Below are 143,540 nucleotides of genomic sequence, written 5' to 3'. Positions count from 1 at the left end.
AAGGGGAACCACAGCTCCACTTCTGGCTTTTCATTTGGTGGCTGAGTAGAGCTAAGAGTCACACAGACTTTCCCGCTCAGGCTGGCCTTGAACCACGATCCTCCGATCTCAGCCTCCTTAGGAGCTAGCATGACAGGCGTGAGCCACTTGACCCCACCAGCTTGAAGGTACCATTTTGAAAGAAATACAAAGTTGGTAGGTTCCTAAAGCCAACGCTGAGATCTGAGCTCCCGGTGAAAGCCCTGGAAAATTATATAGTCATCAGCCTAAGAAAGAGCTGGGTTCAAATTCAGCCTGGCCACTTTCTAGCTCCTGTGGTGAGCTATTTAATTAGCTGAGACTCACTTCCTGTATCCATACATTAGGTAGATTTTGTCCCCCCCCCCTCCCCAGGAGACTTCAATGTGGCCCACAATTTTGTTCTACCGACTGGGGGTTTCTATCAAGGTGAGCAGTAGGAGAGAGACAGAGACAGAGACAGAGAGACAGAGACAGAGAGACAGACAGAGAGACAGAGACAGAGACAGAGACAGACAGAGAGACAGAGAGACAGAGACAGACAGACAGAGAGAGTGCACACATAAATTGGGGTAAAATTCACTGGGAGCAAATTTAGTTTATCCAGACAATTAGAATATACTGCAGATTTCCAGAATAAAGAATCCTAGAATAACACAGACTATTAGAATCTGCTACTTATTTTTTTTTTAAAGAGCAGAGACTGTAAAACTCATTTGCATAAAAACGAAGTGAAGTCAGGCTGCTTGTAATCCTAGCTACTCAGAAGGCTGAGATCTGAGGATCCAGGTTCAAAGCCAGCCAAGGTCAGGAAAGTCTGTGAGACTTTTATCTCCAATAAACTACTCAGCAAAGCTGGAAATGGTGCTGTGGCTCAAGTGGTAGAGCGCTAGCCTTGAGCACAGAGAGGCTCAGAGATAGCACCTAGGCCTTGAGTTCAAGCCCTAGGACTGTAGAGAGAGAGAGAGAGAGAGAGAGAGAGAGAGAGAGAGAGAGAGAGAGAGAGAGAGAGAGAGAGAGAGAGAGAGAGAGAGAGAGAGAGAGAGAGAGAGGAGAGGTAGAAAGCCAGATACTGCTATCTCTTAGGTACTCAAGAGAGTGAGATCTGAAGATCCAAGTTCAAAGCCAACAGAGGCAGATAAATCCAACAGACTCATCTCCAATAAACCAGCCCAAAATCTGGAAGTGGAGGCGTGACTCAAATGGCGGAGCTGCCAATCTTGAGGAAAAAAAATGCCAAGGGGGGGTGTAAGGCTCTGAGTTCAAATCCTAGTACTGCCACAAAAAATAACAAATCAATAAAAGAAAGGAGTCAGACTAGGAGCAGTCAGTACTTATGGAGTGCTTACGGCAAACTGGGTACTATGTTTAAGTACTGCGGCCACAAGTCTTTCTCTAAGATAAAAACCCAGGTCTAGTCAGGTGCCGGTGGCTCACGCCTGTCATCCTAGCTACTCAGGAGGCTGAGATCTGAGGATTGTGGTTCAAAGCCAGCCTGGGCAGGAAAGCCTGGGAGACTCTGATCTCTAATAACTACTGAGAAAAAGCCAGGCAGTACCCAAGCCCTGAATTCAAGCACCAGGACTGGCATAAAAGGCAAGCCAAGAGTAAAGATGTTCTCACAGCTGGAAGTTCATGCTCATAAATCTCACAGTCCCTTCCCTATTGCCACCAGCTGACATGGGGGCAAAACACCTTTATGTATTTTTCTTATCTCTTTCTTTTTAAATCCTTTTTTCCTAGTGGATGATGACAAAGTGTTAGAACTTCAAAGCCTCTTGTCCTTGTGGTTTGGTGGCTGGGAGGAGAAGATTCCAGAAGGCCAAAGTGCAAAGAAGCCATTCAATTCCACCCATTGGACACGAGAGATGCTCAAATGGCGGAAAAAAAGCACCCGAGATCTCGCTGAGCTCCCTGGCGGCCGTGTGAAAAGGGCAAGTGGGTGAAGTGGAGTGAGTTCTCCTTTGCTGATATGCTGAGTGTTGTTGCTTTGATTCCTACAAAGTGAGGCACCCTAGACTCAGGCTCTCAGCCACCCTGGTTTTGGCTTCCACGAAATAAACCTGAGGTCTGTCTGTGAGATTTGGTGATCCCAGCCATTTTCTTCCCTCTCCCACACCTTGACTATAGCAAGTGAAGAACACAGGAGGCTCAGAGAGGTCAGGTGAGCAACTCAAGTTCACACAGCCGAGCAGCAGTACAACGCTTAAACAGAACTACCACAAGGCACTCACAGGCACACAAAACGTTGTCAGCAGAATTAGACAACTGAGCCCCAGTTTTCACCCCCTTTCCATCTAGTTCACAAATCTCTCTATGCACCTGCCAGGTAGAGGGAGAGATGGCTGTGAGCCCCAAGTTCTGTGTCCTCCAGTAGGAGCCCCAGATGAAAAAGAAGAAAAAGTGGCAGGCCGGGAAAAATCATTCTTCTTGGATGAATCTCAGGATGGAATGTGTATGTGTGTGTGTGTGTGTGTGTGTGTGTGTGTGTGTGTGTGTGTGTGTACTGGGGTTTAAACTTAAAGCCTGAGTGTCTGTCCTTTCGTTTTGTTTTTTTCATTCAACACTGGTGCTCTACCACATGAGCCACAGCTCCACTCCTGCTTTTGTGCTGGATTACTGGAGGGAAGAATCTCATGGACTTTTCCCATCCAGGCTGGCCTTGAATCATGATCCTCAGACCTGAGCCTCCCTGGAAGGCCTGGAGTCCCAGCTTTGGCTGGTCATCAGGAAGGACTCCGGGGGGGTGGGGGGCAGGTGACATTATCTGACACCCTGAGTGAGAAACAGGAGCCAGAAGAGCTGGAGAAAACCAAGATGAAAAGATCAGCCTGGAGCCTGGGGGTGAGGGGTGGAAATCCAAACACCCAGAGAGCCCAGGCCTGTGGGCAGACAGAGGGGGGTCCCAGGCTGGACACTTCTCCTAGGAGGACCCCAAGAGGACGGGCTGGAAGTTCTGGAAAAATGGAGGTGGACAGAAACCAAACCTAAACCATGATGTCTGCTTTACAGAGAGTTCTCAGCTGCCTCAGGCCTGCGGGTGTGCGCATGCGTGAAGACTGAGGGCAGGCGTAGCTGCGCATGCGCGGATTGGGGGGAGAGCCTGTGAGCATGCGTGTGCGCATGCGCAGAGATTTTTTTGGGGGGTAGGGTCTGGTGCAGGTAGATTTCCCAGGCCATGGCAGATGGGGAAATGAGGGAGATCTGGGGAGCAAGAGGCACAAACAGATCCAGGAGGAGGAAGAGGATCATCAGAGTGACTGAAGTCACTGGCTGGAGCAGCACAGCAGGTGAAGGATTAAAGACTGTTAGGGTGACCCTGGGCAGAGCCATGCTGGGGGGTGCCAGACCCCCTCCACCCACCGGGCAGGCAGCACCAAGAACCCCCAGATAAGGATCCCTCCCCTGCCCCAGCCCCCAAGTCTTCCCAGAATGTCAGCCAGCCAGGCCCTGCCACAGCCCCAGCTGGGCTGTGCAGATTAGGTTCCTGGAAGACTGTTCCAGTCTTGATAAGGGCGTCCTGTGACATCATGGGAGGGAGGCGGCCCCAGGAGCTGATCCCCCTCCCCACCCCCACTTCTTCAGGCCCAGCAGGCAAAACCACGCAGGACTTGGCTCTGTTTGCCCTCCAGTGATCTTGGACTCAGGGCTCTTGGCTCCCACTTGGCTACTCTGGAGGCTGAGGGAGGATCGTGGTTCCAAGGGAACCCTGGTGGGGAAGTGTATGAGATTCCTCTCCCCCAATGAATCACCACAAAAGCTGGAGATGGAGATGTGGCTCGGGTGGTAGAGTGCCAGCCTTGAGTAAAAAGCCAAGGGATGGCCACCCAGGCCCTGAGTTCAAGCACCAGGACTGGCCCAAGAAAGGAAGACCTAAGAGAGAAAGAGAAAAAGAGAAGGAAGGAAGGAAGGAAGGAAAGAGGGGAGGGAGGGAGGCAGGAAGGAAGGATCAGATTTGACCTGCCCTTGAATAGCTCTGAAATGAACAAGAACAGACAGACAGGTGAAAGTGTCCTGAAGACTGACAGGAAGAGGGATTGTCATGGAACTGTCTAGAGCTTTCCAGAACAGCCTAGAAACCCATCCCCATCTCGGTGTCTGTCTCTCTGAGGAGTCGGGAGGATGTTTTTCTAGGCCAGATCAAAATCTGCCCTGAATCCTTACTAAAGTAGGGCAAGGAGGTGACAAGAAGGAATTAAAGCAATACTACATGCGATTGGGGCCGGTGGCTGAGATCAGTAGAAAGTCCCCTAGAGCTGGCCCTATCTGTGGGCATGAAGCAGATTTGTAGGTCCTATTTCTGGCAGTGTGAGTTAGGGACACGTGCCCATAATCACCAAAGCCACTGAGCCATCATCTCCAAAACCCAATGCAGGTGCTGGGAAGGTGGCTCAGTGGTAGAGCGCTTGCCTCACATGCATGAAGCCCTGGGTTCGATTCCTCAGCACCACATACACAGGAAAAGCCAGAAGTGGTGCTGTGGCTCAAGTGGTAGAGCATTAGCCTTAAGCACAAAAAGCTCAGGGACAGTGCCCAGGCCCTGAGTCCAAGTCCCAGGACTGGCAAAAACAAAACAAAAACAAACAGTAAAAAACCCCAAAACAACAACAACAAAAACCAACGCAATTAACCACGGCCCCAATCTTCAGAGCTGATATGAAAATTGAAAGAACAGGAAACAAATTCATGGCATGGAGAATTTATTGGTAAGAATTAGCTTTGAACCTGAGTTCTCTGTTGATAAGTTGATGGATATTTGAGGATTTTTTTTTTTTGGGTCCAGTCATGGGCCTGAACTCTGGGCCTGGGCGCTGTCCCTCAGCTCTTCAGCTCAAGGCTAGCGCTCTACCACTTGAGCCACAGCACCACTTCTGGTTTTTTTCTTTTTGCTTATGTGGTACTGAGGAATAGAACCCAGGGCCTCAGGCATGCAAGGCAAGCGCTCTACCGCAGAGCCACCTTCCCAGCCCCCCCTTTTTTTTTTTTTTTTTTTGTCGGTCTTGGGGCTTGAACTCTGGGCCTGGCACTGTCCTTCAGCTCTTTTGCTCAAGGCGAGCGCTCTACCACTTGAACCACAGCACCACTTCCGGTTTTCTAGTGGTTTATTGGAGGTAAGAGTCTCACGGACTTTCCTGCCTGGGCTGGCTTTGAACTGTTTGAGGATCTTTTAAGAGACTTGGCTTTTATTTAAATTGACCTATTCGAATATTGGCAACTCCATAGTAGAACAATAAAAGGGGAGGGCTGGGGAGGTGGCTCAGTGGTAGAGCGCTTGCCTTGCATGCCTGAGGCCCTGGGTTCGATTCCTCAGCACCACATAAGCAAAAAGAAAAAAGCCGGAAGTGGCGCTGTGGCTCAAGTGGTAGAGCGCTAGCCTTGAGCTGAAGAGCTGAGGGACAGCGCCCAGGCCCAGAGTTCAGGCCCCATGACCGGACCCCAAAAAACAAACAAACAACCAAAAATCCAAAACAGCCCTATATTGTACAACTCATGATGTATTTTACGAACAGCTAGAAAAGAAGAGCTAGAAGGTTCTGGATTTTTAAAAAGTGATATGAAAATGGAAACATTAATTCCCTGATTTGACTCCTCTCTCCTTCCAGTGAATTATACTTCAATAAAAAATTTTACAAATAATTTTATTGTCATTATTAAGGTGTTGTAGAGAGGAGTTATCAAAACTCTCCCACCCCCCCCCCCTTGTTTTTGGGTCATTCATGGGGCTTGAACTCACAGCCTGGATGCTATGTCTGAGCTTCTTCATTTAAGACAAGCGCTCTACCACTTGAGCCACAGCGCCACTTCTGGCTTTCTGGTGGTTCATTGGAGATAAGAGTCTCATGGGCTTTCCTGCCCAGGCTGGCTTTGAACCTCCAGTCACCTCATGGCAGGCATGAACCACTGTTGTCCAGTCTCAAAAAGGTTTAAATAGTTTTTAAAAAGTCAGACTAGCATTGCAAGCAGACACCCTTCCTGTTAGTTCTGAGCTCCACAAAGCCCTGGAACACACAGCAGGATTTGAGGGCTCATTCATGTAGGCAACTCATGCATATGCATGAAGTTCAATCCCCAGTGACCAATCAGGGCAGCTTCTGAGCAGATTAAAAAAGAACATTACACTAGGGAGGCAGAACTGGACAGAAAGCCACCTTCAGCCTCTTTCCTTGGCCCGGGCATCTTTACTTGTAAAAAGGAAACTAAGAAGCCACGCACTGGTGACTCACACCTGTCATTCTAACTACTCAGGAGGCTGAGATCGGAGGATCGCAGTTCAAAGCCAGCCCATGCTAACAAATACATGAAACTTTTATCTTCAACCAGCAAAAAGCTGGAAGTGGAGCTGTGGCTCAAGTGGTAGAGTGCCAGCCTTTGGTGGAAAAGCTAAGCAACAGTGTCTAGGTTCTGAGTTCAAGGCTCAGTTCACACACACACACACACACACACACACACACACACACACACACACACACACACACACGGGCAATATAAGCAGGGTGCTTGAGACCACCAGATTAGAAAATCGATATGAAAAATAACCTGACATAGTGTTTGGAAAATAGTAGGGTCTTACTAAATGCTGGTTAAATTTGAATCTGAATACTACAGAGACATGAAGATTTATTCAATATTTACTAGCAATCCACACAATGTGTCAGCCTTGTGTTGGGGTGTGGCCGTACAGAAAGCAGCAAACATACTGTTTTTTTGGTGTGGCGGAATCTACAGTGAAGAGTACCCATTTGGTTTCCTGTTTACTTGAGTCCTGCATCCTTTTTTTTAAACCAGTCCCAGGGCTTGAACTCAGGGCCTGGGCGCTGTCCCTGAGCTTTGCTCAAGGCTAGTGCTCTACCACTTGAGCCACAGCATCACTTCTGGCTTTTTCTGTTTGTGTGTGCACTGAGGAATCGAACCCAGGACCAGGAGAGCACTGTATCACCAAGCCAACCTTCCCAGCCCCAAGTCCTGCATCTTTGAATTCAATATTTTACTTTTTTGCTTGTCACGATTCCCTAAGCCACACAGTATGGGGGTGTTCCATTAGGCATTGGAAGGAGTTTCCAGATGATTGCAAAGGATTTCAAGGTAAATAGGGAGATGTGTGCAAAAAGAAAAAAAGAAAAGAAAAAATACAAACGACGCCATTTTGCAGAAGAGTTTGCACATGCGCAGCCTTGGCGCCGCAGATTTCGGTTCCTGGAAATGGTCTCAGGTTGGCGGGGACTTGGAGCTTGCGAATTCTTGCCTGGATGAACATGGTTTGTGTATGGGGGGTGAGGGTGGGGGAGGAGGGAAAGAAGGCACCTCACATTTAATCCACCATGGAGTGCCAGTGGGGGCTATCACCCCATGTGCAAAGGGATAGAAAGGAATTTGGGGGGGACCAACGTGGCAAGTGTCAATCTGACATGCTCTGCTCCCTAATTCCAGAAACATAGACATCCCTGGGGCCTGCAGATTATCAATCGCACAGTGACAACAGTCTCTAGTGTACCTGAAATCTTTCCTTTTGCCTGTTCAGATCACACACACACACACACACACACACACACACACACACACACACAACCATTCTCCATGTCATCTGGAGACATTGAACCACTGAAATTCCTTGATCTCCCCCCCCCCCATGATTCCTACTTAGAATCCAGTAATAGGCAGGAAGGGAGATAATGAGGGGAGGCTGGCAGCAGCAGGATAAAGTTGGGGTTCAATCTGCCTTTACCCTGGCTGATTGGCCCATTTATAGGTCCTGTTCTCTGTCATACCCACCATCCTGGGGAAATGATAGCGCTGGACCCTTTCAGCCCCAGGGGACGGCCGTGTGTGTGCATGTGTGTGTGTGTGTGTGTGTGTGTGCATCATCTTTGTAAAGAGCTCCTTAAAAAAAAAAATCTTGCCTAATTTAAGCATGCCATCTGTTTCTTGCTGGCCGCTGCCTGACATTTTCATGTTCTCAGCCTGGAGACCGCTTTGCACCGTGCATAGATTTGATTTGATTTTTCCTAGACCAACTGGAAAAGAAAGCTGGAAATTTGGTTATGCTTTCTACATCTTTGCCCAGGCCTCCTACTTTTTTTTTCTATTCAGTTAAGGCTGATCATAAGAGCTCTGTTGTTTTTTGTTATTCTTGTGTGTGTATTTTTTTTCCCTCACTTCTTAGGAGAAATGATTTGCAGGTCTAATCTGAGGCATGCATGGGCAGAATTTACATAAATCGTGAAGAGCACTTCATCTTTCACACGATCCTCAGGGTTAAAGTGAATTCTGCATGCTAAACCTCCACAAGAACTCACCTGGCACTCACAGTAGGTAGGTTTCTGGCTTGTTTTGTTTTGTTTTTTGTTTTTGTTTTTGGTGCTAATTCTGGGGTTTGAACACAGGGCCTGGGTACTGTCCCTGAGCTTTTAGGCTCAAGGCCACAGTGCTCTACCACTTGGACCACAGCTCCACTTTTGGCTTTTTGGTGGCGAGCTGGAGGTAAAGGTTACAGGGAGCCGGGTGCTGGTGGCTCACACCTGTCATCCTAGCTACTCAGGAGGCTGAGATCTGAGGATCGAGGTTCAAAGCCAGCACAGGCAGGAAAGTCCGGGAGACTTTTTATCACCCATGAATCACCAGAAAACTGGAAGTGGAGCTATGGCGCAAAGTGGTAGTAAGCTAGCCCTGAGTCCAAGCCCTATGATGGACAAGAAGAAGAATAAAAGACTTCCCTCCCTGTCCTGGCTTCGAACTATGATCCTCAGATCTCAGCCTCCTGAGTAGCTAGGATGACAGGTGAGCACCAGCAGCTCAAATTATTCCCCTTCCTTCCTCCCTTCCCTCCCCCAACCTTTTTCACTCAGGGATGGAAAGAAGACCACAAAGCGATAGAAAGTCAGACAAGGCCTCATCCAACACAGCAACGGATAGGATAAAGGGCAGTGCGTCTGTCCGGCCCAGCAGGAAAGTTACTGGAGAGAAGGTGAGGGAATTAAGGACCCCACAGAGAGAAGAAAGCCCAGAAGATCTTGTTTCACAAGGCAACACCACATGAGGAAGGATGGATGGATGGATGGATGGATGGATGGATGGATGGATGGATGGATGGACAGCAGCCATGCGGCTCAACTATTCATTGAGAAGCTTCTAATCTGGGGGAGTTGGAGGGGACACACGGCCCCTGATTGCACACCCTGCTCCCTGACTGCCATGATCCCCTCTGTGGCCCCGCCCTCCAAGCAAAAACAAAAAAAGGATTGGATCTGGAGTAGAGGTCAGCTGACCCCAGAAAGGCCAATCAGAATCTCAGGCCCAGGGCCCGGCTCCCTGGCGGCCATGTGGCCACGCCCCCAGGCCTAAAAAGGATTGGATCTGGAGCAGGTGTCAGCTGACCCTGGAAAGACCAATCAGGATCTCCTGGGGAGGGGGGAGGGAAGGCCCCGCCCAGGTCATTTGCATGTTCCCCACCTTGTCCTCCAAGCCTGGGTGTTCTTTGAGCCCCAGCTTTCCCGCCACGTGGAGTCAAGATGCAGCCAGCCTGGTCTGTCTGCGAAGCAGGAATGGCACTCTTCTCTGAACCCAGGAGCTGCGGAAAGCAAGCTGAGGAGAAAACAAAATGAAGCCCTCATTTTGCTGAGGAATTTGCAAGGAGATACTGAGGAAAAGGAGGGTGAGGCAGGAGAGAATCAGGACAGGTTTCTAGAACATTCCCAGGATCCTTTTGATCATCTTTTTATTTTTCTCTCTCATTCTAAGAGGCTTTTTCCCCCCCTTTTATTGTAAGGGTGATGTGCAGAGGGGTTCCAGTTACAAATGTAATGAGCATATTTTTTGTCCAACATTGTTCCCCTCCCCCTCCCTCCCCTCCCCCCTCCCATCCCCCTTCCCTCTCCCTCCCCTCCCTTCCCCCTCCCCTCCCCTCCCTCCCCTCCCTCCCCTCCCTCACCTCCTCCCCTCCCCTCCCTTAACTCCTCCCCTCCCCCTCCCTCCCCCTCTCTCCCCTCCCCCTTCCCCCTCCCTCTCCCTCCCCCCTTCCCTGCCCTTCCCATCCCCCTTCCCCCTCCCTCCCCTCCCCCTCCCCTCCCTCCCCTCCCTCACCTCCTCCCCTCCCCTCCCTTAACTCCTCCCCTCCTCCTCCCTCCCCCTCTCTCCCCTCCCCCTTCTCCCTCTCTCTCCCTCCCCCCTTCCCTGCCCTTCCCATCTCCCTTCCCCCTCCCTCCCCTCCCCCCTCCCCTCCCCTCCCCAAGCTGTAAAGTTCATTTCCATGCAAACTGATGTTAATTGAAATGAATTCCAAGACTTGGAAATAACAGGTCCTTTCTTTTCCTTTTTATTTCATTTTTGTCTTCTTCCATTGGCTTCTCCCTGGCCAGCACTGTCTTTGATTCTGGTCCCCTGTGTCTTGTATATACATGTATCTAATTTGGGGAAGGGAAGGGAATAACAAAACGCTAAAACAGGGACACAGGATGACCCATTGCAACGAGGGTATTCATCAGACACCATGTTGGAAACAAACTTTACAACTTGGGGGGGGATGGGGGAGGGAAGGGATAATGGGAGAGAAAGATGTGGGTAACAATGTCTGACAAGAAATGTACTCATTGCCTTACTCATGTAACTGTAGCCCTCTGTACAGAACTTTACAATACAAATATTTAAAGTTCATTTCCAACATCGTGGCACATGAATATCAATCGCTGCCACCAATACAACCAATGATCATCTTATTCTTAAACTAGATTGAGTGGGTCTCAATACTCAAAAGCAAATTATTCTAATCAAAAACAGTAGGTCTATCCTGAAATTTTTCCCCCAAAAATGATTTGGGTGAGCTGGGCACCGGTGGCTCACACCTGTCATCCTAGCTACTCAGAAAGCTGAGATCTGAGGATCTTAGTTCAAAGCCACCTGGGCAGGAAAGTCCAGGAGACTCTGATCTCCAATGAACCACCAGAAAACCAAAAGTGGCGCTGTGGTTCAAGTGGTAGAGTGCTCGCCTTGAGCTGAAGAGCTCAGGGACAGAGTTCAACCCCACAACTGACCTCCCCCCCCCCAAATAAAAAAAAGATTGGGTGAAAATTCCTGGGAACTTTTGTTTTTTTCCTGTTAGTCCTAAGACTTGAACCCTAGGCCTGGGCACTGTCCCTGAGATTTTTTTTTTTTAATTTAAATTTTTATTTTTTTTGCTCAAGGCTAATGCTCTACCACTTTGAGCCACAGTTCCACTTCTAGTTTTCTGGTGGCTCATTGGAGATCAGAGTCTCATGGACTTTCCTGCCTAGGCTGGCTTTGAACCGCGATCCTCAGATCTCAGCCTCCTGAGTAGCTAGGATGATAGGTGTGAGCCACCAACACTCGGCTCCTGGGAACTCTTATTTAGCGACACGAGGGACAACTTTACTCCATTCCCTAATACTTTTATCTGATCTGTCTCCTGCAGCCTGCAAAGACACAGTTGTGGGCTGTGAACTCTATACAGAGTCCACCTGCCAATGTCCAGCCCTGGACCCCCAACCCTGGCTCCATCCTACCCTCTCCCTAACTCCCAGCCTTACCGATCACGTGCCTTCTTCCTTTCCAAAATGGAGGTTATAATTGGACCCACCTCCATGAGTTATTTTGAAACTCGAAAGCGGCTCTTTGCTGTGCTAGAGCACATGTTCCGAGCTGGATCAATTATAATAAAAGTAGCCAAGATGTGGAACAGGCAAGACTCATAAAAGCGACTTTATTTTTTGCCTCTCATTTCTTTTTTTAAAACTCTTCATTGTAGGCCATCTGTCCCTCTTTCCTGAATGAGACTACCACAGATTCATGAGTTGTCTGGTCTCTGTTAGATAATCAAAGGTCCTGTGGTCACTTCAAGTCAGAGACAGTCTTGATCATCATATACACCCCAAGCCTCTTCGGCTTAGGTCTGCCGCCACCAGGAACCTATAGATCTGACGTTTTCCTTCCTTCCTTCCTTCCTTCCTTCCTTCCTTCCTTCCTTCCTTCCTTCCTTCCTTCCTTCCTTCCTCCCTCCCTTCCTCCCTTCCTTCCTTCCTTCCTTCCCTTTTTCTCTCCTTTCTTCCCTCCTCCCTCCTCCTTCCCTCCCTTTCTTCCTCTCTCTTTCTTTGTCTCTTTCTTTTTTTGTCAGTTGTGAGGCTTGAACTCTGGGCCTGGGTGCTGTCCCTCAGCTCTTCAGCTCAAGGCTAGTGCTCTACCACTTGAACCACAGCGCCACTTCCGGCTTTTTTCTTTTTGCTTATGTGGTGCTAAGGAATCGAACCCAGGGCCTCATGCATGCAAGGCAAGCGCTCTACCACTGAGCCACCTTCCCAGCCCCTTTTTCTTTCTCTCTTTCTCTCTTTCCTTCCTTCCTTCCTTCCTTCTTTCTTTCTTCTTTCTTTGCCAGTCCGTCCTGCGCTTGAACTCAGGGCCTGGACACTGTTCCTGAGCTTTTTTGCTCTAGCTTGAGACACAGCTCTAGTTCTTGGAAATAAGAGTCTCAATGGACTTTTGTATGTCCTCCCATCTCAGCCTACTGAACAGCTAGCATGATGGGTATGAGCCACTGGTTCTGGGAGACATTGTTTCTGTTCTTAGACTTGCTTGAGAACCTGACTTTTTCCTGGTCCATCCAAGTAGGGATGGGGGGGAGGGGGGACTTAGAGGAAGGAGACAGTTCATAATTGGTTAGCACTGGCAAAGCTGGCCAGTTTCTGAAGCTGACATGCTTTCCCTTCTAGATGCTTGGTAGCATTTTTGGAGATAGCCAGGCTGTACCAACTGCAATGCCAATTTGTGTGTGTATGTGTGTGTGTGTGTGTGTGTGTGTGAGTGTGCATTTGTGGGTTGTAAGGCTTGAACTCAGGGCCTGGTCACCTAAGCTTTTGTACACAAGGCTAGTGCTCGACCACATGAGCCACAGCTCCACTTCCAGTTTTCTGGTGGTTCATTGGAGATAAGAGTCTCCCAGACTTTCCCGCCTGGACTGGCCTCCAACTACGATCCTCAGATCTCAGCCTCCAACTACGATCCTCAGATCTCAGCCTCCTGTGTCAGATCGCTAGGATGACATGCACCCAGCAGTCAACATTCTTAGCAGAGGCTGGGTTCCCAAGTGGCTTATTCATCGCATTCCTGCACTCGACCTGTCCATTCTTATGAACTACACCCAGAGGGTCAGCCTTGTACCACTATGAGAAGAATCTTGTCGGGGAGAGGAAACCAACCTGGTCTGGCTTTGAACCGACATCCTCAGATCTCAGTGTCTCGAGTAGCTAGGGTAACAGGCGTGGGCCACTGGCACCCGGCTCCTCAGTGTTTGTCATGATCTGCTGTTGCCAAATACAAGCAGGTTAGAAAGAGTGGCGGTTTTGTGGGCTGGCTCTCACCCCAGCCCTTCAGCTCAAGACATTTGAGAAGGGGAAGAAAGGGAAAAGAACCTCCTTCTGGGGGGCTGGGAATGTGGCCTAGTGGTAGAGTGCTGGCCTAGCATGCATGAAGCCCTGGGTTCGATTCCTCAGTGCCACACACACAGAGAGAAAATCCCAGAAATGGTGCTGTGGCTCAAATGGTAGAATGCTAGCCTTGAGCACAAAGCAGCTCAAGGACAGTGCCCAGGTTCTGAGTTCAAGCCCTGGGACTGCCTTCCCCCCTTTAAAAAAATCAGTAAGAATGGCCTCTTGTTTGTTCTACTAATGGAAGAACCTGTTACACCTGCTTTTCTAGTGGGAGGAGGAGGCTGGGCACGGAGATAGAATCCAGGTAAGAAAGAGAAGGAAGTGCTTTTGTGGATTATAATTCTCCCTCCCTGTCCCCCTTCCTCCCCCCTCTCCTCCCTCTCTCTCCCTGAACGCTCCATGAGGCCATTGGGTGGGGGTAATACTTTGTTAGATCACGTGCTAAGCAGACAGTAAGTACGCCCTCTTTGATCCCTAGCACCCCCCAAAAGAAAAACATTAAAATAACTCAATAACCTAAAGCCAGGCCCTGGTGGCTCACGCCTGTCATCCTAGCTACTCAGGAGGCTGAGATCTGAGGATCACAGTTCAAAGCCAGCCCAGGCAGGAAAGTCCATGAGACTCTGATCTCTAATGAACCACCGGAAAACCAGAAGTGGGGCTGTGGCTCAAGTGGTAGAGCGCTAGCCTTGAACTAAAGAGCTGATGGACAGTGCTCAGGCCCAGAGTTCAAGCCCCATCACACACACACATACACACACACACACAAATGAATAGGAAAGAATAAACCCACTGAAGGGGTCCAATTCAAGTGTTAAAAGTATCTGCCTAGCAAGTATAAGGCTCTGAGTTCAACTCCCAATCCCGATCAAATAAAGGGGAATAAGATATAAAATAAAACAAAATAAAATACATCTCAGAGACTCGCATCTCCAATGAACCAGCAAAATAATAAACTGGGTGTGGAGCTGTGGCTCAAGTGGTAGAACATCAGTCTTGAGCAAAAGCACAGGGCTCTGAGTTCATGCCTCAGTAACCACACACACACACACACACACACACACACACACGGGGCAGGGTGCTGATCCAGTGGCACCCCTAAATCATCTGTCTCTCTTCCCATGCTCCTTTTTTGGGGGGGAGGGTCCGGTCATGGGGCCTGAACTCTGGGCCTGGGCGCTGTCCCTCAGCTCTTCAGCTCAAGGCTAGCGCTCTACCACTTGAGCCACAGCGCCACTTCCGGCTTTTTTCTTTCTGCTTTTGTGGTGCTGAGGAATCGAACCCAGGGCCTCGAGCATGCAAGGCAAGCGCTCTACCACTGAGCCACCTTCCCAGCCCCTTCCCATGCGCCTTGTACACGCGCACACACAGGTTCGTGCCTTATCTGACATCCTCTTTCCTTGACGGTCTCATATTTCTTCTACACACTATCTTCTTTTTACAAAGTCTATTTTTATTATCTTGAAGGAGTTGTCCAGAAGGGCTTCCATTCAGCACGTTGGTTGATGAGTACAATGCATGATGGCCAGTGTCACCCCTTCATCCTTCCTCCCCCTCCCAGCCCCTCAAGTATTATCTTCTTAAAACATTTTACCAGTCAGTGAATGCTCTCCTTCAGCAAGGATTTAATGGCTACGCAGCCATCACGCCATATACACGTATCAGTTAAGCTGTTGTCTGTTACTGAGAGAGTTCAATGCCTCTTGCTTTTTTTTTGGGAGGGGGGATATTATAAATAACGTGGTAGGAAATACCTTTCTATACAAATCACTGACTATCTAGGATTACTTCCTTTGGGTGGATTCCTAAAAGGAAAATTACCAGGCCAAAGGGTAGGAAACATTTTTCTGCATGTCGTGTTCCCTGTGGCTCAATTGGTTTCCAAAGTGATCAGAACATGTTCATGACTCTGATTCATCTTTAATTGCAAAGGGAGTTCACAGAATATCTTCTCTGTTCATAAGCCTTACAAAGCAAAGGCTGCCAGGCCTGGGTGGCTCCTGCCTGTCATCCTAGCTACTCAGGAGGCTGAGATCTGAGGATCATGGTTGGAGGCCGGCCCAGGTAGGAAAGTCTATGAGACTCTTATCTACAATGAATCACAGAAAAAACTAGAAGTAGAGCTGTGGTAGAGCACTAGCCTTGAACAAAATGAAGCTCAGGGACAGCACCCAGGCCCAGAATTCAATCCCCAGGACCAGAAAAACAAAAACTAAACAAAAACAAAAAACAAGGACTAAGTCTCTTTGAATCACCTCTTCCAATATTTGTCTGAACCTTACAAAGCAGCCATGGTTTTTAGCTTAACAGAAGTCCTCTAGCGATGAATTTAACGGGATTTGTGTTCTTATTTCAAAATACATACCTAGGAGCTAATAAAAAAAATCTCACATATATCTATAAATACAGAAAATGTTGTTTTGGGGTGTGTAATTTTAAATGAGTCATACATTCATCATTCTGTGGTTTATTTTCTTCAAGTATATGCTCTGAGCTTTACCTATGCACATATAAATCTACCCTTCCCCTCTTCTAACTATCCATACATTTCCATGGAATAGATACAGATGACAGATTAGTGTGTATGTGTATGCACACACACACACACACACACACACACACACACACACACACACACACACACACACACGGTTTGAATTCAAAGCCTGAGACATGTCTCTTAGCTCTTTTGCTTAAGGTTGACATTCTACCAGCTTGAGCCACAGCTCCACTTCTGGTTTTGAGGTTGGAGATAAGAGTCTTATGAACTTTTTTGCCTGGACTGGCTTTGAACTGCGATCCTCCATTCTCAGCCTCCTGAGTAGCTGGGATTATAGGCATGAGCCACTGATGTCTAGCTCCAAGTATACAATTTTAGGGGAACAACTGTCTTGAATAAGTATTTTGTTCTCTACTGGGAACTATATAGGGGAATTTCCTTCCTTCCTTCCTTCCTTCCTTCCTTCCTTCCTTCCTTCCTTCCTTCCTTCCTTCCTTCCTTCCTTCCTTCTTTTTTGCCAGTCCTGGGGCTTGAACTCAGGCCCTGGGCACTGTCCCTGAGCTTCTTTTGCTCAAGACTAGCACTCTACCACTTGAGCCACAGTATTACATCTGGCTTTTCCTATGTATGTGGTACTGAGGAATCAAACCCAGGACTTCATGCATGCCAGGCAAGCACTCTACCATTAAGCCACATTCCCAGCCCCCTTCTCTCTTCCTTTCATGTGCTGGTCTTAGGATTTGAACTCAGGGCCTGAGCACTGTCTTGAGCTTTTTTTGTGGGGGATTGAGAGGGGACTCTAGGTTAGTGCTTTACCACTTGAGCCACACCTCCACTTCTGGCTTTTGGGTGGTTAATTCGAAATAAGAATCTCAGACTTTCCTGCCCAGGCTGGCTTTGAACTTCCATCCTCAGATCTCAGTCTCTTAAGTAGGTAGGATTATAGGAATGCGCCACCAGCGCCTGGCTAAATACTAGAATTTCTTGGGTCATGGAAGGTACACACGTTAAAAAAAAAAAACTTGTGGTAGCGATTGCCAACTTTACAGGCATTTTAGATCACTTTCATTCGGACTGTTTTATCGCATAGTCCAGGCTGTTAGCTCTGAATTGTTCTGATACATAAGCTGTCCATCCCAAGTCTGCTTACGTTTCCATCCAGGAACCAATCTGTCTCTATCTGCCCAGTACCCAGGATGGCCCCTTGCTGGGCAGGGCACAGCCAATGAATGCCACTTTAGCTGCCTTCTCCCTCGCTGGCCCCGCCCTCTCGGGAGGCCCCACAGAGACACCTGATTCTCTTCAGCACCTGCTAAGGCCCTGCTCATCTTTCTAGATAGCAGGCAAATACCGGCCCCCCGGGAGGCCCACAGAACAGCTTGAGTATGGGGGGGGCCCTGGCTAGTGTCCCCAGAACACCTTTCCTTAACTGCTGGCTTTCCCTGTGTATTCCATTTGCAAATCTGGTCCTCTCTTGCCTTTTAATATAAACAGTCCTGGGCTTTCTAGGATGCACGTGGCTTGAGGGCCACCCCTGGAAAGATGTTTACAGACCACTGAGAATGACAAGGGCTTTTATAGCCATGGCCACCTATTGGCTGTGTGTACGCATGCGTACACCAATCCTGGGGCTGGAACTCAGGATCTCCCTTGAGCTCCTGTGTGTCTTTTCTGTTCAAGGCTAGAGCTCTACCCCTTGAGCCATAGCTACACTTTCAACTTTTTTTTTTGCTGGTTAAATGGCAATAAAGAGTCTCACAGATTTTTTTTTCCCTGCCCAGGCTGGCTTCGAACCACAACCCTCAGATCTCAACCTCCTGAGTTACTGAGAGGTCAGACATGAACTAGCAGTGTGTGTCTAGCTACAAAATTTCCTTTGAACTTGCTTCCTCAAGTAACACAAGTTGTTTACCTGAGTCTATATAGATGGTTTTAAAAGAAACACATACAAGCAAGCAAGCATCTGTCATCCCAGCTACTCAGGAAGCTGAGATCTGAGAATCAAGGTTCGAAGCCAGCTCAGACAGGAAAGTCTGTGAGACCCTTATCTCCAATGAACCACACACACACACACACACACACACACACACACACACACACACACACACACACACACAAAGCCAGAAGTGGATCTGTATCCCAAGTGGTAGAGCACCAACCTTGAACAAAAAAGTTCAGGGTCAATGTCCACTCCTTGAGTTCAAGCCCCAGGACCAGCACACGCACGCACACACACACACACACACACACACACACACACATTATAAAACTTTAACATTTTCATTATGGACTTGGTACATCATTACCTAAGAAATTGTATCCTAGCTGGGTACCAGTGGCTCACACCTGTCATCTTAGCAACTCAGGAGGCTGAGATCTGAGGATCACGGTTCTAAACCCAGCCTGGGCAGGACAGTCCATGAGACTCTTTTCTCCAATGAACAACCAGAAAACCAGGAGTGGCGCTGTGGCTCAAGTGTTAAAGCACTCACCTTGAGCTGAAGAGCTCAGGCCCAGGCCCAGCTCCCAGGCCCAGTGTTCAAGCCCCATGACTGCCAAAATACAAAAGAAATCATCCTATATATATATATATATATATATTTTTTTTTTTTTTTGTTGGTCGTGGGGCTTGAACTCTGGGCCTGGGCGCTGTCCCCCAGCTCTTCAGCTCAAGGCTAGTGCTCTATCACTTCAACCACAGCGCCACTTCCTTATCCTAGATATTTTCTGATGAAAGGATGTCCAAAGAGTCTGCAAACTTCTAAGTTTGAAACCTGTTTATTTCTATTGCTCTTTTCTATTTGGGAATACCTAAATGGCTGAATGGATTATATATATATATAATACAATATTCATATATATGTATAATATATTATACACATATAACACACATATACTATATCATAATATGTGATATACATAATATAAATATCTAATACCTATATTGGTATGCATATATTATATATTACATTATCCATATATATGTATATTATCTATGTTGTACATATGGGCATATATATACATATATATGTGTATATAAATTGTCTCTAACTTTAAAAATGAGCCAGGGACTTGGAGCGTTCTTCTGTCTCATTTCAATTCTGAGCAAGTGCTGAATTACCACACCCTGGGACATTGCGGCTTCTAGCTACCGAGCTGCCAGGCTTTTTCAATTACAGAGGCAATTATTTATGCATGTACGGGATTGTTGCGTCAAGGGGGCGGGGCCAGGCCATGCCGAGCATCTGATTACTAAAAATCAACTCAATGACATCCCAGACCAGAGCATTGCAATGAATGACATTGCAAATTAATATTAAATAATGACTGCACTGCCTTGCTTGGGGGGCGGTGGGGGGAGGGAGAGGAGAAGGGAATTTTATGAGTGTGTGTGTTTGGATATGTCCATGGATCAAAGCCATCTACTCCATAAAGGAGCTGTTTAACACGGCGGCTGTGTTAATAAAGATGAGCTACACGCATTTGTGGGATCGCTTATAAGCAAATTCAGCCAAATGAAGCTATTACCCTGTGTAATGTGTTTTACTCACGATTAGAGTGGTTTACTGTCTTTTCTGTTTTAGTGTGTGCCAATCTTGGGACTTAAACTCAGGGCCTGAGAACTGTTTCTTCACTTTTTTTTTTTTTTTTTTTGCTCATGGTTGGTGCTTTACCATTTGAACCACATCCCCCCTTCTGGCTTTTTGCTGGTTCATGGGAGGTAAGAGTCTCATGGACTTTCTTTCCCGGGTTGACTTTGAACCACGATCCTCAGATCTCAGCCTCCTGAGTGGCTAGCTAGTATGAGGCGTGAGCCACCAGTACCTGACTTGTTTTCCTGTGTGTGAAATTATGCTCTAGAGTTTACAGTGAGTAGGGCTGGGATGTAGTTCAGTGGCAAAGTGCTTGGCTGGTAAATACAACATCCTGGGTTCGATCCCCAGTCCTCCCCCCACAAAAGATTATAATTATTGATCTACCATAGGGGTCCCTGATAGAAGGTTTATATCAGTGGTGTCTTGATATATACCATGAAGAAACTGCTGTATTGTTCTCACCCCTGGAACCCACCTGATCCCTCAAAATTAAACGACAAAATTGAGAAAAACGATTTGTAAAATGATCAAACATAGGCTTTCTCCTAGATAATCAGATAAGCATTATTTTGAACTTCTTTATAACTTGAATAGAAAAACAAGCAAACAAAGTTCCTGGGCCCCAGAGGCTCATGCCTATAATTCTACCTACTTAAGAGGCTGAGGTCTGAAGATCACAGTTCAAAACCCAGCCTGGCCAGGAAAGTCCATGAGACTCTTTTCTCCAATTAACCACTAGTTGGTGTAAATGGAGCTATGGCTCAAGTAGTAGAGGGCAATCAGGAGTGGAAAAGCTAAAGAATATTGCCCAGGCCCTGAGTTCAAGCCCCACAACCAACAAAAACGAACAAACAAATAAACAAAAAGACATAGGACAGAGAAAAGAGTTCCTGACTTGGAGTTGCAAGCTTAGTGAAAAGGATTTAATCAATTTACACAACAGTTGATTAATGTGGCTGAGTGTTTCACAGACTTTCCTTTCCCCAGGCTGGCTTTGAACCTGGATCCTCCAGATCTCAGCCTCCTGAGTAGCTCGGATTTTAGGTGTGAGCCACCAGCACCTGGCTTATCTTGCCTTTAAATAAGATACTATCTCTGCTTTGTGGGCAGAGAATCCTGGAGGAATGGGCACTTAAAAAGGAGCCTTCTGGGTAGACAAAGCAGGTGGTTCTTGGCACACAGATACACATGGAAGGGTCTAAAGACGTTGTGTGGTAGGCATGGTGACATTTGCAGTGACTTTGCCCCAATTTCCCATCCTCTGCCAACCAAAGCAGATGGGAAGGTAGGTGTAGGCCTGGTGTAGCTCAAGCCACACAGCAAAGTTTTGACCACAACTCTCTAACTGTATGCTGTGTCTATGGTTGGCCTTCACAAAGAGTTTCCCTCTCGGACTAGAAGCGGGCCTAGGCTTGTGGCTCACACCTGTCATCCTAGCTACTATGGAGGCTGAGGTCTGAGGATCATGGTTCAAAGCCAGCCCAGCCAGGAAAGCCCATGAGACTCTTATCTCCAATGAACCGCCAGGAAGCTGGAAGTGGTGCTGTGGCTCAAAGTGATAGATCACTAGCTTTGAGCAAAAGAGCTCAGGGATAACACACACACACACACACACACACACACACACACACACACACACACACACACACACACACACACACACACACACACACACACACAATCACACAATCATATCCAGAAATTCCAGCACAGAGCCCTGAGCCTTACTACATTTTTACCCATGAGCTCTGATGAACACCCTACCCCCTTCCTTCCTTCTTTCCTTCCTTCCTTCCTTCCTTCCTTCCTTTCTTTCTTTCTTTCTTTCTTTCTTTCTTTCTTTCTTTCTTTCTTTCTTTCTTTCTTTCCTTTCTTTCTTTCTTTCTTTCTTTTCTTTCTTTCTTTCTCTCTCTCTCTCTCTCTTTCTTCCTTCCTTTCTTCTTTTCTTCCTTTCTTTTTTTTTGTGCCAGTTCTGGGGCTTGAACTCAGGACCTAGGCACTGTCCCCTAGCTTTTTCTCTCAAGGTGAGCATGCTACTACTTGAGCCACAGCTCCACTTCTGGCTTTTTGCTGGCTCATGAGAGATACCAGTCTCACAGAATTTCCTGCCTGAACCTGCATTGAACTTTGATCCTCAGATCTTGGCTTCCTGAGTAGCTGGGATTACAGGTGTGAGCCGCTGCTCTGGGCTTCAAGATGGCTTTTGAAAAAAGAAAAAGTTCAATGGGGAAATGAGCAGACTAGAAACAAAGAACTTAAGGAGGATTCTGGGATGATTGATCATTTTGACTTGGGTGGACTGAAAGACTGAATCATGACACCATTAACTGGGCTAAAGAGTATTGTAGGAGGGTAACAGAAGACTTTGGCTACATTGAATGTCAAATCCTTTACTAAGCTTTTTCACTCAAGGATGGCGCTCTACCACTTGAGCCACAACATCACTTTTGGCTTTTTTTATTTTTGGTGGCTCATGGAAGGAGATAAGTATCTCACAGTTTCCTGCCTGGGCTGGGTTTTGAACCTTGATCCTTTGATCTCAACCTCCTAACTACTAACACGGGTCTTGACTACCTATCCTTTTCTTTTTTCTTTCTTTTTTTTTTTTTTTGGTCGGTCGCGGGGCTTGAACTCTGGGCATGGGCGCTGTCCCTCAGCTCTTCAGCTCAAGGCTAGTGCTCTACCACTTGAGCCACAGCTCCACTTCCGGTTTTCTGAGTGGTTTATTGGCGATAAGAGTGTCACAGACTTTTCCTGCCTGGGCTGGCTTTGAACTGTGATCCCCAGATCTCAGCCTCCTGAGTAGCTAGGATGACAGGCATGAGCCACCGGCACCTGCTTCCTTTTCTATTTTTTGTCTGGGCATGGTAGCTGCTAACTGGCAGAGCCCAGGTGTGGTACAGAAGGCCAAATGTGTTCAGTGAAAACAGGTGATCTTCATTAACCAGTGGGTGGTGGAAGGGTGCTATTGTCATGAAAAACTCTATGTCATTCTGTGAAATACACATTAAGGTTCAGAAAGTCACCTAAGATCAGATTTCTAGCTCACCTGAGCATTGGCCAGAAGTGAGCATTTCAGGTAAAGCACTTCTGTCTGTCTGTCTGTCTGTCTGTCTATGTGCTGTGCCTTTCCAATCCACGTATTCCATTAACGATGCCCAAAGCATTGGAGGAACTGAATTGTCTGCTACTCTCTCCACCCAAAGGGTTTGATTCAGTTGGGCTCTGAGTTAATAATCATATCTCTAATGAGAAGGTTTGGGGAGAAAATAATGGTTTAAAAGCAAAGGGCTGTTGGGGGTGGGGGGGGATGGGAGGGCAGGGATGGGAAGGGGAAACAAAGGAGGAGGCAACAATGCTTGATAAGAAATGTACTCATTATCTTGCCCATGTAATTGTAACCCCTCTGTATGGTATTTTCACAATAAAAAAAACTTATTAATAATAAAAATTAAATAAAGTAAAGCACTCACATGGGTTGGGAAAAAAACACAAGCAAAAATGCAACTACTAATTAGTTATTATTTTTTTTAAAAGGTGCTAAAAAACATCAAAACTAGCAAAAAGCAGCACTGGAAGCATGGTTCAAGTGATAGAGCACCAGCTGAGCATGCAAACTGAGTGACGCATGAGATCCTAAGTTTATACCCAGTACAGCCCAAAGAATAAAATACAAAATAAAATTAAATGTTTAAAAATGCAATGCTTTCTTTAAAAAACAAAAAAGGCCATGCTCTCTTTCCAATATTGAACCAGAGGGAAGAAGATTAGTAGTTAGGTTTTAACAAAATCTGCTCTCTAGACTTAGTTTGGTTTGTGTCTGCTTGGATTATGGCAAGAAGCACTGAGGGATTCTTTTTTTTGGCTGGTCCTGGGGCTTGAACTCAGGGCCTGGGCTCTGTCCTTGAGCCTCTTAGTTCTCAACACTTAGCATTCTACCCCTTGAGCCACAGATTCACTTCTGGCTTTTTCTGAGTAGATTATTGGAGGTCAGAGTCTCATGAACTTTCCTGCGCAGGCTGGCTTTGAACCTTGATCCTCAGATCTCAGCCTCCTGAGTAGCTAGGATGACAGGTGTGAGCCACCAATGCCCGGCTCCCAAGGACTCTTGGAAAAATGAGGACATTCTCAAAAGTAATCACATCCATCCTTTTCTCTTTCCTGTCTTCCTTGGACTTGTCTTTTAAATCCTTTTTTTTTGTTGTTTTGTTTTAAAGATTCATTGAAGTATATATAATCCTCTGCTCCCTTCGAACGCTTTATTCACGTGGCTGGCAAAGACACTGCTGGGTATTAATCACTTGGGAGAACCGCAGACAATTTAACCTGTCCAGACTTGTCTTCTCCGCCCAGCTAACGAAAACCAGTACCAAAGTCACCCTGACCTTCAATTCAATTAAGAGAAAGTTCCTAAACCACACACTCTGCAAGGATTAACAGCTTGAAATATTTCTGCCTGCAGTGAGCCTGTGTTCCTATTAGCTGGTGGCTTTTCTCCCACCTTAGGAAAATGAACAGCAGCAGGGTGAGGATACTCATATACTAGTCTGCGGTGTCTTATGGAACAGGAAGTAACATGGACAATGAGGGGTGGAGCCTCTGGTTGCTAAAGTTATTAAATAGGTCCTTTGGGCAGCTTGGGTGTGGGTTATTGGGAAATATAAGCTTTCAAGGCAATAAGAAAAGACATTCAGAGTTTGAGTGGGGGCAGAGTTCACCTTGAACTCCTTGCTTTAAAAGAAAACTGGTACCAGGATACAAGGACACTTGCACCTCCATGTTCATTTGCTGCATTGTTCATAATAGCCAAGACAGGGAAACAACCCCGATGTCCCACAAGTGATGAATGGATCCAAACATTGTGGCACCTATATACACTGGAATTTGACCCAGCCATTAGAAAGAATTAAATAATGGCATTCACAGGGAAATGCATGGAACTAGACCAAGCCACGTTGAGTGAGGTAAGCCAAGAGCAGAGAGACAAATGGTTCCTGGTCTCCCCTGATATGCAGATATTAAAATTAAAATGTGATGAGATATGACAAAACAGGACTCAAGTTACCCTTACACAGTGAGACCAAAAGAAGATAGTCTCAGGAGAAAGGCACCAAATGCAATACCCAAGCACCCCTTCATTTGTAAATAAAATAACAGGCATACTGACAAGAATCCCAAAGATAAGGAGACAAAGGATCTCTTCTTCATTTGTCCCATGACTCTGCATTCTTCACCTCATAGGTAGTGTGTACACGTGCACAGCACGTGCACGTACTGAGGGAAAGTGGGAGCAGAGCATAGAATCAGTGGAAAGTGGGTAAAAAAACACAGCAGAAGGTCCATCAGCTGCACTGGACATAGCTGAAGGTGAACTAAACAACTCAAGGGCGGTGATGGGAAGGAGGGAATGAGAGAAAAAAAAAAGGAACAGCTGACACTAAGCCAAAGGAAAGAACTGTAGATATCACCCGATTTGTAAGAAAAAAATAGTTTTATTGTGAAAAGTCATAGAGTTCATGAGCAAGGTGGATTAAGATAATGATGACTATCACTGGGAAGATTAAAAAGGTGTTTGTGACTTTAAAAAATAAATATTAAAACAAAGGAAGCTGGTAATGGAGACATGCAGGTTCTGCTTCTTGGAAGAGAGGTTCAGGTGTGTGGTGTGGCTGTTTTCCCCAAACGGGCTAGGCACCCACCAGGAATTTCTCAGCCTACAGCATCTATCATGTGTGGGATGTGCTGTGGACAGGAAGTTTTCTCCACTTATGTCTTGGTTTCTTTTTCTAAATGGGCGTGGCTACTGGGGCTTGAACTCAGGGCCTGGGCCCTGTCCCTGAATTTTCTCACTCAGCGCTCTAAATGCTTGAGCCACAGCTCTACTTCTGACTTTTGGGTGGTTCACTGGAGATCAGAGTCTCACAGATGTTCCTGCACAGGCTGGCTTCCAATCCCGATCCTCTGATCTCAGCCTCCTGAGGAGCTGGGATTACAGGCAGGAGCTACTACCATCGCCTGGCTTTGTTTTGACCTTCTTTTACTTTGTTTAAATTGAACTAATTAAGAATCAGGGGGCACCGTTGTGCATGAGCAGCCCTTGCTTTTGCCAAGAGCCTGAAAGTTTCCTGGTGAGCATACCTGTACTTCACTGGAAGAATTCTCTTCTGCCAGTGGTGTTCCTGTCTCATTCCATGTGACTGCAGATTCCTTTGGACATTCAAAATGGAGTTGCTGACTTGTTGTCATGGTTACCATGAGATAGTTTCCAAAGACCAGGATGTTGGCAAGGGAGGGCAACCCTGGGCTGTGAGAAGGACATGGATTTCTTGGGAAAAGGAACTAAGAAAATTGATCCCCCTTCTTTCTTCTTAGCTCCTGGTACCTAACCAACAGCCTGACTGATGATTGAATCTCATGATCAATCCTGTCATTCAGTGATGGTTCTCCCAGCTCAATCCTGCAATGGATTTCACCCTGGAAGGTCAGACTGATGGGAAGCACCCGAGCATGGCTTCTGGCAAGCGTCCGCCTTCTTCAAACCAAGACAGGTGGCTGGACCCCTGCTTCTAGGCAAAAGAGACTTCTAAGTAGCTCTCTGTTCTTCCTATGTTAATAAGGAGTGAACATTTTTTGCTGGGACATGGCCATCACTTGTGTCTCAAACCTCGCAAAAGGGAGAACGAATACTGTTCAGGTTCTTTTTTAACCTAGGAGGAAGGAAAGGGGTGCACAGATTCAGGGGAAGTAGAGCTGGGATCCAAGCTCATGGCTGTTTGGTTCCAAAGACAGTATCCAGTATCCCCTTCCTCCCCTTCCAGGCCATGGCTGTCATTTTAGCCACCAAGAGGAATTGGAAGTTTCCAGATCCTTATGCATCTACATAACACCCATCCATTCCTTCATTAGGACCCTGAGCCTTTTCTCCCCTGGGGATGAGAAGACAAATCACACACAGCCTTAAAAGGTCAACCCATAGACAGCCAATATGAACAAGGAGGAAGAGGAGGAAGCAGAATCCGAAGCAGAAATAGAGAAGGAAGAAGTATCCATACAATATCAGAGCAAGGGCAAAGGCAAGTCAGCAAATTCTTCCAGAGGAAATCACACCTGCCAGAACCAGCTAAGTCCCAAAGGATGTCCAGATGTGGAGAAAAGGCAACCGAGTAAGGTTCGATCAGTATGCCCAAGGATAGAGAACTGCAGACATAAGACTCAGGCTTATGACACCATGGAAGACAATACAGTCTTTGATTACGGGCACACACAGGTGAGCCATGATAGCTGTGTGGAGGAGAAGAGACACACTGAGTTCCAGAAGGTGGTCCATTGAAGGCAGGTTATAGAAATGTCATGGAAGTCATTTTCCTTTATAAGACTGTTTTAAAAACTCTCACAGCCTCCCCCTCTTCCCCCGCCCCCCCCCCCCCCATGGTGTAGTTTTGTTATCATTATTGTGGCTCAGTTCAGACTTCTTTTCATCTTTCATTTCCTGAGGAAGGAAAACACTTATCCAATCACTTTGGAGCTTGCCAAGTATACACCAGGGCTCTGGTGGGGAGGGGGGAGAGAGTCCCAGGGGTGGGAATGTTGAGAGAAGAAAAGAGCCATGGAGATCTTCAACAAACAAATAGTCAATATGATGAAAGGGTCAGGTGTAACCTCCAAAAATAACAAAAGGAAGGCCAGCCAGGTGCTAGTTAGTGGCTCATGCCTGTCATCCTAGCTACTCAGGAAGCTGAGATCTGAGAATCACAATTTGAAGCCAGCCTGGGCAGAAAAGTCTGTGAGAACTTTATCTCCAATGAACCACTCAAAAGTTGGAGATAAGAGTTTATGACTCAAGTGGGTAGAGCACCAGCCTTGAGCAGAAAAAGGCTAAGGGACAGTGCAAAAAAAAAAAAAATTAAAAAAAAAATAAAAAAGGCCAGATTTGAATCTTGAAACTATCTTAGGAAACTTTGTTCTTGGTGCACGCCTGTCTTCAAGATTCACTGATATCTTTGCTCTTATAATGCACTTGCTGTTGAAGGAGTTCTAAGTCCAGCACGGATCTAGGAGACAAAGCCAGCATCACCATGTATTGTAAACGAAGAATGAGATCTATGTAGGGCCATGTGCCCTTCTGGCCTTATCTTTTTTTTTTTTTGGGTCCAGTCGTGGGGCCTGAACTCTGGGCCTGGGCGCTGTCCCTCAGCTCTTCAGCTCAAGGCGAGTGCTCTACCACTTGAGCCACAGCGCCACTTCTGGCTTTCTTCTTTTTGCTTATGTGGTGCTGAGGAATCGACCTCAGGGCCTCAGGCATGCAAGGCAAGCGCTCTACCACTGAGCCACCTTCCCAGCCCACCATGGTCCCTTCTAAGAGAACTGAGAGACGCCAGGTGTCTGGCTCACAATCTACTCAGGAGGCCCAGCTGGGAGGATCTTGGAGGGCAAGGAAAGTCCAGGAGATTCTTCTCTCCCATGAACCACCCAAAAGGACCAAAGTGGAGTTGGCAGGGCGCTGCTGCCACAAAGCTCGGGGAGAGTACTCAGGACCCTGAGTTCGAGCCCCAGGACCAGAGAGAAGAGCAGAGGGGAGGGAGGAGAGAGGGAGCTAGAGGGAGGAGATGGAAGGGGTTGGTTGGTGGCTTTGGGAGTGACTTCCCCAAGTCATGGTGTGTGTGTGTGTGTGTGTGTGTGTGAAAAGTTCACTGAGTCTGTTTGCAGAGAAGGTGAGTCGATTGCTTACTGGACGGGGTTGATGCTGGAGGCGATGGGCAGCCATGGGAGGGCCCAGAGGCTGAGGACCAGGCCGAGGGGGACGCCCTGGGAAGACAGGATGGGTGGGTGGGTGGGTGGGGCAGAGTATGGGGGGGTGTGGGAAGGGACCCCCCTCCCAGTCTCCCTTCCCCTCCCCCCAAACGTCTACCTTCTGGGCACCGCACAGCTGCTGGGAAAAACCCTCCTCCCCTTCCAGATCCCTCCGGGGCGGAGTTCCAGCCAGAGCACGTGACGCCAGGGGCACCATCTTTACTGAGGGCAACGCCCCGGTTTCCAGGTCCTCTCACTGGGGGCCCCCCCTCCACCCCACCCCCCCCAGAGACCTCGATTCCACGTCACGGCGTACGAAGAGCCCAGTTCGTTCCACGCACCCGGTCTACACGGGCTTCCCGCGAAGCCCAGGTGCGGGAGATGAACGTCGAGGGGGGGAAGTCCTCTGCCCACACACAAGATGGCGACGCGCGGCGCTCACCCCGGCGGCCGGCGGCCGGCCTCACTGGGCGAGGCGCGGGCGGAAGGGGCGTCTCCGAAGGTCATGTCTTGAGACCTTCCTGGGCGGGACTATAAGCCTGGGTGGGCGGGGCGGAGGGTGGAGGTGGGTGTGTCCGAGGCTGGATTCTCCTCGCTGATTGGCGCAGAGGCGGGTGGGCGGTCCCACCGAGGCGGCCGGCCGCCCCGCCCTCATGGAACCGGAAGTGTCTCTCGGTCTCTCCCAGCTGGTTGTCATTTCACTCGGCTCGGTCCGGAGGAGAAGGACTCAGCCGCGGCTGCGGGACCCGGGGGGGGGAGGGAAACGACACCGGGCGGCGGCGGCGGCGGCCGAGGAAGAAGAAGGGACGGCAGCCGCGCGATCCACGAGGAGACAAGAAGAAGACGACGACGAGCCAAAAAAAAAAGACTGGAGAGTTCCGCCAATCACGGACTGCGGGGACCGGGAGTGGGGGTCAGAGCGCCGGCGCCGGCCTCGAAACCGTGAGGAGAAACAAAAGCGCTTCTAAATTATCGTTCCAAACGGGGATCCCAGGGGAGGGGGCGCGGGGCGAGCCAAGCCGGCGCGGCCGGGGCCTGTCTCTTTTAGGGTAACTACGGTAGTGGGCTTTCTCTCCCTTCCCCCCCCTCCTTTGATCCCTCCCCCTCCCTCCCCCCTCCTCCCCCCCCCCCGCGGAGAATCGATCTGCAAGAACTGAACCAACCCCCCCTCCCCCCCCGACTCCCCCCCACCCCGGGTCCCATGAGGGGAAAAAAACCCCGGAGCCGCCACGAGGGGAAGAGGTAGAAACCACAGGACCTTCCAGGTCACCCCCTTCGTCCTCCCCGCACCCCCAAGCTGCCAGCTCACCCTCCTCCCGTCTTGCTGATCGCGACACTTCACCACCCCCCCTCCCACCCCCCCAGCGTCGTGTCTCTGCTGCCACCACCACCCACCTAACCCACCCCCTCCCTCACCACCCCCCCCATCCCCATCCTTGCCCTCCTACCCACCCACCACCCTTTGATGGGGGAGAGGAAGCCTGGGGGGGACCCCAAGAATAGCAATCGCCGCACGATCTGCACCCCGATCCTCAGGATTCACCCCAGAGGCCCACCCTGCGCCCTTACAAAACTGCAGAAGCGGAGACCAGCCCCAGCAGAGCAACCAGCCCTGCTACCTTCCTGCTTCCAGTAGTCCATGCTGGTGTTTCTCTTCTGCAACTAGGACTTTTCTCCCCTCCTCCCCCAGATAAACTAATATAATCTATCTATATAAATATATAATATAATATATAATGTTCTTAAATTATTCCTGATTTTTTAAAAAAAAAAAAACTGAGCTGCCAAGAAGAAGAAAAACCTATTCTCCCCTTAGCCCTCTTCTAATTTTTATGTGAATCTAAACTGCTGTAGAAGACCATATGTGATTGTTAAATTATATATATATATATATACAGAGAGAGAGAGAGAGAGAGAAAGAGATATATTTTTTACTCTGAACAATGCTTATTCTTCTACATCCATAGATGCTTGGCAGGCTGTGGGTTTGGTGTTGTTTTTTCTTGGGTCATTCATGTACATTTTCCTTTGGAAAAAGAAAGCGCCTATTTTACTAACCAAAGACTTGATTTTTTTACTCTCTGCATTTTTATTCCCTCCTACAAAAAAAGAAAAAAAAGAAGCCCAATTGGACTCACGTCAATGTTTTCAGAGCCCTTTTTTTTTTTTTTTAAATCGTATTATTTTTTTTCTTTCCGAGAGACCATTATTCCAAATCAGAGCCCCTTAAGGTGATTCAACGACTCAGATCTCCCGAGTTAGCTCTCAAATAGACATTTCACACACAGCAACTTCCACTGGGGCGTGGAGACGTCAGGTTGGTTTTTGTTTTTTGGTTTTTTGTTTTTTTTTTTTGAAATTGTGGGCTTCTGATCCTCCGAAGAACTCCATGGGGGATTACGGGTTTGGAGTGCTAGTACAGAGCAACACGGGGAACAAGCCCGCGTTTCCAGTTCGGTTCCACCCGCACCTGCAGCCTGCGCACCACCACCAGAGCGCCGCCCCGGGCCCCGCCGCCTTCCTGGCCAGCAGCCCGGCGGCGCCCGGCGGCGGCGGGGGCGGCGCGGGCGGCGGCGCGGGCTCGGCCTGGCTCTTCCCGGCGCCCGCCGCCGCGCACCACCTGCAGGATGAGCTCCTGGGGTCGGACAAGGCCAAGGGCCCGGCCCCGGAGCCGGCCGAGCCGGGGCTGGACAAGCAGCCGCTGTCGCCAGGCCCGGGCCCCGGCCCGGACGGCGCGGCCCTGCCGGAGCCCGAGAAGGCCAAGGCGGACGAGAGCCCCGGCGACGGCGCGTCGGACGGCGGCGCCGGCAAGGAGAAGCTGCGCCTCGAGTCGCCGGTGCTGACGGGGTTCGACTACCCGGAGGCGGCGGCGGCGGCGGCGGGGCTGGGCGGCTCCCCGCAGCCGCTGGCCTCCAGCGCCGCCTCGTCGCTGCCGGGCTTCAGCAGCTGGTCAGCGGCGCTGGCGCCCTCCGCGACGGCCTCCGCCTCGGCCTCCTCCGCGGCCTCGGCCGCCGCCGCCGCCGCGCTCCTCGGCGAGGACGCCAGCTTCTTCCACCAGGGCGGCGTGGCGGCGGCGCCCTCGGCCGGCAGCGGGGCGCTGCTGTTCCAGAACTTCCCCCACCACGTGAGCCCGGGCTTCGGCGCCGGCTTCTCGCCGCAGCCCCACGCGCACCACGCCGCGCACTTCCCGCCGCACCACGGCCCGCACCCGCCGCCGCCGCCTCCGCCGCCTCCGCCGCCGCCGCCGCCGCCGCCGGCGCCGCGCCGCTCCCCGGCCAGCCCGCACCCGCCGCCGCCGCCGCCGCCCTTCGCGCACCGCCCCGCCGCCGCCGCCTTCGGCCAGCTGCCGCCGCACCTGCCCGGCGGCCTGAGCAAGCCGCCCTCGCCCTGGAGCAGCTACCAGAGCCCCTCCCCGAGCCCGGCCTCCTCCTGGAGCCCCGGCGGCGGCGGCGGCGGAGGGGGCGGCGGCGGCGGCGGCTGGGGCGGCGCCCCCCAAGGCCGCGATCACCGCCGCGGCCTCAACGGCGGCCTCGCGCCCCTCACCTCCATCTCGCCCCTGAAGAAGAGCTTCGCCAGCAGCCACCTGCAGCTGCAGAAGTACGCCCGCCCCAGCGCGGCCTTCGCCCCCAAATCCTGGATGGACGACAGCCTGAACCGAGCCGACAACATCTTCCCCTTCCCGGTAAGATCCGCGCTCCACGGGCAGATGTGGGGATAAGGAAAGAGGCCCCGGGGGGCACATCTGGGGGGGGGGGATTGTGTGTGCACACACACACACACACACACACACACACACACACACACACACACTCGCCAGACCTTACAGGAGCCGACAAGAGTGTGATTTTGGAAGGAAAACAGAAATGCCCAGCTGTTTCTCTACAACAGGGTTGTAACTGCCGTCCCCATGGATTCCACCGGTCCATGATGACTAGCAGATCGTTTTCCCCACGTCCAGGTGATGAATGATCCATCCCTTTCTCGCCTTCCCCCCCCCCCCCAACCCAAGACAGGGGGACAGTTTTCTCCCTTTCATTTAGGGGACCTATGGATCCAAGTAGATCTTTGGGTGTGGAGACGCAAGGTAATGTGTATCTTGCCCATGACTCTGGCTCAAAAGGAAAAAGTTTTTATTTATTTATTATTTTTATTTTGGTCAAGTCGTGGGGCCTGAACTCAGGGCCTGGGCGCTGTCCCTCAGCTCTTCAGCTCAAGGCTGGCACTCTACCACTTGAGCCACAGCACCACTTCCAGCTTTTTTCTTTTTGCTTATGTGGTGCTGAGGAATCGAACCCAGGGCCTCAGGCATGCAAGGCAAGCGCTCTACCACTGAGCCACCTTCCCAGCCCCTTTATTTATTTATTTTGGCACTGTAAAGCAGTGATCCATTGAGAACCAGCTTACCTAATTCAAGTTTCTCCCCTGGTTATGTTTTCAAACCTGCCACCTGGTATTCTAAACAGCCTGCACGGGCCATTTCCTCTTCGGCCTCTGGAACTTGTGGCCTGCCCGGTGTCAGGATGGACTAGCGGTGGGAGAAAAATGATTAAAATGTTTTGATCATCATCACCGTGGTTTAAAACTTAACGGTTATTTTGGCAGTGCTGGGCAGTGGTGGCCAGGCCCTCCAACACACTAAATAGTAGAGTGACTCTGTGTGTGTGTGTGTGTGTGTGTGTGTGTGTGTGTGTGTGTGTGTGTGTGTGTGTGTGTGTGTGTGTGTGTGTGTGTGGTGTGTGAGATGTCTTTCAGCCATTTGTTTCTTTTCCAGTGTTAACACTAGGGGTGTGGATAATTAAAGCACTCCTAAAAATAGATGCAGGCACAGATCACCCGATCTTCCTGGCTACTGGTCTCTCCCTTTTCTGGCAAAGGTCAAATGCGTTGGTATTTTGGACCTAATGAGCAGCTAGTTTTGTTTAAGTAGAAACAAACTAAAGGGAATTTCTGCATTAGTTGAACAGTACTCGCCTCATTAAATAGATATGCTTTGGGAGTTTACTCATGTGTATGTCTTTAAGAAAGTTTATAGGTAGCATTGAATCAGTCATCTCAATGAACCCTTTAAGAGAAATCCTATCATTATTTTCCTTTTTTAGGTGAGGGAAATTATACAGAACTGGTAAGAGTAGGAATTCTAGGCTGGAAAACCAGGATTGAAAATATGTAGGGGGCTGAGGGTGTGTCTAAGAGGGAAAATTGTTCCCTAGGATGCACAAGGCCCTGAGTTTGTGTCAGGAACACACACACACACACACACACATACACACACAGTCTCTCTCTCTGTCTCTGTCTCTCTCTCTGTCTCTCTCTGTCTCTGTCTCTGTCTCTTTCTCTCCCTCTCCCTCCCTCCCTCCCTATACCTTAAAAAAAGCACATTACTTTAGATTGTTTTCAAGATCCTTCCATGACAGATAACAGAATATCCTAAATGTACTATTAGTGCAAACAGAATTATCTGCTTAAGTTAGTCATTTGTGTAGGAAAGGGGAAATTTGCTGAGAAAACCCTGTATCCTTTTAAGGATTTGAATGACTGGTGTGTCCCCTAAGGATCCAGAGGTAATGTGCCTTAGAATATGAGGTGAAGTTTAGTTTTAGATTTTTAAAAATGTAATTTTTTTTCTTATCACAAGCTGTTTATGTTTGCCTTTAGGATACCTTTTCACAAATAAGAGCTATCATGATGTACTAATACAGATATTACTATGGTTATGACGTAGATAGTCATATGACTACATATATTATCTCTATCTATCTATCTATCTATCTATCTATCTATCTATCTATCTATCTATCTATCTATCTATCTATCTGTCAATTGTGGGGCTTGAACTCTGGGCCTGGGCCCTGTCCCTCAGCTCTTCAGCTCAAGGTGATCGCTCTACCCCTTGAGCCACAGCGCCACTACCAGTTTTCTGAGTGGTTTATTGGAGATAAGAGTCTCCTGGACTTTCCTGCCTGGGCGGGCTTTGAACCACAGTCCTCAGATCTCAGCCTCCTGAGTAGCTAGGATGACAGGCGTGAGCCACCAGCACCAGGCTACTGCTATGACATATATTTTTTAAAGGTTTCTGTGGTAGTCCTTTGAATATAAGTTTAAAAGAAATTGAATGCAATAACAACATTATTTATGTAATACTAATTTAAAAATCCAAGATGACATTCTACACTTTTTTGTTTTTTTTGGTGCCCGTCCTAGGCACCTGGGCACTGTCCCTGAGCTTCTTTTGCTCCAAGCTAGCACTACTCTACCACTTGAGCCACAGTGCCACTTCTGGCTTTTGGGTGATTAATTACAGATAAGAGTCTCATGGAATTTCCTGCCAGGGGTTGGCTTGGAACCATGATCCTTGGATCTCAGCCGCCTGAGTAGCTAGGATGACAGGCGTGAGTCACCGGCGCCTGGCCATTCTGCACATTTTAAGCAAGTCAAGTTTGGCTGAGAATTGACTGTACTTTTCTTATTTTGCTCCTATGCACTAACAAAATGAATTTATGTGACCTAATCATCTAATGCTCATTTCTAGCTTACTGACTGAATGATAAAGGTTCTGCTCACAGTACAGAAAATGAATAAAATGTGCATAGAGGCACATTCATTAAAAAAAAATTCCTTCTGGGGCTAATTGAATGTGTTTACTTTGTGAAATAGTTTTGATCAGATAATTTATTTGGAGATGATGCTGATTTATGAAATAATAGATCCAAATTGAAACTAATTTCCCCTTGTCTCTTATATTAAAGATGGATAAAGCATAATCAGTATGCTGATTCAGAGTGTAAATTGTTGAATTCTCCTACCTGTTCCCACTATTTTTAGTGTGTGTGTGTGTGTTTGTGTGTGTGTGTGTGTGTGTGTGTGTGTGTGTGTGTGTGTGTGTGTGTGAAGAGAGAGAGATTAAATGGAGGTGATTTGAAAGTCATAAGAGAAATAAGTGATTTGACAAAATCTTTTTGACAAGTAACTTCTAGTTGGGATTTTAAAAAAATTGTAAGAAGTAAATAAACTGACCAGTGTGGTGCGTACTTAAATGAATACAGTTTTTATGTGTGTGTTTTGGAAAACAATGATGCTTTTGAATTCGTTTTTTGGCAAAAAACAAAAATACCCTTTTGAGTTGTTAGGGATTACTTGGCTAAATTGGATATGGCAAAACTGTAAGGATTATTTATTTGAGATCCAGGAGAATTAGTGTGTGGACTTGGCTTTATGAGTATCAGCATTTGGGGACCTTAGTTCCTTCCTAAAGTGTGGGGGCTGACCCACGTGACTTCTGGAGTCCTTTATCATTTTAAAGCAGCCCACTGTGAAATTTAAACTGCTTCAGCTGCAACTCACCTTGCCTTCCAAATGCTGTCGTTCCATTTAAATTTATAACCTGAGCACTACTAATTTTAGGAAAGAAAATGTATAGATATTGCCAACTGCATTTCAATTGGCTATTTAAAAAGACCTCCTATGTGTTAATGGAAGTATTTTGAAATAGACTACAGAAATTACAGGATAGAATTAACCTGGCTGCATTATTACTTTAGTATTAATCAAAGGCTAACATGGGATTGTTATATTAAAAGGAATGATTTCTCTGATTATAGTGCAATGATTAGTTTAATTTGAAATGACCCAGAATGATTGTGTGTGTGTGTGTGTGTGCATGCGTGCACCAGTCCTGGGGCTTGAACTCAGAGCCTGGGCGCTGTCCCTGAGCTTCTTTTGCTCAAGGCTAGCACTCTACCGCTTGAGCCATAGCGCCACTTCCGGTTTTCTGGTGATTCATTGGAGATAAGAGTCTCATGGACATTCCTGCCCAAGCTGGCTTTGAACCTTGATCCTCCGATCTCAGCCTCCTGACTAGCTAGGATTACAGGTGTGAGCCACCACCGCCTGGCCAGAATGATTTTTTTTTTAAACACTTGTTTAGTGCGGATTTGGGTACAAATGAATAACTCCCCGCTCCCCACACACACCCCTAAAATCTCAACATGTTTTTGAAGCATGAACCGCGATTCCAAATGTTTGAATAACCATCAGACAACTGTCATAGGAAGGCATTGTGATTTGTTTTTGAAGTAAAAATTGTGTCTTAAGTTATTTTTGCATAGCCTCTAAGAATTCAGATGGCGTGCCTCAAATCCTGTTTCCTGACATCTTAAATGAATGTGCATTTCCTAAGAGCTAACATGTCTCCCTCCTGTGTTCTACATGTTTTACATATATTTACTCATTGAATACATTCAGCAATCATGTGAGGCAGAAATTGTTATTATTATCCCAACACAAGAATAGACTCTTCACCTTTATTATCATATTCATAACCCTAATACAGGTGGGAGTAGAGAGGGCGGGGACAACTCCCAGAAGCAATGTCAGATGAAAGCAAAAATTCTTAGTGATACATAAATGCTGGAAAGCTGATGGTAAGCCAGGCATTGTGCAGGAGTCAAAGCCAGTCTGGGCAATACAATGAAGTTTTGTCTCAATAAATAAACAAGACAGCAGATATACAAGTAATCCCCCCCTCCACCCACATGCACAAAATGTGATCATAGAGCTTGAAAGTGGAAAATAATGGAATATATTTGCTTGTCAACTTTAGATGTTAAACGTACACAATATTCAAGTCTGTGGTTTTGTTTGTGATTTTGAGTAGTTACTGTATAGCTGGCATTGGGCTAGACACTAGCCAATACATTACTGCATTTCCTCATTTTTAATGATTAGCGTTTACTTATTGTCCAAAGGCACTTCATGGGACTATTTCCATCTATGTATAGAATGTACTTTGATAAAATTCAGCTCCTTACTTTCTTCTCCCTCCCATTAAAAAAAGTATTTTAGTAGGCTTCATTATTCTATTTTTTCATACATGCACATAAAATGCTTCAATATGAGATTTCTTAACCTTGTGACTTCTGTTTTATTGCCCCGATTTCAAAATGAAGGAATGAAGCCCATATTTGCCTGACTGCAAGCATGATTTGACCTTTCCATTAAAGAGAGAAAAAAAAAAAGTCCTACCTAAAATGCCAAACACATCCTGGAACTCCAATGGCCAAACCAAATAATATATGGGGACACCTGCCAATAATTACATTTGCTTCCTTTCTCCTCCTCCTCCTCTCTTTCTTTCCTTCCCTCCCTCCCTCCCTCCCTTTCTTCCTTCCTTCGTTTTATTTTTTGAGTAAAAGATCAAGACTCGAACTCAGTACCAGCTGCTTTTGCTCATTGGCTAGTGCTCTACCAACTGAGACACGTCTCCAACACCTCAGCAATTATATTTGAATGTAGCACTTTGGAGGGGTGCTGAGCCCTTCCATTCTTACAGAGAAGGAGAGTCTTGTCTGGTGTTTGGGCTCACCCTGTTACCAAAAGCTCCATTATCTAACTGTCTCTTTTCCATGAATCCGGAAATAGGCAGAAAGATCTGTAGGTCACACACATTCTCCTAAAACTTGATTGGCAGGACTTTTATTTATTTAAGAGTCCCAGATACCCTTTCTTGAGACACAGCACACGGATTTGTCCAGTTGTTATAACCAGGCAAGTAATTCTTGTCGCTTTAATAACCCAGGGTTGTCAGTTTACGGATCGTTAAAATTAGACACTGCAGCTCATGTTTGGAAACAGCAAAGTTGTGCCACTGCTTCCTGTTTGAAAATCATGAAGTTATTAAAATTCTCTTCATGTGTGTCCTCATCCCATTTTTTCCCCCTTTTTCTTGACATGATCCCAAGGGAGATTTTGTTGGATAGGAAATATTTGGTTTGACTTAGAAAGGGAGACACTAATTTTTAAACGACAAAACAGGGGATTGAATCGATCTAACAAAATGGGGAGATTGGAAAACAAACACACACTTGGGGATGCCTGGGCACCAGTGGCTCACGCCTGTAATCCCAGCTACTCAGGAGGCTGAGTTCAGAAGATTGTGGTTTGAATAATAATAATTTGTGAGACACTTGTTTCCAACTAAACGTCAAGAAGCTCGAGCTGTGGCTCGAGCGGTAGAGCATTAGCCTTGAGCAAAAAGAGTTTCAGGGACAGCCACTAGGCCCTGAGTTCAAGCCCCAGGACCAGCACACACAACACCCCCCACATCCAAAACAAAAAAATCCCGAGGAAAAGCCTCTGAGATACAATTCCTTTCTCTTTGTCTAAAGGCTTCTAACTAAATTGAATTACTTTTCTGGTGGAGCTGAAACAAACAGGATTATTTTTTTTAAAATTATGATTATATTTTGTTGTCTAGTGAGGTCAACACATTTTACCCTGACATTTAGCAGGAAAAACCTGTTTATTGCAAGCCTAGCAAGCATATCTTCGCTGCTTGCAATTAGAAAGATGCCACTTAGTTCTTCATTTAAGCTTGTGCAGGTAATCCTTGGTGTTCATAAGAAAGAAATGGGCAGTGTCTTAAAACTAACATATGCCTAGTTTGAATTTTACAGCCTACATTTATTTTTCCTTATGAGTTTTCTGTGTCTTGCTAGAAGGAAAATCATCTTTAAGAGCTCCACTGTCACATTTTCTCAGCAATGTATTGTGCCTGGGGTTTGGGGTTTTTCATAGACCAGAAAATGTGAATAATGCATGCTTCAACATGAACACTCATTTTAATTTTGGGGGTATGTGAAAAATACTTGTTCAAGATCCCTTGCAGAATTTGAAAGTATGTATTCGGCCTAATAACAAATGTAGGCCAAATATTAGTAAGATTCCAATTTAGTGTGGCTTCACATCTAACTTTTATTTTTTTTTTAAAGTCATATATTATTGAGACTTGAGTGACAGTTTCCAGCTTTTGGAAAAGGCAGTGCACGGAGAGAGAAAGTTCTAGTTCTTATTTCCTTAAACCAGTTTCTCCAGGTGAGACTTAAATAATTACTGAGAAAGACTGTGTTTTCTGAGGCCAAAAATGTCACAGAGAAAATCGTTTAAATTTGGGAAGACAGTACCTCATCCATAATAGTATCTGATAGTAGAGGGTGGTTGTAAGGCTTCTTAAATAATGTGCCTATACTAATACCTTTGTTGTTGTTGTTGTTTTGGTCAGGGGATGTCTGCAGTGGTTCTTGAGCTTGGGTCCTTACATTCTGAGTTGGCTTTTTGTCCATAGCTAGTACTCTTGCACAAATAGCGCAGTCAGACACATGCAATTAAATATATTGTCAAATCATTTTTTTATAGACTCATGCCAGCTTTTTGCCGGCTGATTGCAAGATCAGAGTCTCATGGACTTTTATGGAACCTCGATCCTCAGATCTCTGCTGCATGAGTAGCTACAATTCCCGGCTCACTTAACATTTTAAAATTTGAAATGTGGCCTTTAAATGCTGACTAAAGCTAGGTACTGGTGGCTCACACCTGTAAGACTAGCTATTCAGGAAGCTGAGCCATGAGGATTGGTGTTCATAGTCAACCTGGGCAGCAAAGTCTTATGAGACTCTAATCTCCAATGAACCACCAAAAAGCCAGAAATGGAGCTATGGCTCATGTGGTGGAGTGCTAACCTTGAGAATAAAAGCTCAGTGACAGTACCCAGGCCCTGACTTTAAGACATATGTACACACACACACACACACACACACACACACACACACTCCAAAAACAACAACAAACCAACAAGCAAGACCCAACCCCAAAAACAACAATGAAAAATAAACACAGCTGAGTGAGTAATATGAAATTAAAGTAATTACAAATAAAGCTTGGGGTTTCTGTGAAAAATATTGAATAATTTAATAATTACTTATTGCATATGCTTTATTTCCTAGAGTACTTCTTTTGAACCAGTTATTGATAAAACCCAGGACAGATAAAACAGTGAGCAGAATTATCAGTTTTCTTGAAGGGAATTTTTTTTTTTTCTTTTTGTCATGGAGCATGAACTCTGGGCCTGGGCATTGTCCCTGAGCATTTTTGCTCAAGGCTAGCACTCTCTGTCACTTGAGCCATAGCTCTTCTTCCAGCTTTTTGGTGGTTCCTTGGAGATAGGAATCTCACAGACTTTCCTGCCCAAGCTGGCTTTGAACCATGATCCTCAGATCTCAGCCTCCTGAGTAGCTAGGATGACAGGCGTGAGCTACTGGCTCCTGGCTATGTCATTTTATTTTAACCCATGGGCAGGTTGCTTTTCAAGATCATTTTCAAGGCCCACAGAAAGAAGAGATGTCCAGGGTTACAGGACCTAAGGCTCAGTTTAGACATAAATATTGTGTGTTGGGGTGGGGCCTTCTTCCTCTAGACTCGTGACCCAGGTCCAGCCCGGCAGACATATGAAAGAGCAACCCTGTCTGCCATTCATGGGTCTTTGTGATGTCATCTCTCAGCGCCTGGCTACAGTACTGTTTAATTTTCTGAAACCAGTAGCCTCTTGAGCCGAATAACTCAGTCAGAACCAGCGATGATATATTTAGGTTCAGCAAGTTGAGCTTATTATCATTATCTATCTGAAACATGCTAGAACACACACACACACACAGAATAGTTGAATGATTATTTTAAATTATCCCTAGCTTAAAATGTAAGATTCAGGTTCTTTTTTTTTAATTTTTATTTTTTGACTGTGTCTTATCACTGCCAGGCCTGTCAGAAAACTGATCTCATTTAACCCCTACCAAAGTTTTGTAAGGGAGGCATTAGCTCTTCATTCTGGAGGTGAACTTTTCAAGCAAAGTTGAATGATGTTGCAGTGTGGAGATTACTTTCCAAGTAAGTGGTGATTTGAACTCAGATCGGATTGTCTTATGAGTTTCATTATTTCTTTCTACCAGGCAAGGTTAGAATGAGTAATCAAGAGGAATTCTACTGATCCAGAAACTAATTGAGTCTAGATTGCCAGTTAGAGTTTTAAATCTAAGTAAGTGGTAACCAGAAGTATTTATTACTTCAAGTATGTGTGTGTGTGTGTGTGTGTGTGTGTGTGTGTGTGTGTGTGTGTGTGTGTGTGTGTGTGTGAGAAAGAGAGAGAGAGAGTGTGTGAGTGTGAGAGTGAGAGTATGTGTGTACTGGGGCTTGAACTCACAGCTGGGTGCTTTCCCTTAGCTTTTTCACTCAAGGCTGGCACTCTACTATTTGATCCACAGCTGCACTTCTGGCTTTTTGCTGGTTAATTGACTCATGGACTTTCCTTCTCTCTGGCTGACTGTGAACCATGATCCTCAGATCTCAGCCTCCTGAGTAGCTAGGATGACAGATGTGAGCCCCTGGTGGGGCACTTGACTCTGACATTTGTTACCTCTTTTAGGCTACAAGTATACAATCAAAGACCCCTTTCAGGTATCAATAGTGAAAATTCTCAATCATGGTAGGACTCACTTAAATGGACTCTTCTGAGCTTTTCTTCTTATACTTTGTGACTTTGAGGAAGGACGATTAGCTAACTTCTCTCTTGGCTTCATTGAGTTTTCATACAGGGTGATTCTGATACGTAATTTATACAAGATGCACTGAGCAGAGCTCAGAGGATCTTGGTAGCCATTTTCTGGTAGTTTGGTCTGACCGATTGGTGGTATGCTATACGCATGCTCCAGTCTGGATGTGAAGGTCAGGGAACTTCACGGTCAAGTGCAGAAGTAGCCTCACTCAGCTTGTCTGTATCTTGTGCCAAGTCAGAGTGCTAACAGGTTGCAGGGGGGAAAGGGGCGTGGGTGGCCTGTGCCAGCATGCGGGCAGTGATCTGTGGGCCTACATGTTATTTAATCCAAGAAGAATATTTACCTTTTGAAAGATCTGGGGTGAAAATTCCCATCGCCACCTCCGATCAACTATGAACTTCACTGGCATTTCAAAGTTCCTATTTATTTTGGCAGCAGACACACGGGCGGAGACTTTCCTTTTGAACCAAAATATTTTCCTTTCCCTTCTTCATCAGAGAAAGAGAAACTTCCATTGCCCGATGCAAATGCATAGCAGGTTGGAGAAATTACCAGAGCAATGTAGGTTTTTCCAAGGAGAGAATGAGTGCAGAGTCTAGCTGAATTTTTGGCTTAGGTTGTTTTTTTTTTTTAAAAATTTGTTATTTATTTTGTTATCTGTTTATTATATTGTTATTTATTTGTTATTTTTTATTTGTTACCTTTCTAGATCTCAGTCTAGTAATTCCAAAGTACAATGGACTCAAGTTTATAAAAAGACCCACTAGTAGAGCAATGGTAGGTGTGGTGGGGTATGTTTAGATGATAAAATTGAGGCCAAGCAGTTACTGGCTCTGAGCATGAATTCTAGCTATTAGCACTCCATATTCAGCACAAAAAATGGAACCCAATGAATGGGTTTCATAGCTCTCATTTTCTAACATACAATCTTTTCAATAATAGTAGCCTTTTTGAGAGGCATTTGCCTGTGGGTCTCTAGTCGATAGGATATTAACAGATATAATGAATTTTCCCCTTGATACAGAAAACCCTTAGATGTTTAACAAATGGTAGGTACTGGTATTTGCTACTTCTTAAAATCAGAGAGAATATTGTCCTAATTCTATGAAAGCAAGTCACTATGTAGATTTTTTCCCCCCTTGTTCTGGGGCTTGATCTCAGGACCTGTGCTCTTCCTTGTTTGTTTGTTTGTTTGTTTGTTTTTCCACTCAAGACTGTCAGCTCCACTTCTAGCTTTTTGGTGGTTTACTAGGGATAAGAATTTCGTGGACTTTTCTGTCCAGTCTGGCTTTGAACCAGGATTCTTAGATCTCAGCCTCTTGAGTTGCTCGGATTACAGACGAGCCACCAGCACCCAACAAGTATGTAGTTTTCTAATAATATGACTTGATGAATGGGAGTAATATTAACTACTGATTAGTTCATCTGTTTTATAGATTGTTTTCTGAATAGTGATGGCTTGCTCATAGGGTGTTGGATTGAGTGGAGAGAGAGAAGAGGGAGAGAGAGGGAGAGAGAGAGGATACATCATTAGTAATTGTCTGAAGGCAGATAGTCTATATTGTTGAATGAAAACAAGAAGCCAAAGCTACCAGGTAGATGAATACCAAACGCTATATATATATATATATATATATATATATATATATATATATATATACACACACATATACATATATATGCATACACATACATAATATACATACACATACATATACATATATGTATATATATTTTGTTGTTGTTGTGGGGCTTGAACTCAGGGCCTGAGCGCTGTCCCTGAGCTCTTCTGCTCAAGGCTAACCTCTACCACTTTCAGCCACACTACCACTTCCTATTTTTGGGTGGTTGATTGAAGATAAGAGTTTCAGAAATTTTCCTGTCAGGGCTGGCTTTGACGTGTGATCCTTAGATCTCAGCCTCCTGAGTAGCTAGGATTACAAGCGTGAGCCACTGGCACCTGGCTAAAGACAGTATTTTATAGTGAAAATCTTAAGTGCCATCTTTGTAATTTGTTCTTAATAGTGAGCCACTTTGTTTTCTAAAAAGTAACTTGCTATTTGTAGAAATTGCCCTCCATTGTAATCTTTTCCCTAGTGTATGTGCTTTACATCTTGGATTAAAAGCTATTTTAGGTTTTTGTGAGCAAAGTCATTCTCTTCATAAGCTCACATTAAAAAGGTTCTTTACCTTGTTTCAACTGGATTGTACATAGCTTTTCCATCAGGATATAAAGTACAAACCATACATACATACTCCCAAGTGTCTAGGAAGTTAATCTGTTGTGTGTGTGTGTGTGTGCGTGTGTGTGCGTGTGTGCGTGTGCGCGTGTGCGCGTGTGCGAGCGCGCGTGTGCATGCATGCGTGCCAGTCCTGGGACTTGAACTCATGGCCTGAGCTCAGTCTCTGAACTTTTTCACTCAAGGCTTAGCACCCTACCACTGAGCCACAACTCCACTTCCGACTTTCCAGTGATTAACTGGAGATAAGAGTCTCATGGACTTTCCTGCCCAGGCTGGCTTTGAACTATGATCCTCAGATCTCAGCCTCCTGAGTAGCTAGGATTATAGGCGTAAGCTACTAGCACTCCACTGGAAATTAACATGTTGAATGGAATTGTTTATCTCAGTGGTTTTCAGAGTGTAGTTGCTAGCATTATTTAATCTGAATTTTGGGCTCTTCCTAGACCAGATGAATGAAAAAAAAAATCTCTGTAGCAACTGCCTGAGGAATTTAGTGGCTGGGAATGTGGCTCAGTGGTAGAGTGCTTGCAGTGAGCAAAAGAAACTCAGGGACCAGTGCCCAGGCCCTGATTTCAAGTCCCAGACCTGGCAACTCAGGGGTAGGTGCCAGTGACTCACACCTGTAATCCTGAGTTCAGCCTGCAAGAATGGCGCGCGCGCACGCACACACACACACACACACACACACACACACACACACACACACAGGGAACACATTTGTTATTTTACATTATATGTAGCATAATGAAAATCCATTATTAAAAGGAAGAAGGCCCCGCCCTTGGAAATATTTTGATTTGTCAGAAGGCTATTTTTAACCACCTGTGAGTTTTTCTTAGTGGGGTTACATAATTTTTCCTTTAGAAAAAAAAAACTGTCCTGTTTAGTTAGAGATGGCAGAGTGAAACTAGCCAGCAGTCGACACATGACTGGGTATATATATGAAATCCAGCAATCAGATTGCAAAACAGCAGTTCTCTGCCTTGCCCGGGCTTGGGTGTCGTCCACCCATGCATCGATTATTCAGGCCTTGTGTTCTAGAGTCGAAAGGCCCAAAGTTCAAATTGGGCTGTGAAAGGAAATAGTCATGGAGTATCCTTAATTACAACAGGAATTGTAATACACGAAGCTGTGTCTGAGGGGCTTAGCACTGTTGGAACTATTTTTACTTTTGTGGCCACTTGGCTGCTGTGATTAACAGCAGACGACTGAAGATACACTCACTTGTCCCATTCTTGAATTTGTGAGTTTGGTGAGTCACATCTTGTCTTCTGTCCCATTGGGGCCTAGAAGATAAGGCTCCTCTCTCTCTCTCTCTTTTGCTTGCTCTCTTGCCCTCTCTCTCTCATGATTATCAGACCTCTGTTATCAACCTCTGTCACCCTTGCTTTTGTTCTTTTTGTCCCCCCTTTACTAAGTAATAGCTGAGTGCCTAGTTTATTTTATTTTTGTGTCAGTCCTGGGGCTTGAACTCAGGGTCTGGGGACTATCCCTTGGCCTTTTCGCTCCTGGCTGACACTCTACACTTGAGCTACAGCTTTCTGGCTTTTTGGTAGTTAATTGCAGCTAAGAGTCTTGCAGAATTGCTTGCTGGGCTGGCTTTGAACACGTGACCCTCAGCTTCCACCCTTCCGAAGAGTTAGGGCTACAGCTGACTTTCTAGCTTCCTCCTCCCCTCCCTTTTCCTCTTTCTTTTCTATTTTTTTCCCCTTCCTTTTAAAGGCAAACAGAGCAAGTTTATTTGTAAGGCAAAGAACAGCCGAGGAAGGAAAGTAGGGAGACTATCCATCTGGACAGGGACCTCCAAAGAGGAAGTCTGATGGAAACTTGGAGGGTGCATTTTTTTTCTTTTGGTAGTATGGGGCCTCTCCCATATCTATTCCCCTGGGCTTTGCGCTAATTACTTGATGGCTTAGCTTTTTTTTTTTTTTTTTTCATTAGCTATCTACTGTTTACTTGTCCAGCAAGTTCATGCATTCAGGAGCCCTTAAAACAGAGGATCTTCTTTTCCAATGTGTGTCTTTTTTGGGGGGGTTGGGAAAGGTTGGTAGTGGGATTTGAACTCAGGGCCTGGGCACTGTCCCTGAGCTTTTTCTGCAGCTCAAGGCTAGCACACTAGCACTTTGAGCCACAGCGCCACTTCCAGTTTTCTGGTGATTCATTGGAGATGAAAGCCTTTCCTACCCAGGCCGGCTTTGAACTGCGATCATCAGATCTCAGCCTCCTGAGTAGCTAGGATGACAGAGCCAGAGGCATCTGGCTTTAATGATTTTTGGACCGCCATGATTGTTAGCCTACTATGGCTGCTTGAATCCTACTTGCACTTGAACCTGTCCATCCAGTAAACTACGTAAGTTTCTTTCCTCTTAGCCTTTATCATGAACATGGAAATAACACAGTCTAATTTGAGGAGATTTGATGATTAATCAAGACAGTATTACAAAGTACCTGGACTATTGCAGGTTTTATTCAATGCCTAATAGAGAGAAAGTCTGCCTTTTTACCCTTTCTCCCCTTAGGGCTGCTAAGAGAAATGAGCAAAAGTGGGGTTGAAACTAAAAACAGATTGTTGATGCTTCTTGTTTTGTACGAGATAGTGTTTTATTGAAATCAAGACACTTTGCTCCCAACACGATGCTTAAAATTCCCTCAGCCCCATCTTGTTATTTTGTTTTGTGTATGGCTTAATGCAAATGTGTGGTGTTCTGTTCAGATACAAAAATGGCTGGGGATGAGTAAGTACTTACTTATGTGGAGGTGGGCGATGTTCAGAGATTACTGACTATAGGGGTTCACTAACCCTCTGTTACTTTATGGACAAAAAACGCTGAACTGGGCCGGGTGCAGTGATACACGCCTATCATCCAAGCTGTTCAGGAGGCTGAGATCTGAGAATCATAGCTCAAAACCAGCCTAGACAGGAAAGCCCTTGAGACTCTTATTTCCAGTTAAACACGCACACACACACACACGTGCATGTGCGCACGCGCACACACACACACACACACAGACAGACACACACACACAGAGAAAGCAGATCAGAAGCTGTGGTTCTAGTGGTAAAGTGCTAACCTTAAGCAGAAATGCTTAGGGGCAGTGCCAAGGCCCCGAGTCTCCACCCCAGGACCAGAAACTCTCCCCCCCCCCTAAAAAATAAGTCAGTTACCCTTCTCATGCACATTGTTTTGGTTTCCTCCCTAATTGTCATAATTAATTTAGAATTACATCTTGGAAAAGCACAGACATCTTAGGATACTGGAAAGCCAAAATGGAAAAAATGGACTTGAAGCTATGGGACTATGTGGGGAGAGTCAGTACAGATCCAATGAAGCACCTTTTCCCCCCTCCTTCTTCTTTTTTTTAATGCTTTTATAAAGATCAGGAAGAGTTGTGCAGGCTGCTAGTTGGTCCTGTGGCTTGAACTCAGGGCCTGGGCACTGTCCCTAAGCTCTTTTACTCAAGGCTGGCACTCTACCACTTGAGCCACAGCTCTACTTCTAGCTTTTTTTTTGGGGGGGGGGACCCAGTCGTGGGGCCTGAACTCTGGGCCTGGGCGCTGTCCCTCAGTTCTTCAGCTCAAGGCTAGCACTCTACCACTTGAGCCACAGCGCCACTTCTGGCTTTTTTCTTTTTGCTTATGTGGTGCTGAGGAATCAAATCCAGGGCCTCGTGCATGCTTGGCAAGCACTCTACCACTGAGCCACCTTCCCAGCCCCACTAGCTTTTTTCTTTTTTTAATTTTTATTTTATGCCTATTTGGAAATAAGAGTCTCATGGACTTTTCCACCTGGGCTGGTTTTGAACTTTGATCCTCAGATCTCAGCCTTCTGGAGTAGCGAGGATGACACATCGGTGCCTGGATTGAACTTTTTTCTTTTTAAATTAGGTGTTAAAAATAGAAAAGATAAGAGAAGGAGTAAAGAATTATAAACTTTGGACCTTCTCGGAGATCATAATGTTTATTTGACAAAATGTGTGGCTTTTGAACTCTGAATTAGCAGAACATCATAAGAGATAAAATGTCATATGAGCTAGACCTCGTTGCTCACACCAATATAATCCTAGCTGCTCAGGAAGGTGAGATCTGAGGATCAAAGTTCAAAGCCAGCCTAGGTAGAAATGTCCATGAGACTCTTATCTCCAAGTAACCAACTAAAGCTGGAAGTGGAGGTGTGGCTCAAATGGTAGAACATCCATCCTTCAGTGAAAAAGCTAAGGGAGAGTACAAGATCCTCAGTTCAATCCCCTGTACTAACACACACACACACACACACACACACACACACACACACACACACACACACACACACACACACACACACACACACACACACACACACACACAGTATATCTCTATGTATCTCACATGAACATCATAAGAAAATATTATACAAATGTAGTTTATGCTAAGTGTATACAAATACAGTTAAGAGTAAGTCTAACCCTGCATTTAATATTATCACCAGCAATCTGTTGAGGCTCTGATTCTTTCTTATTTTTGCCAGGCCTGGGGCTTGAACTCAGGGCCTGGGTGCTGCCCCTGAGCCTCTTTGTGTTCAAGGCTAGGACTCTACCACCTGAGCCACAGCGCCACTTCTGGTTTTTGAGTGGTTCATTGGAGACAAGAGTCTCACGGGGACTTTCCTGCCTTGGCTGACTTCGAACCTTGATCCTCAAGTCTCAGCCTCCTGAATAGCTAGGATGACAGATGTCAGCTACCAGCGCCTGGCTGATTCCTTCTGAATTCATGTAGAACTTAAGAGACCTTAACACTGTACTCTGAGGGTCAGTATTAATTGACAAGGGGTTGTGTAGTGCAACTTACTTGTGACCACAGAGTGAAATGGTGACAAATTCAAGGGAAGAATAGTCTGAGTGTAAAAAAAAGAGGATAGTGCTGTTTTTCTATCAAAAAAATTACTAAAATCTTTTCTTTTTTTTTGGCCAGTCCTGGGGCTTGAACTCAGGGCCTGGCGCTGTCTCTGACCTTCTTTTTGCTCAAGGCTAACACTCTACCACAGCACCACTTCCAGCTCTTGTGGTAGTTTTTAGTGGCATGAGAATCCCACAGATTTTCCTGCCCCAGGCTGGCTTTGAACTGCGATCCTCAAAGCTCATCCTTTTGAGTAGCTAGGATTACACGCATGAGCAAAGGTACCTGGATTAAATCATTGACATTGCAGCATTGCATTTAGGATTTAAATTTTAATGTATGTTGCCAGTTGGAAGTCAGTCTAAGTTTAAATTTAGCAAAATGTTCTAGGCAAGATATTTGGGGTATGGGGAGCTGGGAAGTAGTTCACTAAAATCTGATTTCCCATTCTGAACCTTTCAAGCCCCCCTTCCTCCCCCTCCTCCTCCCCTTCCCCTCTACTCCCCTCCCCCTGCTCTTCCTCCTCCTCTCCCTCTTCCTCTTTCTCCTCTTCTTCTTCCTCCTCCTTCCTCTTCCTCCTTCTCCTCCTCCTTTTCTTCTTCTATTTTTGTTTTTGTCCTGGGTACTGTCCCAGAGCCTTTATGCTCAAAGCTAGCCTAGCACTCTACGACTTGAGCCATAGTTCCATAGTTCTGGCTAAAAAGCCAGCGATTCATTGGACATGAGTCTCACAGACTTTCCTGCCCAGGCAGGATCCGAGATTCTCACATCTCAGCTTCCTGAGTAGCTAAATCAGGGGCCTGAACTATGGGCACAGGGCTTTTTATGCCTTCTTGACTTCTTAGAAACAGCTCTTCTAAAAGAAACCAAACAAAAGTTGGCTGTGTTTTATTTTTGTGTCCACGGCTTCTCTTCAGTCCCTGTCTTTTCATTGAGTGATTGGCAGAATATAACCTGTGGAAATTCAAGGGTTCTCATTGGTTCCATTCTGTGAAGAAGAAGAATAGAACGTGGCTTCTTTCCTCGCTCCTCCACTCCCCTGGTTATTTAGTTTGGCAGAAGAAAACACACTGAGCTCCAGCAGGAAAGCAGAACTACATAAACAGGCCCTAAGACACGGAAGTAGGAGACAGGAGATACTTGGAAGGGTTCAAAATGACTTTCTAGAATTCACCCATTCATTGATGTGAGCAAACATTTGCATGCTTTCTATGAAACAGCGGTGTAAAAACGCGGGGCAGTGTTAACCTCTTTCCTGTCATAGACACCAAGAAAATGATGACATTTTAAAGACAGATGGTGTTCCAGGCGCTTCTGGGTAGTCCTCCCGGGAAAGGCCATGGCTCTGTAGACCCAGCCCATCGCCTGTTTAAAGCAGACACACTAGGAACTTGATCTAAGACATAGCTCCTGCCCTTGGGGGTTCTCAGCCAAAGGACAAGTGAACCACAAGGGACCAACTGGCTCGCAGGACTGGTCTGTGTTGACAAGGACATGGTGGATGGCCCAGCTTACAGATATGATTTGTGGACTTGAACGGAAGACAAATCCAGCCTCTATGGAGTGAGATAGTATGACTTGTGTGTGTGTGTGTGTGTGTGTGTGTGTGTGTGTGTGTGTGTGTGTGTGTGTGCGTGCGCATGCGTGCGTGCGCACATGCATCTGCATGTACCTGTCCTTGAGCTTAAACTCAGGACCTGGGCACTGTGTTCCCTCAAAGCTAGCACTACCATTTGAGCCTCACCTCCATTTCAGCATTTTTTTTTTTTTTTTTGGTGATTAATTGGAACTAAAGAGTCTCAAAGATGATCCTACCAGGGCTGGCCTCCAACCTCAATCCTCAGCACTCAGCCTCCTGTGGAGCTGGGATAACCAGCGTGAGCCACTGATGAGCCTGTTTATAATATGATTTTTGTATTCGCTTCTAGCCTTCGAATTCCGCCCCAGTTTCATTTCACTATCCCAAAGAAAATGCTTTCATAAGGCACTGCCAGACCTGAAGTACAACGTGAGCGTACTCTCTCCATTTTATAAACACACTGAGAACTTTCTGATTGTTGGGACTGGATTGAATTGCAGATGAACGGGGTGGCCACGGTGGGAGGGATGGTAGAACTCTGGGGCAGATTAGGGCACCTGTGGCCCACAGTAAAAGCCTGTCCCCACTCAGCCATCTCTCCCCTGGGGCCTTCTCTCCCCTACTGGCAAACCACCTTGTTTTTCTTTTTTGACTTCTCAAGTTGGATGAGATCCAAAGTGTTGCTGCTCTTGGGCTCCCCTCCCCCTCCCTCCCTCTCCCCAGCTACAAAGATCAAAAGCGTGTTATTATAGAATCACTCCCTCTGTGAAGCCTGACCCGTAACCCATCCTCTTGGGAAGGTAGGGTCAGGAGGTGTGGCCTGCATTTCTACCAGTACAAAGCTTTGCAAAAGGTCAAATGAGAAGGCAAGGTTATCAACGTCATGTTCTCTATCAGCCCACAAGTTGAAGAAGTTAGCTAGGAAAGTAGAATAGTGAACTCCCAACAACGTCATAGAAGAGTGGCTATCATTAGGAATGGATTTTATTGCTTGTGTTTTATTTTATTAGGAAGTTGTGTGTGTGTGTGTATGCACGTGCTTGCACACACGTATACATAAGGGCCTGGTGCTTGAATTCAGGGCCTGAGCTTTTTGTCTCAAAGCTAATGCCAACACAGCTCCACTTCTAGCTTTTTGGTGGTTAATTGGAGATAAGAATCTCACGGACTTTCCTGACTTAGGCTGGAGATCCTCAGATCTCAGACTTCCAAGCAGCTGCAATTATAGCCTGTTTCCAGTTGAAACCATGATTGTCTGGTACTTAGCTCACTCAACACAATGATCTCCAGTTCCATCCATTTTCCTGCAGATGACCTGGTTTTGTTATTCTTTATTGCTGGATAGATTGTAGAGTCACACCACTTTTTATTTATTTATTTACTTATTGGCTATTGGGCCCCTAGGCTGATTCCATAGCTTCAACCCTGTAAATATTGTTGCTATAAACATGGATATACAGATATCTCTATTGTATGTTGTATGTTCCTTTAGAGAAGGTATATCATTAGCATTCAAAAACAGCTTTGGTCATATTTGGATAAATCAAGCATGTATTATCTTTCATCAAGGATGTAGTTGATCTTATGGTTTCCCAGTGATACTTATTGGGGACTATTTTACCATTTATCAGTTGAACAGGTATTTGAGAACTGTTTTTAAATTTTGACTTACAAGACAGCATAGCGACTCTTAGCATATATATGCCAATTTGTTAGACAATTATGTGGATAAGTTTAGAAAGCTTTGCTATGCTATTGCAATCTTCATCAATGGAGATTTAACAAAAAAAGAGCTTCCTTTATATTAATTTCCTTCAGTAAGATTCATTTTAATGGGTTATGCTTTATGAATAACAGTGATGCTTTTGTTGAAATTATTGCTAGAACACAAAAACACTCTAATGGATTCTGATGGTTTGGAAATGTTACTAAAAAGAAAGTTCTCTGAAGAGGGGTAAATTTGCTCCATTTTGTGATCTCTGTCTCCCCATTATCGTCTGGTCTAAACGCAGCCTGTGTTTGTTTGTGTGTTTAGGATCGCCCCAGGACATTTGACATGCATTCACTGGAGAGCTCCCTCATTGACATCATGAGAGCCGAAAACGATTCCATTAAAGGTAAGCCGGGAGCTTCTCTTACCTGATTGCACTGTTGTTATGGATTATGGAACCACTCTGTATCTAGTGAGTCATATCAGTTTTACCTGGTAACGCTTTTGGTTAAGAAAAAAATGGAGCTAATCTGATGGACAGCTACTATCCCAACGGCGAGTACTGCAAAGCACTCATTGCTAAGAATGCACCATTAACTCAGCCCTCCACTTCATTTTTTTAAGAAAAAAATCCCAGAAAGAAACCTCAATGGCCAGGTGTGTAGATCATGCCCAGAATGACAATGACCATATACCAGAAAGAACTCAAATGTTAGGAGATTTTTTTTTTTAATTTTTGCTTATTTTCACATTAATTTTATTCCTGTGCTTGGTTGCTTGATCAGCTAGGCCTTGAGCTGTAAACTTGATCTATGTCAACTGGGTCTCCAGCCCAGTTGTTGTTGTTTTTTTTTTTTTTTTTTTTTTTTTTCCGGTTATTTTGGTGATGAGGTCTCAGACTTTTATTTTTTTTTTCCACTGGGCTAGCCTTGGATCTTGAGCCTTTGGATCTTAGCCTCCTGTGTAGCTGGGCTAATAGGCGTGAGCCACCAGTGTCCAGCTAGTTTCATATTTGAAAAGTAACTAACCAAATAATTAAAATATTTCAACAGTTAAAGTACATTTCATATTTTTTTCCTTATTTCCCCTATATGTCTTGATTGAAAAATAGTATAATTCCTGTTTAGATTTTCGTTTCCTGACTGTTTCTGACTGGCTGTGTTTATTGACTAGACTTCTTTGATCAGCCATCTAGGGGCTTAAATAAAAATGCAAATGCCAAGGCCTTACCTCATGCATGAGATAAGGACATGGTATTAAAAAAAAATGTTGTAGAACATTCTAACACATAGCCAGAATGAGGATTGCCAGGCTAGATGTCCTTTAGGGCCCTTCCTCTGATTTTGTGGAAGCTCCCCAAAAATCAGAATTTTCTTCACAGAAAGATCAGATTACTAGAAAGCAGGTTTTGTTGTTTTCAGGACATTTGAAAGGTTTGGTATATTTGGTTACTTAATTTGTTCATGCATGCATGCATCCATTCATCCATCATCTACCCATCCATCCATCCATTCAACCATTCATCCATCCATCTATCCATCCATTCAACCATCTATCCATTATTCCATCCATCCATCCATTCGTCCATCCATCCATTTGTCTATCATTCATCATCCATCATCTAGCCATCTTTCTTTCATCCATGCATGCATCTATCTGGTATTTAATGAGCCTGATTTGTACCATAAATTGAGCTTTGCTCTAGATGAAAAGGGCAAAGTCACTGGTTGCTTCCAGTTGTAACAAACCCAACCTAGTTTTCCTGTAAGGTTAAGTCATAGTACAGTTGCAGAAAAGAATGTTTTTAAACTACTTTTCAATAGACCAGTAGAGGTAAATTTTCTAGTGAGGAAAGCTTTGGGGATTCTGGAAAGATGAAAATAGTCATCTATCTCATGAAATAGCTTGGAAAATAGGAATGTTTAGAAGGTTTGAACTGAATTCCTTATGCAATGACTCGAATCCAGATGTGTGTGCTGTGGCTAAATAAAAAGATCTCCCGCACTTTCATTTTGCTACCTTTGAAATTATTATTATTATTATTATTATTATTATTTTGTCAGTTGTGGGGCTTAACTCTAGGCCTGGGTGCTATTCCTGAGTCTCTTTGTGCTCAAAGCTAGTGCTCTACCCTTTGAGCTACAGGACCACTTCTGGCTTTTTAAAGTAATTTATTGGTGAGAAGAGTCTCACAGAGTCTCCCTTCCCTAGGCTGGTTTTGAACCGCGATCCTCAGATCTCAGCCTCCATGAGCCACTGGCACTTAGCTACTTTTGAACATTCTTTTATTTTTTTTTGCCAGTCCTGGAGTTTGAACTCAGGACCTGGCCTCTGTCCCTGAGCTTCTTTATGCTCAAGGCTAGCACTCTACCACTTGAGCCACAGCGCCACTTCTGGCCTTTTCTGTGTTTGTGGTACTGAGGAGTTGAACCAGGGCTTCATGTTTATGGGGCAAGCACTCTACCACTAAGCCACATTCCCAGCCTCTTTGAACAGTCTTGAACGGCATTGCCCTTCAGCCTCTCTGTTTCTCACCATAAAAGTGAAGAGAATATAAGGGCTAGAAACAGAAAATAATTGTGCACTTAGAAAGTAGCTCTGGATGATGAATCTGAATAGGTTGTTTTTTTTGCAGTCATGGGTCTGGGTGCTGTCCCTCAGCTCTTCAGCTCAAGGCTAGCGCTCTACCACTTGAGCCACAGCACCACTTCTGGCTTTTTTCTTTTTGCTTATGTGGTGCTGAGGAATCGAACCCAGGGCCTCATGCATGCAAGGCGAGTGCTCTACCACTGAGCCACCTTCCCAGCCCTGAATCTGAATAGGTTTTGTGGATTGCCCAGCTTCAGCTTCCCGGTTCCATGCTGTGGTTCGGTAAGATGTGGCCATTGGACACACAGAGGAAACGGCACATCAAGGGTCTCTTAGACTTGTTTGCAAATGCTGTAGCTCTATAATCATTTTACAATTAGAAGTAAAGAACAAGCCTGCCACTGGTGGCTCACACCTGCAATCCTAGCTACTCAGAAGGCTGAGAGCTGAGGATTGTGATTTGAAGCTAGCCCGAGCAAGAAAGTCCATGAGACTTTTGTCTTCAATTAGCCAGCAAGAGGCTAGAAGTGGATGTGGTAGCCTAACCACCCTGGAGCAAAAAAGCTAAGGGACAGTGCCCAGGCTCTGAGTTCAAGCCCTTGTACACAGACACAGACAGACAGACACACACACAGACACACACAGACACACACACACACACACACACACACACACACCCATACCCACACACTACAGCTGTACACAAAAGTAGCCAAAAGACATTTTCTTTTCTTTGTGCCGGTACTGGCACTCTACCACTTGGCCATTTTGGTAGTTGAGTAGAAATAAGTGGCTCACCAAGTTTTCTTTCCAGGCTGGCTTTGAACCACAATCCTCAGATCTCAATCTGCTAAGTAGTTAGGATGACAGGCGTGAGCCATCAGGGCCAGGCTAGGATATTTATTCTTAATTGTGCTAAATTCCTTCAGCAATTTCTTGAGAGTCCCCTATATAGTTCTCATGATAAGTGTGTGTGGTTTTTTGGTTTTGTTTTGTTTTGTTTTTGTAGGTCATGGAGTTTAAACTCTGGGTCTGGGTGCTGTCCCTTAGTACTTCAGCTCAAGGCTAGCACTTGAGCCACAGCGCCACTTCCGGTTTTCTGGTGATTTATTGGAGATAAAGAGTCTCACCCACTTTCCTGCCCGGGCTGGCTTTGAACCATGATCTTCAGATCTCAACCTCCTGAGTAGTTAGGATGACAGGTGTGAGCCATCTGGGCCTGGCAGGTTTTTGTTTTTGTTTTTTTTTTAAATCAGAAAAAGTAGCAAGCAGCAGTAGATACAATATCTTAAGTGATACTTTTAAAGAAGCAAGATTGTAACTATTATTACTTTAGTTACATAGAGTTTCACACACATAGTTTTAGGATTAACTGCAGGATTTTCCTGGCTTTATCATATTTAGGCAGGACCTCTTTTTTTCCCTCCAAATTGGTTATCATTGAAAGCCTACTTTCATTTTGTATGTCTACCCAAGTTTCTTATTTTTTTTTATACCAAAATTAAATCCTTTTGCTGATGTGCCTCAAAAAGATTGTGTGCAATTGATCTATTTTGGGAAGGGAAAGATTTTGTGAACTTGTGATTCAGAGTGGAAAACCCTGGATTTCGCCATCAGCTTTGGATTTCAGTGTACCACTGTGCTGCTAGGGTTTGTGGTGGTTGTGAGGTTTAAACAACTGGATGTGGCTATACAATTTGCTATCTTCTACTTTGTGAAGGACACTCTGAAATGATAAGGATTGCCTTAGAATGTACTAATGTTCTCATGCTTATCAAATAAGAACCCTAGTCTCAAACTTCAGGTTAGCTAATCAGTGAGTATGCTGTGTGTTTTGTTGACAAAACTTTAGGAAAGCCATAGATCAATGCCTGGCCCTAAAATACCAGTTTCCAGTTATGCTTGCCTTTTCTTCTTAAAGAAAATATAATTTTATTGCTATTTTTATGGTGTTGGACAGAGGGGTTACCATTTCATTAGTCACGTAATGAATACATTTCCTTTGATTTTCCTCAGTTTACCATATATATTCATATATATGGATTATATATAAAAACTTTATATATATTTGTATATATTAGCTTTATATATTTTTCCATTTGTTACTTTATATAAATTATTTCAAAGAGTTGTACAATTTAGTTGCCTTTACATATACATATAAGTGTTGCTTATATATATATATATATATATATATATATATTGCTTTAAAGAGTCATACAAAGGGATTTTTAGTTTTAATAACTAAGATTCTAACTTTATATATCATTGTACTCTACCTCTACCAAGTGTTAACCTGCTTAGGGGAATAGTTTATTTCTTGGTAAACTCTTCATCTGACTTAGAGAGCTTTAGCAACATTATGCTTTAATTTTCTATTTTTCTTTAAAATTTTTCCAGTACTAGGCTTGAACTTAGGACATGGTCCCTGTTCTTTAATTTTTTCACTTAACCCCTAGGGCACAGCTCCACTTTCTGCATTTTGTTGGCTAATTGGAGATAAGTCCCCAGGACTTTACTGCTTGGGCTCAATTAGAACTGTGATCCTCATATCTTATCTTCCCAAGTAGCTAGGATTACAGGCGTGAGCCACCAGTGCCCAGCTCTATTCTTCAGTTCGGTCTTGAGAGATTTTTTTTTTCCTTTTTTTTTTTTCTTTTTTCTTTCTGTCAGTCATGGGGCTTGAACTCTGGGCCTGGGCGCTGTCCCTCAGCTCTTCAGCTCAAGGTGAGTGCTCTACCACTTGAGCCACAGCGTCACTTCTGGTTTCTGGTGGTTCATTGGAGATAAGAGTCTCCTGGACTTTCCTGCCTGGGCTGGCTTTGAATTGAGATCCTCAGATCTCAGCCTCCTTAGTAGCTAGGATGACAGGCGTGAGCCACCGGTCTTGAGATTTTGCTTACCGGTGATAACGGAAATTTGAGTACATTAAACATAATGCATTGCCTTTTAAAAATAGCGATCTAAAGTCTGACAATTCATATTGACAATAGTTTTCTCAGGAACTTCCTTAGGAACAATAGAAAAGTGACACTAATTCTCTGAAACTAGTAGACAATAATATACCTCTTTTGAAAGGGTGGAAATTCAATGAAAAGAGTTAATATGTTTACTTTTGAAAAATGTACTTGATTATTATAGAGGTGAGGTACAGAAGGGTTACAGTCGAATGAGTCAGGCAGTGAGTACATTTCCTTTCGTACAGTATCTTTTGTTCCTTCACTGTTTTCCAGTCCCTCCCTCCCATCTCCACCCATGGGTTGTTTAGGTCACTTCCATTCTGTCCAGTGAGCTCCAGAACTGTACTTTTTCACCTTTTCCCCTTAAGTTCTGTGCTCTCCAACTCCATTCTCTCAAAGATATATATGTGAATATACTATATATAAGTTAAAGAAGACGGAATCATCAAAAACTAAAAACAAAAGACAAAGCCTTTTGTTTCCATATTTTGGAGTTTGTTTCAGTATGTATATTACTTTATATAAATATAAAGAGGCTTTGCCGGGCACCAGTGGCTCATACCTGTCATCCTAGCTACTCAGGAGGCTGAGATCTGAGGATCCAGGTTCAAAGCCAGCCCAGGCAGGAAAGTCTGTATCTCCTCCACTGAACCACCAGCAAATGGGAAGTGACACTGTGGCTCAAGTGGTAGAGCGCTTGCCTTGAGCTGAAGAGCTCAGGGACAGTGCCCAGGCCCAGAGTTCAAGAACCACGACTGATAGAGAAAAAAAAAAGAAAAAGAAAAGAAAAAAGAAAAAAAAAGGCTGTTAGGCCTTGTGCCTTTGTGATTCACTCTTAAGATCCTCTTATGGTCTCACTGTATGTGAGTATTTAGAATTCTGTATGGTTTGTCATGATATGCTTAATTTTGTTTAAAAGACTTTAATCAGCCGGGCGCTGGTGGCTCACACCTGTAATCCTAGCTACTCAGGAGGCTGAGATCTGAGGATCGCGGTTCAAAGCCAGCCCGGGCAGGAGAGACCATGAGACTCCTATCTCCAATAAACCACCAGAAAACCGGAAGTGGTGCTATAGCTCAAGTGGTAGAGTGCTTGCCTTGAGCTGAAGAGCTGAGGGACAGCGCCCAGGCCCAGAGTTCAAGCCCCACGGCCGACAAAAAAAAAAAAAAAAAAAAAAAAAAAAGACTTTAATCATATGAAGGCAAATTGTATCTTTGTGTTCGTTGTTTTATTTTGTTTAAAATGATTTCATAAGCATATTATGAATGACCTCATTTAGTTCTCTCTCTGTTTATATGTATGTTCAATAGTGCCTAAAATTGATTCAGAGCTACAATCTAATGATGAGGCTCATATTAATTTAAATGTAAAAGAGAAAGCCAGAAAACTGAACTTCAATTTTCCATTTTGGAAAAAAGAAATTTCCCTCGCTATAATGGAATTTAGGATTTCTTTGTGTGCGTGAGCTGGTACTGGGGCTTGAACTCAGGGTATGGAGATCTTGCTCAGCTTTTTTGGCTGGTGCTGTACCACTTAAGCCAAATCTCCAGTTCCAAGTTTTTGCTGGCTAATGAGAGATAAGAGTCTCAGATTTGTCTACCTGGGTTGGCTAGAGATTATGGTTCTCAGATTTCAGGTTTAGAATTGTAAGCATGATCCATGGGTGCCGAGGTGGAATGTAGAATTTTTATTTTTGCCATCAACAAGCAAAATGCTTGATATGTGTTTGGACTTTCAAATTTAGTATTTGAATGTCTTTAGGAATGTGTCGCTGATCTCAGCTGTTTTTTTTAAAATAATTTTTTTTTGGGGGTCTGGTTGTGGGGCCTGAACTCTGGGCCTGGGCACTGTCCCTCAGCTCTTCAGCTCAAGACTAGCGCTCTACCACTTGAGCCACAGCACCACTTCCGGCTTTTTTCTTTTTGCTTATGGGGTGCTGAGGAATCAAACCCAGGGCCTCATGCATGCAAGGCACGTGCTCTACCACTGAGCCACCTTCCCAGACCTTTTAAAATCATTTTTTCTCTAATAAATTGTGTATGTGCACACATGTATCCATGTGTATGTGTGCATGCGCATGCTGGTCCTGGGTCTTGAACTCAGAGCCTGAGTTTTTTTGTTTCTGAGCTTTTGTACTCAAGGTTAGCACTCTTAACACTTGAGTCACAGCTCCACCTGGAGCTTTTAGCTAGTTAATAGGCGATAAGTCTCACAGACTTTACTGCCGAGGTTGGCTTTGACCCATGATCCTCACGTCTCAGCCTCCTGAGTAGCTAGGATTACAGGCATGAGGTATTTTAAGTTCTTTCTTGTAAGATTGTTTTTCTAAGAATTTTAAAGTTGCTATCATGTACTCCCTGTACGGGGCCTTAGCTCTTGGGGGAGGAAAATGACCTCCTATACTTATTCTTGGAGGCCTTTCTCTGATCAGCTGGTAGGTTTCTATGCTATTTTTTTTCCTCCTACAAATTGTGTATTGCCTTCTCTCAAGCCAGCGCAGGAGAGAATCCCAGAAGCATGTCCTGGGAGACGGACTTCATTTCCTTTGCTGTACACCCAGTCTCAAAAGTCAAGAGCCAGGAATCCAGACTAGTTTTGAATTTTGATCTCCCATGTGGCACCTTGTGCCTTGCTACTATTTTATCAGGCAGAAGTAAATTCGTTCTTGGTTCAGGGGAAGCCTGATTGTTTTTGAGAAGCCTGATTATTTTGTGAGTTTTGTTATCTTACTGTCATTTCTGGGATTTTTGTGTTTGTTTTGCTTGCCCGTGAACTTGGTACTTACTGTTTAGAAAGGGAGCTGCGTGAAATAGATGAAAACCACATGTGAGTTCATGTGTTTTCAGCTTTCTTTTTCTTTTTTTTGTCAGTCGTGGGTCTTGAACTCTGGGCCTGGGTGCTGCCCCTGAGCTTTTCAGCTCAAGGTAAGCACTCTACCATGTGAGCCACAGTGCCACTTCTGGTTTTCTGGTGGTTTATTGGAGATCAGAGTCTCACGGACTTTCCTGCCTGGGCTGGCTTTGAACCTCGATCCTCAGATCTCAGCCTTCTGAGTGGCTAGGATTACAATAGGTGTGAGCCACCTGGCGCCTGGCTGTTTTTAGCCTTCTGTAGCATATAGATCAGACATAGATAGATGAAATCACACAGTGGTGTCCTATTCAGTGTAGACAGTATTAGGGATCTCTATAATAATGGAGCATTTTGGTATTCTCCAATGAGTGAAGGGACTCTAGCTATTCAGGAAGCTGAGATCTGAGGATTGTGCTTCAAAGGCAGCCCAGGCAAGAAAATCCATGAGACACTCATCCCCAATGAACCAGCAAAAAGCTGGAAGTAGAAGTGTTAGTCTTAAGCACAAAAGCTTATGGACAGTGCCCAGGTCCAGAGTTCAAGCCCCAGAACTGGCACAAAAAGAAAAGAAAAAAGAAAAGAAAAGGAAAAAAAAAGATATAGGAATAAACCAAGGCCTGAATGAGAGAGCCCTGGAGAAAGAGACAAAAATGTACTTGAAAATGATCAGATTGTCAGACAGAATGTAACAATTTACAATTTCATCATAGTGACGGATTGTTTTAAATCGTATAGTTAAAAGCTGTTTAACACCCAACTGGAGTCCTTTCATGAAGAAGCCAAATGAGACAGCAAAATTATTGCAAGAACAAAGCCATCTGTAAATTGTCAAAACAATAGAGTTGTCCTTTTTTTTCTTTACTATTATCTGTAAGTAGTTCTATAAAGGAGTTGCCATTTAATAGTTGTTCTTTAAGACATTAACTACATTGAATATTTTGACAATGGAGTCTCTTCACGTTATTTTCAGACTATATCTTGCTTCCAGTTTTTGGAAGGAGGTGGGGGGGCCAGTACTCTACCCATCAATCACAATTCCTGTCATTTTGGGACATTTCAAATGTCTTGATTTATATGTAAACAATAATGATTGCATTCAGAAGTGTGGGGTTGTTCAGAGTACTAGTCTCTTACACTACCATATCTCTTGCTGAGGATATCTATTGCATATGTAGAGCAAGTAATGGTCTCATGTCAAACCCATGACTGCCTCCCTGGTTTCCTGCATATTCATTTAAGATGAATTCATTTGAGGAGCACTAGATCTCCTTCCCCAAGCTCTGCATTTCATTGCCAAAGGTGTTATGACCTTGCATTTAAAAGCACCTCTGAGGTTTCCTTTCTTCCTTGTTTATTCAATTTAGAGGCCCTCCCCCTCCCCCCCTGTGATTTCCATCACTGCAGATTTGTCTGAAACAAATCCATGCACGAGCCTGCAAGTAATGGTTCCATCTGTGCCTCTTTCTTTGTTGCTAAGCACAAGAATGCATAATGTTCTCTCCAGAAGAGAACCTGGAAACTCAGTGCAGTTTAATATTCCAAGCTTGTTTCATTGATTTCATATATATATATATATATATATATATATATATATATATATATATATATATATAAATACATAATGTGACTCTCCAAAAGTGATCTAGTTGGGTGCTGGTGGCTCACACCTATCACCCCAGCTACTCAGGAGGCCGAGATCTGAGGATCACGGTTCAAAGCCAGCCCTGGGAGGAAAGTCTGTGAGACTCTTATCTCCAATGAGCCACCAAGAAAAGCCATAAGTGGAGCTGTGGTAGAATGCTAGTCTTGACCACAAAAGCTAAGGGACCAAAGCTCAGGCCAAGTTCAAGTCCCAGGACAGGCATCAAAAGCAATAAAAGTAAAAAAATAGGCTGGTAGCCAATGGCTCACACCTGTAATCCCAGCTACTCAGGAGGCTGAGATCTGAGGATCGTGGTTCAAAGCCAGTCTGGACAGAAAAGTCCCCATGAGACTCTTATCTCCAATGAACCATTCAAAAACCTGAAGCGGTGCTGTGGTTCAAGTAGTAGAGCACTAGCCTTGAGCACAAAGAGGCTCAGGGACAGCACCCAGACCCTAAGTTCAAGCCCTACAACTTTGCCCCAAAAATAAATAAATAAAAATAAGAATGATTGATGAGACAGTTTTTAAAATTCTATATCATTTGTAGTCAGGAGAGAAATCATTTGGTGCTTTTTATTTTATTTTTATCACAAATGTACAATAAATGATTGCTAGAAACCCTTTTTCTTTTTATATACAGTTCTCTTCATATTCTCATGCTCCAAACTACCATCATGTCATTCTCTTATTTTGGAGAAGAGCTGTTCTGTACCCACACACAGACAATGTAGGACAGGTTTTATAGAGACACTGGCTGCTCTATGGACAGCTATTTCTAGAAACCTGCTGAGAGTTGCTGAACACAGGAGACAATTTTGTCATTTAAATTGGGTCATATGTTACAAACTTGAAATACTTTGGGCAGAAGTATAAGTTTCAAAGCCAGGTGCTAGTGACTCATGCCTGTCATCCTAGCAACTCAGGAGGCTGAGGTCTGAGGATCACAATTTGAAGTCAGCTCAGGTGGAAAGTTCATGAGATTCTGTTTTCAAGAAACTACCCCCCAAAAACAATGGAAGTAGAGCTGTGTGGCTCAAGAGGTAGAGCACTAGCCTTGGGCAAAAAGAAGCTCAGGGATAGTGCCCATGCCCTGAGTTCAAACCCCAAGACTAGTACAAAAACAACACAAAAAAATCAAAGTAATATAAATTTCAGATGATGAGTTTATGATGATAAATTTCAGATGAAATACTTGAAAGAACTTCATTGCTTTAGTGTTAGATTTATTTTGAGGAGGACTGGTGTCTGTGTGTGTGTGTGTATATGGTATTAAAACTTTTAAATTTAAGTTGGATTTGCATGTCACAATTTTAGAACAGGTAATTTCCCCCCAGTGTTTTCACATTTGTATCAGTTAGCTGCACAAGAAGTCTCATTTAGACATGGCTGTATATGATTCAGTGTACCGCCTGACCCTCTCCCTCATTCCTCACTTCCTTCTCCCCAACCTTCATTGTCCCATTTTGTACATAAAGGATTTTGATCATACTCCACCCTCCTTTCATTTTCCCCGTCTTCCACCGGGACCTCTGCTTATATATTCCTGCCCTTTCCCCCACATTTCCCTCCCATATTTCACATTCTCCCCCCCCCATATATATGTATGTATGTATATGTACTTTGTTGTTGTCGTTGGTCATGTTGCTTCAACTCTGGGCCTGGGCGCTGTCCCTCAGCTCTTCAGCTCAAGGCTAGGACTCTACCACTGGAGCCACAGCGCCACTTTCAGCCTTTTCTGAGTGTGTGGTGCTGAGGAATCGAACCCAGGGCCTCATGCGTGCAAGGCAAGCGCTCTACCACCGAGCCACCTTCCCATCCTCCTCCCCCTGTTGTTAATGACCATCTTGAAGCAGTCGTACAGAGGAGTGTCCAGTGCATTGCGATCAACGCACCCCCTCTCTCCCTTGTTTCCCCCACCTCCCCCGCCCCCCATCCCTTCAAATGACCCGGGTCCAAGCCACCCCGCCCTTGACCTGGTGGGGGAGAAGAATCGATTCTTAGCCTGAAGCCCACTCACCCCCCTCCAGCTTTTTAAAAAAGGACTAGGATATTTTCCTTTAGGGACATTTACCGGCGCAGGACACAAAGCTAAACAGACCCTGCAGACCGGTGGGGTTTGTTTTTTAATTTGGTTTCAAAATCCAATTTCATCTTCCGTATAAATGACTGACTGACCTGGTAGCAGACCTCTCCTCTGGTGGCGGGCTGGAGGGCCTGGCGGTGTCCAACCCAGGTGCGGAGGCGTCCGGCCCCGCCCACCCGGCCTGGCCCCGCCCCCGCCCACCTCGGCCCCGCCCACCTCGGCCCCGCCCACCCCGGCCCGGCCTCGCCCTGGCTGGCCCCGCCCACCCCGGCCCGGCCTCGCCCTGACTGGCCCCGCCCGGCCCCGCCCACCCCGGCCCCGGCCCCGCCCACCCCGGCCCGGCCCCGCCCTTCCTCAACTCCCCGGGCGGGCGGGGCCGGTCTTTCCCTTGTTCTGTTTGGGCGATACCAAGTTCACTCACAGCACCAGAGGGGGGGGGGCGCCTCCAGCGAGCAGACCGCTCTCACCCTTCTAGAAGCCTCAGGATGACTCGAGGCGGGTAGAGCGCAAAGAGGATAGTCGCAACCCGACCCCAAGTCCCGTGGTGCGGGAGGCTGTTGAGAAACGAAGGGTGTCCCCCGCCCTTCTGCCGGCTCCCCGCCCCCCCCCCCCCCCCCCCGGCCCAGGCCTGGCCGTGACCTTGGACCGGTCTGAGCTGCGCCCCGGCGGCCTCCCTCGGAGCGGACCCGGCCCGGCGTGCTGAGGTAACGGGGGGGGGGGGGGGGGGGGGGGGGGGGGAGGCCGGGCCCGCGCGTGCGCGTGCGCGTGCGCGGAGGGCCTGCTCACCTGCTCGGAGCTCGGCCCGGCCTGCTCCTTCCCGAGCCTCTGCAGGGTCTATTATTAGATTCCTCCCGGGCCAATCTAAGCAGAGATGGTTTGGACTTTGAACTTAGACGTGTAAACCAGACTGCAGCCCCCCCCCCCCCCCGACCTTTCCAGATCTGCTTGTTGTTGTTGTTGTTGTTGTTGTTTGTGTGTTTTTGGTTTTCTCTCTAAGGGGAGGAGGGAAAGGGAAGATGATGCCGGGACGAGAGGGAAAAAAGGGGGTGTGTGGATGTTGAGTTTGCGAATCGCATTGGGCTCAAGCCCTCCTCCTCCTCCTCCTCCCTCTGAGCTCCCCGGGCCCCCCTGTGCCCGTTTATGCACGCACATGCGCAGCCTCCGCCCGCCAGCCCGAGAATACATTCTATTACTATGATCATCACGCAAGCAGTTGTCACAAAGGGAGAGTTTGTCTTATATCTATACTATTTGAGCAGTCCCTTACTCCCCCCCCCTCCCCCCAATCTGGGGACTCGAACTCAGGGCCTGGGCACCGTCCTCAGCTTCTGTGCCCAAGGCTGGTGCTCTACCGCTTGAGCCACAGCGCCACTTCTAGCTTTTTTTGTGTGGTTTATTGGGAGAGTCTCATGGACTTTTCTGCCCTGGCTTTTCAAACCTCGAGCCATAGATGTCAGCCCCTGGAGAAGCGAGGATGATGATAGGCTTGAGCCAGCAGCGCCCCGTGTCCTTTTACTTGTATCCAGGAAGTTGGGCACACAGAACCCTGTTCTCTGAAGTCCTGAGTATGAAAACTGAGTGGTCAGTGTTGTCACAACTGAGATTTTACCTGGGTGAGAGGTGAGGGTAAAGTGGGGCAGGTACAGGGAAATAATAGTAAGCTTGAAGATCTTAAAGTTTAAAATTAATTTACCTCATTAATATATTTTCAGTTGTATTCAGGTTCTCATATTTTATGGCTGTTGTGATTTAATTTTGTTTGACACAGGAATAGATGATAGAGACACTAGTTAAACACTCAGAAAACAAGCAGTAATTAGGAAACACAGTAACAAGTGGTTATAATTTTTATTTTTGGTGCTGATACTGAGTCTGCAACTCAGGGCTTACTGCTGACCTGCTTTCTCACTCAAAGTTAACACTTATCACTTGAGCTACAGCTCCACTTTAGTTTTTCTTTTTGGTAGTTAATTAGACATAAGAATATCATCAGTTTTCCTGCCTGGCTATTATCAAACCTCCGTCCTCATATCTCAGCTTCCTGAGTAGCTAGGATTACAGGTGTGAGCCCCTGGCAGTACTGGGCTAAGTGCTTTTCTTGAATAGTTTATGTTGTCATATTAAGCATTGGATGAAACTTAAATAAGCATGGGATTTTTGTCAGGATAGAGGCATAAAAAATATTCTCCATTCAGAAGCAAAATCTGCTGGCAGTTAAGTGTAGTAAGCTTTCAGACTTGGCCAACAGTGTAACCAAGGTACATGTTAGGGTTCTCTACTGCACGAGACAGGGGGTTCCAGAATATTTAGGGTGTTGCTCAAACTCCCATGTCAATGAATATGTGTATTGTGCATATTTTGGTAGTAGCACTTTGTTATGTTTTCTTTCCAAAAATTCTATTAGATTCCTATAAAATTACACAGGTGACTTTGAGTCTTGTTGTCTGTGATTGCATTAACATATTTGTTTAATAAGTCCATTGTTGTCTGCGAAATCCTAAGTCCTTCCTTGATCCTGTTGTGTAATCATGGGCTGTTGTTGGGTAGCTCTGGGGGAGGGAAGGCAACACTGCCTGATTCATAGCTGTCATAAAAAAAGAAAAAGAAAAAGAAAAAAAAGCTCCAACATTCGCTTCACGTGCAACATTCGCTTCACGTGCAGCTTAGCAACCGGAAGGGAGGGAACAGTTTACAGTTGGGCCACAAACATTAATTACTTCCTGAGTTGCGTGGATTGTCTTACCTGAATTTTGGCTGCAGTTGTTGAATTTATCAACTGTATACGTCTCATTTGTGTATATCTTTGTGCTGGGTGCTGTCCCTGAGCTCTTTTTGCTCAAGGCTGGCACTCTACCACTTGAGCCACGGCTCCACTTCTGGCTTTTTTTTTTGGGAGAGGGTGCTTAATTGGAGATCAAAGTCTCACAGACATTCCTGCCCAGGCTGGCTTTGAATCCTGATCCTCAGATCTCAGCCTCCTGAGTAGCTAGGATGACAGGCATGAGCCACTGGCACCTTGCTACAGTTGGACTTTTTAATGAGTTTTACACTAATTACCATTTTCAAAAGATATAAGGGATGGCTGTACTAATTGACTAGTTCTGAATCCAGTCCTACACCATTGCCCTCAGTTCTAGAAGCCAGGCTTTTGTTTTATTTACTGGGTAACCAGTCCATTAAGAATGTTTGCGATGGGCCAGGAAGGTGGCTCAGTGGTAGAGCGCTTGCCTTGCATGCATGAGGCCCTGGGTTCGATTCCTCAGCACCACATAAGCAGAAAGAAAAAAGCCGGAAGTGGCGCTGTGACTCAAGTGGTAGAGCGCTAGCCTTGAGCTGAAGAACTGAGGGACAGCGCCCAGGCCCAGAGTCCAGGCCCCACGACCGGACCTCCCCCCCCCAAAAAAAAAAAAAAATCCCCGGCATCAGACCACACACTCCCCCTGCTCCAAATAACACATAAGCAGAAAAAGCTGGAAGTTGCGCTGTGGCTCAAGTGGTAGAGTGCTAGCCTTGAATTGAAGAGCTGAGGGACAGCGCCCAGGCCCAGAGTACAGGCCCACAACTGGATCCCCCCCCCCAAAAAAAAAAGAAAGAAAGGAAGGAAAGGAAGAGATGAGAGAGAGAGAGAGGGGCGGGGGGGGGGGAGGGAGGGAGAAAAGGGAAGAATGTTCCTGGAACTCTAAGTAAAAAGCAATTTCATAATCTTTTTCCAATCCAATTGGTCACATGGAAGTTGTGTGGGGGACAAAGAAGGTGCAGTCAGCTTCTTAGAAGATACTTTCTAGTGCCCAGCAAGACAGTGCAAATTTTAAAGAGCTGTAATGATTTGAAGCATACGAACTTAAAAGCAGCTGGGCGCCAGTGGCTCACCTTGGTAATCTAGCTACTCCAGAGGCTGAGATCTAAGGATTGCGGTTCAAAGCCAGCCTGGGCAAGCAAGTCTGTGAGAGTCTTACCTCCAAGTAAGCACCAAAAAACCTGGAAGTGGAGCTGTGGCTCAAGTGGTAGAACCCTAGCCTTGAGCAAAACATAGAAAAGCTCGAGGACAGTGCCCAGGTTGTGAGTTCAAGCTTGCACCAAGCATAAAAAGAACTTGGGAACCATGACCTTCCACTGGCTTATTATATTCCAGTAGTAAATATATCTAGTACGGTTATCTAAGTAGAGATGTTTACATCAGCTATTAATCTCCTTATTGTAAGGGCAGGAAGTTGTTAGTAATAAAAGAGCCAGGAGCTGGGGGCTCATGCCTGTAACCCTAACCTACACAGGAGGCTGAGATGAGAAGATTCCAGTTCAAAGCCAGGTTGGACAGGAAAGTCTGTGGGACTGTTCATCTCCTATGAACCACCAGAAACTGGAAGTAGAGCTGTGGCTCGAAGTGGTAGAGTGCTAGCCTTGAGCAAAAGAGCTCAGGGACAGTGCCCAGGCCCTGACACACACACACACACACACACACACACACACACACACACACACACACACGCATGCACGCACACACGCACACACACACACACACACACATTTAGGATTGTGTTCAGACTTGGATTTTGCTACTGCTTTGGTTTTTCCACCTGTAAATAAAGGGGCAAAATTTCATGATCTTTTTCTTTTTATTGTGCTGGTCCTGGGGCTTGAACTCAGGGCCACGGTTCTCTCCCTTAAACTTTTTTTTTTTTTACTCAAGGCTAGCACTCTACCACTTCCAGCTTTTTGGTGTTTAATTGGGGACAAGAGTCTCAGAGACTTTACTGCCTGGGCTGGGTTTGAACCATGGTTTTATACTTGGCCACCTGAGTAGCTAGGATTACAGGTGTGAGCCACTAGTGCCTAGCTTGAATTTAAGGATCTCTAAATTACCACAGGTGGTTCCAGACAGTGCTATATTATAAAATAAAAAAGTTTATACCTTCTAATGAAAGTAGCACATGAGTATCAGGTGGGTGTAAATGGAAATAGTTAATATTGTATAAGTAGCTAGAGAAGGGAGATCAGGAGAAATCAGTGAAATTTAGTCAGTTGACTGAAGGCTGGCTCTCTCATCTGTTTAGACTATCTCTTTTTAATTAAAAGAATGTTTTGGTGCCAGTCCTGGGGCTTGAACTCAGGGCCTGGGGTGCTGTCCTTGAGCTTTTTTGCTCATAGTTCTACTTCTGACTTTTTGCTGGTTAATTGGAGATAATAGTCTCACGTATTTTTTTTTTTTCCTGGGCTGGCTTTGAACTTAGATCCTCAGATCACAGCCTCCTGAGTAGCTAGGATTACAGGCATGAGCTATTGGCTCCCAGTTTTCCTTCCTTCCTTCCTTCCTTCCTTCTGTCATCAGTCTTGGGGCTTGAACTCTGGACCTGGGCGCTGGGTGCTCTATCACTTGAGCCACAGCACCACTTCCGGTTTTCTGGTGGTTTATTGGAGATAAGTGTCTCACGGACTTTGCTGCCCAGGCTGGCTTTGAACTGTGATCCTCAGATCTCAGTTTCCTGAGTAGCTAGGATGACAGGCATGAGCTACTGGCTTCCAGTTTTCTTTTTGAAATAGTCCTAAAAATGGTGTAGGAAACAGTTGGCCAACTTGGCCCGCTGAAAATGTCTTTGTTTTGCATTTGTGGGCTGTCCAAGTTATTTGAAGCATTGAGAATTCATTGAAATGACCAAATATTCTAGTTAGATGATAAATATGTCACATATCAATGTATGATTGTTCTCCAAATGTGTGTAAATGCAGATGTTATAAAACATATTTAAAGGTGCTGCTGAACTCAAATTGTGATTTAAGGTTGTTTGGGGAAGGTTTTATTTGCTTAGTGGGTTGAGGGTGTGCGTTGAGTCTCTCCAATTATTATCCTGGATGTATAGTCATACTAAATACAAAATATTCTTAGTAGTCTTTTCTTTTTGGGCTTGACCTGGGAGTTAAACTAAGGCCTGGCTTTGCCCCTGAGCTTAAAAAAAATTTTTTTTTTAAATTTTGCCCACAGCTCCATTTCTGGCTGTGTGTGTGTGTGTGTGTGTGTGTGTATGTGTGTGTGTGTGTGTGTGTGTGTGTGTGTGTGTGTGTGTGTGTGTGTGTCTCTGTGTGTGTGTGTGTGTGTGTGTGTGTGTGTGTGTGTGTGTGTGTGTGTGTGTGTGGTTTATTAGAAGAATCTCCAGGACTTTTCCTGTCCAGGTTGGCTTTGAACTGAGAGCCTCAGATCTCAGCCTCCTGAGAAGCTAGGATGACAGGCGGGAGCCACCAGTATCCATCTCTTAGTAGTCTGAATGGCTTAATCGAGGGGTATAGAATTGTGTTGTGAAATGGAAAATCCCCAGCACTAAGACCGAAACAGAGAACTTGTCTAATCATCCTGCTTTGATCCCCTGCCATTGGACCATTCCCCCATGCCAAGCTTTTTTTTTTTTTTTTTGGATAATGTTAGGCAGGCAAAAGAAACTGACTGGAGAACAGGGCGGAGGGGCAGAAAGGGGGGTGGCAGTTAGCTTTGCTCCCCTCAGCGCCCCTCTATCCCATAGCATTATGGAGTCATCATCTCCCAGCCAAAGATTTCTGCCCTTTGAGCCAGGCAAGGGGCGTGGCTCCAGCCTGAAATTGGGTCACCTGGCCCTTCTTGTGACCAGGAAGAGGGGAAATAGGGCCTGCCTGCCCCTTTTAAACGCCATATGCTTTGGAAGCTAAATGGTTGCCTATATTCCATGCTATTTTTCCCTTTAAGGTAGACCTGTTTGGAATTCTGTTTGGGTAGCCATGTTAACTACCCATTCCCAAATATCAGAGCACACCACACCCACCCCTCCCTCAGCCTCCCTCCTGAAACTGGGTCCTCCCTAAATCCTTACAGATTTTTTTTTCCCCCTTTGACAGTACTGGGGCTTGAATTCAGGGCCTCTTCCTCTCACGTGGCTTTCTCGCTCAAGGCTGGGGCTCTACCCCACTGAGCCAAACGGCTCCACTTCCAGCTTTTGGTGATAAATGGGGAGACAAGAGTGGCCCAGAGGGGGCTGGGAAGGTGGCTTAGTGGTAGAGTGCTTGCCTAGCATGCATGAAGCCCTGGGTTCGATTCCTCAGTACCACAGACACAGAAAAAGCCAGAAGTGGAGCTGTGGCTCAAGTGGTAGAGTGCTAGCCTGGAGCAAAAGAAGCTCAGGGACACGTGAGTTCAAGCCCCAGGACTGGCAAAAAAAAAAAAAAAATGTGTCTCCTGGACTTTTCTTCCCAGGCTGGCCTTCAGTGTTGATTCTCAGGTCTCAGCCTCCTACTGGAGCTTTGGCTTTAGGAATGCTGAAAGGAGGTAGGCCTCAACCTTGCCTCCTATGAATTGAGAAGTTCAGTTTACAGGCTGGGCCTGGAGTTCTGTGGCAGAGAGCTGGAGAGTATACACCCGACCTGGGACTCTATCCCTGGGGCACGGATGAGGATTTAGGAGTTCAATTTAAAATCTGCATTGTGATCCTCTTTGATGGTGATAATCTGTAAAGATCTGCACCTCGCCCTTGCTTAGCTTCCTATTGGAGGATGAATGTCAAGACAGATCCACTTGAAGGAATTTGACCATATTGGCAAGCTGGCTGTCCAGATGTTGATCCCCCTAGTCTGACAAGAGATTTAAGCCCGTGTACACTTCAGGTGGCTGATGCTCTGCCCTCTTCCCACCCCTCCTGTACTCTGTGGGTGTAACCCAAAGTGGTATGAAGTGCTTCCAACACAACAAATAAACACAAGCATCTGCTATGTGTGTAGTGGTAATTTTAGGTGGTGTGTGTGTGTGTGTTTGTGTGTGTGTGTGTGTGTGTGTCTTGGTTCTGGAGCTTGAACTCAGGGTCTGCAGTTCTTGAACTTTTTTGTTGTTGTTGTTGTTCAATCACTTGAACCACAACTCTACTTCTGGCTTTTTGGTATTTCATTGGAGATAAGAGTCTCATGGACATTCCTGCCTGGGCTGGCTTCGAACTGCAATCCTCAGATCTCAGCCTCTTGAGTTACTAGGATGACAGGCATGGGCCATAGTTCAAGCACTACAACTAGATTCTGGGTGGTATTCTGCCATTATTCAAATAATGAACAGAAATGTTGGAATAGCCTGATTATCAGTCAGCCTGTTCATTCTTTCATTTCAAGATTAATTTTTAAAAAAAGATTCAAAGCCTTGAGTAATTGTAGAAGCAAATAGAGAAATGGACCTTCTTCAGAAAAAACAATTAACGTACAATTCTTAGATCAAGTATGAAATCCAAGGCTTACGAAGTCATCTGATTTTTATATTAAGTAAGTTGATGGATGGGTCCACATGCAAAGAGTCAGCTAGTAATTTAATCTTTCATTCTGGGGGAGTTGACTACAAAGCTCAGCTTTGAGAGCAGGTGTCCAGAAGTATCATGCTATTCAATAAAATAATGGTTATAAATAAAGAAATCACTCTTAATCTTTTTTTTTATATAAATGTTTAGTTTCTGTGGTGAAGGAAATGTCTAATTTGATTCTTTTAGTCTTTCTCCCTTAATTTCCCTTTGCTCTCCCTTTCCTCTCCCCTGCCCAGAGTTCTCATTTACAGTGGTCTAATCTAGGTTGAATTTATTGTGATTTTTTTTATTTTTTATTTTTGTGCTCATGTGACAACGGAAGAAAGTCCTTTCTTGGAACCAAAGTTCCCAAATGTTTATTCACTGGTTCTTTGAAAATTTGCAAGGTAGAGGAATTTTTAATTCATTGCCTTGGCTTTTTATTTTGGATTACTTCATTATTTTTTTTTTTTTTTTTTTTTTACTCCTCATCAATCTGTTTTTCTACTTTTATTTCCATTATGTTCTCCCCTCGTCTTTTCTTTTCTTTTTAAAATAAACCAGCTGTGCCTGGTTTCGTTGGAACAAAAACTATGCGCTTCAGTTTTTTTTTGGGGAGCTTAAAAAAAATTGCCATTAATCACTGATATCACAACATCCTCTTAAGGCAAATGATCCTGTTACTGTGTCCTCTAAATGTAGCGCTGAGAGTCAGAAGACTTCTGGCAAAGATAAAAATAGCCTTCCTGCTTGCTGGGTTGTTGTTTGCTTTTCTGGCAGTAGGAAATCTTTTGAATTCCTTAATTGGGTCACAGCTCTTCTGTAGCTTCTCTGCAGACATTCCCCTTTGCCTCCAGTTCTTCGATGCTTTTAGATCGTGCAGCTTTGCACCTGCCCTGAATTAGAGCCGAGCAACCTTTCCTCTACATGAAACTTTACTCAATCTGTGGAAACTTAACTCTACTGACTTTTTGTTCTTTTGGTGTCTGTACTAGGTCTTGAACTCAGGATCCTGGGTATACATGATCTCTTTGCTTTTTTTTTTTCCCTCAAGGCTGGTGCTCTACCACTTGAACCACAGCTTCACTTCCAACTTTTTGATGATTAACTGGAGATAAGTTTTAAGGACTTTTCTTCCCAGGTGGACTGTGAGCCTCAGATTTCAGCCTTCTGAGTAGGAGTAGGTGGTGAGCCACTACATCTGGTTGGACTTGTACTTAGAATGTTTTTTTTTTTTTTTAAACCACGATTACAATCTACTTTTCAACTCTCCTATCACATTTTAAAAATAAAATTTAAAGTTTTGCTACAAAAGGAAGATTCTCCCTGCTTTAGTTAATGGAGGAATTCTGACATTGACTTTTCCAAGTTTTCCCTTTTAAAAATTCTTCTGCAACTAGTTTGCGAGTTTGGCTATGGCAAAAGTTGTTTTCCCCTCATTTTTTTTCTCCTCCAGGGAGGAAATAAGGCTACCACCAAACTTCGATTTTTTTTGAAACTGAAAAATTCCTCTCAATGGCCACTTGTTTCTCCCAGATTCCATTTTGATTTTTTAGATCAATTTTTCCCACCATTCACTAGAGCTAAGTAATAGAAGGGAAGTTGCAAGATGAGATTGTGATTCTGCCATTCATCCATCCATCCATCTATCCCTTCATCCAACAGCTATTCATGGAGCGTGCTACTGCATGCTCTGGGAAGTAAGACTCCACCTGTTCTCAAGAGACATCATTACTACCCATCTATCCAGCCCTACATCTATCCATTCAACAGCTATTCATTGAGCACTTTGCTGCTCTCTGCTCTGGGATATAAGACTCAAAATCTGTTCTCCAAGAGTTCACTGTTCTGAGAGGAAAAGATGACTTACCATGAGTAACTTACAGAGCGTATGTGAATCAGAGGGCCGTGGCTTAAGGCAGAGGCAGAACTGGCTAGACTAGGGGTGGAGGCCTGGGTTAGCAGGGAGGAGGGGGCACTTGAGAGAGGAAGTAACCCAGAAGTAGAGATTATGAGTCAGTAGATCTGAATAGCTGGAGTTCCTCAAATGAGAAGGAAATGGCAACATGGAGAGATACCAAAAAAAGCACGTCAATTCAATTATTTTTCCTTTTTTTTCTTTTTTTTTGATTTTGTCAGTTGTGGGACTTGAACTCTGGGCCTGGGCACTGTCCCTCAGCTCTTCAGTTCAAGGTGAGCGCTCTACCACTTGAGCCACAGCGCCACTTCTAGTTTTCTGGTGGTTTATTGGAGATTAGAGTCTCATGGACTTTCCTGCCCAGACTATCTTTGAACCATGATCCCCTCAGATCTCAGCCTCCTCAGTAGCTAGGATTACAGGCGTGAGTCGCCGGCACCCGGCTACCGTTGTTATTATTATTATTATTATTATTAGTTCCTATCCATGCTGGTTCTGCATTTGTACAAGTACAGAAGTTGATATTACCAGCCAGGACCCATCTGGAGCCTTGCTCTACCATGCAGGTCTCCACAGCGCCACCTTGCTGCAAGATCGCGGCTCCTTTCAAATAGCTAGGCTGAGGAAAATTCCATTAAAGAATGCTATTACGTCAAGGAAATACCTGGACCTGGAGGAAAAAATAAAACAACAACAACACAAAAACCATAATAACTGAAGGAAGCCAGGCTCAGAGAGACACAGGACATGTCTTCTCTCATACGTGGAAATCAGATCGAAATTATAAAGGTATTTTATATATAAATGAAATGATAAACATACGTAGGGCCATATGCATGTATACATAAACGTATTAACTAAAAGGTGGTTTAGGCAGAATTTTGCAATGGTATAACTCTTTTGGACAATAAACTTACAATGAGTACCAGCAAGCTGGAACTGGAGGTGTTAGGGGAAGCGAGGCTAAGGGGAAGGGGAGAGATAGAGAGAGAGAGGGTGGGCAGAAATGCAGTCATAATATTCAATTGTATACGTGAATACGGAATGAGGAAAATTGAGTGGCTGAGTGTGGGGAGTTGGGAAAGATGGAGAAAGATGGATGAGAGGGGTGTGACATTAATTAAGATCCATTGTACTCACAAGCTGACATGTAATAACTTTGTAATAACTACTAAGAGATAATAAGAGAAGAATTTAAAATAGTAGAAGGGCTTGATGTACTCAAATGTGAACAAAATAAAATAATTCAGAGCAGAGGAAGGGGTACCTGTAGTTCAACAACCAAAAAACCACAATGTATACACATATGTTTATTTGTATGTGGGGGTTAGAAATTTCTAATAGTGTTCACTGAATACTCTCTTCCCCTCCATTTCCTTTGGCGTTTTTAAACCAACTGAAAAGAAATTAAATTTTGAATTTCATGTAGCTTGTCACTAGATGGGACTTTTTTTGTGGTGCCAGTCCCAGGATTTGAACTCAGGGCCTGAGCGTGTCCCTGAGCCTTTTTGCTCAAGGCTAGCACTCTACCACTAGAGACACAGGCTCCACTTCCAGCTTTTTGGTTGTTAATAGGAGGTAAGAGTCTTGGAAACTTTCCTCTTCAGGCTCAGATCTCAGCCTCTCGAGTAGCAAGGCTGACAGATGTGAGCACTCGGCTTTGTGCACCATTTCCAGATTATTCATTATTATTGTTCCTGGCATATATGTGTCACCAGTAATACAAGCAGCACTCTGAAAAAGAGAAGGCCACAGCATGCCACTTAACAGTACTGAAGAACGTAATGTTCCTGTTGAAATGGCCTCATTTATTTATAATATCCAAGTTCCTCTTTAGAAAATAACTTGTTTTCTGTAATCATGGTATTCACATAAGAGCATTTCCTTCTAGCCTTTTCATGTCTTTGACCAGGTTACTTAGACTCATAAAAACTAGGCCGGGTGCTGGTGGCTTATGCCTGTCATCCTACCTACTCAGGAGGCTGAGATCTGAGGATTATGGTTTGAAGCCAGCCAGGCAGTAAAGTCTGTGAAACTCTTTATTTCCAGCCAGAAGTGGAACTGGGGCTCCAAAGTGGTAGAGTTGCTATTCTTGAGCAGAAAAGCTCAGGGACAGCACCCAAGCCATGAGTTCAAGCCCTAGGAACCAGGCCAAAAAAAAAAAAAAAAGAACAGAAAACAACTACGATAATAATATTGTTCTGTAGAGAGCTTCCCTGCTACTATCATCAAAGTTCATCTTTGGGGTAAGGACTGATTATCTTTAACTCACAAATGCTTTGCATAAAATGATCTCTTTGGGTGTGGGTGTTGATGGTGTAGCTCCCAGAGTCACACTGTATCAGTTGCCTATATTTGGTTAGGCTGAGTCATGTCACCAAATATAGCCCTTGCCTTCTGCCAGCTGCATGCCAGGCTTCGGCCTCCCAGAGCCACAGCTGGCCTCCGGAGACGACGGATTTCCTCGTCACTGTGGCCTGAAGAGCAGTTCTGTTGATCAAACTGTCCCCCGGGTGCTTATAACACACTCAGTACCCACAGTCTTTAGAGATTGAATTTTACCCACCAAATAGGGCCCCGTGCCTGAACTGCTTAATGCCTTCCGTTCCAGTAATGAGATAACCAAACCTGGCTGTGTTTATAGATAGATGCTTTATCAACGCCAACCAGCCAACCCAAACCACTGGCTCTGTTCTATTCCTTTTCCTCCACTATTTTTATTTTCCTGTCCTTGACTCATTTGTGGAATGCTTATGTTTCAAGTTTAGGGGAATAAACTCATTGACTGTGTGCCTGGTAGCCAAACAGGAAACTCCAAATGGCTAAGTAGGGAAAGTTTTACTCCCTAAGGGGGTTTATTATGTACAAGAGATAAGGGTAGGCTGGTAGCAGAAGGGATTACATAAGCAGGCTGCTGTGAAGTGGAACTAAAATCAGGCATGTTCATTTAAAAAGAGATTTCCATTTTGAAAAGGGTATCCTGGAAAAAAAAAAAAAAGGTGACCTGGAAAAAAATTGTAAACAACTTCATAAAAGTTACATTCATCACTGGGCGCCGGTGGCTCACGCTTGTAATCAATCCTAGCTACTCAGGATGATGAGCTCTGAGGATCCTGGTTTGAAGCCAGCCTGGGCAGTAAAGTCCATAAGAATTTTATCTCCAGTGAAACAGCCAAAAAGCCAGAAGTGGTGCTATGGCTCAAGTGGTAAAATGCTAGCCTGGTGCAAAAAAGCTCCAGGACAGTTCCCAGGCCCTGAGTTCAAGCCCCAGAACCCCCCCCCCCCACACACACACTGTTATGTTCATATACAAACCTGTACAGAAATATTTATGTCAGCTTACTCATAATGGCCCAAACATGGAAGCAACCAAGATGCACAGATACCTAAACAAGCAAGCTATGGTCTGTCCAGACAATGGAATGCTGTTCACTGCTCAGAAGAACTGAGTAAACCAACCCACATAAAGAACACACAGGAAAAGATACACTAGTAAGGCTTGACTCTGTGGTTTCACCGACATGACATTTCTAAGAAAGGCACAGCGATCGAGTCAGCAGAACTAGCAAGGTTTAGAGGATTAGATTTAGCACTTTACCAGCCAGCTAGTTTATTTTCTTTCGGGATTTTCACTGTGAAGTATTTTGATCACTCCTCAGCATCAAATAAGTGACATGCAGGTCATATATATAGCCTTGGTTTCAAGGGAATATTAGCATTGAAAAAAAAGAAATATCTCTGTAGAAATTAACTTCAGACAATATAATGTTGCACCTTTGTCTCTGTATTGACTTATATTGTATTTTAAGTCATTTCAGGTAAAGTTTTTTTTCTTTTTTCTTTGTTTTTCTGTTTGTTTTCGGTTGGTCTTGAACTCAGAGATTGGGAGCTATCCCTGAGCTTTTTTGCTCAAGGCTAGTACATTACCACTTGAGCCATTGCTTCACGTCTCCCTTTTTTGTGGTAAATTAGAGATCAGAGTCTCGTGGACTTCCTTGCCCCAGATGGCTTTAAACCACCATTGTCGTAGCCTCCCAAGTAGCTAGGATTACTGGTGTGAGCCACCAGTGCCTGGCATGGTAAAGTGTGTGTTTGATTTTTGTTTGTTTTGTTTTTTGTTTTTTGGTGCCAGTCCTGGGGCTTGAACTCAGGGTTTAGTTACTGTCCCTGAGCTCAAGGCTAGCACTCTCCTACTTGAGCTTCAGTGCCACTTGAGCCTTTTCTGAGTACTTTTATTGGAGATAAGATAAGCTTGGACGGGCTTTGAACTATAATCCTCAGATCTCAGCCTCCTTGGCAGGCGTGAGCCACCAGCACCCGACTGGTAAAGTATTTTTTGATAGCTCTTGCTTGTTCATTTACTAGAGAGTTTTACAGCTACAAGATTTATACATATTCTATTACCAAAAGTCAGCTGTTACTTTGAGTTAAGTGATTCAGAAGTAGGATCTTCCTTGCAAGTGTGTTTAAAAAAAAAAAAAAAGCAATTAAAGCCATCTTCTTGTTCCTTGTATCTCAAATCTATCACACACACACACACACACACACACACACACACACACACACACACACACACACACACACACACACACACACACACACACACACACACACACACACACACACCCTTGTGAGCCAGGCACTGGTGGCTCACGCCTGTCATCCTAGCTACTCAGGAGGCTGAGATCTGATTGGAAGCCAGTCCAGGCAGGAAAGTCCATGAGTCTCTTATCTCTGGCTAACTACCAAAAAGCCAGAAGTAGAGCTGTGGCTCAAGTGGTAGAGTGCTAGCACCAAAACACAAAACAAAATACACACAACTTGTGATAAGTATGGCTGTAGGTAAAGCAGTTGAATTTCAATTTAGTAGATTTGGATATTTCTCTATACATTGGCACTTGAGAATGAAACCAAGTTTTTGGAAGAAATGGAAATGAAACGATCAAAGTTAAGTTTTACCTTCTCCCATCTTTCCATCCCTGCCTTCATTTTCTACTAAGAATAAGCTGAAGTTTTCAGTGGAACAACTAATTTTAGGATAAAACTTTGTGTGTGTGTGTGTGTGAGAGAGAGAGAGAGAGAGAGAGTCCTGGGGCTTGAACTTGGGGCCTGGGCGCTGTCCCTGAGTCTCTTTGTGTTCAAGGCTAGCGCTCTACCACTTGAGCCACAACATCACTTCCAGGTTTTTTGAGTAGTTTATTGGAGATGAGCATCTCACAGGGGTTTTTCTGCCCTTGGTAGCTTCTAACCATGATCCACCGATCTCAGCCTCCTGAGTAGCTAGGATGACAGGAGTGAGTCACCAATGCCTGGCTTTCCTGAGTTTTTTTTTTAAACTCAAAGTTAGTGCTTTATCCCTTGAACCACAGCTCCACTTAGGTCCTTTTTGGTAGTTAATTGGAGATAGGAGTCTCATGGGCTTTCCTGCCCAGGCTGGCTTTGAACCGTGGTCCTCAAATCTCAGCCTCCTGAGTAGCTAGGATGACAGATGTGTGCCACTAGCTCCTGGTTCTTGAGACTTTCTTATTTGTTTATAAACTAAGAAAAGCATTAAGTTCTGGTTCTTTTTCATATTAATATTGGCCGTGGCTATGGACAAAACTTGCTGATAGTCAAGGACAGTTTTCTATCTTAATAGTATTGTCCCCCCCCCCCCCCCCCCCCGTGGAATCTCAAAAGACATTGGAGCTCTCCAGTTCCTTTCTGAAGAGCTGTTCCCTTGTTGGGTTGGTGGGCCACATGTAAACTCTGGGTTCCAGAATATTCGATGAATTAAGTAAAGTCGTGCTGATGTCTGGCAAGGCCTGTCCAGCCTTAAGGCTTGGGAGAGTCTCTGCTTATCTGATTTCTGGAGTTAAGGTTCCATGAGATCAGAGTTCAGAGTGTTTTCCTAAAAAGTGGGTGTCGTCCTGAGAAGCAGCCACCACATTTTCCACTCCATTCCTTTAATGAACAACATGGCACGCTGAGGGTTCTCCTTCGTTCTCCCGCAAGGGGGAGGGGGACAGATGGAGGACCCTGTGGGGTGTGGAGATGGGCTAATTTTTATTTTGTAACTTGTAGAGCACATTGTATGTCTTAAATATGTATGTATGATCTAGCTAGCTCAGCTTACACATGGAGGTTTTTGTAAAAACAGAACTTTTGCAAGACAGACAGCCCATTGCTTTCTCTCCTAGTTATAAACAATGGTAGCATTTTAACTAATGATTATTGTGTATATGAGTGTGTGCGTGCATACATGCACACGTCCTTGGGCTTGAACTCAGGGTCTGGGTGCTTGCTATCTCTGAGCTTCTTTTGCTCAAGGCTGGCGCTTTACCCTTGAGCCTCAGCTCTACTTTTGGCTTTTTGGTGGTTCATTGGAGATAAGAATCTCAAGGACTTCCCTGCCCAGGCTGGCTTTGAACCACTATCCTCAGATCTCATCCTTCTGAGTAGGTAGGATGACAGCCAGGAGCCATTGACTCCCAGCTTACAAATACTTTTTGAAGGGCATCTTGGGCGACGATTGTGGATTAAAAATATTTGCCAAGAGTCTACGGTGCTCTTGAGTATGAGGTTGGGGTTCTTTACCCTCAATTGTCACTGGGCTAAACCTTCACTGAAGCCCATGCGTGGACAGACGTGTGGGCACAGACATGGCAGTTTTCTTACTTGGCATCTAAGAAAATATTACTGCTTGTTACATAGTTTGGTAAAAGGAACAAAACCCATCACCAACAGATTAGTTGGTATTTATGGGACAAAAACCCCAAAGATGGTTGCTGTGTGATGGTGTCAGAATGTAAATGGTAGAAATGGGTGGGCTTTTGCAAACTAGAATGACTTACTCATTAAAAGAGGGATATTTTCTTTTTCTTTTTCTTTTTTTATTTTTACAAAATTTTTATTGTAAAAATGTACAGAAGGGTTACAGTTACATGAGTAATGAGCACTTTTCATAGTAAGCATTGTTACCTCCTCCTTTATTTTCCCCCTACTATTACTTCCCTCCCCGCCTTTCCAACTCATCCAGCCCCCCCCCCGACTTTGTATTGTTCATTTTCAGTATAGTGTCCTATACATCTCATTGGCACAATGGGCCAGCTTGCATACCCATTTTAAGCGGTTCTGCAATATCCCTTCCCCTCCCCAAATTACAAAAATGTTTATATAAGGTGCAGAACACCAGCATAAAATCCAGTAAAAGAGGGATATTTTCTTTAACTACCCGCAAATGTCTCCCTTTTAAGTTTTGGTGAGCATGTTCAATGCATACTTTCCTGCAAATTGCCTTGTCTACAACCAAGTTTTGTCCTGTTTAAGTACAGCGTGTTTAAGTACAATTTATTGCCTGTTCAAAGCAATCAATTCAGCTGTGTTATTGAGTAATTTTAAAACCATCTATGAAAGCAACAAATTTAGTAATGGCCTTCTTTTACCTTCAGGTCGTGTAAACTATTCATACCCAGGATCCGATAGTTCTCTGCTTATTAATGGTAAGTGATAATTAATTTACCTTAGTGAAGTGCACAGAACTTGGAGTAAATTTAGAGCTAGGGGAGGAAAAAAATCGAGTTGTTGCTTCCACAAGTAGAGAAGTGACTTTTGTTTACCTTGTAAAATAACACTTGCTATTAATCAGCTATTTTCAGAGTCATTCCCCGAACATTATGACAAAAACTTTTTAGGAAATAGAATTGGTCTTGTGGAATTGTAACCCCTTTGGACAACTACTTAATAAGAATAAGAAAAAGAGTAAGAATTGAGGAGCCAGTTGTTTCCCAGTCGGTTCCAGTGGGATTAAGTGAGAATCTTAAGGACGAAAATGGACTTCATGGGACATTTGTTCCTGGCAACCTTTAAAATGTCACCATGAAGGCCTTTTCTCCATGTAGCTGGGAGAAATGGGCCACAAGGGGAAGGTTAGTCCAAGCTTTCAAACCAGAAAGAGGCAGCCCAAGACCACAGGCACGTGACCTTGCGAAGGACAAGGTCATTCAGTGTTGCTATCAAAGGGGACTCAGGGAAAGAGTCTACAGGATTCTCCTTACCTCATGTGCTGATAGGTTCTGGTTGTAGACAAGCTCAGGTTCACAGGGAAAGGGCCGGGTTTGTAGGTGTATCACAGCTTCCAAGGACCGAGTGGAGTCTCTTTTAAGTCTTTCTTGCTTCTTATTTACTATTGGATGCTCGATTTCAAGTTTCTGCCTTGACCATGCTTTCTTTTTAGCAAAACCTCTTAAAGGTCCTTGGTGAAAGTTGTCATTGTTGTCATTGTCCCTCAATGCACAAACCTAGTCTGCGGTCTGTGGGAAGATGAGCTTTGTGACCAGGCTTCCTTTGGGGTGCTGTCTAAATCTGGGTGCTGTGAGACTTAAGCCTGAACTGAATGGTTAGATGCAAGCTGGATTGCCAAGCGTTTTGTCAAGGCTGAGCAGTTCATCAAAAACCCCCTCTTCATCAGACTTGGGTGTTTTCACACCATGGTGCTAGGAATAATGCCACCCTCCGCATAATACACAATTGTGCCATGTAAACCATTCCAGCAGAAATAACAGTCACAATGATGCCAGGCTGTAACATTTCACTGTAACAGTGTAGGCCAGGGGCTGGAGGCCTGGCTTCCCTGGTAGAGCAAAAGCAGCAGGTATGGAGTTTGAGTCCCAGTCTTGGATCTAAAAACAGAAGTTTGTAGGCCCAAAGCAGTCCCCAGCAGTGAGAGAGGACAATGTGGCAGAGTTGACCTCGATTTGGGAGCATTAGAGCCAGACTCAGGTTTAGGTTCAGTGATTGAAGACAGTGAGTCCTCCCACCCAGGCAAAATGATCAGCTCTTCTTCGTTCAGGTGGATCAGTTGTTACTTCTGTGCTGGTCCTTGTTGCCATGAGAAAAACTTATCTACTAGTTTCCTTAAAGCTAAAGCCACTTCATTGAAAGAAGTCTGTTATTTAGGAGATTGCCTTTCTGGTTTTCTCTATTAATATCTTAAATAATAAATTAAAAAATATCTTATTAAACTGCTTTGACTTAGCAAAGGTACTGGGGCTTGAACCCAGGGCACTGTCCCTTAGCTTTTTCACTCAAGGCTGGTACTCTACTGCTTGAACAATAGTTCTACTTCCAGCTTTTTGCTGGCTAACTGGACATAACTGTTTCGTGGACTTTTCTGCCCTGTCTGGCTTTGAACTGTGATTCTCAGAACTCAGTCTCCTGCATAGTTAGGATTACAAGTATGAGTCATCAGCACCTAACCATCTATTTATGTTTTGAAGTTTTACTTAGCTTCAAACTGTAGAAGTAGGCATAATGATCTGCCTTTTTACTGTTGCTTACACAGACATTTTACATATGACAAAGATACACTGTCAGAAGTTAACATTCTCTTAAACCAAAAGACACGAAGATAAAGAAATGGGGGGGGGGGGTGGAGATGGAAAGCAAAAGCTTCCTGTCTCTCTCTTTCAGCCAGATTCAGGAGTGTGAAGTCTTTTTTTTTTTTTTTTTTTTAAATCAGTTGTGGGGCTTGAACTCAGGGCCTGGGTGCTGTCCCTGAGCTTCTTTGTGCTCTCTGCCACTTCTGGCTTTTGAATGGGTTATTGAAGATAGAGTATCCCCGGGACTTTCTGCTGGGGCTGGCTTCGAACCTTGATCTTCAGAGCTCAGCCTCTTGAGTAGTTAGGATGACAGGTGTGAGCCACCGGCACCTGGCTGAGTATAAAATCTTAATTGACATAGTCTCAGGTCTAGTATCAAGCTGCACAGGTACCCAAACGGTCGTGTGTGTGTGTGTGTGTGTGTGTGTGTGTGTGTGTGTGTGTGTGTGTGTGTGTGTGTGTGTGTGTGTGTGTGTTTAAATAACAAACCGTCTAGGGTCAGATGCCAGTTTATTCATTTATAAATGAAGAATGAAACTTGTAGGTAGATTAGATGTTGAAATTAAATGACAAATCCATTCTCTTTCCAGTGGAGAAGATCTAGAATAGATTTGATCCTTGCATACTCAGTCAGTAGGGGAGAAGGGCACTGACACCATTCCTTTATCACCTGATTTAGAAATAGGTTCTGCCCACTCTCTCAGTCCTATTTATAAAGTAACCTCAAGAGAACCACATCTAAGGGCCAGTGACTCACACCTGTCACCCTCCCTTGCTATTCAGGACACTGAGATACAGAGCATGGTATCATGAAGTCAGCCCAGCTGTAAAAGTCTGCTAGCTATTCCATTTCCAAAATGGTCAGCAAAAAGCTGGGCTGGAGGTGTGGCTCAAGAAGTGGAGCACCAGCTTAGATTTTTAGAGGTAGTTACATGAAACTCTAGTGTATGAATTTATTGCTTTTAATGAAGACAGACTGAATGAATGTATCACACTTAATGAAGACAGACTCAAGACACACACACACACACACACACACACACACACACACACACACACACACACACACACACACACACACACACACACACACACACACACACACACACACACACACACACACACACACACACACACACCCCTTCCTTCTCCCAGGATTATATTGGAGATTAAATGTATGTGGTTTGAGCCCAACTACAGAAGGTGGGTGGTTTTTTGGGGGCATGGTGTGTGTGTGTGGGGAGCTAGGAATATTAGTGCTTAATGGTTTACAAAAGAAGAAATAAATGACAAAACAAGAGCCTTGGAAGCTTATATAAAGGTTGTCTACTGTTGAATGTGTGTGTGTGTGTGTGTGTGTGTGTGTATGTATCAGAGGTCAATAATTCAGACTGTTTCCTTTTGCCCATCTTTCCTTACCAATACTGAATTAAAAAGGGAAATAAATAATATAAATATACTTATGAAATATAAATATCAATTTAACTATGAATAAATATTAATATATAATAAATAATAGATTGGGGCAATTTGTAGTCCTTCTGGCCTTGAGACTGAAAGCACTCTGGTTTTCTTGGTCTGCCATAATTAGGATCTCATAGAAGAGGGCCTCTGTTCTCACTTGTACAATGTTCCTGCTCTAACTTCCAGAACTTCTCTTGAGTTAGAAGCTATTTCTTGTTTTGTTTGGATTAAAAATAGCCAAGTGCTCCTTCGACCTCTTTCTCACGTGCAAATTTTTCATGCAAATATTTGATTTTTGTTGTTGTTGCCTGTTGTTCTTACTCAAAGAGGCTGAGATCTGAGGATTGCAGTTTGAAGCCAGCCCAGGCAGGAAGGTCCTTGAGGTTAGGATCTGCAGTGAACCACCAAAAAAGCTGGAAGTAGAGCTGTGGCTCAAGTGGTAGAACCACCAGCCTTGAATCAAAAAGCTCAGGGACAGCACTCAGGCCCAGAGTTTAAGTTGTACTACCAGCACACGCGCGCACGCACACACACACACACACACACACACACACACACACACACACACGTCTCAAAAAAACAGTCACATTCTGAGGACCTAAGCATTAGAAATTCATAGAAATTAGAGGAAGGATAGGGTACAATGCAGCTCCTAATAAACCATTTCTAAGTAAATTTATGTACTAAGACCATCTTGAGAATATCCCTTCTGTTATGAACGACAAGTCTGAAATGTAGTTTCCCCAGCTAAGCGAGAGGAAGTGCAAATCACATCCTCCCAATGGTGCCTACCTCCATGTCCACTGGTGCATCTTGGGTAAGCTTTGAGTGAGACATGGAAGTGAACAATTAACTTCCCTTTGACTTATGTTGAGGCTTTATTTTACCTATGCAGACTAAGCACCATGAGTACATACAGATGCTCATGTATTGTTCTCATTTTTCTTGTGTGTGCTGGTCCTGAGGCTTGAACTCAGGGATTGGATCCTGTACCTTAGCTTTTTCACTCGAGGCTAGCTACTCTGCTACCTGAGCCACAGCTCCACTTCCTGCTTTTTGGTGCCTAATTGGAGATATGAGTCTCACGGCCTTTTCTACCCAGGCTGGTTTTGAACTGCAATCCTCAGATCTCAGCCTCCTGAGTAGCTAGGATTACAGGTGTGAGCTAAATGGCTACCTATTAGATATTTTTTCTTCATGTACATTATGGATACTTTTATTACAACAAATGAGAAAAGATACTTTTTCTAAGAAATGAATAGTATGGCACTTTTGTAACGACATACATGTGTAATAATATGGAGAGAAAAAGAAAAGTCCGCCAAATGTTTCCATACGTTCTTTGGAAGTGTAGCCCAGAGATAAGAAAGATTTTAATGGCAGGAAGTTGATGATGCATATGAGGCTGGCAATAGGAAAAGCATTGGTGAGCAGTCTTGGAAAGAGGTTTGAAAGCACATGTTTATCAGAGATCTAATAGCATTTATCCAGAAGTTCCCAAAATTGATGAGTTTCCAGGCCATGTTTACCATTCTTTCTTTTCTTTTTTTTTTGGTCGGGGGGCTTGAACTCTGGGCCTGGGCGCTGTCCCTGCGCTCTTCAGCTCAAGGCGAGCGCTCTACTGCATGAGCCACAGCTCCACTTCCCATTTTTACCGTTCTTGAAGCCTGTTAGTCCTGAATCATTGAGGGACTTATTAAATCAAAACTAAGTAATAAAAATGAAAGAAGGCAGACATATAAATAATACGCATTTTGACTCTGATTAGTAATAGGATGTATTTTTTCAAATCTTACAGTTTATTCATAGGCAAACTAAGGAAAACTCTGAGCATAGTTCAGCTGATATAGATAGAATGTTTCCAAAATACAGATTCATATAAAACACAGTTAAAGCCATTTCCTTCCTCCCTTCCTTCCTTCCTTCCTTCCTTCCTTCCTTCCTTCCTTCTTTCCTTCCTTCTGTCCTTCCTTCCTTCTGTCCTTCCTTCCATCCTTCCTTCCTTGTTTCTTGTTCACTCTGTCCCAGAGCTTTTTTAAGAGCTCAAGGCTGATGTTCTAACCCTTGAGCCACACCTCCACTTTTGGCTTTTTGGTGCTTGGCTGGCTTTGAACCTTGATCCACAGATCTCACCCCCAGACTAGTTAGGATGACAGGTGTGAGCCAGTGGTCCCTGGCTTAATCTAACTGGCAAAACAATTAAATGTTTCAAATAATTGTTTCTCTAAGCTCTCCTTTTCTTTTGGCTTTGCAGTTTTGGATAAGTAGGATATTCCTAAGCCAGTGTCCGCTTTGGTAGTGCCTCTTACTTGTCTAACAAATAGCTTCTCTTTCTTTTCTTTCTTTTTGTCTGAGACTGGGATTTGAACTCGGTATCTGATACTTTCACTTATTAGCTGGCACTCTACCACCTGAGCCACGCCCCCCCAACCCCACAAATAGGGTTTCATTCTGAACTTCAGATCTACTAAATGGAAAACCTAATATGTTTTCCTTCAGGAAAGCTGTATGTTATTTTAGTCCATTGACTTGAGTGCTTGGGTGAAATCCCCTGCTATCTAGTAATGGTAGAAATCATGTCATTTTGGAAAAAACACATGATACTTTTTCTCAGTTGTACAGACTTAGCACCTTTGCGTAGAAGACCGAGAATAAAACTTGTGACCTCTAAAGTTTGGGCTGGAGGCCTGGCTTAAGCAGTAAGCGCCTGCCTAAGCAAGCACAAAGTCCTGAGTTCAAACCCCAATAGAACAACCACAATAAGAAAGTGTTACTGCTCCCCTCTGCTCCCCCTCCCCCCCATACTAGGACTTGAACTCAGGGCCTTGAGCTGTGGCATTTTCATTCAAGACTGGAGCTGTACCATTTGAACCACCACTTGCAAAAGACCTAGCCTGACTTCCTGCCAAGCCCTCGCCCATTCTGTGTGTTCAGGTCACCTTGCCCTGAGCATGAGAAGTGCCCAGCCAGAGGCATGGTGGGGCCTGGGCGCCATTCCTCTGCCTTACCTTTAGGGCCTATTTTAGACGTCCCTCACCCCCAATAACCAGTTGTCGTCCCTCTACTTCTGTTCCTGACACAGTGACCACAGCCCTAGGACAGCGATCTTCCTTTTATATATAGGATCTGTTGTGTGACCCCTGGTAGATCTCTGGAACAGAAAACAAGTGCGCCTTCCCTCCCTCTCCCTCCCACCCTCTCTCCCTCTTCCTCCCTCCCTCCCTCTGTCTCTCTCTCCCTCACTCCCCCCTCCCCCCATCTCAGAAGTGACTAAGGGGCAGATAACTTACAGCGTGAATATTTTGGACAAAGGGACAATTGATGGGCCCGGGCAGGCTGGTGTGGGAAGGTGTGACATTTCATCATGCCACTCTGAAGGCTGTGTGATTTCACACTTAGAAAAAAAAAAATTTTTTTTTTCTGGAATTTTCCATCCAGTGTTTTCAGGCCTCAGGGGGACCACTGGGTCACTGAAATCATGGCAAACAAAACAGTGGGTAAAGGAGGAATCACGGTGTAGCAAAAGGCACGGGGTACAGGATCATGACCCATTTGTGGTGGGAGGCAGTGGCCCAGAAGTGGGGGTCTGTGACGTCAGGGTGTGGTGTTCATTCATAGTGTACCCCAAGGTCGGCATTCAGGAAGCGTTTGGTGGTTAGAATGGAGTCCCCGGGGACCTGGTGGGCTTTAAGTTTCAGGAAACATCTATTCTCAAACAACATTTCCTGGTTTAAAATTTAGAGTGTAGCCAGGCACCGGTGGCCCAGGCCTGTAATCCTAGCTACTCAGGAGGCTGAGAGCTGAGGATCCTGGTTCGAAGCCAAGCTCCGGCAGGAACGACTGTGAGACTCTCATCTCTAATTAACCACCAAAGAGCTGGAAGTGGAGCTGTGGCTCAAGTGGTAAAGTGGTAGCCTTGTGCACAAAAAGTTCAGTGACAGTGCCCAGGCCCTGAGTTCCAGCCCCAGGATCAATACTGGGGGGGGAAAAATAACATTTAGGGTGTGGTTTCTTGAGGACTCAATGATTATGTTATCCTTCGCCTCAAATATACCTACTGCGGGGCCGCGAAGGTGGCTCAGTGGTAGAGCGCTTGCCTTGCATGCATGAGGCCCTTGGTTCGATTCCTCAGCACCACATAAGCAAAAAGAAAAAAGCCAGAAGTGGTGCTGTGGCTCAAGTGGTAGATTGCTAGCCTTGAGCTGAAGAACTGAGGGACAGCGCCCAGGCCCAGAGTTCAGGCCCCACGACCGACCCCCCCAAAAAAAAATTAATTAAAAAAAAATATATATACCTACTGCCTACTAGGTGTAAGATTTCATTTTACATTTGGGACGTGGTGGGAGATTTGATTAGGGACACAAAACCACTTCAACTAAAATGTTTATAGATTGCTTGAAGACTATATAAATTGCTTGAAGACTAATTGCTTGAGAAAAGACAATAAAATTGCTGCTCATCTTGCAGTGAGAGAATGGCATGAATTCAATATTGGTATGAAATCTCAGGGAAAAATTGGAGAGAAATCTGGTGCCTACAGTGGTTACTGGTTTCGATAATGTTCAGTACTGCCTTGGTTTCAGAATGGTTTGGGCCTTGGGTGACAATTACAACCAAAAATCATCCCTTAAAACAAGTGAAAACCAACTGGTTTTTAAGAACTTGGGGACGATAAAAGGTGTATTTAATTGACCTCTTACCATCTAGTTCCTGATTTTTGTGTCATTGGTCAGGAAATGACAAATACAGCCATTTTTCCCCCTCCATTTCAGAAGCTGGTAGATGAAATCTCAGTTGGTTCTTTTGACAATGTTTGAAAGGTTTTTTTTTTGTTTTTTTGTTTTTTTTTTCTTCTCATTTGACACGCAGCAAGGACATATGGGCGCAGGAGAGGTAACATTATTGCTTTTAATTTTTCAATGTGTCACTTGTATGGGGACCACTCAAACTTTCTAGCCTATGTGGCGGGGAGGAGGGATGGGAAGTGGAAGAGTAATTCCTCTGTTATCCTGAACATCTTAGACCTCATTGGAGAGAGTAATGAGCTTGTCATAAATTACTAAAATGTGGGATTTAAAGTCAAATAATTTCCCGCTGTTATATTAGATATTTGACTTACTTATAGCTAAACATTGGCCTCCCCTTTTTTTTTCTTTCTGAAAAATAATTTCATAGGCAAAAAATATTAAAGAACTTCAAAAAGGAGATAGACTTACTCTGACCTCAAAATGCCTCATTATCTTGGAGGCTTAGGTATAATTACTTTCTGCTAACTTGTTTTACTGAGACACATAATACATTTGATGGAAACTAAGGTGAGTTAAATAACTCGTCTTATATCTCTTTCCAATATAAGGGAGGAAACTCTCCAAAGGCTAAGGAATTTTAGAGATTCATTCCCTAAAGTGCCAGAATAAACCTTTTTGTTCATTTGCTTTATTTATTTATTTTTATGCCAGTACTGGGACTTGATCTGAAGGTTTCCTGCTCTCATTTGGCTTTTTGCTCAAGGTTGATGCTCTATACCACATGAGCCACCCTCCACTTCAGGCTTTTTGCTGGTTAATGAGATATTAGAGTCTCACAAACTCTTATATAAATGAGACCTGCCTCTTGAGTAGCTAGAATTACAGGTATGAGTCACCAGTGCCTGGCTGCTTTTTTAAAAACTATAAATTAATTACTATTTTTTTTAACCATCTGTAATCGTTTGCCATTTTATTTAAAAAAAAAAAAAAAGAAGACATTTTAAGTCACCTAGATTTTTTTTTTCTAAAGATCATTCCGATAATCACCTTCAATTTTGTAATCACGTTTGCTTGCATTTGCCATGTGGTTATTATAAGGATAAATTTGTAACAACGATGCTATTGTTCTTTGTGTTTAGTAATGAGAGTTAAAGGCAAATATGCCAACAGAAAGATGTTGGCGTGATCCAAGAGTGGAAAACACTTGAGACAGATTTCTATTGGATCCATAAACAAATTCCTTATGTAGTACCGAGCAGTAACAGTGCTTTAACAGAGTTTTGCACGAGTTGGGAAGGTGGCTCAGTGGTAGAGTGCTTGCCTAGCATGCATGAAGCCCTGGGTTCGATTCCTTAGTACCACAGACACAGAAAAAGCCCGAAGTGGCGCTGTGGCCCAAGTGGTAGAGCGCTAACCTTGAAGAAGCTCAGGGACAGCATCCAGGCCCTGAGTTCAAGACCCAGGACTGGCAAAAAAAAAAACAGAAAAAAAAAAAGAAAGAAAAAGAGTTTTGCAGTTATTTGTAGCTCTGTGTTTTGCTTATCAGGTAAAATTTTCCACGTTGCCGTTAAGTAAATACATGAAGATAGTTAATACACCTAAGGCATTTCTGGTCTTTTCTCACATATTCTGGTGTTTTCAAAGAACAAATTTAATGTCCTTTTATTTTTTAAACAAACAAAAAGGCATCTTTGGTGAGCCCCGCTCCTCACTCTGCTAGATACGCATCTTTACTGTGCTCTAGGCCTGTCAGATTCCCATGGCCAGCAGTGAGTTCGTCTGTCACAGTCGGTGGGTGTAGATGACCCGCCCGTCAGTCAGGGCCTCCTCCAGGCCACCGTCCATCAGATCTAGTAAAGACCCTCAGAAAGGCCAGCATCAGATAACCAAACTCAACTCTCAGTGCACCCACCTCTGCCCGGGCCGGGCTTGGAGGTGATGGGAACTAAGTGATCCCATCCCCTCCCAGCCAGAGGGGCAGATGAGAGCCAGCAGCTCCGCTGGGCCCCGGCCGGCCGGCCAGGCCTCCTCGGGAGGCCCGGTGCACCTGCTGGGCCCCGGCCGGCCGGCCAGGCCTCCTCGGGAGGCCCAGTGTACCTGCTGGGCCCCGGCCGGCCGGCCAGGCCTCCTCGGGAGGCCCGGTGCACCTGCTGGTAGTCGCCCTCCCTGCTTTTCTCTTTCAGGTCAGTCCTCGCTGTTTCCCATGGAGGATGGGTTCCTGGACGATGGCCGCGGGGACCAGCCTCTGCCCAGCGGCCTGGGCTCGCCGCACTGTTTCCCCCACCAGAACGGGGAGCGGGTGGAGCGCTACTCCCGCAAGGTGTTCGTGGGCGGGCTGCCTCCGGACATCGACGAAGGTACGCGGGGAGAGAGGCCCGGGCAGGGCCCGGAGGCCCGCTCCGTTCTCGGACTGGAAAGAACTGACAGTGAAAACAGACTGAAAAGCAAAGACCTTCTGGGCTGGGATGGAGCGCTGGCCTAGCAGGCAGGAAAGCCCCGGGTTCGATTCCTCAGGACCACAGACACAGACAAAGCCAGTGGTGCTGTGGCTCAAGTAGTAGAGCGCGAGCCTTGAGCCAAAGAAGCTCAGGGACGGCGCCCAGGCCCTGAGTTCAAGCCCCAGCACTGGCAAAAACAAAACAAAACAACTTAGAGCAGGGTGCCACCCCAACTACAGCCCCCGCTGGTTCCCGGTATTCAGTCATCACGATATGGTTTTCTTGTCCCCTCTTCCTGTCTTTTAATAAAAGAGAGGAGGTGAGCAGGGCAGTGGGAATCAGCGCAAGGAGGAAACTGCCCAAGGATCTGTCATTGTGAACAAAAGATTGCTTTACAAACAACAAACAACAACAACAAAATCCATGTGTGTGTGTGTGAGAGACAGAGAGAGAGAGAGGGAGGGGGTGGTTCTTGGGCTTGAACTCAGCACCTCAGCACTGTCTTTGAGCTTTTTTGCTCAAGATTTATGCTCTACTACTTGAGCCCCAGCTCCACTTCCAGCTTTTTTGTTAATTTATTGGAGATGGAGTCTCGTGGACTTTCTTTCTTGCCCAGGCTGGCTTCGAGCTGCGATCCTCAGATCTCAGCCTCCTGAGTAACTAGGATGCCAGGCGTGAGCCACCAGCACGAGGCCCAACCGTTTTTCCCCCCTATGTATGTTGCCTTGCCAAAGTCGATTAATTGTTTCTTTATCTTTCCTATCTTCTGTGAGTACTTTGTAACTGTGCATAGTTCATGGTTTCAACATATAAAATCTTTTTTTTTTTTTTGTGCCATTACTGGAGCTTGTTAAGACCCCATACTCTCTCTTAGCTTTCTTTTTTCTTTTTTTTTTTTTTTTTTTTTGCTCAAGGATGGTCCTCTACCACTTGAGCCACAGCTCCACTTCTAATTTTTGCTTGTTAGTTGGACATAAGAGTCTCATGGGCTTTCCTCTCCAAGCTGGCTTTGAACTACCATTCTCATATCATCTTTGCCTCCAGAGTAGCTAGGATTACAGGCAAATTTTGTGCTTGGCAAAATTTAAAATCTTTTAAGCATGAATGTTTGAGAAATGTGGAACATAGTCGTATTTCAAGAAAGGGAATCTTGGGGTAGAGGTGGTAAAATGCCTGCATAGCAAGCACAAAGCCCTGAGTTCAAACCCAGGAGGAGGAAGAGGTGGAGGAGGGGGAAGAGGGGGAGGATGTGGGGGAGAGGGAGGGGGAAAGGGGAAAGAGGAGGAGGGGGAGGAGAAGAAAGAGGTGGTGATTGTAACATTCTGTGATTATTTTCCTCTTGCATTCAGCAAATATTTACCTGCTTTCTAAGCAGTGTGTTCTTCTTCCTTGGCTGTTTTTAGTAATAAGCAAGATAGAAAATCCTTGCTTCTGTAGAGTTTATGTTCTCCTGGAGTTAGGCCCATAGAAATGTATAAACAAGCCAGGCACTGGTGGCTTGTGCCTTTAACCCTAGCTACTCAGGAGACTGAGATCTGAGGATTGTGTTCCAAAGCCAGCCTGGGCAGGAAAGTCCATGAGATTATCATCTCCAATGAGACACCAGAAAATTGAAAGTGGAGCTGTGGCTCAAAGTGGTAGAGTGTGCTAGCCTTGAGCAAAAAGAGTTCAATGACAGCTCCCAGAACCTGAGTTCAAGCCCTGCCAACCAAAAAAAATAATAATAATAACGTGATAAAACATCAGAGAATAAGTATTGAAAACCAATGGGGAGGTGATCTAGCAGGGGTAGTTAAGGAAAGCTTGCCATAGAAATGATATCTGAGCTCACGCCTGTCATCCTAGCCTCTCAGGAGGCTGACTGAACATCATGGCTCAGAGCCAACCTAGGCTGGCAAGTTCATGAGATTCTTGTCTCCAATGAACCACCAGGAACCTGAAAGTGCAGTTGTGGTTCAAGTGGCAAAGTCCTAGCCTTGAGCAAAAATGCTAAGGAACAGTACCCAGGCCCTGAGTTCAAGCCTCAGGATTGGCACATACACACATTAAAAAAAAAATCATGCCGGGTGCCAGTGGCTCAAGCCTGTCACCCTAGCTACTCAGGAGGCTGAGATCTGAGGATCCCGGTTCAAAGCCAGCCCGGGCAGAAAAGTCCGTGAGACTCCTATCTCCAATTAACCACCAGAAAACCAGAAGTGGTGCTGTGGCTCAAATGGTGGAGCGCTCGCCTTGAGCTGAAGAGCTCAGGGACAGCGCCCAGGCCCAGAGTTCAAGCCCCATGACCAAACCCCCCCCCCCAAAAAAAAAAATCACAGTAGAAGGCCATATGTTTCTTCCTTTTTTTTTTTGTCTTTATTTCCTAAATGGGAATAAAAACCAATTCACAATATGGATAGTAGAACAGATTTCCCTAAAAGCTGGTAAGGTATAATAATAAAGTTTAAAGGCTCAGTTTTTAGGATCCCTCCTCATATTTTACTTCATAAATAATCTTTTGGAACGTTGAACCAGAAATGGTTTTAAAAACCCAAATACTGAAATACCCCTTTTCCTCCCACAAAAATGAAATATCTTGGTGAAAACTGTGCCGAAACACCAGGTTTGTCTGAATCAATCTTTATCCTGTTTTAGGAATCCACAGCTTGCAGCTCAAGTGTTGTTTGGAGGAATTGTGTAGTAAATTACAGGATTTGCAGAGGGAAATAGGGTCAGAGGCAAAGACTTTGTATCTGAAACACAAACAAAAAAAAAGAGCATTGGGCCAGGCTGCTTATGGCTCATGCCTATCATCCTAGCTACTCAGGAGGCTGAGGTGTGAGGATCGTGGTTCAAAGCCAGCCCGGGCAAAAAGGCCCCTGAGATTCTTCTCTCCACTAAACAAGACCACGCGGCGCCTGGGCTTTCCCAGGGTTGGGAAAAATGGCAGAGGCACCAGCCACAGTCCAGACACAGTCAGTTTGGGCTACTGTGACAAAATGCCTTAGACTGGTTAAGCTAGCTTAGAAGCAATAAAAATTGTGCATGGTTCTGCACGCGAAGTTCCAGGTTAAAGGCACAAACTACTTACACACCTGCTTCCCGGTAACCACCATCTTCTCATGGAAGTTACAGGGACAGAGAGTCTCCCCAGGCCTCTTTGGTGGTGATGACCCCACCCCTACCTGCCTTTGACCTCCTGCCCAGGACTCCGCCTCCAGATGATGTCACCGTGGGGGACTTGGGGAAGGGGTCAGACGTAGTGACATGACTATGGAAGGCAGGAAAGAATTGAGGTGGCTTGCGATTGAAAGGGCCTCTGTGCATCCAGTCGTGTTGTTAATTTCCAGATCGAGAGACCTGGATGTGGGACATAACCAGGAAGTGGCCTTGATTTGAGAAAATGTCAATTTGGGGGAGGGAGAGAGCATTCAAGGTCATGGAGTCAGAAAGATGGTGGCTGGCTGGCTAGAGTGATTCACACAAACATACGTACACCAGAGTGAGCAAGGGAGGGAGAAATTAGGCATGTGCCAATGAGTAGCAGCTGGGGAATGTAGATGAAGGAAATTCAGGAATTTCTTTCAGTGTTCTTGAAGATAACAAATTTGAAATTGTGTGTGAGAGAGAGACAAAGACAAAGAGAGACAGAGAGAGAGAGTACTAGGGCTTGAACTCAGGACTTGGGCTCTGTCCCTTAGCTTTTAGGCTCCAGGGTGGCACTCCACCACTTGAGCCACACCTCCACTTACGGCTTTTTGCTGGCTAATTGGAGATAAGAACCTCATGGACTTCTCTGTCCCGACTTGCACTGATCTGAGATCCTCAGCTCTCGGCCTCCTGAGTAGCTGGGATTACAGGCACGGCCACCCGTACTGGCTTAGATTGGAAATGAACAAAACACACCAAAGACCTTCTATATAAAAAAATGATCGTAAACATCTGGACATCTCATTTTCTGTTTTTCTTCAGATGAGATCACTGCTAGCTTCCGTCGCTTTGGCCCTTTGATTGTGGATTGGCCTCATAAAGCTGAGAGCAAATCCTACTTTCCTCCTAAAGGTAATTCCCAAGAGCCCCACATGTAAATGGCTTTCCTCCCTATGTTCTTTCATCTTTAGCCTTTCCACAAATGTACATCTTCATTGCAAACATCTTTCATTCTCAAATTTATATTTTTCTATTTGTGTCTTCACATTTTCTTTTCTTTTTTTTGGGGGGGGGGGTCCGGTCGTGGGGCCTGAACTCTGGGCCTGGGCCCTGTCCCTCAGCTCTTCAGCTCAAGGCTAGCGCTCTACCACTTGAGCCACAGTGCTACTTCCGGCTTTTTTCTTTTTGCTTATGTGGTGCTGAGGAATCGAACCCAGGGCCTCATGCATGCAAGGCAAGTGCTCTACCACTGAGCCACCTTCCCAGCCCCTGTCTTCTTCACATTTTCTATCCTACTGTACTTTTAAAAAATTTTTTCCTCAAGGCTGGTGCTTTACCATTTCAGCCACAGTTCCACTGTCAGCTTTTTGGTGGTTAGAGATAAGAATCTTGCAGACTTTTTCCTGCCCAGGATGACTTTGAACCTCAATCCTCAGATCTCAGCCTCTTGATAGCTAGGATTAAAGGCGTGAACCACTAGCCCTGGCTTACCCTACTGTACCTTTCATTCTAATTTGTTTTTACTCCGAAAGATGTTTCAGGATCCTCCCAAAATGAAGTCTCTCATGTTATTATCAAAACTGGTATGCATATGAAACTTAAGCTTTAGTATTATTTTTTCTTTTCTTTTTTGGGGGGGTCCAGTTGTGGGGCCTGAACTCTGGACCTGGGCGCTGTCCCTCAGCTCTTCAGCTCAGGGCTAGCGCTCTACCACTTGAGCCACAGCGCCACTTCCGGCTTTTTTCTTTTTGCTTATGGGGTGCTGAGGAATCGAACCCAGGGCCTCATGCATGCAAGGCAAGCACTCTACCACTGAGCCACCTTCCCAGCCCCTATTCCTTTCCTTTCTTAGTTTTGGTTTATGCAGTCTGTATCCTCAAGAATGACCATAGGGATGAGGAAGCTCATGAAGCTTTGGTCTTTTCCTTTAGGCTATGCATTCCTGCTGTTTCAAGACGAGAGCTCTGTCCAGGCGCTCATCGACGCTTGCATCGAAGAGGACGGCAAACTCTACCTGTGTGTCTCCAGCCCCACCATCAAGGACAAGCCTGTGAGTGCAGTGCGGCGTGCGCCTGGCCTGCGCCATAGCCAGGCTCCTAAGTAGGATCTAAACTAAACGCTTTGGCCCTTCCGTGGATCCGCGCACCACCATTTCACCCCTAACTCTTGGAGTAGGGGAAGCCATTTTCGTGTCTAAACATGTCCTTTGAGAATGCATTTTATATTGATGAAGCTGCTGAATTTCCTGTGGAAAATGCAACTCCAGTTCACCAACCTCCGTCCTTGCTTGGACTGAAGTGTTACAGTGCTGTCCTTCACTTTTTTGCAGAGGGAGCTCTCCCAAAATAGACCTGATTGATTCTGTGTATGGATATACACACCTATACATCCATATGCACATAAACACACATATAGGTATCCATATACACATGAATTTGTGTATATGCATATAGGCCTACGTATTCATTTCTATATACATATATATATATGTATTATATATGTTACATATTATTAATATAATAACTTGGGCTGGGAATGTGACTTAGTGGTAGCGTGCTTGCCTAGCATACCTTAAGCCCTGGGTTTGATTCCTCAGTACCAGATAAACAGAAAAAGCTGGAAGTAGCACTGTGGCTCAAGTGGCAGAATGCTAGTCTTGAGCAAAAGAAACTGAAGGGACAGTGCGTAGTCCCTGAGTTCAAGCCCTAGGACTGACAAAAAAAACAAAAAAAGGGAAAGCTCAGGGGCAGTGCCCAGACCTTGATCAACTTCAAGCTCCACAACTGACAATAAACCCCCCAAACTTACAAATATAATATATAATAATGTTTTATATATTGTATATTATGTGTGTGTGTGTGTGTGTGTGTGTGTATTGTGTGTGTTTTGGATCGTTTGATCAGGAACATTCTTCTAAGACGTTTTGTGACCTTCTTGCCACCACTCATTTTATCTAGTAGATACTCTATGCCACGTTGTTTAGGTCATTCAGTGGCATAACTCTGACTTTAGTATATCATTGGTATGTGTATTTTGGAATACCTTGCTTAACTTTGGTATGGACATTTATAACATTTTTGTTTTCTTTTTGTGCCAGTCTTGGGCTTGAACTCAAGGCCTGGGCGCTGTCCCTGAACTATTTTGCTCAAGGCTAGCACACTACCACTTGAAGCCACAGCTACACTTATAGCTTTCTGGTCATTGGAGATAAGAGTCCCATAGACTTTCCTGTCCAGGCTGGCTTTGAACCATGATCCTTAGATCTCAGCCTCTTGAGTAGCTAGAATTACCAGCACCAGGGGCTGGGAAAGTGGCTCAGTCGTAGAGTGCTTGCCTTGCATGCATGAGGCCCTGGGTTCGATTCCTCAGCACCACATAAGCAGAAAAAGCTGGAAGTGGTGCTGTGGCCCAAAGTGGTAGAACACTAGGCTTGAGCTGAAGAGCTGAGGGACAGCGCCCAGGTCCAGAGTTCAGGCCCCATGACCAGCTAAAAATAAAAATAAAATAAAATAGAATTACCAGCACCAGGGCCTGGTTTATAACAGTTAATTTTAAATTAGCAAGCAATTTTAAAAAAGGTACGTGACTCTGGTAGTCTATTATTTTATTCACTTTTAATTTTAATTGTTTTGAATTATCTTCTAATAGTTGTACAAAGGGATTTCATTCAACATGGCAGTTTGGTACATGGTTCTTAATTGAGCTAATGAACACACTGAAGCATTTTATTAAAGAAAAGCTTATTAGAAATATCAGCAATATTTTTCCTTGAAATGCTCCTTGAAAAAATACAATGATGCTAATTTCTGTAGCACTGTAATTGTAAGTAGCGCTGACGCTGTGCTATACTTAAATTACAAAAATATAGGAGGGTTGGATAAACTAGAGGTTCCCAGGCCTGAAAAATAGCTAATTAACTTATAATTAAGGACCTATTCAGTGATTTGGTTTATTTTTTTCTTTCTTTATTTTTGCCAGTCATGGAACTTGAACTCAGGGCCTGGGCATTCATTGTCTCTGAGCTCTTCTGCTCAAGACGAGTGCTCTGCCACTTGAGCTACAGCACCACTTCTAATTTGGTGGTTCATTGGAGATAAGTGTCTCATAGACTTTCCTGCCCAGGCTGGCTTTGAACCACAATCCTCAGATCTCAGCCTCTTGAGTAGCTAAGATGTGAGCCACTAGCTCCTGACAGTAATTTGGTTTAAAGTCTTGTTTCACACCTTTGTTGATATGGTATGATATAAATTATTGCATTTAAAAGTAAAATTCTTAGCTGGGTGATGGTGGCCCATACCTATAATCCTAGCTGCTCAGGAGGCGAGGCTGAGATCTGGAGAATTATTACCATTTTTTTCCCCCTCCAGAATCCATCTCCAAAATAACCAGGCTGCAGGCATGGCTTCTATGGTCAGTGAAATGCATGGATTCAAGCCCTGGTACTGAAAACAAACCAACAATAATTTTTTTTTTGGTCGGTCGTGGGGCTTGAACTCGGGCCTGGGCGCTGTCCCTCAGCTCTTCAGCTCAAGGCTAGCGCTCTACCACTTGAGCTACAACGCCACTTCTGGTTTTCTGGTGGTTTATTGGAGATAAGAGTTTCATGGACTTCCCTGCCCAGGCTGGCTTTGAACCACGATCCTCAGATCTCAGCCTCCCGAGTAGCTATGATTACAGGTGTGAGCCACTGGTGCCTGACTCCAACAATAATTTTAAACATTTAAAAATGGTTTAATCTGAAACTTGTTGATTTACATCCTCTGTAGGTGCAGATTCGGCCCTGGAATCTGAGTGACAGCGACTTTGTGATGGATGGTTCACAGCCACTTGACCCAAGAAAAACAATATTTGTGGGTGGCGTTCCTCGACCCCTACGAGCTGGTAAGATCAAACAAACAAGAAAACCTTTTATACTCTAGCATCTGAAATGCAAAGAGCAGGGGCTGGGAAGGTGGCTCAGTGGTAGGGTGCTCACCTAGCATGCATGAAGCCCTGGGATTGATTCCTCAGTACCACATACACAGAAGGAAACAGAAGTGGCGCTGTGGTTCAAGTGGTAGAGTTCTAGCCTTGAGCACAAAGAAGCTCAGGGACAGTGCCCAGGTCCTGAGTTCAAGCCCCAGGACTGGCAAGAAAAAGACCTTCAAGGATAAATGCATAAACATTTAAGCTGCATAAACATTTGAGCTGGGTGTTGGTGGCTCACACCTGTAATCCTAGCTACTCAGGAGGCTGAAATTTGGGGATTATAGTTCAAAGCCAGCCCTGGCAGGAAGTCTATGGGACTCTTATTTCTAACTAACCATCAGAAAACCGGAAGTGAAGCTGAGCTCAAAGTGGTAGAGCACTAGCCTTGAGCAAAAATACTCAGGGACAGTACCCAGGCCCTGAGTTCAAACCCCAGGTCTGGCATAAAAAAAGAGAAAGAAAAGAAAAAAGTACATTGTAAAGCAGCTAGCTCATAGTTAAAAAATTAAGATTGGACCCTGTAATTCTAGCATATCTGGAATCCTGTAATTCTAGCTACATAAGAGGAGATCCAGAGGACTGAATTGTCAAGCCAGATTCCATCTCCATAATAGCCAACAAAAAGGAAGGCTGGAGTTGTGGTTCAAGCAGTAGAGCACATGTCAAGGAAGCAAGCCCAACCAGTGTGAGGTCAAGTTCAAACCCTAATACTGGTCAAGGAAGGAAGATTGGAAACAAGGAAGGAGGGATGGAGGGAAGGAAGGAAGACAGGCAGGCAAAAAATTAACCTCATGTTAAGTTGACATCAACCTAATGTAGGAATGAGTTCGATTTTAAGAATTATTTTACTGATGGAGCTCAGAGGACAGATGAACCGCCTTTGATGAAGCCATCGGTGTGAGCTGGCTGACTTTGGCCGATCTCAACTTGCACCTTTTCCCCTGGCCTGTTTAGTGGAGCTCGCAATGATCATGGACCGGCTGTATGGCGGCGTCTGCTACGCCGGCATCGACACAGACCCTGAGCTCAAGTACCCCAAAGGAGCTGGGCGCGTTGCCTTCTCTAATCAACAGAGCTACATAGCTGCTATTAGCGCCCGCTTTGTTCAGCTGCAGCATGGAGAGATAGATAAACGGGTAAGTTACTCCTAGACCGCATTCTGGAAACTTCTAGAACTTTCCACCCATGATACTGACATATCTCAGAAGTAAGATTAATTAGAATGGTAATTTTTTTTTTAATGTGATCGTAAATCCACAGCTAACAATTGGGTCGGGTGGGGTGGGGGGAGGAAGGGGATCAATATTCTAAGAATTTCCTTTGAATTTCTGCTGTCTTATGTTTTTGTTCTGGGAACACTGATCAGTTTTTTTTTTTTTTTTTTTTTTTGGGGGGGGTCCGGTCGTGGGGCCTGAACTCGGCCTGGGTGCTGTCCCTCAGCTCTTCAGCTCAAGGCTAGCGCTCTACCACTTGAGCCACAGCACCACTTCCGGCTTTTTTTCTTTTTGCTTATGTGGTGCTGAGGAATGGAACCCAGGGCCTCGAGCATGCAAGGCAAGTGCTCTACCACTGAGCCACCTTCCCAGCCCTTGTGATCAGTGTTTTTGAGTTTAATCTTTTCTAAATTATCATCTCCATTTAGTCATTCATTCACTCATTTGTTCAATGTAGATTTATGGGATAACTTGTACTATGTCAGGTTGTGAATATGAATGTACTTGACACACCCTGACCTTGTTTTTGTTTTGTTCTGTTTTGAAATCTTGGGAAGACATAAATATATCTCAGTGAGCCCTATTATTTTTTAATTCACTATGATAATGTAATATATAGTTGAGTGAATTTAATTCTAGTACTATCCCTCAGAAACTTTAATGATAGCAGATTAGATAGTAGAAAAAAATCATCTTTTTATTTGTAGTCTGTTTCTCTGAACAGCTGATAGCTAATATTTTTAGCAATTAAATAAAATTCCTCATAGGGGGCCAGTGGATCACACCTGTCATCCCAGCTACTCAGGAGGCTGAGATCTAAGGATCACAGTTCAAAGCCAGCTTGGGCAGGAAAGTCCGTGAGACTCTTACCGCCAATTAACTACCAGAAAACCAGAGGTGGCATTATGGCTTAAGTGGTAAAATGCTAGCCTTGAACTGGAGAGCTGAGGGACAGGGTCCAGGCCCAGAGTTCAAGCCCCATGACTGACAAAAAAAAAAAATCCTCTGTTGAGTGTATCCTCAGAATGTGAGAGCTAAAGTCAAACCCCAAAATCAGTTCTTTCTTCTTTCTAGTGTATTCTGAGAGTCTATATTCCATGATGTAAGTCTATTTTCCATGATGTAGATTCCTTATCTCTCTCTTTCTCTCTGTTTTTTTCTTTTTTGCCAGTCCTGGGGCTTCAACTCTGGACCTGGGCTCTGTCCCAGAGCTTTTGTGCTCAAGGCTAGCGCTCTGCCACTTGCACTACAGTTCCATTCAGGCTTTTTGGTGGTTCATTGGAGATAAGAGTCTCACAGACTTTCCTGCTCTGGGCTGCCTTTGAACCATGATCCTCAGATCTCAGCCTCCTGAGTAGCTGGGATGACAGGCGTGAGCCACCAGCTCCCGCTTAGATTCTTTATCTTTGCATGTCACACCTTCAACAAATATCACAGTGCTGAGAAATTCCTGTCCTATCAAGTTTCTTCTCTGCGTCCGGGACCCTCATTTTCTACCAGTCCTCTTCGGAGTGTGGTCTGGGGACCAAATGCTGCCGGAGTTTGTGTACGAGAATCTGGAAGCTGCATTTCCCCAGCACGGCTGGTGTCAGCTGACAACTGCCTTTGCTAGAAAAGACTTGCTGATGAAGGCAGCACTTTTGATTTCTCTTCTGATTACACTCCCTGCCTCCCGGCAGCCTGGCGCTTTGATTAGCACTGATAATGGAGTCCAGCCCTTGACAGCCTTGGGCTCAGAGTCTGGCTGGCTGGCTGGCTGGGTGGATGATAGATGGGTGGATGGATGGGTGGGTGGGTGGGTGGATGGATGGATGGATGGATGGATGGGTGGGTGGGTGGGTGAACAGATAGATGGATGGATGGATGGATGGATGGGTGGATGGATGGGTGGATGGGTGGGTGGATGGGTGGATGGGTGGGTGGGTGGGTGGGTGGGTGGGTGGGTGGGTGGGTGAATGGATGGATGGGTGGGTGGATGGATGGATGGGTGGGTGGATGGGTGGGTGGGTGGATGGGTGGGTGGGTGGATGGGTGGGTGGATGGGTGGGTGGGTGAACAGATAGATGGATGGACCCATGGATGGATGGAACTATGCTGTTCTTATCTCAGATATAGAACCATCCATTCTGTGCAGGCTTACACGCACTGCTTCTGTTTTATGTCAATTCTATTCTACTTAGTGGATAGGAAAAAATGCAAGCCAGGTGCTGGTGGCTCACGCCTGTCATCCTAGCTACCCAGGAGGCTGAGATCTGAGGATTGCAGTTCAAAGCCAGCCGGGACAGGAAAGTATGTGAGAGTCTTATGTCCAATGAACCACCAGAAAACCAGAAGTGGCGCTGTGGCTCAAGTGGTAGAGCGCTCGCCTGGAGCTGAAGAGCTGAGGGACAGCGCCCAGGCCCGGAGTTCAGGCCCCACGACTGGTGGGGAGAAAAAGAAAAAAAAATGCAAAATAATAAGACATTGTACACTAATGGGAACACATGCAAGACGAAAATATATACTATAAACTTGGGCAAAGGGGATGTTAGTCACTGTGTATTTATGCCTTCCTGCTTTTTTCTTCCTTCCTTCCTTCCTCTCTTTCTCTCTCTCTCTCTCTCTCTTTCTCTCTTTCTCTCTTTCTCTCTTTCTTTTCTTTCTTTCTTTCTTTCTTTCTTTCTTTCTTTCTTTCTTTCTTTCTTTCTTTCTTTCTTTCTCTATTTCTTTCTTTCTTTCTTTCAGCTTGAACTCAGGTCCTGGGTGCTGTGCACACCACTTGAACCACAGCTCCACTTCTGACTTTTTTTTTGAGTTATTAAAGAGTCTCACGGACTTTCCTGCCCGGGCTGGCTTTGAACCGTGATCCTCAGATCTCAGTCTCCTGAGTAGCTGGGATGACAGGCGGGAGCCACCAGCACCTGACACTCCTTGATCTTTATTCACAAACACACACATTTCACTGTTCACTCCTGCATGCCAGTTTCAGAACTGTGTGAAGCTCATTATTGGAGACACTCAGATGTGAGTCCTTTACAATGGAACCCTTTGATGGAGCTTTCCCTACTATGATGGGGTGGACCTACTGGTCTATTGTGTATCCGGGTCTTTCCTGCTCACCCCTCACCAGGATTCCTTGTCTCAGAGTGCTCCAGGGATGGTTTGGGGGTGTCAGTTTCTCCCAGGAGTCCCTCTGAGGCTAAAAATAACCGGCCCTTTGCTAGCTGGTGAGTCAAGAGGTTATTTTTAATGCTTGGAAGGCTCGAATGACAGGTTGGCCTCTTGAACGCTGCGACATTTTAGACCCAAAGTCAGCCGTTCTCCCTGACAGAGAACAAAGCCAGGATTGAGAGAGCGCGGGACCCGGCCCCATCTGGTCTGACCAGAGTGGCAGGTTTGTGATGATCACGCAGGCCGTGCACGAGGCCAGGCTCCAGGGCGACTTCCCACTCACCGAGATCTTCCAGTGACATGGGGAAGTGGGGTCATTCAGCTGAGGGGGCAGGGTCTGCTGGAAATAAGGATGTCAGCTTGTAAGGAACTAGGCAAGACCAAAGTTCACTTCTGCTCGCTCAGGAAGCCATGCTGGGCAGCCATCCACCCTGGATTTATCTACTGGGGATGTGCTCTTTGTTCTGATTGGTTAGAACTTAAGATTCATGGTCCTGTGCCATTGGCCAGTTTGAAAGGGGTGTTAAACGTTTCTCTGAGCAGGGAAGCAAACAGGACCTTGTCAGCGGAAACAGGCCATACCCAGTTGGTGCTCTCCCAGCTGAGCCATGCCTCCAGCCCCTAGAAATCAATTTCTTGTAACAGGATGTGGCTTAACTAAATGATTTTTTTTTTTGGCCAATTCTGAGGCTTAAACTAGGGGTCTAGGCACTGTACCTGAACTTTTGTTCAAGGTTACTTCTACCACTTGAGCCACAGCACCACTTCCAGCTTTTTTCTGAGTAGTTTATTAGAAATAAAAATCTTTTTTTTTTTTTTGGTCAGTTGTGAGACGTTTGAATTCTGGGCCTGGGCGCTGTCCCTCAGCTCTTCAGCTCAAGGCTAGCGCTCTACCACTTGAGTCCCAGCATCACTTCTGGTTTTCTGGTGGTTCACTGGAGATCAGAGTCTCACAGACTTTCCTGCCCAGGCTGGCTTTGAACCGTGATCCTCAGATCTCAGCCTCCTGAGTAGCTAAGATACCAGGTGTGAGCCACCAGAGCCTGGCTTAAAGCTGTAAGATGGCGGCCAGCCTTGAAAGAGCAGCGCTAATGTCAAGCAGCTACTTTGACAGAAAGAGATTCTCCCACGTGTGTTTGAGAATCTCCTGTGGGTTCAATCTCAAACAGTTGTCTTTGCTTTATGATTTTGAGTGAAATCCCTTCCCTTTACCCCCCCACCCCCACCCTTGGTTCAGTGCTTAGTGAGAAGACAAAAACCACAAAAGGAACGATCGTTTCAAAGCCTTCTAAAAATTCCCAAAAGAACCCAGACATTGGTCACTCACACCTGGAATCCCAGCACCCCAGGAGGCTGAGATCTCAGGATCACTGTTCAAAGCCAGTCCAGGGCAGAAAAGGCCATGAGACTCTCTTCTCCAATGAACCATGACAAAATCCAGAAGGAGGAGCTGTGGTTCAAGTGGTAGAGCACTAGCCTTGAGCATAAAAAGCTCAGGGACAGCGCCCAGACCCTGAGTTCAAGTTCCAGCACTGACTCTCTCTCTCTCTGACACACACACACACACACACACACACACACACACACACACACACACACACACACACAATTTTTCTAGATGCACGCTTTCCATCAATAACTGAATTATGAGCCTTGTCTCATTCCTTAGGATGGAAATCATCTCCACATAAGATAACAACTACTGAGCTGGGCACCGGTCGGTGGCCCACGCCTGTCATCCTAGCTACTCAGGAGGCTGAGATCTGAGGATCAAGGTTCAAAGCCAGCCCAGGGAGGAAAGTCCATGAGACTCTTACCTCCAATGAACCACCAGAAAACTGGAAATGGTGCCGTGGCTCAAGTGGTAGAGTGCTCGCCTTGAGCTGAAGAGCTGAGGGACAGCGCCCAGGCCCAGAGTTCAAGCCCCACGACCAACACTCCCTGAAATTGCAAAAAAAATAACAATAAATTAAAAAAAAAAAAAAAACCAAACTAACGCCCGCCTTGTGTTTTCTCTTGGCAGGTGGAAGTGAAGCCATACGTGCTGGATGACCAGCTCTGTGACGAATGCCAGGGGGCCCGTTGTGGGGGGAAGTTCGCCCCCTTTTTCTGTGCTAACGTTACCTGTCTGCAGTATTACTGTGAATATTGCTGGGCGGCCATCCATTCTCGAGCGGGCAGGGAGTTCCACAAGCCTCTGGTGAAGGAGGGAGGGGACCGGCCCCGGCACATTTCATTCCGCTGGAACTAAAGGGCTGCCTGACTGAGCCCGTCACGCTGGCTAGTGTCCGGTTAAGTACACTCTCCCGCCCCCTCCTGACCTCTTCCTCCCCCCCACCCCTCCTCCCAGCCTCTCCACACTGGCATGTCTTCGTAGCAGTGTGTAACCTAACGATAGTATAATGAAAAAGAATGGCCTATATAATGTAGGTGTTTTGTAGATTCCTGTACGGCTAGTCTGTAGGAGCTCTTTTTTTTTTCTTTCTTTTTTTTTCCTTTTTTCTTTCCATCATGGTTGGTGTCTGAAGTTCCCATTCCCTTGGTTTCCCCCAGGACCAAGCGAATCCAAACTTCCTGCAGCGTATTTCTTAGAGGAGAAAGAGAAACTTATTTAACAGAGAAATGAAACAATAGAGTATTTTGGGTTTTTACTTAAATTATTGTGAATAATAGAACATATACGAATACTTTTATTAAAAAATAACCATGCAACAGTAACACTATTGATCTGTCCAGACACAATTTCCGAACCTCCACCCCCCCCACCCCCCCACCCCGGGCAGTGCTTTTTGCCTTATTGTCTTTTCCGTTTTTGTGGGTTTTTTGTTTTTAATTTTTAGTTTGGGTTTTTTTATCTCTTGTTCTTTTCCTTGTCTCTCTCTCTCGCCTCATCTTTTTCCTCTTTTTTTTCTTCTTCCTCCCTTTTCCTTCATCTCTCTCTCTCTCTCTTATGTTTCCCCCATCCTGTTTTTCTTTGTGCGAGCCATGGAGAAAGTGAGCATGGATTATTGAGCAGAAAGAACAGAACATGGCACGTGCATGATTTCCAGCAGCCTCGCCATGGGACTTGAAGGCTCTGGAGGCTGAGTAAAGTTGTACGAGGCCTCCAAGTCATTAGGACATGAGGAAAGCGAGTAAAGTAGGAAGAGCTAGGTTTATTTTCTTTTCAATACTCATTTTTTTTCTTTTAACCCTTCAGAATGTGCAGACTGGGCGGGGTTACTATGAGTTAGACTGTTGGTGCCTGAGAGACCTACCAAAGTTGGAGTTAAAGACCGCTAGGGGGAGCCCGTGACTTCCCTCTCCTTAAAGAGCCAATGTGTAGGAATTTTTATTTTTGGATGTTGCATAGAAACTCTCATTTCCTAACGCTCATCCGTGGCAGGCCGCCTCTGCTCTCTCCATTTTTGACATTAAAAAAAAAAAAGCAGCAAATCTAGACATACCTCAAGGATATTTATATTTTTTTTTAAATTTTTAAAAACAATGTTGTGTTACAATATACTTGTAACCAAAACCAGAAGTGAGAGAAAAACAACACTAACCCCTCCCCCCCAAAAAAAAACAACAACCCCCCAACCAAACAACCACAGAAAACACCAAAAAGTGAAAACAAACACAAATCCAACATACAGATTGGCTCTGATTGGCTTTGGATATCCTGTAATCTAGCTGTAACATAGGACATAATCTAGTTGTAACAACCACAAAAGTTCATTAGAAGTCCAGTAGTTGCAAAGTGGTTTTGTTTTGTTTTGTTTTTCTTCTGCAATTTTTTTGCACTGTGAACAAGTAACCGTGTAAATGTGTGCAAAGGTACATGTATTGACCCCACTCCTATAAAATAACAGAGCAGTACAGTTCCAGAACTCAGCATGGGCCTTTGTCAGTGTCTTAAGTGCCAACTGGATCAGTTAATGCATGCTTTCTTATAAAAACTCTTCTTCGCTTTGACAGACGTTTTCACATGTTTAATTCTCCATAGCCTCTTGAAGGCCCTCTAAGTGAGGGGGGAAAACAAATCACTTTTCTTTGACTTGACATTCTCTTATGAGAGACCACCCCCATCGGTCATTCCAAAAAGACCATTCTGAAGTCTCCACACCATTGCACACAACTCCCATAGCCGAAGGCGATCTTGCTGCTGGCGGGTCACCCACAGACCTGGTACCATCACGGATTCTGCAAAACCAAAGACTTGGCCCAGCCTGGCTGTAGAACCACCTAGCTTGATGAAGTCCTAGTGATTGTCTTGTGTCTTGAGGGAGACCTATTTGTCTGTCCTTCTCTTGGGAGGACGGGCTTTTTACTAGTTTCCTGTCGAGTTCCAAAGGTGAAAAGTCTCCCGTGAAATCCCAGCGAGCCATTGAGGATGTGAGTAGGTGCCCCAGGGCCTCTCTTTTCTCCCGAACCCCCATGATTCTTCTTGGAATGTCCAATTCACCTCTCTTTTATCTTCCTTTCTCAGTGCTTGGGAGGTGGCTTGAGATTGTCGCTGTTTCTAGAAGCAGCAACAAAGACCTAACCAGAACTAACACTGATGTGGGGAGGGGGGGCGGGGGGGGAGCTAGCTTTGAAATACTGATTTTGTGGGTTTCTTTGATTTTTTTCCTTCTCTCCCCCTTCCCCCCCCCCCCCCGCCTTTGTACATGACCTGCTGATTTTCGGTACAGTGTTTTTTGTAGCTAACTTATTTTGCCATGCACATAATGTATATTTGTTATGCACTACTTTTGTATATCTTGTTTTTCCAACAGTGAACATTTTTTAGGCCTACTTTTCACTGACGGGATATCTCCTTATGCAATACCTCAATTTTTCATATTGCAAAGAGTAGCTTTTTGTACTTTTTATTACGGAGAGATCTTCATATACTTCATTTTTTAATATAAATAATTTTAATAAATTTTATTTTCTTATATTCTGCTTTTTATACATTTCAGTGCTCTGCATACATTTTAAACAATGAATGTTACGCACTGGGAATGCTATTGTACAGTCTGCAGAGGAAAGCATGCTTAAACACAGCGGTGTACTGTCATTTAAGAAATAGTCTATATATAGAGTCACAAATTAAGGGGGATTTTTTTTTTTTTTCCGCATGAAAATGACAGAGAACACTGTAGTTCCGGACACAAAACACAACACAAAAATTTAAAAAAAAAATGTATAAGCCTAGGGTAGAAATTTAAAATGACAAAATTGTCTTACAGCATCTGAGTAAGTTGTTTTTTTTTTTTTTTTTCAAATAAAAGATTCCTAAAATGCAGACATTTTTCTGGGAGGGTGGTGGTGGTAAAAGTTGAGACATATATATTTTTTTTTTAATCTTAATAAACTTGATGGTAAGTGTTGGATTCCAAGATGTCTGCTCTTCGAAAGGATCTATTTAAAATTTAAAAAAACAAAACTAGCCTGCCATGAGACAGGTGTGTAATGTTAGTGTGCATGACTAATGTAAGAAATTGTTAATTCTACTAATACTTAACTTGTGATTGTGTGACAAGCGTGTTTACAGACGATTTGGTTCTTTGCGTGGCTTATTCGAGGTCCTCCACGGTGATCAGCTAGGACTCTGAACTTTCTCCCTGACAAGGTCCTTCGGATGACATGGGATCCCACTTTGTGGGGGGAGGGGGCTTTCCCATGTGAAGGCAAACACCTTTAGGGTGTCACTTCTTCACGTAGCATGTGCTATCGCATGGCAGAAGCTGTGTACTTACAGCGTAGTTACAGAGTATGACATGGTTATTTTTGCAATGTAAAAATAAAGTGTTTCTGATTTATTTTCTATGTAAACTAGTCCCCTCCCCCCCCCCCGTCCTCCCCCTCCCCCTCCCTCCCCCTCCTGCTCTGATCCCTTCCCTTCCCTCTCCCCAGCTTTGGTATAAAAAAAATCTCCATACACAGATCTCTGCAGAATGCAAACAGAAAAACAAAAACAACAACAACAAAAAAAAACTAAAAAAAAAAAACTAAAAAACTAAAAAACAAACTTGCAACAAGTCGACTTTAGCATTTGCTAAGAATGCTGTTGGAAAAACTTGATAATTCACCCCTTTTGTTTTTGAAGAGTCGCTATCTTCTGTTCAAAGGTGATTGAAAACTTGAATGTGGCGCGTTGTGGCAAGTTAAACTTCAAGTTCTGTGCAATACTTATTTCAGACTTTTTGAAAGATCTTTGCAGTGTAATTCTTTGTTTTTAATTGCAGACATTTGAAAAATGTCGTTTTCTACTGTTAGGAGTAAATCCTCTCTCTTGCTGGTGTTTCTAAAGAAAAGAATCAGAAATCAATCTTTCTACTAATGTAAATTTGAGATTATTTTTAAAAAAAAACAAAGGAATAAAAGAGGTTTTGGTCATTTGCTTTATTTTATTATCTTCTTTTAAAGCTACTGTGATTGATAGCATTGTAAGAATTGGGGCAATATTGTATTCAACTGTTTTATTTTTTATATTTTTAAAATTTAAAGTATAATTAGTTTTTATAATTTTCATCAGATTTTTGTTATATTTTTTGGAAGTGAAACCTTTAGGAAGTGGGTGTCTAGTTTTTACTAATCCCTAATTCCCCCCCTACCCCCGAAGCGTATGGCTCATATTATCAGAAGGAAAAGTTATTTAAGTATGTCAGTTAACTCTACTACTTCGCCGGAGTTCCATATAGTTTTTATTGTGTATGGGGAGGTTGTAGTATTTATTATAGCATTTTAAATAAGGATAATTCATTTTTTTATTAAAGTCATTTTCACTTTAAGTTCCTATTTTTGTATGTTCTACTCTTAAGTTATATAACACAGTTCCTTTTTTAAAAGAGTTCATTTGTTGAAGTGCTAGTGGAAAAAAATTAATGTTATTAAATAGTTTGCAAATGACTATTTATACCAGTATGCATATAATTTTTAAATATTTGTAATGTGAGATGTTGAATGAATAAAACTTTTAACTCAGAGCTCTCTTGATATACTTCTTTCAGGCTTAATACAAGTAGAGTCTGCTTCTGTGGTTGTGGGTGGGACATTAAAAAAAAAAATTAGAGCCAGTGCCAGTGGCTCATGCCTATAATCCCAGCTATTCAGGAGGCTGAGATTGGAGGATCATGGTCTGAAGCAAGCTGGAACCCTGAGACTCTTTATCTCCAAGCAACTCAAAAAGGCTGAAGTGGCAGAACTCTAGCTCTGAGCAGAAACAAAACCACCTCAGGGGAAAATGCCCAGGTTCTGAGTTCAAACCCCAGGCCAAAAAACCCCCCAAAACCCAAAAAACATACAAGCCCTGTTACCCCTTCTCTTTACCTAGCAACCAACAGAACGTGCGTTGATGGTTCAGAGAGAATGGGGGTGCATTTGGTTACATCCTCCACAGTTTCTGTAGGTGTTCTGGGCTGTTCTCAGCACTTTGAGGGGGTGGGGAAGGACATGAATAAATGTTCTTATAGCAAACAGTAGGCCAGTGAAGGATGAACCACAAATGACAGCATCTGTCTTGACATGAGCACATTGAAGATTCTTTCCTCTCTGTAGTCATCTGCCCCTCCTCTAAAAACAAAAGAGGTTGGAGGCATAGCTCAGTTGGTAGAGTGCCAGTGAATGAACTAAAGGTCAGGTCCTGAGTTGACATCTCATTGTTGCAACAATAAAGAAAAGAACCTAGCTCACACCTGTCAACTACTCAGGAGGCTGAGATCTGAGGATTGAGGTTCAAGGCCAGCCTGGGCAGGAAAGACAGACTTTTTTGTTGTTGGTAGTGGTGGTCATAGGGTTTGAACTCTGGGCCTGGGTGCTGTCCCTCAGCTCTTCAGCTCAAGGCTAGTGCTCTACCACTTGAGCCACAGCGCCACTTCTGGTTTGCTGAATGGTTTATTGGAGATAAGAGTCTCACGGCTTTTCCTGCCCAGGCTGGCTTCGAACCTCGAGGTTCAGATCTCAGCCTCCTGTGTAACTAGGATGACAGGAGTGAGCCACTGGCACCCCACCAGGCTGAGACTTTTATCTCAAATGAATACTCAGGAAATACTGCAGGTGGTGCTGTGGCTCAAGTAGTAGAGAGCCTTGAGCACAGAGAAGCTCAGGGACAGTGCCCAGGCCCTGGGTTCAAGCTCCAGGTCTGGTACACACACACACACACCTTTATAAATTTGTTTCTGCATTGTCCATCTCTGGGCACTGTGGGTAGGAACTCCTGGATTTGAGAATGTCGAAGTCTTTAGCCCTTCCAATTTGGTCTCTGGTTGGAGACCATTTTGTTGAGCATGGTTAGGTTAAGTCTACTCGGGGAATTCTGACATGTTAAATCCTCCTCTCGTCAAATGGGGTGTCCCTGTGGGTCATCTGGAAAAAGTGACTTATTGTGAGTCGGTGTGGTGACCAGAGTTGGAAAAGTACAGTCTCTCACACAGGAAGGTAAAAGTGAGCAGCAGTGGTGTACAAATGCAGAATCAGCACAAGCCACTGCCTTGCCTGGAATCAGATCGAGTGCCTGTGAAAATCTGCTTGTGGGGAGGTGTGTGTGTGTGTGTGTGTGTGTGTGTGTGCAGGCTGTGTGTGTGTGGGGGGAACCCAGGGAATACAAATGCCAGAAGCCACCCCGGGGCTTCTTTGAGCTTTCCCACTGTGGTTCTATTTCAGGAAGCAGAGCGTTGATAGCGTTTAAAAATGTCAGGGTGATACAAACAGCAACAGCAAATGTCACCATTCGAAGGAGCTGACTTGCAACTCCTCCTCACACCCCAAAAGAGAAAGGCCCCAGACCCAGACCCTTGCTCTGAAGTCGGTCTCCCAGGAAGAGAATACCTGTGAGGAGAGGAAGAACTTCTTTAGGCGCAAGATTGGTCAGTACCTGAGCAGGTGACGCACAGCACCACGGGGCAGGGCCTGGCGAGGAAAGCTGCTCACCTTATGGCATCCAGGAAGCAGAGAGGGGGAGAGGGAGGGAGGGGGAAGGAAGAGGAGGGGGAAATGGAGGAATGGAGGGAGGGGGGAGACTAATGTCCTCCCAGACCACAGTTTCCCCCCTCCCCACCATGACGTCTCCAGCCAAGTTCACCTTCCAGTTCCCCCACCTCCCTCAGTCGGGGTGAGGATCAAGCCATCCTTGCATGAATGCGCCATCTGGTTACTGCTCCCAATGCCCCACCTCTCTCTCTGGAGATCCTTCAAGGAAGATTTCTTAACCAAATCCAAACAGCATGACAACTATCCTCTCTTCAAGTGAGGTCCCCCCCTTTCCCAACCTGTGAAGGGACTGAAAAAATGGCTCCACAGTCTAGAAACACATGTTCAGAAAGGTAAGTGGGTATAGGAAGGTAGGAGAGGAACAGAGGAGAGGGGGGAAGAGGAGGAGGGGGGGAGGAGGAAGAGGAGAGAATGGAAGGAGGGAGAGGGAGAGGAAGAGAGGAGAAAAGGGGGAAGGGGAGGAGGAGAGAAGAGGGAGGAAAGAGGAGAGGAAGGACGGGGGGAGAGGAGAAGAAAAGGGCTGGAGAGGGGAGGAAAGGAAGAGGAGCAGAGGGAAAGGACAGAGGGGATGGGAGGGGAGGAACGGGAGTGGAGAGATGTGCCCAGGGGGAGGGAGGGAGGGAGAAGCGAGCATCTGTACTTAGGTATCATCAAATATTTTTATTTTTTCAATCCAGCAAAATCCTGAGGAGAAACGGGGATTTCTGTGGCACTACCAAGAAACGCATTCTCCACAGAGACCCGGGGCTCCATACAGATGGCAGCCCCCACTCGCCATAGCAGCCAAGTCCCAAGAGTCAGAAAATCAAAGGATAGGGGCATAGGGGAGCAGGCTGTGTGCAGCTGTGTGGATTGGGGGTCTGTCTGTCTGTCTGCAGCTGTGTGGATTGGTGGTCAGACTGTCTCCTGGCTATGCTGCTGTGAATAGGAAAAACCACACTAGCACATTTCCCCCTGCCAGACGCATGCAAACAGATTTCTGTGGAGAAGTGATCCTCGGGGCTCCTTTCTATTTGACAGAGAGCGAGAGCCCATTTGCCATGCTGAGAGCCCGGGGCTCGGGCGTGTGCCCCTCTGCCCCCTGGCCAGCCTGAGCAGCTGTGGCTCCACAGCTGGGAGGGTAGGCGGTGCAGGGGCCGCTGGGACTCAGGCGCTCAGCACAAGCACCCTGCAGAGCAGGCCTGCAGATCATGGGCAAGGCCCCGCAGCGGTGTCTCTGCAGCCGCCTCAGTTCAGATCTACCAAAGGCCAAGCATGAAATTCTGACACTGGATAGATGCACACAGGGTTGCATGTCGTCCTTGTAAGCATCCAATTTTTATTTTCTTTTGCCAGTCCTGGGGCTTGAACTCAGGACCTGGGCGCTGTCCCTGAGCCTCTCTATGCTCAAGGCTAATACTCTACCACTTGAGCCACAGCTCCACTTCTGGCTTTTTCAGAGTAGTTTATCGGAGATCAGAGTCTCGCAGACTTTCCTGCCCAGGCTGACTTTGAGCTGTGATCCTCAGATCTCAGCCTCTCGAGTTGCTAGGATGATAGGCAAGCATCTGATTCTTCAAAATACTTTCATTGTGATTATTAAGGTGCCATACAGACAGGCTACCTTTTTGTAAGTCAGGTGCGGAGTGCCTTTCTTGTTTTGGACCATAGCACCCCTTCCTTTGCTTTCCCTCAGTTACCCCCTCCTTTCCTGCCCACAAGTTGTATAGATCATTTTCCACATAGTGTCCACTGAATACATGATTGTATTTGTTTCCCCTCCCTCCTCCTCCTCCCTTCTGTACCCCCTCTTTACCTGCCCCCAGAAGAAAAAGGAGAGCAAAAACAACACCACTATCATCATCATCATCATCATCATCATCATCATCATCATCATCATCATCATCATCAACAACACATGTTTCCATTTCCTGGAGTTCATTTCAATAAATATCATCGCTGATCAGAGGCACACAGGCCCTGTACCTTTGTGTTCCTCTCCTAAACAATACCCTTTTTTGGTCTCACTGTGTGTGCATGCCTAGAATCCTGTATCATTTATCATGTCCCTGTGTATTATACATCTAGCTTCTGCATAGAGAGAAAACATGAGACGTTCATCTCTCTGATCTTGGCTTACCTCACTGAGCATGATTTGCTCTAGATCCATCCATTTCCCTGAAAATGATGCTGTATTTTTTTTTCTAATGGCTGGGTAAGACTACATTGTGTATAGGTACCACATTTTGGGGGCGGGGGTGATCCACTCATCGGTTGTGGAGCATCTGGGCTGTTTTCCTATCTTGGCTATTGTGAATAGTGCAGCAATGAACATGGGTGTGCAGGTATCTTTATCATATCCCAGCTCATGATGTTCAGGGTAGATGCCCAGGAGTGGTATGACTGGGTTGTAGTTGTTTCTTGTTGAGGAACCTCCAGACCGCTGTGGAGAGTGGTTGTACTATTTACATTCCTACCAACAGTGCAGCACTGTCCCCCCAAAAATAGCATTCACCAGGCCAGTGGGTGCCGGTGCTCACACTTGTCATCCCAGCTACTCAGGAGGCTGAGATCTGAGGATCGAGGTTTAAGTCCTGAGAGTCCTAAGACTCTTACCTCCAATGAATTCCCCTCCTCCCCCGAAAAGCCAAAAGTAGAGCTGTGACTCAAGTGGTAGAGCGCCAGCCTTGAGAGAAAAAGCTAACACACACACACACACAGTATTAACCATTATCATCGCCATCATCATCATCATCATGATTACCATCCATGCTATTCTCATTACCTCCATTTACAAAGTGCCCATCCTCAGGTAGGGTGAGGGCTGAGGTGGGTGGTGGGGCCACGGCCCCAGGTTAGCAGAAGGACCCCTGGGTAACCCCATCTCTCTCTCTCCCCTCCCCGCTCCCTCTCTTCCCCTCCCCCCTCCTCCCTCCCTCCCTCTCTCTCTCTCTCTCTCACACACACACACACACACACACACACTGGACTTATAGATTGGTAGATTCCCACTGCCTCCGGCCTATACCCGTTGCCATGGTGACGAAGCCATCCGCGGGGACTGCAGGTTGCTGCCATTGTGCCAGCAGCTCCATCTCCATCCATCCTAGCCACAGTGCCCCTCACATAGGGCAGGGGGGGGGGAGTGATCTGCCCCATTCTGAGACTGCTGGGAGGAAGAAACATGGAGGAGGAGGAAGAAACATGGAGGAGGAGGAAGAGGGGCTGGAGGGCAGGCCACAGGGCCATTCTGGTGACAGCTCAGTGCTACTGACTTTAAGGAAATAGGTGTGTGTGTGTGTGTGTGTGTGTGTGTGTGTGTGTGTGTGTGTGTGTGCATCATAGGGCTTGAACGCAGGGTCTGGGCGCAATCCCTGAGCTTTTATGTTTGTGTTTGTTTGTTTTCCTCAAAGCTACTGCTCTACCCCTTGAGCCCCAGCACCACTTCCGGTTTTCTGGTGGTTCATGGAAGATCAGAGTCATGGACTTTCTTGCCCAGGCTGGCTTTGAACTGGGATCCTCAGGTCTCAGCCTCCTGAGTGGCTAGAATGACAGACGGGAGCCACAGATGCTTGATTAAAATAAGTGTTCTAATTTTTGTCACAGTTTCTCCATTGAAATTTGCACACACACACACACACACACACAGATTGGGTTGTTTTTAGAGGAAGAGGGTTTGAGGGGGAGAGATGATTTTATCCGGCAGCTGTGACTGCCACCTAGTGGACAAAGCCAGCTAAGCCGGGCAAAGGCCCCTCATGGTTCTTAAGAGTCCAGTGCTCTTCATTCCTTCCCAGTTTCCTGAGAAGCAGCCCCATGGGCAGCCACAACACGTGGTGCTGTTTCTTGTGACTGGTAAAGTCTGAAATAGGGGTGTGGGTATGGGGGGGCATCCTGCCTGGGTTCAAATCCGTCCAAACTTGGCCTCTTCAATTGCTGACTACCAGCTTTCTCTCATGCTGCCTTTCTTGTTGTAAAAAGGGGTGAGGGGGAAATCCTTATCTCATAGAGGAAAAGATCAGTGGGACCCCCCTTATCTAAGTCAACCTAGTTAGAAAATACTAAATGTCAGGAGTAAAGTGTGTGTGTGTGTGTGTGTGTGTGTGTGTGTGTGTGTGTGTGTGTGTGTGTTGTGCCAGTCCTGGGACTTGAACTCAGGGCCTGGGTGCTGTCCCTGACCTAGTACTCTACCTAGAGCCACAGTGCTACTTCCAACTTTTTGCTAGTTTATTGAAGAGTCTCATGGACTTTCCTGGCTGAGCTGGCTTCGAACCATGATCCTCCTATCTCAGCCTCCTGAGTAACTCAGGATTACAGGTGTGAGCTACCCCCGGGTTTGGTTGTGATTTGATTTGGTTTGCTTTTGTTTCCTGAGATGGGATCTTTCTACCTGCCAGGTGAACAAGAGTAGCAGTGTAAGCACATAGAACCAGAAAGAAAAGCCCTAAAACGAACGTAGAGGAAAACAAAAAATCAAAATCACCACCAAAACATACAGGGGAAATTCCCCCCCCCCCCCAATTAAATGACCCTAGCCAAAATCATTTCTAAGACTTGTGAAGGAAGTCCGCCTTGACCAGTTCTGAATCCTACCTAATCGAGGGCTGTTTTCAGGACTGGGGGCCAAAGAGAGGCCTGCTCACTGGAGCTAGAGTCTGCCCATGCTAAAGGAAGTGCTTGGGGGTGGGGGGGGTCAGTAAGAATTCCTGTCCAGAGAAAGTGCCCAAGGCGGGGATGGGGGATAGTTCCAGGCCCAGAGTGACTGCTGGAAAGTAAGTGTCAAGCATTCAGGCCTGGCGCTGGTGGTTCCCACTTGTAATCCTAGCTACTCAGGAGGCTCACAATGGAGGATCATGATTGGAGGCCATCCCAGACAGCAAAGTCCAAGAGACTCCAATTCATCACAGGAAAAGCCAAGGGGGAAGCTGGTGGCTCAAGAGGTAGAGCACCAGCCTTGAGCATAATGAAATTCAGGGACAAACCCCCCCCCCCCCCCCGTCCTGGGTTTAAGCCCTAGGACAGGCTAATAATAAACATTCACCTTTCTCCTTGACATTCATATCTTAAGATGGATGGCCCTGGCTGCAGATCTTACTAAATCATCCCCCTCCTTTTCACCATACTGTAACTCAAGATAAGATTGTTGCTGGGCGCTGGTGGCTCATGTCTGTCATCCTACTCAGGAGGCTGAGATCTGAGGAGCCAGGTTCAAAGCCAGCCCGGGCAGGAAAGTCTGTGAGACTCTGATCTCCAATAAACCACCAGAAAACCAGAAGTGACGCTGTGGCTCAAATAGTAGAGCGCTCGCCTTGAGCTGAAGAGCTGAGGGACAGTGCCCAGGCCCAGAGTTCAAGCCCCATGAAGGAAAAAGAAAGAAAGAAGAAAAAAAAGATTGCTCTCCCACCCCACCTCCATCTCTGCACAAAGAACCCCTTTCCCCTGTTCCCATCCTACACACCACCTCCCAATAAGAAAGGAGCTACTCCCGACCTCTGCCCCAGAACTGACCTCTGCCCCGGAACTACTCCTGACCTTATTTGTAAAGAAAGCCCGCCATTCCTTCCCCAGCCAGACAGAGGGATTATCACCTTCTTTCCAAATGGGGCGATGGAGGCCCCTTTCACCCAGGGCGGGCTCTTCTGACCCTGTAAGGGGCCACCTACGTGATGGTCTTGTTCAGTCTGTGTCCTTTGACCTGAGTTCTTCTCTCCTGCAGTCATTTCTGCAGTCAGCATGAGCTCCAGCAAAGAGCAGATTCACCGAGAAGCCATCTTGTGAGGAACACAAACTGCCCTGAGGAGGCCATGATGTCTTGTCACCTTCAAGAGAGCAGCCAGCAGGGCCGTGGCACTTCAGAAAGCTGTCATATAAATAACTTTTTTGGGGGGGTCAGTTGTGGGATTTGAACTCTGGGCCTGGGCGCTGTCCCTCAGCTCTTCAGCTCAAAGCCAGCCCTCTACCATTTGATCCACAGCACCACTTCTGGTTTTCTGAGTGGTTTATTGGAGATAAAAGTCTCCCAGACTTTCCTGCCCGGGCTGGCTTTGAACTGTGCTTCTCAGATCTCAGCCTCCTGAGTAGCTAGGATGACAGGCGTGAGCCACTGATGCCCAGCAATACCCTCACCCCCCCCCCAATTCCTTTAACCCTCATCAAGCCGGTTATCACACACACGGGCTGACAGGTGAAACAATGATCGGTCTGAGCATGCTTCAAGAGCCACAGGCCCAGCTGGAGCCTCAAATAATCCATTTCCTTGGAGTCACAGACTTGTAACTATAAATAGAATGGTCAGCCGGTGGGGTGGGGAAGGGTGTGCTCCAAGATGGAGGATGAACTTCTGCTCTCATGCAGATCACACGGGAATACCAAGCACCCCCGACTTCTCTGTGCTCATTTCTTCCCTTCCAATTGGCAACCCGAAGTCAGAGAGTCCACATTTCCTTTCAGACTCAGGGGAGAAGCCAAAATTGGCTCTAAAGAATCAAAAATTGGCTCATAAGGGTCCCCGTCCCCCCTCCCATAAGAAAAGGAAGAATGAAGCCCTGCCCCCGATCATTTACTAGGCTCCACCTCACCAAAAAGCAGCCAAATAGCCCTGAGTCAGTAGCCATGCCTGTCATCCTAGCTACTCAGGAAGCTGTGATCTGAGGATCAAAGCCAGCCTGGAGAGGAAAGTCTGTGAGACTTCAATGACCCACCAAAAAAAAAAAAAAAAAAAAAAAGCCAGAAATGGACCTGTGGCTCAAGTAGTAGAGCACTAGCCTTGAGCAAAAGAAGCTCAGGGACAGTGCCCAGGCCCTGAGTTCAAGCCCCAGTAACCTCCACCCTCCCTCAACCAAATGTTGACCCAGGATAGAAAATAAAGAATAAAGGATGGATCTGAAATGAAAATGAGCTCAGCCATCAGACCATCCGAACTGGAGTTGGCCAGCAGTGAATGACAGCTGTTTTGTTAACTGCAGTCCTACGCCAGAGCAAGAAGTTGCCTTTGGATAGTTCTAGAAGCCTAGATCTAGCCCTTCACCCCCAAAGTGAAACATCCAAAGTAATGGTGAACTAAGAAAGCAATGGAAGCTGGGCACCAGTGGTTGGCACGAATGGGTCTTGCTTGTCATTCTAGCTACTCAGGAGGCTGAGATATGAGGATCACGGTTCAAAGCCAGCTTGGGCAGGAAAGGCTGTGAGACTCTTATCTAGGTGTTCTCAGTCATGTTTGGGGTGTTCAGAGTTAAGTACAGAAGGCCCAAAGCAGGGAGTAGAAGTATGCATTGCTTGATCAAACTGGTCTGTTTGGTCCTAATCTCGGGCCTGGTTGGGTGGGGATCCCTTGGCTCCGGGGAAGCAATGACACCTGGAGAGGGGGCAGTTTGGTCCCTTAAGGACCTGCCATAGCTGCTCTGGGTAGGGGGGGACAGCCTTGGTTCTGTTGTGGGGTCATTCATCCTGAAGTCCCAGAATGGCTGCTCCATCGTCACAGCTCTTCCTGGCATTTGTGAGAAATGGCTCAGAATGGTGGGGTGCTGCCTGGGAAGAAGGACATCAACGGGAAAGGAACAGGGCATCATCAGGAACCAAGCTGGGGGGCAAGGCCCAGGGCGGGCCCAGGACGGGCCCAGGGCGGGCCCAGGGCGGGGCCAGGGCGGGGCCAGGGCGGGCCCAGGGCGGGCCCAGGGCGGGGCCAGGGCGGGGCCAGGGCGGGGCCCAGGGCGGGCCCAGGGCGGGGCCAGGGCGGGGCCAGGGCGGGGCCAGGACGGGGCCAGGGCGGGGCCAGGACGGGCCCAGGGCGGGCCCAGGGCGGGGCCAGGGCGGGGCCAGGGCGGGGCCAGGGCGGGGCCAGGGCGGGGCCCAGGGCAGGCCGGCTGCTCCCTTTTTATCCCTACCCCAGCAGCCCCGCCCCTCTGCTCCCATTGGCTGAGCTCCCGCCCACACTCGGCCAAAGGGTGTGGCCTAACGAACGGGAAGTTGTGGACCTTCCAGGAGCCTCTCACAGGATATCTTTCATTAAAGTGCTCAGGGAAGGGCTGCGTGACTAAAATGCAAGTTGCTGGGGGCCAAGACACCTGGCCGAAGCAGGAACCCTTCAGGAAAACCAAGCCATGCTCTCAGGATGAACAGCAAGGAAAACAAAGGGCTTTGATGGAAAGGACAAAGCTTTCCTCACCTGTCCAGTGGTCTGATCCATATCCCCCCCCCCACACCGCCTACACAGTGGTACGGCCCTGGGCCCTCTCAAGGCATGCGCAGTGCTGCGCCTCCCTTCCCGCCCCCCCCACAGACACAGTGGTCCCGCCCTGGCTCCGGCCCCTCCCATTGGCCCGCCGGGGGGAGTGGTAGGGCCCCCAGTTCCCGGCAGGCTGTGCGCGGGCGGCAGTCAGCGATGGGGCCCGCCGCGCACCGCCCGCTGCGGCACTTCGGCTTCGTCTACATCAACAGCTTCGGGTCGCACCAGTGTGGCAGCATCCTGCAGCTGGGCGGCCGCCGGGCGCTAGGCCGCCGGGGCCGAGGCCGGGAGGAGCGGCGGGCGGGGAAGGCCGAGGCCCGGGGCCGCCGCGGGCAGCCCAGCTGCCCGGCCTCCGCGGCCTCCGCGGCCTCCACTGCCGCCGCTCAGGCCTCCACCAGCGTCGGGCCGCAGGCGTCAAGAGCACCGAGGCGGGGCAGGCTGACAGCACGCGCAGGTGCAGGAGAGGGGCGGCGGCCGGGGCGGGTTCCTGTCAGCTCCGCCTCCTGTGGGCAGAGGCCTGGGCGCAGGGCCTGCCATCTTGCACGCATGCGCACACGTCTCCAGCGGGCCTGTAGGCGTTGCCGTTATTGCTTGTGCGCATGCGCACACCTCTCCACCGGGCCGGTGAGCGCCGCCATCTTGCCTCTGCGCGTGCGCACTCCTCTCAAGCAGGCCGGTGAGCGTCGCCATCTTGCCTCCGCGCGTGCGCACACCTCTCAAGCAGGCCGGGGAGCGCCGCCATCTTGCTTGTGCGCATGCGCGCACGTCTCCAGCAGGCCGGTGAGCGCCGCCTTCTCGTGTGTGCGCATGCGCGCACGTCTCCACCTGGCCTGTCCGTTTCAGTCGTTCCGTTTTAGTTAGGTTCGGGGTTCATTCCGTCAGTTGGGGGGGTCAGTCATCCAGCCAGTGTCATGGGTTCAGTAGGTTCAGGGCTGAAGGCCCACGCCAGAGGCTTCCCCTCCTCCTCCTCCAGCGCAGGGCCCGACTCGGGTGGTTCTCCAGGGTCCTGCGGGGACATTTGAGTTTCTACAGACAAGTGTCCGTGTTCAGGGCATCCCCGGTGTCTTGGTAAACTCACCCCTAGGACGTTGGGTTTGTTTTCCTGTTGGAAATGAAACAAGTGGGATTTGCTGGACACACACACACACACACACACACACACACATACACACACACACACACACACACACACACACACCCGTATTACTTTCCGTGCAGGGGAAACCTCGTGCATTCTCCAAATCCACGTTATTTCGAGGAGCTCCCCGTGTTCCAAGAGGGCTCCGACCCGTCCCCCCCCAGTGGAGGCGTGAGGGCGGAGAACATTCCATCCTCTCTGGAAGCTGTGCTGTTCTCTGGTTAAAGCAGTGTGGCTCTCACTTGTGATCCTAGCTACACAGGAGGCTAAGATCTGAGAATCTCGGTTCAAAGCCAGCCCAGGCAGGAAAGTCTGTGAGACTCTTACCTCCAATAAACCACCATAAAAAAAAAAAAAAAAAAAAAAGAAGTGAAGGGGTGGCTCACGTGGTAGAGTGCTAGCCTTGAACAATTGAACAAAAAAGGTGCAATAAGAGCACAAGGCCCTAAGTTTAAGCCCCAGGACCACACACACACACACACACACACATTAAAGAATCAACAAAGCAGCTTGATTGTAGCATCAGTTGCATACCATATACCAATTAAAGTTTGTTTTTTAATGCCAATTTCAACATACAGAGTAGGGCAAACCAGTCAAGTTTAGAATATTCTTTTTTTTTTTTTTTTTTTTTGCCAGTCCTGGGTCTTGAACTCAGGGCCTGGGTGCTGTCCCTCTCTAGCACTCTACCACTTGAGCCACAGCACCATGTCTGGTTTTTGAGTAATTCGTTGGAGATAAGAGTCTCATGGGGACTTTTCTGCCTGGGCTGGCTTTGAACTACAGTCCTCAGATCTCAACCTCCTGAGTAGCTGGGATGATAGGCATGAGCCACTGGAACCCAGCTCTAAAATATTCTTCTTAAAAATATTTAACCTTTAAATACTAAGAGAAAGTTACATCTTGTCATGTCCACATATGTATCCAGTACATCTTGACCAGGGTACTCCCTTTCATCATTTTCCCCTTCTTCCTTCACCTCCCCCCCCATCAAGTTTTCCACATCCCTTTTCATATATATATATATACATTGATTAGTCCGACTGTATTTGTCCCCATTTTTAAAATTCATTTTGCTAAACTGTTAATGGTTCAAAGAGTTTACTCCATGGAGTATCACTCCCACATGCACTATACATCAGTAAATTTGTTTGTGTATGTATGTGTATGCCCCTGCATGTGTGTACATAGTGGGTTAAGATCCAGGTATGAGAGCAAGCAGAATAGAATATTCTGACTAGAACTGTCCCTGTGAGTAATACTCACTCCGGAGGAATGGGCATCCTTAACTGTTCTTATTTCTAGGTTTTCCCACTAAAAAAGGTACTGGTATTAAGATTAGGGCATATGTATTTAGACTATTAACCCCCAACTTTTGCTGTCTTTAGTGCTTTTTCTTATATATAGCTAATAGATTTTAAATTTTGTCAAGGGCTTTCTCTGATCTATAGGGTTAATATTTTTCATTACATTTAGAAATGTGTGCTATACATATATGTGTGTGTACTACATATATAGCATACTATGACATATTTTATATATCATATATATTATATATCATACATATATGTTTCCAAATAGTTAACCAGCCCTGTATTGTTGAGGTAAGTCTCACTTGCTTATGTTGTATCATTTTCATAATACAGTGTTGAATTCTGGTAATAATCTGTTTAGATTCTGCCTTGGGATTCAAGAGAGACAATACATTTGTTTTTTCTTCTGTTTCTTTACCCAGTTTAGCTACTAGAGTTATAATCATTTATAAAAGTATATTGAGACCTGGGAACTGGTAGCTCACACCTGTAATCCTAGCTATTCAGGAAGCTGAGATCTGACGATCCTGGTTCAAAGCCAGCTTGGGCAGAAAAGTCCTCATGAGCTTCTTCAATTAACCTCTCAAAAACCACAAATGGCTCTGTGGTTCAAAGTGGTAGAGTGCTAGCCTTGAGCAAAAGAGCTCAGGGACAATACCTAGGCCCTGAGTTCAAGCACCCCTCACACACAGTAATTGTTATGTTTTCCTTCCCTTTCTATGTTCTGAAATAGCTTCTGTAACATTGGGATAATGTAGTGTTAGAAGCTTTGGGAAAGTAATACGAAATCCAGAAGACCTCTTCTGGGTTATGGACTTTTCTGGGGAATGATTTCTTAATAGTTGTACCTTCTATGGAAATTAGTCTGTTTAAGCTTTCTAACTCTACGGGTCAATTTCGGGATCTTTAATTCTTTAGGTAACTACTCATTTCATCCATGTAATTGCATAAAGATTTTTCTAAGGAGTATCTTATGATTTTAAAAGTTTTCTTGTGCTTTAATATTTTCCCCTCATCTTTTTTCTTTTTTTCTCTCTTTCTGTCTCTCTGTCTCTCTCTTTTGTTGGTCAAGGAGCTTGAACTTAGGGCTTGGGCACTGTCCCTGAGCTTTTTTGTTCCAGACTAGCTCTCTACCACTTTGAGCCACAGCACCACTTATGGTTTTTGAGTGGCTAATTGAAGATAAGAATCTCATGGGGACTTTTCTGCCCAGGCTGGCTTTGAACCAGGATCCTTAGATCTCAGCCTTCTGAGTAGCTAGGATTATAGACATGAGCCACTGGTACCTGACTATTTTTTCTACATATGGACTTTCCACATTTTTCTTGGTCAAAGTAGTCAACATTATATGATCTTCTTTAAACCACAACATTTTGATTATTATTTAAATATTTTCTTGGAAGTGGTGCTGTGGCTCAAGTGGTAGAGCACTCACCTTGAGCTGAAGAGCTGAGGGACAGCGCTCAGGCCTAGAGTTCAAGCCCCATGATCCAAACAAAAAAAAATTAGAAAACTTAAATAAAAGTAGAAAACTTAAATATTTTCTTTTCTTCATTAATTTCATCACCTTGTTCTATTCTTCCATGCTTTCTTTTGGCACACATTTGCTTTTTTTTTTTTTTTTTTTTTTTTAAATTTAAGCCAAGGGCATTTCATTAAGTCATTTTTATTTTATATTGATGCATCTTTAGTGCATTGAATTTGTTGTATTTACTATTTTTATGCATCCTTTACATTCTAATATGTAGTGATTCTATTGTCACTACATATTAGAAAAGGGACAGTATCCAGGCCTCTTGAGTTCAAGCCACAGGACTGGCCCCCACCAAAAAAATTTCTGTGATGTTAGTATGCCTGGCCCTTTTACATTGGAGCTGCTTAATAGACTTTTAAAGGTTACTTAATAGGATTTGAATTTCCAGGACCTTGTGTGTGCATGTGTATGTGTATGTGTTTGTTGGCACACTCTAATTTTATTGCCTTGTAATCCAACTGTGGCTCATAATGCATAAATGTTAGTGGTGTTTTCTTTGTGACCCAATTTCTAATTTATGATCTTTTTATTTTTTGGTTGGTTGTAGGGCTTGAATTCTGGGCCTGGGTGCTGTCCCTCAGCTCTTCAGCTCAAGACGAGCACTCTACCACTTGAGCCACAGCGCCACTTCCGGTTTTCTGGTGGTTCATTGGAGATAGAGTCTCATGGACTTTCCTGCCCGGGCTGTCTCAGAACCGCAATTCTCAGACTTCAGCCTTCTGAGTAGCTAGGATTACAGGCATGAGCCACCAGCACCCGGCTGTTATTTTGTTTTCGCTTCCAGAAACCATCCCATTGGAAGAGTGTCCCCACAAATCCTCAGTTCTCTCTAAAGCTGAGTCTGTCCTAACAAATTGCATGCTTGGTATATTGTGTGATGTCTGGTTCTTCAAATTACAAATAGACAATTTTTTGAGTGTGTGTGTGTCAGTCCTGGGCCTTGAACTCAGGACCTGGGCACTGTTGCTGAACTTCTATGCTTAAGGCTAGTGCTCTACTCCTTGAGCCACATTGTCACCTGGTTTTTTTTGGTAGTTGATTGGAGATAAAGAGTCTCAGGCTTTCCTGCCCAGGCTGGCTTTGAACTGTGATCCTCAGATCTCACCCTCCTGAGTAGCTAGGAATATTAGGTATGAGAGTTCTTCCCTGCAGTTTATATTTTGATCTGTCTGGTTATTCGTTTTTAAAAGTAAGTTCCAGAGTTAAGAGTGGATTTATTTGGGCTTTGTGACTAATTTACTCTGGCTTTGTGACCACAGAAGTGTCAGGAAGTAATTTTGGTAGCCCAATACAAAATGAAAAGCCAGAATTAAGGCACTGGAGGCAGAAGAACAGGGTTGGATAATGGACTGAAAGAAGAAAGAGTTGAGGCTGGGAATGTGGCTTAGTGGTAGAGTGCTGGCCTAGCATGCATGAAGCCCTGGGTTCGATTCCTCAATACCACAGACACAGAAAAAAACCAGAAATGGTGCTGGGGCTCAAGTGGTAGATTGCTATCCTTGAGCAAATGAAGCTCAGGGACAGCGCCCAGACCCTGAGTTCAAGCTCCAGGACTGGCAAAAAAAAAAAAAAAAAAAAAAAAAAAAAAAGAAGAAGAAGAAGAATAAAGAATTGAAGCCAAGCCAGAAGTCTTTGTCTTAGGCAATCTGTGTGGATAACATAGCCCTAAACCTCCCTGAATACGCATCTGAGCCTGTGGAGCCAGGAAGCGTAGTCAAAGGCTCCCTAGGGAAGAACTATATTTAAACTAAGTAAAACCCAAGCACTTAATACGTGCTTAATTGTACTAAACTACTTTTTTTTTTTCTGATACCATGGCTTGAACTCAGGGCATCATGCTCTTGCTTGGCTTTTGTACTCAACACTGGTGCTCTACCACTTGAACCATGCCTCCAGTCCCAATGAGCATGCTGGTTCATTGGGGGATAGAGTCTTGAGAACTTTCTACCTGGGCTTGCTTTGAACCAGGTTCTTCAGATCTCAGCCCCCTGAGTAGCTAGGATTACAGACCTGAGCCAGTGACATTCAGCTCATATTAAGCTAGACATTCATTAAATACTTATGCCTGTCTTTTTTAGGAGGAATAAAAGTGAATTATTTATCCATTCACAACATTTATTTATGGGGCTTGAACTCTGGACCTGGGTGCTGTCCCTCAGCTCTTCAGCTCAAGGCTAGCACTCTACCACTTGAGCCACAGCACCACTTCTGGTTTTCTGAGTGGTTTATTGGAGATAAGAGTCTCACAGTCTTTCCTTTCTGGGCTGGCTTTAAACCTGGATCCTCAGATCTCAGCCTCCTGAGAAGCTAGGATTACAGGCATGAGCCACCGGTGCCTGCCCCATTCATATTTTAACATCTGCCACACTGTGGGCAGACAATAGGTCAGATGTTAAGACTCATGAGACTTCTCCATGAATAATAAGAATATAAACCAGTGAATAAAGATGTTTCAGGAGAGAGATCTGAGAAGGGTTTTCATAATCAAGTTCAGGGAAAGGAGAGAAAATAAGGGACTATGAAGAGAGAACTGTTTAGTGAGATGGAGATTTTCCAAAGAATAGATTTTTGGGATCAGAAACACAGCCTTGGCTCTGATTCTGTTTCCTCATCTGCACAATGGCCTAATAACTCTCAGCTTACAAGGTTTCTATGTGCAACAAGCTTTGCAGAGTGCCTACCATGGTGTTTGACATAAACTAAGCACCCAGTAAATGTTGACAATGGAGCACGTGCAGCTTGAAGGAAAGAGAGTTAGTCACAAGGTTATTAGCTAGTTTCTAGTGCATCGCCATGTGTTATGTATCGAGTGAATGAAAAGTAAGTTTTGGATCCGACTGTACAATGCTTGTCATTTTCATCACCACTAACTATTTTTTGCTTGGTGGAGCGAAGCTATCAAGACAACAGGTGTAAATGTGGAAATTAGGCTTTGGATCTGTTGGCAAGATGCACTGGGGGTTCGAGATCCAGGTGGCACTAACGTTTCAAACAAGATGAACCAATCAGGCTGGAGTCCTGTTGGCACTGAGCTTTGGATTTGAACACATAACTTACACGTACTAGCAGATGTGGGGTGTTGCTGTTGGGGAGGTATTCACATGAGCACTGGAAAGTGGTGAGGGGTTTGGGGAGAAGAGAATCAAGGAAAGCTTCGTGGTGGCAGAAGCTCCATGAAATTTCTAATGGCAATGAAATTGAAGAAATGATTGTGGGGGGGAATGGTGCGAGCAAATTTTCGAGGCTAGATCAGTGATGTGTACTCATGAGGAAAGAGCTAGAAGACAGTGTGACTGGGTCAGAGCATATAGAAGGTGGCTCAGTGGTAGAGTGCTCACCTAGCATGCATGAAGCCCTGGGTTCGATTCCTCAGTACCACAGACACAGAAAAAGCCAGAAGTGGCGCTGTGGCTCAAGTGGTAGAGCGCTAGCCTTGAGCAAAAGAAGCTCAGGGACAGCGCCCAGGCCCTGAGTTCAAGCCCCAGGACTGTCCAAAAAAAATAACCTTTTTTTAAAGACGTTTTGTTTTTTAAAAAATAGCTGCATTTTCTTTCTTACATACATTTCTTTACAGAATACAATTTGTGCATTAGGTTCCACAAATAGAAACAAATCTAATAAAGACAAAACAGGATTATTAAATTCCAGCTAACTACATTGCCTACCAAATGTCATCTGTGTGTAGAAAGGGAAATGAAGCCAGGCCTAGAGAAGTCTAAAGGACAAACTAGAGCCAAACTCAAGATTTCCTCCTAGAAAGAAAGCAGAACAGATTGAGCTTCCCCACCGTCTGAGTTCATGTTCTTTCATGCTGAGTCTCTTCCTCACCTAGACTCAAGTCGAGAAATGCAATTTGAGTGCTGATTTTTAGTTCGCTCCACAAATAGAATGCTTATTGTGTATGTGATATCTAAAGACTCAGAAACTGGGTCTCCAAGTGAAGAACAAAACCGTTGCTCAAGTGTGCAGCATGATACATCCTGATGACGGAGCCTAAGGAGCTTATGGGAGAGCAGAGATTGTTTTCTAGAATGTGGAATGCGGAGAGGAGAGCCAGCTGTGGGATGGCAGTATGGCCAGAAGGACGTGGAGCTGAGGAATGAATTGTTAAGGTACCAGGAGCCTTACAGAAAAAAGGAAAACAAATAGAAAACTTTCAGGGCTGGAGGCTCACACCTGTAATCCTAAGTACTCAGGAGGCTGAGATCTGAGGATCACGGTTTGAAGCCAGCCCAGGCAGGGAAGTCCATGAGACGCAGCTCCAATAAACTACTCAGAGAAAGCCGGAAGTGGCATTGTGGCTCAAGTGGTGGAGTTAGTCTTGAGCACAGAGAAGCTCAGGGACAGTGCCCAGACCCAGAGTTCAAGCCCCAGGAAAAAAACCTGATTTTTCAGGGAACCCACACTAAATGCATTCTTCTTTTGTCTTTAGCCACATAGCCCTTAGTTTTTCTTTTGCCACTTAAGCATGTTGAGTGGCTAAAAGAGTTTATTCATTCCGGGAAACTTCTTCCAGCTTATGATTGGTCAACTTTTCTCATTTGTCCACATTGTGGTGATATTATACAGGAAGGTGACTCTTTTCTTCCCTCCCACCCTCCCTCCCTCCTTTCTTTCTTTTCTTTCTTTCTTCCTTCCTTCCTTTCTTCCTTCCTTTCTTCCTTCCTTTCTTTCTTTCTTTCTTTCTTTCTTTCTTTCTTTCTTTCTTTCTTTCTTTCTTTCTTTCTTTCTTTCTTTCTTTCTTTCTTTCTTTCTTTCTTTCTTTCTTTTTTCCTCCCTCCCTCCCTCCCTCCCTCCCTTCCTCCCTTCCTTCTTTATTTTTGCTTGGACACTATCCTTGAGCCTTTTTGTACTCAAAGCTAGCGCTCTACCACTTGAGCCACAGCGCCATGTCTGGCTTTTTCTGAGTAGTTTTATTAAAGCTAAGAGACTCACAGACTTTCCTGCTCCTGCTGGCTTTGAACTGCAATCCTCAGATCTCAGCCTCCTGAGTAGCTAGGATGACAGGCGTGAGCCACCGGCACCTGGGTGGTTACTTTTTCAATCCTTGCACATACAGGGGTAAACAACAGATAGTCTATAAGAATTGATTTCATTGATTGTTGAAGATTGGGTTTTATGGGGGGTTTTTTGCATAATCTCATGTGTATAAAATACCTGCCTTGTGTACATGGTTTATTATAAAATAAGCTTTGTGTGAGGTGACTTTGCCTAGCTGTAGACTAATGTAAGTATTCAGAGCATATTTAAGGTAGATTCCACTAACATAGGACGTTCAGTGGGTTAGCTACATACCAAATGCATTTTGAACATAGTTTATTTCAACTCACGATAACATTATTGAGTCATAACTCTATTACCATCAAGGCTCAGTTATTATTATTAAGGTCAGATATGCGTGTCCATTTCTCTGCAGAAGGTCGCTTCCCAAAAGAGGAAGTCATTCTTCTAGTAGAAGAAAGAACTAATGTTCTAAAGACATGAAAGAAAGCCTTACAAGTGCTTTATATTTTTCTATATTTTTAATCAAGTATCTATCTATCTATCTATCTATCTATCTATCTATCTATCTATCTATCTATCTATCTATCTATCTATCTATCTATCTATCTATCTATCTATCTATCTATCTATGTTAGTTGTGGGACTTGAACTCGGGGTCTGAGTGCTGTCCCTGAACTTTTATGTTTAATGCTACTGCTCTACTACTTTGAGCCACAACCCCATCTTCAGTTTTTTTTTTGGGGGGGGGGGGTCCGGTCGTGGGGCCTGAACTCTGGGCCTGGACGCTGTTCCTCAGCTCTTCAGCTCAAAGCTAGCGCTCTACCACTTGAGCCACAGCGCCACTTCCGGCTTTTTTCTTTTTGCTTCTGTGGTGCTGAGGAATCGAACCCAGGGCCTCATGCATGCAAGGCAAGCGCTCTACCACTGAGTCACCTTCCCAGCCCCATCTTCAGTTTTTTGTTTGTTTGTTTGTGGTTCACTGGAGAGAAGAGTGTTGTGAACTTTCCTGCTTAAGCTGGCTTTGAACTGTGATCCTCACACCTCAGTCTCTTGTGTAGCTAGAATCACAGATGTGAGTTGTTATTTTTCTGATTTTTTTTCCCCCTCATGACAGAGTGGGAAAGAGAAGATACATCTTGGGGAGACCCTATTTCCCACAGATGTTTAGGCATAAAAACGGAGTCTGTTCCCAGGGTTTTTTTGTTGTGTTTTAGCCAGTTCTGGGGCTTGAACTCAGGGCCTGGGCACTGTCCCTGAGCTTCTTTTGCTCAAGGCTAGCACTCTACCACTTGAGCCACAGCGCCACTTCTGGCTTTTTCTGTGTCTGTGGTACTGAGGAATCGAACCCAGGGCTTCATGCATGCAAGGCAAGCACTCCACCACCAACCCACATTCTCAGCCTTGTCCCAGGCTTTTGTAGCAGGGCTAGGAGCATTTGTAGCATTTGTAGACATTTGGAGAGCTATACGTCTTTGAAGGAAGGCTGTAGGAGAGGAGATGGCAGAGATTTCCTTCCTGGAAGGAAGGAGTATGAGTAGAAGAACAAGGCGAACTGGAGGAACTCGAAGGTGTTTTGTGCGGTTGGAAGCCTGATAGAAGCACAGCTGGACTGAATCAAGATTCACACTTGGGCCCAGATGTGGTTTTTAGCATCAGTCTCGTCTGATTAGGCCCTTCTAGGCCTCCCCTTACACCTCAGAAAAGAAAGGAGACTGAGCTGGGTGCTTTTCTGGGTATTTATAAGGTTGTTTACTTCGATGTTCTTGTTTGTTTCATTAAATGATAAGGTCCTATTACATAGGGATCTGAAACATACAACAAATAGAAAAATCTCCCAAGACACAGGCACCGGTGGCTCAGCCCTGTCATCCAAGCTACTCAGGAGGCTGAGATGCGAGGATCATGGTTCAAAGCCAGCCGGGGCAGGAAAGTCCATGAGACTCTTACCTCCAATGAACCACCAGAAAACCAGAAGTGGCGTTAGGGTAGAGTGCTCGCTTGGAGCTGAAGAGCTTAGGGACAGTGCCCAGGCCCAGAGGTCAAGCCCCACAACCACCACCACCACCAACAATCTCCAAGACTGGTTAAGGGTCTCTGATCTCAGCATAATACATTCAAAATATGTACTGATTTGATATCTTTCTTACCTTTTCACTTTAATTAAAAAAAAACTAGGTATAAGCAAGAAGAATGCAGCTAAAACATATGATTTTCCCGTTCCATCACCGGAAGCTTCCGAAAAAAGGGAACAAAGGAAGAAGGTATTTTGGAAAGGGGAATGAGCAATATTTCAATCTTAGATCACCTCCTTTAAATATGAACATGTGAACATAGACAAGACAGTGAACAGGGGTCCATCTTTTCACTAATTAAACTCTCTAAAAGGAGAACATAAAAGTAATTTGGTGGAAATGAGAATCTTTATCAGCCGTGAAGAATAGTTCCTTTTGTATTTGAGAGTGTCTAATGCATTTTAATCAATATATAACTCCTGAATGATTTTTTGTCAAAGCACAATCTATGGTCCCATAAGATATAGAACATAGTCTAGATATGTAATTAGGATAGACATGGGAGTATGATATCAGTATTTTTTAATTATTATTTTAGTTGGTTCTGGGGCTTGACCTCAGGTCCCGGGCACTGTCCCTGAGATTCTTTGTGTTCAAGGTTAGCACTCTACCCCTTGAGCCACAGCTCCACTTCCAGCTTTTGGTGGTTAATTGGAGCTAAGAGTCTCACAGACTTTCCTCCTTAGGTTGGCTTTGAACTACTCATCTTGAGTAGCTAAATGACAGGTGTGAGCCAAAAGTGCCTGGCAAAAACAACATTTTTTATACTGATTTCATATTGCTCTCTCTTTTTTTTTTTTGGCCAGTCCTGGGGCTTGAACTCAGGGCCTGGGTGCTGTCCCTGAGCTTCTTTGTGCTCATGGCTGGTGCTCTACCACTTGAGCCACAGAACCACTCTGGCTTTTTTTTTTAGTAGTTTATTGGAGATAAGAGTCTCATAGGGACTCTTCGGCCTTATGCTGTCTTTGAACCATGATCCTCAGATCTCAGCCACCTCAGTAGCTAGGATGACATGCGTGAGCTACCGGCATCCGGCCATATTTGCTCTTTTTGAAGACAAGGAATGCATACTAAGCTTTTAGCAGTAAGGCTGAAAAGATGAACTTTTTCTGATGAACTGTATCACTGACTGTCCAAATGTCATGGTCATTTGAGCATTTTAGACATATTTGAGATCAGATGCTCTCCTAATCTTTGATTACAATTTGAATTTAAAGAAATTATTAGTTTATGAGGACATAGAATATTGTATCATGCCTGACATTTTGGTTTATTCAAGAGATAATCCTTGTATAGGATAAAGTTGTTTCAGTGTGTGGCTAACTTTTGCATCAAATGTAATTTAACTGAGCATCTAGTAAGACATGTTTCTTGCAAAAAAGATTTTCTTTTTATTAAGGAAAAAATAACAATAGCCAGCATTTACTTTTAGCTCTCATGTTCTCTCACATTAGAATGCATGCTTTGCATACACATTTTTCATTCTAATAATTTAATGTGTGGTGATATTCCCAAGATGAGATTTAAACACTTAGACAGTGCCCCACAATTGGTAAATGACAAAGTTAGGTTTTGAATCTAGATCTATCTGGTTTCCTATTTCTCATTTTTTTTGCTATGCTTATGATGCCTAGTCATTTCCTTTGATATGTCCTCAGAGAAACAGTTCTTAGCTAGAATAAAATAAATGAAGAATCAAATCACCGCTCCATGGTTTAAGACCTAGCAATTGAAGTTCAGTATTTTTACTATCTTTGAAAATGGAATGCGTTGGAACCAATTAGGTAAAACAATTCAGTGCTTGTGGGAAAACAATCACACTTAGCTTACTTTGTCTGAGGGCTAATACCTTTATAACGATTATATGGCTCATGGAGCAACATTGTTTAATCACAGCCACCTTACTCTTTGAAAATGCATTATGCTTTTCTGCTGGCCAATTCCTTCCCTGTGCTTCTCTTCAAAAGGCTTCGGTGTGGAAACACGTAAGCAAAGTGATTTCTAGAATGATGGAGGAAAACGAAAAATATAGACTCAGACTGAACTGCCCCAAACCAACTAATACCAGTAAGTGAAGGCATTTTGTACTGTGTGAAGAAGATTGAGTTCTATAAACAGCTCAGTTCACCTGGGGCCCATGATACGCCATGTTCAGTGCCCAGTGCTATGAGGTTGTCCTGTAATCACGGCCCTTCATTACTGGAAGAAAGAACACAACATTCACCAGCAGTGAGCGCAGAGCAAGTGTGGGTGAAGGAGTAAAGGGTATGGACTGCCAAGTTATTATGCAGAGGGAATTTGTTTGTCTGTTTGCCAGTCCTGGGGCTTGAACTCAGGGCCTGGGCACTGTCCCTGAGCTTCTTTTACTCAAGGCTAGCACTCTACCACTTGAGCCACAGCACCACTTCTGGCTTTTTCTGTGTCTGTGGGACTGAGGAATCGAACCCAGGGCTGCATGCATGCTAGGCGAGCACTCTACCCACTGAGCCACCTGCCCAGCTGAAAAGGCCGACTTTCTAATACAACTTTCAAAACATCCATATGAAAGCCATGTTAACAAATACGAAATTCTGTTTTCTATATAACTTCCTGGAGTCATTTTTCCTTCCATAGATGCTACTTCAATTCACCGTGTTTAACAAAATCTGCCTTGAATTATGGCGTTGGTGTCATTATTTTATTCCTGGCACAGACAACTCAAGAATGGAACCAGGTAGTCAGGGGAAACATTTGGTGGACTCTACTTTGCTTAGTAAAAGAATCAGAAGTGCTGGAGTCTCAAAGTATTAAGTTGAATAAAATGAATGCAAGGAATAATATGTGAATTGATAAGTAGAAAAAGTTATTTTCTTCCCTTCACACACAGCTCCTCATATACACGGTGAATGCTTCACTACATTCTCAGATCATTATTTTGATGGCTTTTTTTTTTATTTGAGTCATTCAACTTGCAGTATTTAATTTTGTGAAGCATAGCCTAATAACAAAATAAAGCAGAAAGCCATTTTATGAGCATCATGACATTGGAAACTTGTTCATGTTCATCGAAGATTGCATTAATAGTCATTGCACAAAATGTTTGCAGTGATGGCCAGTAAACCAAGGTTCAAATTCATGATTCTTCATTTCTCCTTCTTTTCTTTCTTTGTTTATTCGTTTGTTCCGTTCCGTTCCCTTCCCTTCCCTTCCCTTCCCTTCCCTCCCCTCCCCTCCCCTCTCCTCCCCTCCCCTCCCCTCCCCTCCCCTCCCCCTTCCTTTCCCTTCCCTCCCCCTTTCCTTTCCTTCCCTTCCCTCCCCCTTCCTTTCCCTTCCCTTCCGTTCCCTTTCCTTCCCTTTCTTTCCTTTTTGTGCCAGTCTGGGGGCTTGAACTCAGGGCCTGGGCACTGTTCCTGAGCTTTTTCACTCAAGGCTAGCACTTTGTCACTTGAGCCACAGCTCCAATTCCAGTTTTTTGGTGGTTCATTGGAGATAGGAGTCTCAGAGACTTTCCTACCAGGGCTGGCATCAAACCATGATCCTCAGATCTCAGCCTCCTGAGTAGCTAGGATTACCGGCATGAGCCACCAGTGGCTATTTCCTTTTTTCATATCTACTTGCAAAGGAGAATGAGGTAGGAGTTGGGATTAGGAAAAAGAAAAGTAGACAATAATATGTTAGAAAAGAAGGTTGTGGATGTAATGGACATTGTCCAGAATGCTAATCTAGTCCCTCTAACCTTACATTTCATGGTCTGTTTATGCTCCTAGCAAGAGGCCTTCCACTAACCATAAAGTAATCTTGGAAGGATTTTTTAACAACTGCAAATAATAGCCTGCATTGTCCAAAAATAGCTTCTTAGAAACAAAAAGTATCCATAAAATGTATTATTTTGCATTTCAGTTTTAAACTAGATTACCATTTTTTTATAAAGCTTATGTTGCAAAGTTTTTTAACTCTTGTTCCTTACTACGTATTCATGAATGAGAAATGTTGAGTCCAACTGAAATTTTTCTTCTATTTTATGTTGTTTCTAGGTTCAAATTAATACAACATGAATCATCTATTTCCTGGTAAGAATCCATTTAGATAATAATTGTATAGCGTTTCCCTTTCTCTTTTATGTCCTACCTTCGCCAACCTGTACTATATACTCATTGCTAGTTCCAGCCTGTTTCTTTCCTTAATCTGCTATTTGTCACATAGTAAGTACTCATTAAATATCCAGAGACCTTACTTCATTCAAACACCTTCTCTGTCAATGCTGTGGGAAATACTGTCTCCATGGACACACACACACACATGCACGCACACACACACACACACACACACTCACACACACACACACACACACACACACACACACACACACACACACACACCTTCCTTTTGTTCTTAAGTCCATGTGGGCCTTTTTCTCCTTGGATGTGCTGTTACATTTAATACTTTCTCACTACTGCCCTGGCTCCCCTCTGTTTCTGCCTCTGTTTGTTTGTTTGTTTTTGTCTTTGAGATGGGGTCTTGCTGTGTAGCCCAGGCTGACTTGGAACTTGTGATCCTCCTGCTTCTCCCTCCTGAGTGCCGGGATTATGGGTGTGTATTACCATGCCTGGCTTCTGTGTATTTTTAATGTGTCCCTTTTGCTATACTGGGAATAGATGTTGGTCCTGTTCTCTGTTTATTTACGTGCTCTCTCACATAGCTCATTGATTTTTACAGTTTCAATTCCTCTTTCTAGGTATATGACTTAAATCTATTTGCACCCTAACCTGGCTTATATACCTTTGGTTTTCTTTTACTTGTATGAGAATTGCTTTTAATGCTCCATACTTTATCTGTCTGTTTAATACTTTACCTATCTGTCTGTCTGTCTATTTAATTTTTATGCTAGTGCTGAGGCTTGAACTCAGGGCCTAGCTGCTGTCCTTGAACTTGTTTTTGCTCAGGGCTTTGGTAGTTAATCAGAGGTGAGTCACATGGATTTTCCTGCCCAGGCTTTGAACTGTGATCCTCGAATCTCATCTTCCTGAGTAGCAGGGATTACAGGCATAAGCCACCAGTGCCCAATGGCTGCTCCATATTTTCAACGTCACATTACCCTTGGTTAGTCAAATCACCCGGGCTTATTCAACAATTAGGCAGAGACAGCCACTTTCCAGGATTGAGAAAGTAGAAGTCTGACTGGGCTTATGAAAGGAAAGTACAGCTTTCACTAATGACTGTAAGCTGGAGAGAGTATTTTAGGTGTGAGCCTGAGGAAACCAACATGGTGTTTATAGTGTGTGCATCTTGATGCGAGATTAATTAGACAGTAATCAAAGATCTGAAGAAGGCTGAGACTCTGTGTTTCAAATAGTCTTGCGTGACTCCAAGACAAGAATTTGTATTCTCTTCAGCAGGCAGTGAAGAGACATGGAGACTTTTCCCTCTTTTATTTTAAATGACTTCACAGATACAGAAACTATGAGAGTAACAGAGGACTTCCACACACTGATCAAAGTTGCCATTTTTAACATGTTGCCGCATTTTCTTTTCTGAATATGTGTCAAGTGTTTCCCCTTAAAACTTTTCATATGCGTATCCTGATAAGAAGGGTATTTTTATTTTTGTTTGGTGCCAGTCCTGGGCTTGAACTCAGGGACTGGGAGCTGCTCCTGAGCTTTTGGGCTCAAGGTGTGTTTGTGCTGTACCACTTGAGCCACAGCTGTACTTCTGGCTTTTGGTGGCTTATTGGAGATTAGAGTCTCACACACTTTCTTCTCTGGCATGGCTTTGAACTGTGATTCTCAGATCTCAGCCTCCTGAGTAGCTAGGATGACCGGCAGCAGCCACTGGCTGGTGTCTGACTTAACGAGGATATCTTTTATACTGTAGGTGTACTATGATGATCAAAATCAAGAAATTTGGCATTAATATGAGACTTCTATGTAATTCAGACCCTCTCTCCATTTCTTTTATAAGCCCAATACATACCTTTTGTGTGTGTGTGCTGGTCCTAGGGCATGAATTTGGGGTCTATGAGATATCTGAGCTTCTTTGCTCAAAGCTAGCATTCCATCATTTGAGCCACAGCACCACTTCTAGTTTTCTGGTGGTTCATTGGAGATAAGAGTCTCACAGACTTTTCTGCCCAGGCTGGCTTTGAACCTGCATCCTCAGATCTCAGCCTCCTGAGTAGCTGAGATTACAGGCGTGAGCCATGAGAGCCCAGCTGTATTTTATTTTTTCAGGATTATGTCCCAAGTTTCGTCCTGTTTGTGTCAGTCTTCATACTGTCCACATTCTTTTGCCTTTGTCTTTCATGATACTGACAGTTTGTTGTTGTTGTTGTTTGTCCGTTGTGGGGCCTGAACTCTGGGCCTTGGCGCTGTCCCTCAGCTCTTTAGCTCAAGGTGAGCGCTCTACCGCTTGAGCCACAGCACCACTTCGGGTTTTTTAAAATGGTTATTTTAGATAAGAGTCTCACAGCCTTTCCTGCCCAGGCTGGCTTTGAATCCTGATGCTCAGATCTCAGCCTCCTGAGTAGCTAGGATGACAGGTGTGAGCCACCAGCATCTGGCTAGACCAGCCATTTTTGGACCGTCTGTCTGGATTTGCTGATATTCTCCCATTATTTGACTTCAGTTATACGTTGTGGATGCAGCCTTCTGTGAGCAAGGTTTTGATCTCACATCATCTGGAGCCATGGGATCCACAGCCTACTAAGTGCTTGCCCAATTAGTGTCACAATTGCCCTTTATCCAAGAAATCAGCATTTTATGGAAAGAGATTAAGAGACTGTGCAACTACCTTTTCCTTCACCAATATGTAAACCATCGAACAGCAATAGAGAGGCAACATAGATGTTTTAGAATCTGTTGCTCTTTGGGGTGTGGTTGGTATAAAACAGATCAGGAGGTATATAAAAGAAAAATTGGGAACCATAAGCCTGCTCCAAGTAAAAAGTGAAATGCCCCTGAATGGGGGTGGGGAAGGGTCCGAGAGCAGACACTCGGTTGGATGGAGTCATCAGAACGATGGGTAAGAAACAAGGAAGTGGATGCCAGGCGCTGGTGGCACACACCTGTCATCCTAGCTCCTCAAGAGGCTGAGACCTGAGGATCGTGGATTGAAGCCAGCAGGAAAATCCATGAGACTCTTTATCTCCAATGAACCACTAAAAAAAAGCCAGAAGTGGAGCTGTGGCTCAAGTGGCAGAACATTAGCCTTGAATGAAAAAGCTCAGGGACAGCACCCAGGCCTTGCACCTGTGCTAACACACACACACACACACACACACACACACACACACACACACACACACACACACACACACACACACACACACACACACACACACACACACACACACACACACACACACACACACACACACACACACACACACACACCCCTGTGTGAGTAAAGGTTGTTGATCCAATGGCTGAAGTGGGAGGCAAATGGCGCAGAAGATCAAGCCTCACTCAGCCAGAGCAGGGAGAGAAAAATTAGAATAGAAACATGTCTGTCAGGAATGCTTTAGGAGTTCTAGAACTGTAGCCTTCTTTCTGAATGGCCAAAGGGAGCTAAAGGCCTATGATGTAGTGTTTCTATGGCAGAATTCTTGTGAATGCAGCAACAGGAGTGGGAGGGGAGGGCTTGGAGGCGTGGCTCAGTTGGTAGAGTGCTAGCCAATGAGTGGAGGCATCAGGTACCAAGTTCAAGTCCTGGTCTTAGGCCTAGAAAATGGAGAAAGAAAAGGAGTTGGAAGCAGCGCACTGGTGGCTCACGCCTGTCATCCTAGCTACTCAGAAGGCTGAGATCTGAGGATTGTGATTCAAAGCCAGCCTGTGCAGGAAAGTACGTGAGACTCTTGTTTCCAATGAACCACCAGAAAACGGGAAGTGGCGCTGTGGCTCAAGTGGTAGCGCTCACTTTGAGCTGAAGAGCTGAGGGACAGCACTCAGGCCCAGAGTTCAAGCCCCATGACCAACAAAAATAAAAAAAGGAGTTGGAGTGAAAAAGACAAATTTTGATGGTCAGTTAGAGAAAGCCAGTCATTCAAGCAGCAAGTTGATGGAATATCTAATTATTTATATAGTCTTAGACTGTTATAAGTGTTTTTCAGTGATGATTGACATATTTAATAAGATTCAATGTTGTCCTCTTTTATTTAGGACTAACCTATCTTTGGATCTGCTCCTCCTTCCCGCCCTTCCCCCCTCCCCAGTGAAGATTATGAAAAATGGAATCATAATAGTTCATTTTATGAGTGCATTTTGGTGGAATTGAAACCTTAACTGTTGAGTGGAAAAGCAGCCCTCTTTCAAAGTTACTAGCATTTATTTGCCAGCCACTAAACCTTGTGGTATTGTTATGCGAACAGAGGTGTTATGTTCAGCATGCATTTTTATTTTGTCTCTTTTTAAATGAATCTTACACTTATGATTTAAAATAGCATTTCAGGGCTGCGAAGGTGGCTCAGTGGTAGAGCGCTTGCCTTGCATGCATGAGGCCCTGGGTTTGATTCCTCAGCACGGCATAAGCAGAAAAAACTGGAAGTGGCGCTGTGGCTCAAGTGGTAGAGCGCTCACCTTAAGCTGAAGAGCTGAGGGACAGCGCTCAGGCCCAGAGTTCAAGCCCCACAACTGACCAAAAAAATAAAATACAATAGCGTCGCAGTACATTTGCTTTTCTCTCTCATTACACACTTATGTGTCCCTCCTAGATGCTACTTTGTAAAATTAAACTTGCATTTATTGAAATGATCTTGGCATTCTGCTCTTTTCTTACAGTTATTTTGGGTGTCCAAGGCAGTGATTTGGGGTGTTATTTAAGCCATTCCTTCATATTAAAGAAAATTAGTATATGAACATATTTCTGATAGGGACAGAGTACTCTTATACATGTATGGAATGTACCAGATAGAATGTGTGTAACATTTTGCCCCGAAAAGGCTCATGGTCCACCCAGAATGCAGAATGCATTCAGTCCTTCTGGAAGAGTCCTCTGAGACGCAACCTGATCTCTTAGCTGTGATTTCATGTTAAAAAAATAACCACTGTTCAAAGCCCAGCTGGGGCAAGAAAGTCTGTGAGATTCTTATCTCCCATTAACCAGCAAAAGCCAGAAGTGGAGCTGTGGCTCAAGTGGTAGAGCACCAGCCTTAGTGAAAATGGTAAATGACAAAGCCCAAGCTCTGAGTTCAAGCCCCAGTACTGGCATGCATGTGCACGCATGCGTGTGCGTGTGCGCGCACACACACAGGACCTGGGAGTCAGCTCCACGTCAACCTGGGCAGAAAAGTCCATGAGACCCCATCTCCACGGAGGGAAGCTGAGCCCTTATCACAGGCCTGCCAACCCAGCAACAACAGGAAGCCTAAGATAGGCAGTCTTAGCTCAGATGCATCTTGGGTGGAAAGGGACACCTGATCTAAACAATAACTAGCAAAAAAATAGTGCCAGAGGCATGGGCTCAAGCGGTAAAGCTCCAGCCTAGCTAACACCAGGTCCTGAGTTCAAATCCTAGAACCACCCAAAAATTACATTTCAGAAATACATTTGTGCAGAGTAAACATCCTCATTCCAGCGGGGGAGGGACACGAGGATCGAGAGGAGAGCGGAGTACAGTGGAACCCCAGCGGGGGGGGGGGGGCTCTGTGTCCTGGATGTGGGGTACATAGTGAGCCTGCACAAAGCTTCCCCTTTGATCCTGCTATTTGTTTACAAAATTCTGACACCTCCTCCAGCCCTGGAGTCTCCGCTGTGCCACCTCTGAGCTCTATCATCTCCTCCAGTCCTGGACTCTCCCCTTTGACACCTCTGAGCTCTAGCATCTCCCCAGTCCTGGAGTCTCTGCTGTGCCACCTCTGAGCTCTAGCATCTCCCCAGTCCTGGACTCTCCCCTTTGCTACCTCTGAGCTCTTATCATCTCCCCAGTCCTGGAGTCTCCCCTTTGCCACCTCTGAGCTCTAGCATCTCCCCAGTCCTGGAGTCTCCCCTTTGCCACCTCTGAGCTCTAGCATCTCCCCCAGTCCTGGAGTCTCCCCTTTGCCAACTCTGAGCCCTTATCATCTCCCCAGTCCTGGAGTCTCCCCTTTGCCACCTCTGAGCCCTTATCATCTCCCCAGTCCTGGAGTCTCCCCTTTGCCACCTCTGAGCTCTAGCATCTCCCCAGTCCTGGAGTGTCTGCTGTGCCACCTCTGAGCTCTAGCATCTCCCCAGTCCTGGAGTCTCCCCTTTGCCACCTCTGAGCTCTATCATCTCCCAAGTCCTGGAGTCTCCCCTGTGCCACCTCTGAGCTCTAGCATCTCCCCAGTCCTGGCGTCCTCTCTGTGCTACCTCTGAGCTCTATCATCTCCCCAGTCCTGGAGTCTCTGCTGTGCCACCTCTGGGCTCTATCATCTCCCCAGTCCTGGAGTCTCCACTGTGTCACCCTCTGAGTGATACAAGTGAGAG

The 143,540-nt window shown here is 45.3% G+C and overlaps 2 protein-coding genes across 3 annotated transcripts; both read left to right on the top strand.

Moving 5' to 3' along the window:
* The first annotated feature begins 29,050 nt into the window (after positions 1–29,050).
* Positions 29,051–111,857, top strand: Cpeb4 (cytoplasmic polyadenylation element binding protein 4). Of its 2 annotated transcripts, XM_070021897.1 has the most exons (10): positions 29,051–32,016; positions 52,444–52,525; positions 81,870–81,920; positions 90,132–90,155; positions 92,194–92,367; positions 96,397–96,486; positions 97,506–97,624; positions 100,341–100,455; positions 101,497–101,678; positions 106,930–111,857. In XM_070021897.1, exons 1-10 carry the CDS (start codon positions 30,724–30,726, stop codon positions 107,155–107,157), a joined length of 2,358 nt encoding a protein of 785 aa, XP_069877998.1. In that variant the 5' UTR covers positions 29,051–30,723; the 3' UTR covers positions 107,158–111,857. The 2 variants fall into 2 exon arrangements, with proteins under 2 accessions (XP_069877998.1, XP_069877999.1); XM_070021898.1 differs by lacking the exon at positions 90,132–90,155.
* Positions 111,858–122,220: 10,363 nt separating this feature from the next.
* On the top strand, positions 122,221–141,845 carry CUNH5orf47 (chromosome unknown C5orf47 homolog). The gene is made up of 6 exons (XM_070021896.1): positions 122,221–122,518; positions 133,229–133,314; positions 135,093–135,192; positions 135,739–135,838; positions 137,139–137,174; positions 141,258–141,845. The coding sequence occupies exons 1-4, from the start codon at positions 122,221–122,223 to the stop codon at positions 135,762–135,764; spliced, it is 510 nt and encodes a 169-aa protein (XP_069877997.1). The 3' UTR covers positions 135,765–135,838; positions 137,139–137,174; positions 141,258–141,845.
* The last annotated feature ends 1,695 nt before the right edge of the window (positions 141,846–143,540 follow it).

Source organism: Dipodomys merriami, unplaced genomic scaffold (assembly GCF_024711535.1).
Source record: "Dipodomys merriami isolate MVZ:Mamm:240054 unplaced genomic scaffold, mDipMer1.0.p SCAF_1467, whole genome shotgun sequence".
NCBI classification, from domain to species: domain Eukaryota; kingdom Metazoa; phylum Chordata; class Mammalia; order Rodentia; family Heteromyidae; genus Dipodomys; species Dipodomys merriami.
This window is presented reverse-complemented; position numbering and strand designations above follow the sequence as displayed.

Bases quoted from the DNA above. Each gene is read 5' to 3' on its own strand.
- CUNH5orf47 (XM_070021896.1), top strand. From the start codon at position 122,221: ATGGGGCCCGCCGCGCACCGCCCGCTGCGGCACTTCGGCTTCGTCTAC. The intron at 122,519-133,228 runs GTGCAGGAGAGG...AAAAAAAACTAG, and splicing joins CAGGCTGACAGCACGCGCAG to GTATAAGCAAGAAGAATGCA. The intron at 133,315-135,092 runs GTATTTTGGAAA...TCTCTTCAAAAG, and splicing joins AAAGGGAACAAAGGAAGAAG to GCTTCGGTGTGGAAACACGT.
- Cpeb4 (XM_070021897.1), top strand. From the start codon at position 30,724: ATGGGGGATTACGGGTTTGGAGTGCTAGTACAGAGCAACACGGGGAAC. The intron at 52,526-81,869 runs GTAAGCCGGGAG...TTTTACCTTCAG, and splicing joins CGAAAACGATTCCATTAAAG to GTCGTGTAAACTATTCATAC. The intron at 90,156-92,193 runs GTAACATTATTG...TTTCTCTTTCAG, and splicing joins GACATATGGGCGCAGGAGAG to GTCAGTCCTCGCTGTTTCCC.